General features: G+C 47.4%; 1 long non-coding RNA gene across 1 annotated transcript; it reads left to right on the forward strand.

Moving 5' to 3' along the window:
• Positions 1–11,619: 11,619 nt before the first annotated feature.
• On the forward strand, positions 11,620–100,483 carry LOC142244217 (uncharacterized). The gene is made up of 3 exons (XR_012724470.1): positions 11,620–11,951; positions 99,592–99,680; positions 100,439–100,483. It is a non-coding gene; the product is annotated as an uncharacterized LOC142244217 (long non-coding RNA).
• The last annotated feature ends 43,696 nt before the right edge of the window (positions 100,484–144,179 follow it).

Here is a 144,179-nt window from a genome sequence, read left to right on the forward strand (position 1 = left end):
TGGACAGTGACGGTCTCTGCCATGGCCGCTGTCGCGGGTGACACCAACGCGGGGCGAGAACTACGAGAGAAGTGTCAGCTGGACGTATCCCAATACTCCAAACGGGAGCTGTCCCAGGTGGAAGAGCTACTTCAAGAGCATGAGGCGTCCTTTGCCCGGCATGACACCGACTTTGGGTGCACCACCAGTATCAAACACGAAATCCCCACAGGTGACACTGCTCCTATCCGTGAAAGGTACCGCCAAATACCTCCCCAGCAATACCAAGAAGTGAAAAATCTCCTGAATTCCATGCTACACGCTGGCGTGGTACGAGAAAGCCAGAGCCCCTGGGCTGCACCGGTGGTGTTAGTCAAGAAGAAGGACGGGTCCCTGAGATTCTGTGTGGACTACCGCCGTTTGAATGCTTGCACCATCCGGGACTCATACCCTTTGCCAAGGATCGAAGAATCCCTGACAGCCCTGAAGAAAGCCAAATACTTCTCTTCGTTGGATCTGGCCAGCGGATATTGGCAGGTACCTATGCACAAGAAAGATAGAGAGAAGACTGCTTTCATCCTACCCATGGGCCTGTACGAGTTCGACCGGATGCCCTTTGGTCTGAACAACGCGCCGGGGACTTTCCAGCGGCTGATGGAGCGCTGCTTGGGAGACTTCAACTTCAACTTCACCCTCATCTACCTGGACGACATTGTAGTCTATTCGGCCACATTTGAAGAACATCTGCAGCAGCTGGGCCGTGTGCTCAGTAGGTTGAGAGAACATGGCCTGAAGTTGAAACCCAACAAGTGCCGTCTTCTGCAGCCCGAGATCAATTATCTGGGCCACCGGATCTCAGCCGAAGGTGTCCAGCCGTCTTCAGAGAAGATAGCCGCCGTACGGGATTGGCCACAGCCCACAAACGTCAAGGAGGTCAGGGCTTTCCTGGGGTTGGCCGGCTACTACCGCCGGTTCGTCAAAAACTTCGCCCGGCTTGCTGCACCCTTGCATGACCTGCTTCGAGGGACCACCAACAGCCCCAGAGGATGACCCATCAGCTGGGGACCCAGCCAGGAAGAGTCCTTCCAAGCCCTAAAGGGTGCCTTAACGTCTCCCCCCATCCTGGCATATGCGGACTACAACCTGCCCTTCCAACTACACACCTATGCCAGCCTACAGGGTCTAGGGGCAGTACTTTCACAGGTCCATGAAGGCAAGGAACGGGTCATAGCCTATGCCAGTTGGTCCCTACATGAGGGCGAGAAGAACCCCACCAATTATAGCTCGTTCCGGCTGGAGCTGTTGGCCCTAATGTGGGCTATGGCGGAGAAATTTGCAGGATACCTCACGGGGGCTGAAGTACTAGTTCTGACCGATAACAACCCGTTGGCCCACTTAGAAAATGCGAAGCTCGGAGTCATGGAGCAGCGTTGGATGGCTCGGCTCTCCAAGTTCAATTACAAGATCAAATATAGGGCTGGAGCTGAGAATCAAAATGCGGACAGCCTGTCTAGAGTGTCATACCCCTTACTCAACCGAGACCGGGATGAAGAATTAGAAGGGGACGAGACGCCTGACTTTGCAAAGCTCGCCCAACAGATGATGGATTACCGCCAGTTCGTTGTGGGCGAAGCTGGAACTCCAGTGGGGGTCGCCTTGCCACCCCAGGAGTGGTGCAGGCTCCAGGATCAGAACCCTGAATGGGCTCTACTCAAACAATGGGTGAAGCGACAGCAGAAGCCTCCCGCCGATATACGGGCACGACTGTCTACCGGGACCTTGACCCTGCTCAGTCAGTGGGACCGGCTGATTCTGAGAGAAGGAGTGCTATACCGGAAGGTTCTCTTGTCGCACATGCTGGAGGAATGCACACAAGTTGTGGTGCCTGATCAATTGGCCCGTGAGATGGTGGCCCAAGCCCACAAAAGGAATGGACACTTCGGAATAGACAAGACCTTTCGGTGGATTCAACAGTCCATCTATTGTCCGGGGCTCCGCAAGCTAGTTGAAGACGTCTGCCAGACCTGTCGCACCTGTGAACTACACAAGTCCCCTGAGCAGCGGGCACCTGTCCAGACAATTAAAACATCCAGGCCCCTTGAGCTGTTGATGGTGGACTATCTGCTGATTGGGACGGCGAGCAGTGGCTATCAGTACTGCCTAGTCATGGTGGATCACTTCACAAAATTCGCTGTCGCTGTTTCTACCAAAGACCAGACGGCTGAATCGGCTGCACGGGCCATCTGTCGACAGTTCATCCACATCTATGGGTGTCCGGAGAGGTTGCACTCCGACCAGGGGGCTTGTTTCGAAGGCCGAGTCATCGAAGAGCTGCATCGGATGTATGGGATTCAGAAGTCGAGGACCACTCCTTACCACCCACAAGGGAACGGTGCATGTGAACGCTTCAACCGGACTCTACTCCAGCTGATCCGCACCCTGGCCGATGATAAGAAAGACCAATGGCCCCAATTCCTTCCCGATCTAGTATGGGCCTACAACAACCAGGTCCACTCCGTGACTGGTTACACCCCACACACCCTTCTCTTTGGCCGCCCCAGAAAAGGGGTCCATGACCTGAACCTATTCCGCCCTGGAGATGATGTCTGCCATAACTACCCCTCCTGGTTAAATGTTCACCGACAGAAGATGGAGACTGTACACCGGCTGGTGAGCCAACAAAATCGGGGCCAGATACATGCTGACCCACTCCCCGTGCAAGAGCAACCCTTGAAGTTGGGACAGCTGGTCCTGCTCCGTATCAAGAAGCCACAAGGGAAACTTCGAGCCAAGTGGGAGACTGAAGTCTACCGGGTAATCGAACGCCCCTACCCCAACGGGCATGTATACCGAGTGCAGGGTGAAGACAGTCGCAGCATTCGCACTGTGCACCAAAATATGTTGTGTCCCTGCCGATCCCAGCCTGACTCCCCTACCACAGTACCCGGAGGGGGTGACGCTGCTAACACGACTGACGTCACGGACGTTTCCCAGCGTAGTGATCACGTCGACTCTGAGGCCGGTGACTCACCTACACAACCCAGTTCTTCCCCCGGAGTGCTGACTGAAGTGGGGCGTAAAGACAGGGACGGGGAGGGGAACAACCGACCCTTGAGACGCACTGACCGCACCACTGCTGGGATCCCGCCTGGGCGGTCTTACAGGGACCAGTATGTATGGCCCACTTCTCAACCAACCCCTGTGACATCTGCAGTCATCGCTGCCTGGGAACCGACGGTAGTTGACAGGGACTGCCAACCTTTAAGTGGGGGGGTATGTAATGGGATCAACAATTCAGACTGCATCATTAATGTAGAAATGGATTTGAATATTGCTTCAGCCCTTGCCCACAAGGGGGCAGTGTCAGACTGTGCAATCACAAACACAGAGGTGGGAAATCCCCTTCAGGAGCTTGTGTGTTCTAACCAGGAAGAGAAAGTGCGGGAAAGTTATTCAGCCCCGGAGCTTAGCCAGGAGAGAGCTGCGTGTGGTCTCTCTGAACACAGGGCTCTTTTGCCACCGGATTCGTGGAGGAAATTGAAAAGGAAGGGCACTACCCGTGGGATCTCCTGGTATACAAAGAACTAAACCATATAACGAAAGAAAAAGGGATATACCAATACGGGATCACCACAAGGTTAGGGTACATATGAAGAATTCACTTTATTGTACAAAAAACCACAAGAAGACACATGCCCTCAGCAGAGGTATAGCACACACAGAAGATAATAAAAACACTTAAAAAAGCCTATGGCATATAAAAACCTGTCCCGTTGGGAAACAATGCATACAATATATGTCTAGTATATCAATACAGTTTTAGACAATTTTAGACAATCAGAACAATCTCCCCTCATGCACCATACAGATGTTAGATTACATTGCTGTTTAACTGTCCAGAAGACATAGGTAGGAGGTACTGTGTTAGCACCAAATAAACAGGATTAAGGTCTAAGATCACAGACCATAAATTGGTTGCAAGACTCTATTTGTAAAGGAAAGACATGTAACACAAAGTGGCCAATAGAGTAGTCCTGCACCAAGCCTAACACAATATATATACCCTCAGTCTATACTCACTAACAGCATAATACCAGCAAAATGGAAAAGCACCATGCAGAGTCAGGGTAGCATGAGGAGAGGGTTTCCCACGGGATAACCCCACGCGTATCGCCGCCTCTAAGGGTGGCTTCCTCAGGGGAAGAAAGAAAGCTGTTGAAAGCTTCCGTGTGTGCCTTATATAAAGGGGTTACATTAGGACTCACCAATACCACAGCTGAGAAATTTCGTATGTCTGTGGCATTCTGATGGCGGCCGCCATCTTGATTAGGTCATGTGAGATAAAAAGGTACAGCCCCAAACTCCTACTGAGCATGCATTGATCAAAGAATCAAGCAGCGTTTTAATCAGAGTTTTGTTAGATAGTATTCAGCAGATTTATTGTTGGCATATGCTTACACGGCGCTTAGCAACCCATTCATACTGATTAGTCACTATTTGTATACATAGATAAGCTTGCACAGCGCCGATTATGTTAATCGCACCACATGACATGGGGAGAGGGGCAGCTTTATCTCACACTGCGCACGCGCTAAAAATAGAAGCTCTAGATGCTGTCAGATTACAATTGAGCACAGCGTACACAGCAATAGACACTCCATATACACCACACAAAGATCTATCCAGCAGCAGCGCTCCCCCTCCCCTGGAATATATCCCATATCTTTCATCCTTTATCACAGTGCAAGAGCAAGAGGTCACCACAAACCTCACAGCATATACAGACCCAGACAGGATCTATGCAAGGAGTAGAACAGACAGAGAAGATGTCTGATGGTACAGAGTGTATTAACCCCTTGGGGGATATAAGGCCAAGCTTACAAGAGAAATACATCGCTATAACCCCATATATCCTACAGCAGCTTCTGTGCACAGAGCTCAACACTCGTCTATCGGCTATGTAATCAAAATATTAACCCTTCAAAGGGTACACTCACAAGACCGGGTAGAGCTGTCTAAACACAACCCCACAACTGGGAGTGACACACAAGCCCAGTGGATACATAGATATACATCCCAAAGGTGGAAAGACAGTTTACACAATATTATGCCCTAAAACCTTAGCAAGTCATGGCAAATCAGAATTATATCAGACATACAAGGATAATAGGGCAGACAGTGGGGACCAAGTTACAGCAGTTTCTACACACAGGATGAAGGTCTTTTAGCAGGCATATGGCAGATATAACAAAAATATCGCGGCCAGAGTGTAATCATGAACACGTTTAATCATTTAGACAGGAATAATTGAAGCCTCCCAAAATATGCTATTTTCAGCAAATACCATGCACCAATTGTGTATGAGAATATGCAAATACAATTCCGGCCATAGAACACAGTCCTACGGGGGTGTTATATGATCGCAATGCCTGCATAGATGTATCCCTCAGTTGAATAGGATGAAAGCGGGATCCAATTTGCAGTGGGGACCACACGCAGGACAAAAGACTTTCGTCAGAGGTGCGGTAAGCTGTGCACCACAGTACCCTTACCGCATAACGGGGCAAAAACCAGGAAAAAAAAAAAAAAAAAAAAAATTTGAATTATAATGATTATTATGGCCACGCAAAGTAAATAGTTCCCAGCAAATTCAATACACATATTTTAGACTCAGCTATTAAGTATGAAGTGTCTAGTGTCAAGGCTGTGGACAAGATGCTGTCCACCCAAGGGATACATTTGGGCAAAGCCACAGATCCGCCGAGTAGACTAAAGCCAAGAACACTAGCAGGAGAGAAGAATTAGCTTAAAGGGTTTATGGGTTTTTATATAATAAAACATCAGTCCAGGATTATAGTTGGTATAATTTCCGGCGTTATCATAGTCCTTAGTCTTTACTTCCTCTCTTCATATCTTCATTCTTTCCCCAATATCACACTTAGGCTATGGTCCTCGAGATCACGTAGTAGCGGGGCATGGCACTCCACTGGAGCCAATTGGCAATATGGAGAAGATGCAAAGGCGATCTCATAGATGGAGTCCAGTGTCTTCCTCATTTACCGTTTATGCAACCTTCCTTTCTCATCACTCGCTTGAATATCTCATCCCAGTATGTACACGGAACTAATAAGGAGAAGAAAAGGACAAAATGAGGAGATAACACGATGTTATGGAACCCACACCTTCAAGTAGTATTGTAAAATCCAGTGTACAGCAACTCTTCGTTTAGGCCATGCGGAACTAAACTCTTAAGGGTGTATATCCATCGGGACTCATTCCGTAGGAGTTCTTTAATACAGTTCCCGCCTCTGATGTTCTGTTTCACGGAATCGACAATCAATACTTTGATTGTGTTAAAACGCCCTCCATGATGAGTAAGGAAGTGGGCAGCCACTGAGGTGAGTACCTTACCCTTCTTTAGGTCTGTACTGGCTGTATTAATACTTGAAAAGTGCTGTTGTACTCTCCTTCTTACCTCCTGTGTAGTTTCGCCCACATACAATTTGGGGCAGCTGCAAATGAGGACGTAGACTGCATTCCTGGTCCGGCAGTTGTAATACGCCCCAGAAGTGATTCGTCTAGGAGGAAATGGTAAGGAAATATGGTCATCAGCAACCATGTGAGGACACACCGTGCATGCTCCACAGGGAAATGTTCCTCTCAATTTGACACCAGTACCCAGACTCAACTTCGATCTAAAAAAATGGCTGCTAGAGAGGATACCCCGTAAATTCTGGGCCCTCCTTGCTACAAGTCTGGGTTTTTCACCCAAAAAGGGAATCAGCTTCTTATCGCTCCGCAAGATGTCCCAGTTATTATGGAGCAAACCATAGAGATCCTGCCACTGATTATTAAAGGGTGTGATAATACTCACTGTTGTCTGTTTTTTCCGCATTTTTGGTTGGAGTAAAGTTCGTCGTTCCATGGTCCTGCAGGTTTGTAAAGCTCCGGAGACCACTCTCTTTGGATATCCCCTTTTGCAGAATCTGTTGGTCAGATCAAGGGCATGTGACTCAAAATCGGTGTTATCACTACAGTTCCTTTTCACCCGCATGAATTGTCCCTTAGGGATGCCATTTTTGACATGCATTGGGTGAAAGCTGCTGTAGTGTAGCAAGCTATTAGTCGCCGTGGGCTTGCGAAATAGAGTCGTATGAATGACCCCTTCTACCTTATTGATCTGTAGATCGAGAAACTCAACAGATTCCGAGGAAATGTGGGAGGTCAGTCTAATATTCAGAATATTATCATTCAAGTTGGCAATGAAGGATTTGCATTGGTCCAGGGTTCCCGACCAAAAAAACAAAATGTCGTCAATATATCTGAACCACCGGACCACATTGTTTTTATACTGCTCAAGAGTGTAGACATGTAACTCCTCCCACCACCCTAGAAAGATATTAGCATAGGGTGGTGCGCAACACGCCCCCATAGCGGTCCCGGACGTCTGGCGATAGTAAATTCTATCAAACAGAAAATAGTTCCTATCCAGTACTTGGTGGAGTAGATCCAGGATGAAGGAGTCATGCCTCCTGTTCCCAGTTGTTCTATTGTCCAGGAAAAACGATACTGCCCTTGATCCCAACTCATGATCAATTGAGGTATATAGGGACTCCACATCCAGTGTAACAAGAAGGACCTCAGATGGAACCTCCAATTGCGCCAATTGATCAATCAAGTGGGTAGTATCCCTCACATAAGATAAAGAGGATTGTGCCAGGGGTTGGAGATAGAAATCCAAGTAAATACAAGGTCTCTCAAACAGCCCACCAATCCCCGAAACTATTGGTCTGCCCGGTGGTTCAGGGCGGCCCTTGTGAATTTTGGGCAACATGTAAAATGTTGGTATCACTGGATCATTTGTTGTTAAGAAATTTTTCTCCTTCAAAGTGATAATACCTTGATCGTGTGCTGCAGACAAGAATCTATCCAGATTCTTTTTAAAGATGATCGTTGGGTCTGATGGAAGCGCCACGTAACATTCACTGTTAGATAGCTGTCTCTTTGCCTCTCTGATATACATATCTGTTGGCCACAACACAACATTCCCCCCCTTGTCAGCTTCTTTTATCAAAAATTCTTTGTTATTCTTTAGTCCAGATAGAGTCCTTCTCTCTCCTGTGCTTAGATTATTAGCTTTATTATTGTCTAATTTAAGCTTCTCAATATCTATGCACATTTTGTTGAAAAAAATCCCAACAGCCGGACAGAGACCAAGGGAGGGTGTGGCTTGGGACAGAAGTCGTCCCGTAAAGGGGATCTTCTTACCAGTTTGTCGTTCGTTTTCCTCCAGGAGCTCCAAAAGATCGTTGAATACCTGGCGGTCTTCAGGAGGCAATGTATCGATGAGCTCAGGTCTACTGTAAAGATATTTAAATGTAAGTTGTCGGCAGAAGAGGTAAATGTCCTTGGTTACAGTGAATTTATCCAATCTACTCATGGGTGCAAAAGATAGTCCTCTAGTAAGTAGACTGGTTTCTGCTTCTGATAATTGGTATTTAGAGAGATTCACTATTTGTAGGTTATTCAGATTACCTGTTACCAATTCTGCCTCCGGCTCCTTGTTTGCCTCTGCGGAGGGGATCGCCATGGCTGGATTCTCCTGTTCTTTCTCTTGACGTTTTGGTTTCCGACGGCCCCTCCGGGTACGCTTTCTGGATCGCTTGTGTCCGTCGATAAAAAAGGATCGCTAGAGGAAGGTTCGGAGGCCGCCGGAACACTGTCAGATTGCTGATTCACCCGTCTGCGTCTATTACCTTTATGTGACCACCTATAGGCCCTATTCTCCGCGTAGTCGCTTCTGTCTCGTTGGAACTTGCTTTTTTTGCCCTTGATAATGTCCCTTTCGTAAGTGTCAAGGATATTCCTCAATTTCTCCTGAAATGGGACTACCACTGTTTGTGTGTCTAGCTGTTTTAGTATATGTTCTTTGTTCCTGATCTCCTCTTTTAGCTGGGCAAGCAGGGAGCGGTCATGCTCAATTAACATATCCAATAATATCACTGAGCATGTTTGCAAACCCTGCTCCCATGTAATTCTGAATTGTGCATCAGTCTCCCATGCAGGAAATATTTGCACTCTCAAACCCCTTGGTGTAATCCTAAGTTTCTTATATTCCTCTAGGGTTCTAATATTCCACCACACTTTGGTTACTCTTTTATGCAGGTTAATTAGACTTTGCATAAGCTGTTGATTCTCGTCTTGCGGACTACCTGTGCCGCCTACAGCCCCAGAATTAAAAGGGGCACCAAAAATGTCTGAGGATTGACATGACCAGGCTGCTTCTCTGGCTGCTAGATCCATATGGTTTTTTGTACCACAATGTAAAATCCAATACACCAATCAACACTACCTTAGATTTAGCCGATAACAAAAAGAGGGGTGTGCCTCCTTCCAGAAACGGAGCAATAGATGCACCAGCGCAAGGGTCAGAAATTGAAAAGGAAGGGCACTACCCGTGGGATCTCCTGGTATACAAAGAACTAAACCATATAACGAAAGAAAAAGGGATATACCAATACGGGATCACCACAAGGTTAGGGTACATATGAAGAATTCACTTTATTGTACAAAAAACCACAAGAAGACACATGCCCTCAGCAGAGGTATAGCACACACAGAAGATAATAAAAACACTTAAAAAAGCCTATGGCATATAAAAACCTGTCCCGTTGGGAAACAATGCATACAATATATGTCTAGTATATCAATACAGTTTTAGACAATTTTAGACAATCAGAACAATCTCCCCTCATGCACCATACAGATGTTAGATTACATTGCTGTTTAACTGTCCAGAAGACATAGGTAGGAGGTACTGTGTTAGCACCAAATAAACAGGATTAAGGTCTAAGATCGCAGACCATAAATTGGTTGCAAGACTCTATTTGTAAAGGAAAGACATGTAACACAAAGTGGCCAATAGAGTAGTCCTGCACCAAGCCTAACACAATATATATACCCTCAGTCTATACTCACTAACAGCATAATACCAGCAAAATGGAAAAGCACCATGCAGAGTCAGGGTAGCATGAGGAGAGGGTTTCCCACGGGATAACCCCACGCGTATCGCCGCCTCTAAGGGTGGCTTCCTCAGGGGAAGAAAGAAAGCTGTTGAAAGCTTCCGTGTGTGCCTTATATAAAGGGGTTACATTAGGACTCACCAATACCACAGCTGAGGGTTGTGTTTAGACAGCTCTACCCGGTCTTGTGAGTGTACCCTTTGAAGGGTTAATATTTTGATTACATAGCCGATAGACGAGTGTTGAGCTCTGTGCACAGAAGCTGCTGTAGGATATATGGGGTTATAGCGATGTATTTCTCTTGTAAGCTTGGCCTTATATCCCCCAAGGGGTTAATACACTCTGTACCATCAGACATCTTCTCTGTCTGTTCTACTCCTTGCATAGATCCTGTCTGGGTCTGTATATGCTGTGAGGTTTGTGGTGACCTCTTGCTCTTGCACTGTGATAAAGGATGAAAGATATGGGATATATTCCAGGGGAGGGGGAGCGCTGCTGCTGGATAGATCTTTGTGTGGTGTATATGGAGTGTCTATTGCTGTGTACGCTGTGCTCAATTGTAATCTGACAGCATCTAGAGCTTCTATTTTTAGCGCGTGCGCAGTGTGAGATAAAGCTGCCCCTCTCCCCATGTCATGTGGTGCGATTAACATAATCGGCGCTGTGCAAGCTTATCTATGTATACAAATAGTGACTAATCAGTATGAATGGGTTGCTAAGCGCCGTGTAAGCATATGCCAACAATAAATCTGCTGAATACTATCTAACAAAACTCTGATTAAAACGCTGCTTGATTCTTTGATCAATGCATGCTCAGTAGGAGTTTGGGGCTGTACCTTTTTATCTCACATGACCTAATCAAGATGGCGGCCGCCATCAGAATGCCACAGACATACGAAATTTCTCAGCTGTGGTATTGGTGAGTCCTAATGTAACCCCTTTATATAAGGCACACACGGAAGCTTTCAACAGCTTTCTTTCTTCCCCTGAGGAAGCCACCCTTAGAGGCGGCGATACGCGTGGGGTTATCCCGTGGGAAACCCTCTCCTCATGCTACCCTGACTCTGCATGGTGCTTTTCCATTTTGCTGGTATTATGCTGTTAGTGAGTATAGACTGAGGGTATATATATTGTGTTAGGCTTGGTGCAGGACTACTCTATTGGCCACTTTGTGTTACATGTCTTTCCTTTACAAATAGAGTCTTGCAACCAATTTATGGTCTGTGATCTTAGACCTTAATCCTGTTTATTTGGTGCTAACACAGTACCTCCTACCTATGTCTTCTGGACAGTTAAACAGCAATGTAATCTAACATCTGTATGGTGCATGAGGGGAGATTGTTCTGATTGTCTAAAATTGTCTAAAACTGTATTGATATACTAGACATATATTGTATGCATTGTTTCCCAACGGGACAGGTTTTTATATGCCATAGGCTTTTTTAAGTGTTTTTATTATCTTCTGTGTGTGCTATACCTCTGCTGAGGGCATGTGTCTTCTTGTGGTTTTTTGTACAATAAAGTGAATTCTTCATATGTACCCTAACCTTGTGGTGATCCCGTATTGGTATATCCCTTTTTCTTTCGTTATACGGATTCGTGGAGGAATCACCCTGTGGAAGTGGTTCCTGCCATCCTTGGGCTGCAGGACTTTGTTTTCGCTGAGGATCTACCCGGACTGCAGAGCATCGCGCCCGGAGTGCAAATCCAGGGGCTGTGACAACTTGACTGCAGAGCATCGCACCCTGAGTGCAAGTACAGGGGCCGTGACCTCCCTTCTTCTGCTCGGTGTGCCCCGGGACTAAAAGACTGACTAGAATCCGTTACCAGCGGGAGAAGATCAAAGGAAAAGACCGAGGAGCTGCATCCCTTCAGCGCTGCACCGGGACCCATCATCGTGAGACTCCAGGCCTGCGACGTGGGAGCGGCATCTTCTTCTGGGATAGACTGGTACGTGATTGTAGGGAAAGTTAGGGAAAGTTGCTGCCATTTCTTTGTTGTTTTCTTCCTTTCTTTTTGCTGCGTACCCGGAAGGAGTGTAGATCCGGGGGACTCCACTATACACATGTGCGCAGATAGTTCGGTTGATTGTATTATAAATATGTTTCCTAGTAAAGAAATGTTACTACCGGTAAAATCTGAGTATGGGGATTTTGTTGGAATAGAGCATACACACACACCCGCGGCCCTACCACCGGTCGCTTCACAAGCATTACCATGCCAGCCTCCAATGCCCATCGGCCGCCACGTCATGTCCGGGCAGCGCCGACCATGTCACATGATCAGACCGCCGCCCGCCCATAAACATACAGCAGCCGGAGGGGGCCAGAGGGACCATGGCACGCATGTGTACAAAGCATCTGCACACAGATCATAAAAGGTTAACGGGGAAGCCACAAATCGTCAGTAAATCTAGTCAAAAACACTCGTTTTCAATCAAAGGTGCAAATAAAGGAGGCCATATTGTGATTTAATCTGTTACCTGAACTTAATATATAAAATATCCAGCAATATCAAAAATACCATAATGTAGCACATAACTAGCCTAATCAAGTATAGTATAAGGATCATATAATAATACAATATCGTATCAAATTGCAATAATATACACAATTATATAAATACCATAGTATATCACATTTTTATATTAATCACATATGAATACATAATGAAAAAGAGGCATATAAAAATACAATGTCATATACAAAAAAAATCATCATAGGCTGCAAGCAACTATCATAATTAATGCACAGAACTACATTGATCCATAATAATAAAGTTAACAATACATAAGTATACAATCAATAAATATTGCAACTACATCAATTTCTATATACATTAATATATGATCATATTCAGCATTCAAGGATCATTCAGCTGGAAAAAAGGTCCAGTCTGATCTTCATACAATGCAGACACGGGCCAACATTAATAACAGACGCTGTTCATTACATATTACCACCCTACAAAAAATAAATAAAAATAATTAAAATCAAATATAAAACCCACCAATCGCAGGACAATATAGAAATCCACACCAGAGGTATGGCACAAAACTGATGTTCTCATTGAGACCAGATGGATATAGAGTGGATAACGTCCATATCTATCTGGTCTCAAGTTAGGCAAGACGTTTACTAAGATTCCTACCTCTAATACATGTCTCTAAGTACAATTTTTTTACCTCTAATACCTGTCTCTTCAGTGTCAATGCCCTTAACTCTCAAAAGAGCCCCATCCGCATTGTGAAATTGCAGAAACAATAAAAGACAGAGAGGGCGCTCCTGTGTGAAAACTGATGATAAGAGTAAAACAGTGTGATGGACACACTCACCTGGTACTGTTGTACATCAGGTACAACGCTGGGGAATTAGCCGTAAGGAATTGCAAAGTGCACCGCTTGACATCAACGGGAGAACCGGTCCTTTCAAGCCCACAGGAGTCCTGTCCTAGGTGGCTGCTCACACGATCGACTCGAATATATCCATTATCTCAGGATCGGCTGCAACCTCGCCTCTTTCTAGTACCACTGAGGGCAATTTTTCTGTTTTATTATGAACAGGTACATCAGAGATCCTGGGGTTTGGATTTCTATATTTATTAGAATTTAAGAACACCCTGGTTGTAACCGGTGTATTATCCCTACCCCCATTAGTTGGCTTACTAGTCGTAATTGACCCAGAAGCTCTGGAGGGAGGGGGGGATTACCCCGGGGAAGCCCTGGGGTTCGAGGGTTAGGATAGTTATCCGGGTTAGCCAGATTACGTGAATTAAATGATTGACGAGAATCATTCTGCCTAGCCGCCTTGTATTCTAATATAGATCACCAATTGGGGTTGAAAAGTGTGGAATCTTATTTGACAACGGATGACTCACTCCCAACCCCTCAGAGGGATTTTATTCTACAATCGATTAATTTTATTTTAAATCACAATGTTTTCACTTTTGAGGATAAGGTCTTTCGTCAGCTGAGGGGCTGTGCGATGGGGACGAGATTTGCCCCCAGTTTTGCAAACCTATATATGGGATATTTCGAGTCCCTTCACATCGCACAGTCCCCTTTAGCATTAGAGAATATGATTTTTTACCGGAGGTTCATTGATGACCTGTTCTTCATCTGGTCAGGGTCCGAGGAAAGTGCACTAACCTTCATTAGTTCACTCAATCGGAATGAATGGGGACTAAGCTTCACAGCTACAATATCCCGTGAGTCTATCCAATTTTTAGACCTCAATATTAAATTTAATGAACAGGTAACTATCGAAACGTCCACTTTTTTTTAAAAAAGTTGACGTCAATAGTTATCTGGACTTTTCCAGCAGCCATCTCCCTACATGGATAAGGAATATACCGTATGGGCAGTATTGGCGAATCAGGAAAAATTGCACCAACACCACATCCTTTAGGGCGGAAGCCAAGACACTTCAAAATAGATTCATTAGCAAAGGCTATCCGAAAAAAATACTAACAGATGCTTTTAAAAGAAGCCTGCAATTGGATCAGGATATGTATCTAGATAAAATTGATGGCAAAAAAACTGGTACAGTAGTGGAAGGGATGAAGAACAGCTTTGATAGTTGTTTAGTGACTACGTATAGTGACTCCTATGGGAGGGTGAAAGAACTAGTAGGTAGATACTGGCACATTTTAAAAAGTGATAGAATTCTTTCAGGCATTCTACCTGATAAACCCCAGGTGATCTTCAGGAGGAGTAGGAACCTTAAAAACTTGATAGCTCCCAGTAGAAAAACACAGGCAAACATCCAGACGCCCCTAAATGTATTTGACACCAGGACCCCAATCGGTAATTTCCACTGTGGTCAAACTCGATGTTTATGTTGCAAAACATTGAAACATGGTGCTAAATCCTTTAAATCTAATATAACAGGGGAAGAATTTCTAATAAAACAACATCTCACCTGTACTAGTACATATGTGATCTACCTACTGGAATGCCCCTGCGGCCTACAATATGTAGGCCACACAACACAAATGTTGCATAACAGATTAAATGGCCATAGATACAACATTCGTCATGGTATAATAACCCATAGTCTTTCCAGACATTTTTCATTAGAACATGATAGAGAGAGGGATAATTTTAAAACAGTGATTATTGAGCAGATTAGGACTGATGATACAGCTAGGTACTGGAGGCTGGTGGAACGTGAATCATTTTGGATCTTTAAATTAGCCACCTTGAATCCAGAAGGCCTCAACATCATGACAGAACAGATCAAATAGAGTAGTATGCTCCACCAACATCAATTAACATGATGTAGGCAGAATCCTTTTGATCAATATATAATGTGTGGCACCCCTAGGGGTATTAGCCACAATAAAACCATCATTAGTTGCTCAATACAAGCACTAGAGCAGACACCGCACTACCACCTCTGGCCAGAAGGGGGAGCTCAAGAGACTCCCCTAGAGATATTCTGATCTGAGGTAAAATTGACAGTTTAGTTTTTCAGTTGGAGCCAGGACGCTCAGAGGAGTAGTTACAGAGAAATTGCTCTGAGGTCCTTAGGAGAGACTGACAATTTCCAGGCCCAAGCCATCGGTCTGAGGAAGAGGAGACAGAGAAGAGGAACATTTTAGGAACCGGGTAGCCATTAATCTCTACCCCTGAAAAGGCGCTAATACGGACACCGGATCCGTGGCTGCATTAGTTTCACACAATACAGCAACCAGGAAAAGTGAAGGCGATTCAAGCTTCACCAGGGTCAGACACAGCAACATCCAGAGAGTTCAGCGGTCCTCCCGGAGGGGGTAAGCAGGGGAAAAGGACTCGAGTTGCCTGTTGAATTAGGACCCAGGAGGGACAGTTTGGGCCGGCAGCCAGTTCACAAACAGCAGCAGGGCCACACACAGACAGCGCAAAGAAGGAGGCCAAGGACCTGGCAGGGCAGAGTAACTTAGTCCTCCTTATACAGACTCCGGTGACGGGACTTGTTGTTATGCAGTTTTTTGTTGAAGTAAACCGGTTAAACGTCGCCTGTGCCTCAGTCTCTCATTTGGGCAGTAGCCACCTATCCAGGATTGGGACCATCGAAGCTGAAAAAACCTATTGCTGATCAAGTAAGTGTCTGCGCCCCTAAAGTCTCCTCACAATACCATTATCTATAACCACCATTGACTTTTACCTCACCTGCCTGGGACCCACAGCCCTACCCGGAAAGGGCTTTCCACCTCAGCTGCCCCACATCATCATCCCCGGCCAGCTACTGGCAGCGGTGGCCATAAATAGCCACATTTATTCCGGGTGGCGTCACGAAAAACTCTTATAAACTTTTATTTATCCCCTGTAAATACCCACCATTGCATTGTGCATCGCCTGAGACCACAGCCCGGGTCGAGCCACCCGTGACATCCCCTCAAGAAATAGACCCCCGGTCCGGTGCTGGGTACCCCGGTCTCCAGGGCGACACAAATGTATATCAGGATTATTAGAATATATTTATATTTTACTTTTTTACTATATATTACATATTTATATGGCCTTGTAATATAAAAAAATGTTTTTCCCCTCTTTACATATTATTGGAGTATTTTTTAACAAAATTCTATGGTTCCTTATTTTTGATAGTTATTATTATTTTTTTGATAGATATCTTTACTAAAGGTTTTTCAGAGAATTTTTTAATCCAGCTAACAGGAATAATTTTAATACATTTTTATAATCATTATACAGTCTAAATTTTTTTATAAATATTTTACAAACATTTTACGAGTAAAAGTATATTTAATATACTTGTGTTAATTTTGGTGCTTTTATCCATATTTTTGAACAATTGAGTTTATTTAGTCCTACCGATATTAATTGTCAGTCTATTTTATTATTTTTACCATTAGTAATTACAATTAAATATAAGTTAAAAATAACAATAGATATAAATAATAATATTGGATCCGGAAAGAATAGATTTATTTTTATATATTTTTTTTTAGTTATTTTTTAATTTTAATCTATTCAATTATTGCATTTATCTTGCAAAAAGTGCTACTTATGGTATATTACTAGAATCGATATTTGTCATTTATTTCTTTATGTGTAGAATCTTACTTTATAATTAATACATATTTCATTTAATATTGCTGTTCAATATGAATATATGCAATTGTTTTTTGTCAGCTAAGGCTTCTACACACCCTGTCAATTGATTGATCGTTTTCTAATTATTCATCACATTAAGTGTTAAATTGATTAAGGGGTGTGGGGACCTTTGAACTACATGTATATAAGGCATATCAGTTTGTATGATTATTGCTACCTGAGGAAGGGGGAATATGCATCCCCGAAACGCGTTGTGGCACCATTACCTATATTAAAATCCTTAAAACCATCACTCTATCTTCATCTTTAGCAGCGCAGCCATACCGTGGTTTTTTTTTTTTTTTTTTCTCCTTTTCCCTGAAATTGCAGAAAGTCACGGGGAATGGTCTTCAATGTGCACATGTCCCTCTCATCGGGGGCCGCCATAATGGCCAGGACATGCTCCCTAACCCGAACTTTCAATTGCCAAGTTGTCAATCCTATATATATTTTAGAACACGGGCAGATACCATAATAAATTACAGCTCTAGTGTTACAACTAATAAATTTATTGATCTTAAAGTTCTTTGTCCCACTAGAGTCTGTGAAGAATTGACACGTCTCTATATTCAGGCAGGCAACACATCCCCTGCAAGGGGTACATCTACATTTAACAGTACCAATACTCCTATCCCAAAGAGTCCTCTGTGTATCAACCTCATAATGGCTGTGGACCTGTTCTCACATTCCCTAATAGCTCAGTGTGTAATATTTCCATGTGAAAGGTCACTGATTTGAATCGAGGAGCAGCCATGAAAAAGATTTCCCATGAAAAGAGAAACCGCATCTTTCAGCTTATGGAAGGCCAAAAATATTGCCAAACTGCATCATGTGAGTGCCGTTAGAGTTAGAAGAATGTAATCCATCCATTCAAAAGTCAAGACGGACGTCCAGGCAAAATATTAGAGTCAACAAGTTGACTCATCACAAGGTCTAGCACAGTGTTTCCCAAATGTCAGTCCTCATGGCCCCCAACAAGTCATGTTTTCAGGATTTCCTTACTATTGAATAGGTGATGGAATCATTGTCAAGGCATCACCTGTACAATATTAAGGAAATCCGGAGAAGCCTCAACTTCAAAATCACCATAAGAATTGTTGGCTCAAGTTTGCAAAAAACTACAAAAAGTAGACAACAGAATATTGGAAACAGGTGATTTGTAGCAATGAGGCAAATGTCAATAGACTAGTGTCACAATTAATATGGGGATAGCAGAAAACCGGGGCTCCTAAGGAGACCCTCAGGCTAGGGGCCCCTAGGCTATCCCTATTATCAGGGTTACCCCTAAGGGTGGGGATGCCTGAGTCTCCTTCCTGGCCCTGCTCCTGAGCAGCCCTGATCTGATACACTCTCCCCCTTACCCAAAGGGAACAGGACAGAAGTAAGATTAAACCCAGAAAAATAGACAGACAGGGAAACCAAAACTCTGTTACACAGTGTATTCTCACAAAGGAATAAGACAATAAAAGATAAGGAGGAAAACCAGAACATGGAGAAAGTAACAAGACAACTGGTAAACTCCACAACCACTCCAGGTAAAAAGAAACACTGTCCAGATACCCTGGAACACCAAAACACACAGATCAACACAGTATAACCTATAGCTTGCATGAGTAGAAGATTTGATCCAGCTTAAATATGAGAGGAGCAGATGTGATTGGCTTCCTCCCAACATGTGATCAATGGAGTCTAACAAGTAGGCTAGCAGAGGATAACTCTTGCTAGCCTGACTATGACTACGAGCACACAGCTGGTCGATACCCACATTTGCTTGTGTTGATCAGAGAGACAAGAGAAAACATCAGGTGGAGTGTCAGAATCTACAATTTGAACAGAGCCTGACGGCACTGTGACAGTCAGCAAAGTTCATACAATACTCCATAACTAGGCTCTGATGGTTGCAAATGATTATGGAAGGAACAAGGGAAAAAAGGCTAGCAGATTGAGAAGTTGTAGGAACTGTCAAGTTCAGTGGAGGATATGGTGATGATATGGGATTGTTTCAAAACAAAGGCATTGGATTCTTGACCAGGATTGATGGTGCTCTCAGTGCTGAGCTATATGTGAACATTCAATAAGATGAGCTACTTTGTACACTCAAGTACAATGGGTATGAAAAGAACAACATAGTGTAACAGCAGGCCAGCAATCCGAAGCATATGTCAAGATTGGCAAAGAAATGGTTCAATGACAATTAAGTAGTGGTGCTATATTGGCCTCCACAGTCCCCAGACCTCAACCCAATCGAACACTTGTCGGTAGAGTTGAAGAAGAAACTGTATATATACCCAAGTGAATCGACCAGTGTGCACCAATATTGGGAACATGTAGAAGAGACATGTGGGGTCAGCTTTCAGTCAAGACATACTTGAAATCTGATCGAGATTCAAGATTGTGACCTGCCACCTCTTCAATGTTTCATGGTGCACACCTCTAAGAACCTCGTTATCTCTGTCATAGACTTTTACTAGAACTTTGGCAGTCACTTCTGAATTCCTGCTAGTCAGAAGTTGCATTAACAAGATGGCACCACAGGAACTAAGCAACATAAAGAAAGATGAAGACACTGGAGGATGAGCATAAGACCAGAGGCAGGGGACTTAGATTAAAAGCACCACTTCAGCAAGGAAAGAAAAATCACAAGATTGGTGCTTTAACTGTAACAGTTTACTGTCTCCTTAATATCCAGATATTGATACAGTGTGGGGACTACTGTTGGGGCCATCATACAGTGTGAGGACTACTAGGGGGGGGTGTCATACTGTGTGGGGGAAACTGTCGGGGCTACTGGAGGGGAGCTGTGGGGACATTATTCTCTCTATAGAGAGCTGTTGTCTCATCATACTGTGTATAGGGGTGCCAGAAAAAGGTAATCCAGCAACTCATCCAAAATAGAAAAAAACAAGTATTTATCTCATACTATTGAAAAACCATTGGTTGGTCAGATGTGTAAATATATACAGTGTGTCTTGTGTATAGGAGAGCTGTGGGGACAACATGCTGTATATAGGGAAGTTGTAGAGTGATCATACTGTGAATAAAGGACCCATATAGGTTATAGGGGCATGGTATTGTGACTTCTAAGACTTTCAAGGGGCACATGAGGGTATTATTATTTTATAGGGACAAAATGGAGACACTGTTTTTTATGTTACTTTTTCAGGGCATTATTTTTTTCTAGGGGGCAATTTTGCCATCTAGAGGACAAAAAGGAATATTATACTTTGGAAGGTGCATAGTATTGGGCCTTACTATGTGGGGCACTATGAGGAGTATTGTTTTTGTGCCAAACTGCAGCGTCTCAGTATTGGGGTATCATCATTATGAGTAGTTTATCCAGGTTGAGAACAGATAGAGACAATATTGAACATGAGAAATCACATGGGTTTTTGTTGAAAACTCTGCTGATGAGTCATGGCTGGAAGAATTTGTCATCCAAGGGCTGGTCAACACCTTTTTTGACCACTTCACTACCTGGCTACTTTATTTCCTTTCCGCTGACTTCCCCACTATTGTGTTGCCCAGGGATATGGGGTACTCGGTCCCAGACAGTACTTGTAATATGAGATGTCACTTTGGGTGGCCGTTGCCCGGTTCCATGCCCTGGGCCCCTTTTGTAATGGGAGTATTTACAGGGTAGATAATATTTTTTGTCATGTGACACAGGGTTCAGAGGCGGGCTACTAAAATAATAAATGGAGTGGGTGCATTACAATACACGGAAAGGTTATCAAAATTAGGTCTATTTACTCTAGAAAAGAGAAGACTTAGGGGAGACCTAATAAACATGTACAAATATATCAGAGAGCCATATAGAGATCTCTCCCATGATCTGTTTGTACCAAGGACTATGACAAGAACAAGGGGGCATTCTCTTCGATTGGAGGAAAGAAAATTCCTACATCAGCATAGAAGAGGGTTCTTCACGGTAAGAGTAGTGAGGCTCTGGAACTCTCTTCCTGAGGAAGTGGTGATGGCCAACTCACTGAATGAATTTAAGAGAGGAATGGATGCTTTTCTTGATAGCAAAAGTAGAGAAGGTTATAAATAGCATAATCTTACAGGTAGATAGAAGAGCGACCAAGATTATTAGAGGAATGGGTGGGCTGCAACACCAAGACAGGTTATTAAACTTGGGGGTTATTTAGTTTGGAAAAACAAAGGCTTAGGGGGGATCTAATCACAATGTATAAACATATGAGGGGACAGTACAGAGACCTTTCCAAAGATCTCTTTACACCTAGGCCTGCGACTGGAACACGGGAGCATCCGCTACGTCTTGAGGAAAGAAGGTTTAACCATAATCACAGACGAGGATTTTTTACTGTACGAGCAGTGAGACTATGGAACTCTCTGCCGCATGATGTTGTAATGAGTGATTCACTACTAACATTTAAGCAGAGCCTGGATGCCTTTCTTGAAAAATATAATATTACCAGTTATGTATATTAGATTTTATGACAGGGTGTTGATCCAGGGAACTAGTCTGATTGCCGTATGTGGAGTCAGGAAGGAATTTTTTTCCCCATTGGAGCTTATTTGACACATTGGGTTTTTTTTACCTTCCTCTGGATCAACAGGTTAGGCTACGGGTTGAACTAGATGGACTTAGGCGGGCTTTGCATCCTGCGACATCGGTAACAATGTGTTACCGATGCTGCAGCGATAGTCCCGCCCCCGTCGCACGTGCAATATCTAGTGAAAGCTGCCGTAGCGATTATTATCTTCAGCGTAGCGATTATAAGCTTCACACGCACATACCTGCCGTGCGACGTCCCTCTGGCCGGCGACCCGCCTCCTTCCTAAGGGGGCGGGTCGTGCGGCGTCACAGCGACGTCACACGGCAGGCGGCCAATTGAAGTGGAGGGGTGGAGATGAGCAGGATGTAAACATCCCGCACACCTCCGTCCTTCTCATTGCAGCCGGGAGGCAGGTAAGGTGATGTTCCTCGCTCCTGCGGCTTTACACACAGCGATGTGTGCTGCCGCAGGAGCGAGGAGCAATATCGTACCTGTCACACCATCGGCATTATGGAAATGTCGGAGGCTGCAGCGATGATGCGATGATACAATAACGACGCTTTACACGTTGCGATATCGACTGCGACGCCGGATGTGCGTCACTTTCGATTTGACCCCATCGACATCGCACGTGCAATGTCGCAACATGCAAAGCCGCCCTTAGAGTCTCCCTTCAACCTTAAAAACTATGAAACTATGAGACACCATCTGCGGGTTGCGGTTAAGGATGGAGAACCTCCGCTGCTGAATGTGGGTACTCCCAGGTCTGGTGGTGATTGCAGCAAGGGTGTTAGGCCCTCCACAGGTAGGGCCGTGCCTGGGAGATGTAACAGGGGCAATAACGGAGACCACATCGTGTTATCTTTAACAGTCTCTACTCACTGTGGACCCAGAGGTTGCTGGTTTAGGTCCCTTGGAGGACCAGTGCCAATGTAGTGACCAAGGCTGCTCTGTCCCCGTCACACTCAGTTGATTGGGTCCCCATAGTGTGGAGTGTTTGAGGGCCCCGACTGTCCCTTTTGGGGTACAGTCTCCTTCTCCGTACGGCGAGCAGTGCGAACCCTTTGGGAGGGTAAGTGTCCAAACCCCGATCCTAGTTTACTGCTGCTGCCCCCGAATTATTTGGTTTGGTGAAGTTCGTGAAGGTGTCCTCACTGGGTAGGTATTTATCAAACCGTTTGAAACTGACGCTTGACCTAGGGCTCTGTGCCCCGTGCGTGATCCTGTCCCAGCAGTATCACCGGTACCCGTCCTGGCGACCTCTCTCCCGTGTCCCCGGGTCACCGTTACACAGACCCAGCTCAGGCACGTCCGCACACCTCTTCTGTATGCCACTCTACTCTCGACTCACTATTGACTGACTGCTGACCCAGGGACTCGTTCCCATGGCGACCATCCCCTTACATGGTTAACCCTCTATGCCAGGGGTGGGGAACCTTTTTACTGCCGGGGGGCCATTTGGAAAGTTTTATCAACCTTCGGGGGCCGCACTAAATTATCAATGTGAAAATGACCCGGCTATATTTGGTCAAACAATTAACTCACCCGTACCGTGGTAGCTGCAGCAGCTTCTCTTTGGTGCAGCTGTGATGTTCGGATACTAATCATGTTGCTTCTTACAACTGCTTTTCCAGGTTTGTCTCTGTCTGGAGCGCAGTCAACTCTTTGTAATAATTAGATTGGTAAACCATATACATCACACAACAGACACAGGAACTGCTGTATATAAATCACAGGAGACACACATAACTGGAGGGGCTTGGGGCATATGCATCACATAGGAAACGCTGGGACTGCTGTATATATATCACATAGGTGACGCTGGGACTGCTGTATAAACATGACAGGAAACACTGAGGGCACATACATCACACATGTATATGCTGTCAGCCCCTCCTGTGAGGTATATGCACGCAGCCCCTCCTGTGAGGTATATGCTCCCAGCCCCTCCTGTGAGGTATATGCTCCCAGCCCCTCCTGTGAGGTGTATGCCCCCAGCAAGAGGGGTATCACAAGATTATAATTTTGTTCCTCTCACTGAGAACATTCAATAAGAGGGGCTGGGGCACAGACATCACTGGGACAGGCACAAGCATCACTAGGAGGGACACAGGCATCACTGTGGGGGGAGGGGGGCACATGCATCACCGGGGGAAGGCGCATAGGCATCACTGGGGAAAGAGGCACAGGCATCACCAGGGGAAGAGGCACAGGCATCACCAGGGGAAGAGGCACAGGCATCACCGGGGGAAGGGGCACAGGCATCACCGGGGGAAGGGGCACAGGCATCACCGGGGGAAGGGGCACAGGCATCACCGGGGGAAGGGGCACAGGCATCACCGGGGGAAGAGGCACAGGCATCACCGGGGGAAGAGGCACAGGCATCACCAGGGGAAGAGGCACAGGCATCACCGGGGGAAGGGGCACAGGCATCACCGAGAGGAGACTGGGGGCATGGACAGCACTTGCAGAATACAGACATCAGTAGGGAGCATTGGAGGGAACACAACACTGGGAGTGACACACAGCACTTACAACTGCACACAGTGTTGGAGAGCGGGTGCAGGGAACAGGCATCACTAGGGGGGCACAGGACATCACTGAGAGGAGACTGGGGGCATGGACAGCACTTGTGGAGCACAGTATTGCAGGGAACACAACACTGGGGGTGACACACAGTACTCAGAGCATCATACAGCACTGGAGGAGGCACACAGTGTCGGAGAGCAGGCACACAGCGCTGGAGAGTCAACGCTGGGCACAGGCATCACTAGGTGAGGCACAGGCATCATTAGGAAGGGGGGGCACAGGCATCATCAGGGGTGGCCCAGACAGGACTGGGCAGCCATAGGCATCAGTAGCAGGGCACAGACATCAATGGGGCGCAGAGGACAACACTATGGGGGGGCACAAGCATCACTATGGGGGGGCACAGGCATCACTATGGGAGGGGCACAGGCATAACAGGGGAGTGACTGTGGGGTACGGATTGCAGTTGCAGAGCACAGAAATCACAGCACTCAGAGCTGCACACAGCGCCAGAGAAGGGGAGCAGGGCACATAGCACCAGAGAGCGGGTACACGGTGCCGGAGACCAGGTATACAGCGCCAGAGAGCGGGCGCAGGGCAGACAGCGCCGGAGACTGGGTACACAGTGCCAAACAGCGGGCACAGGGCACACAGCGCCGGAGACCGACTATATAGCAAGGGAAAGCAGGCTGACGTGTACATACCACTGTAAGTAGGAAGTGGTGAAGCGGCTGTGGGCCGGAAGTGCAGAGTGCTAAACCCACCGACAAAGTAAGTCCTGAGCACTCCTGCACTGGCCAGCGAGAGAGCTTAGTGGTACGTGCAAATAGTGTATGTAGGGATTTAAAGGGCCGGCAGCCAGCAAGACTGTGCTGAGAGCTCGAGCACTGTCACTCCCGGGAATCTGCCCGGGGGCCGTATGAAAGGTCAAGGCGGGTCGCATGCGGCCCGCGGGCCGGAGGTTCCCCACCCCTGCTCTATGCCCAGTGTGGAGTGGAGAACTAGGATTTTGGTCGTGTTTTGGTGGTATCGGCACTGGCACCCAATGTCCCAGGGGGTAGGTCCTGCATCCCCACGAGGATGCAGTTCCCTGTAGTGCCCTGAGGGTCTCAGGGGCGCTACATTATCATCATGGGTGACTTCAACATCCCCATTGACACTTCTTATTCAGCTGTATCTGAACACTCGTTTCTTCCTTCAGCGTCGCTCAATGGTCCTCCGTAGCCACCCACAAAGATAGCCACACACTGGACCTTATCTTTACCCTCCTCTGTTCCCTATCTAACCTAACTCACCTCTCCCCCTGTCTGTCCACAATTTACTTACATTCTCTTCTTTCTCCTTTCAAAGTGCACGATGTCCACCCCACAAACTTACAGTCTGCGCTATCCTTCAAGCCACATATCCATGCCCTTTCATCCTGCTGACTATTACTCAAAAATATTTCCTGGTTCCATACATTACTTAACCAAGATTCTGCAAAAACACTAGTGAATGCCCTCATCATCTCTTGCCTCGACTACTGCAACCTCCTGCTCTGTGGCTTCCCTTCTAAAGCCTGCTTTACACCTTTCAATTCTGCATACGATATCATATGCGATGTGACACGCCCCCATCGTATGTGCGACACGTTCAATTTGTTGACCGTGTTGCACAAACGATTAATTGCTGTCACACGTACTTACCCTTCCATACGACCTCGATGTGGGCGGCGAACATCCACTTCCTGGAGTGGGAGGGACATTCGGCGTCACAGCGACGTCACACGGCAGCCGGCCAATAGAAGCGGAGGGGCGGAGATGATAACATCCCGCCCACCTCCTTCCTTCTTGGAGCCGCGGGACGCAGGTAAGATCTGTTCATCGATCCCGGGATGTCATACACTGCGATGTGTGGTACCTCGGGAACATTGAACAACCCGACGTGCAATTTTAAGGAAATGAATGACGTGAATGCGATGAACGGTTTTACGTTCAATTGCAATCGCACGTAGCTGTCACACGCTACAACACTAACGATGCTGGATCTGCGTCACTTACAACGTGACCCCGCCGACACATTGTTAGATTTGTTGTAGCATGTAAAGCCCGCTTAACACTCTTGCACTCCTTAAATCTACCCTAAACTCTGCCACTCGATTAATCCACCTCTTCCCTCTCTATTTCCTGGGCTCTCCAATTTGCCTCAATTGCATACAAGACTTCTACGCAATCTGCATAATCTGGAACTTTCTTCCACAACATATCAGACTCTCACCTACCGTGGAAACCTTCAAAAGGAACCTGAAGTCCTAACTGTTCAGACAAGCCTATAATATGCAAAAACCCTCAGTCCACTCTACCTTTACACAACCAGCTCTACGGTAGAGCTGGTTGTGCAAGGGTATAGCCTCTACCCTTACCTACTGTATCCTTACCCATCTCCTGTAGAATGTGATCCCTCACAGGCAGAGTCCTCTCTCCTCCTGTACCGGTCTGTCTTGTATGGTTAATGATTATTGTACTTGTTTGTATTTTGTACACCACTTTTAACTTGTAAAGCGCCATGGAATAAATGGCGCTATAATAATAATAATAATAATAATAATAATAATAATAATAATAATAACAATAATAGTAATAATGGTTGTCTGGGCCAGATGAAAAAGATGGGAAAAGTCACCGTCCCCATCAGAAAGGATGTTACTTGTAAGTCACTATCTATAACTGTACTGTAATCTCTTATATGTCCTGTAGCACTGGTATCTACCGAGGTATGGTCACCATATAGCAGTAATATCAGTGTTGATTCTTGAATAGAGATTTATATTTATTAACAACGCAGTCATCTGATGAGGTTCCCCATACCCACTTTTAATGTGCACCACTGTAGTTGTCAACATGGTTATCTAATTAAGGGCCCACTCAGAAATTTTGCTCCCCCCACCCAAGCTGAACCACTAGCTACGCCTCTGCAATCTGACATGGATTTCTTTTTAAATAAGAATATATTTAATTATGCATACAGTACGTATTGTCAAATCTTGTGAGCATTCCACTTTAAAGGGAATCTGTCAGTAGAATCAACCCTAAGTCGTTTACATGGGCATGTAGGTCATAGGAATTTGAATAAAACGATACCTTGATTTCTGCAATCTCATGTCTTATTCTAGCGAAATCTATGTTTTTCTCATATGCAAATGAGCTGTTAACATCTATGTGCTGGATATAGATGTCCCTGACAATCTGCCTCCAGAGCTTATTTTTAATGAATTAATCTTACCAGTATGAAACATATAATGACCGACACTTTGCTTTCATTATTACAAACAGCTCTACAGTAAGATTGGCACTAACACAGTACAACAGAATTTAACTTTGTCTCATTACAAACAAATTTTCAGCTGAAATTGTCTTCTCATAGTGCTTCAGCTTCCATCTCACAGGCACCAGTGTGAAGTGTAGTACATCAGAGCGGACAGCACTGTAAGAGTACAGATGCAAATGTGTTTGTAATTTGGAAAAGTTCAATTCTGCTGTACTGTGTTAGTTACAGTATATTGAGGCAGAGCTCTGCAGTAAGATCAGGAGAGACTGTCAGTCATTACATGGTTCACACTGGTATAAGCAAAATGTGGATTTCTATGGACTAAGACATTGGCATGCTGATACCAAGGTATCATTTTATTCAACTTTTGAACCTGCGTGCCCATACAAATTGCTTAGGAGGGTAAATCATAGTGACAGATTTCCTTTAAATACCATGGACAGTGCTTTGTGGCTTGTTGGCACACCTGCTGACATTTCTTCATCCTTTTATCCTTAGCTAAAATATGCCCCTGTATCTACAGCTGATATTTCCCTTGGGCTGTATTCACACGATCGTATGGCATCCGAGGAGAGTACATCGGATGTGATATGCTATTGACCCTCGGCTTCCACTGTGCTGCGAGAGTGAGCCGAGTATCATGCAACTATGATCCGATCCTGTGATCGGATCATTGCTGCGGAGGAGAGGGCGTGAGCTGTGGAGGACAGGGAGGGATTAATCTCCCCATCTCCTCCATTGTCAGCTGATGTGAAAATTGCACTGTACTCAGATGTCATACGAGTGCAATCCGATGTTTCACTAGCACCCGCAGACTTGTATGGGTGCGAGTGACATGTCTCTTGCTGACAATCTCAGCAAGATTTTCTGTCATTGTGCTCATCCGAGTCATACGCTCCTGTGAACGTACCCTTAAACTTTTTATACAATGCAAATTTTTTAAAAGTAAATCTAGCAAACATCAACTGTCACCTATCCAATCAACTTTAAAACTGGATGTTTTTGGTACATTGATTGATTTATCTGTTGTGTGAATGCAAATGAGGACACCACTACAACTATGATTGCTGTCAGGTGCTTCAGATGATTGAACGATCATGCTTTACATAATATTGAAATTGATTTTATTTTAGTATGGTCTGTTGTACACACAAATAAGAAAAACCAAGCATGTAAAGAAATAAACAATACATCTGTAATGCTTGGCGGTTTCAGCTAGTGCTGGTGTGCTGTGTGCAATACCAGCCAACTGCAAGGCTTTTTCTGATGCTGCTCCAGTCATGCATGCACTCACCATATGGTTTTCAAAAGAACATTTAGTTGGGTAAGTTTATGATAAAAGAATAGCAATGATAAAATTTTTCTTTGCTTTTTTTCTCACATCTGGTACTTTGGAATTATGATCAGACTCGTAAAAGTGGATTCATGTGGATTTTACAGTGTTAAATGATTGATAAATATGTACCCATCATTGCTCCTTAAATAGCCTGTTAATACAGGCAGATACTTAACAAAATGCACTGAAAAATCTACAATAGGATCATTTAGTGCTCATAGACTGTCATTGTTCTCCACAATTATGAATATTTTTACATAGAATGATGCAGTGCCAAGAATGTTGTGATCTTTTGGGAAAAGCAAAAGATAATTTTACCTGCTAAATGAATGTTCTCTCACTCATCAGGTGATTGGCAGCTTTAGGCTAACTTCACATGTATGTGTTTCCTGTACAAGTGGCATCTGTTTTTTCACAGATACCGCACGTACGGTACGTACCCATTATAACCCATGGTGATCTTCACATGTCCGTCTTTTCCCACTGACCGTGTTTTCATGGGAATCACATGGAGACATGTCCCTTTTTTCTGGCAGAACGAAAGACAAGAGCCAGTACACATCAATAGATCAGTGAAAACATGTACAGTACTACATACAGATCCCATCCATGTGACATCCATGTGCCATCTGTGTGCTGTAACATGGTGGCCGGTAAGTATCACAGAGGTGGTGTAAATGTGACGCCCTGGCCTATCAAGTCGTCATAGGGTATTGTGCAACCTGCCCTTCTGCACAGTATCCAATCCTCCTTGGTTATGGGTCCTGGTCCTTTGGTGTTGCTAAGAGCTTAAGAGCTAAGAGCCAGTCAAAACCCTAGAAACACTTAACACCATACCCACCAGACACACCATTGGGGGGCCTGAAGGGAATAGGGCCGCCCACTTGGGGGGTTGGTAGGGGAAGGTGAGAAAGTGAAAGGAGAACTGAGAAAGGAGTGGAAGGAATAGGAGGTAGTGTGGTGACTCTCTGAGAGGGAGAGGTCACTGGTGAGGAGCAGGGCTCCTTGAGTACTAGGTGGCAGACGTTGGTCTGGGCCTGGTAGGAGCTGGAAACCCGGTCGCAGGGGATCGTGTCAAGGGGCACAGACTGCTGAGGAGGGCAGCCAGCCTTGAGCCATCTCTGGGCAGGGGTCAGGTTATGACGGGGTACGCGGACCCTAGGCCAGGAAGTAGATTCAAGTGTCCTGGTAATTTACCCGACGGGGGTGAAGCCTTCAAGATTCATCCCTCACCCACTCCAAAAGCGGGGTACTAGCGCACCGATGGGATAGGACTTTCCCTGACACAGTCCACCAAATCCCAAGCGTGAACCCTGAGAGCAAGCTCACTCCGTTAGCCATACGGGTGAGCGGGACCCGAATAGTTCCACACTACAGGGTCCAAACAGTGAACAAGGTGCCACGGACAAGGCCACAGGCTAACAAGCAACACCAAGGGCACGGACCCAAGCGTGCTCCCTCCTGGCTGCAGTGGTGCTCAGAATTCTGGTTTGCAAGCTGTCGGTGTCAGCATTCTTGGACTGAGTGAGTACGCAGAAACCCTTCCTTTTCCCAATGGCACCCCACTCCTGCACTACCAACACCGGGCCCCAGGGAGCAAACCCCCTACCCATGGAGGGGTTAAACACCTTGCTGCCGCACCATCACCACGGGGCTCCCCCTTTCCCCAACAGCAGCGGTGGTATCCCACCTTACCACGCACCATGGGTGGTGTCACAAACTTCTAACTACTCTGTACATACACCCCTTTTCAAACTCGAGCTACCGCGATTCCGGATCTGAGTGGCTCAGCCGCTGGCACGGGGGTGCTACATAAACCTCAATGTCTGTTCGGGAGGCTGCAGAGCCACAAGACTTATTAGATTGATTGCGCTTAGCCTTTTTTTTAAACTGGGTAAAACTTTATTACTTAAAATGAACCTGTCAGGTGCAATTTGCGCCCAGAACCACGAGCAGTTCTGGGTGAATATTGCTAATCTCTGCCTAACGATCCGTGTATACAATAGCATAGATAGAGATCTTTAGAAAAAGTGTTTCTAAAGATCATATATCGTATGCTAACGAGCAAGGGCTGTAGCCCCAAGACCATTGCGTCCCTTGCTAGTCGCCCTCATTAGCATGTTAGTACGCCCCATCAAGCAGCGATGGCGGCCGCTTGATGCTGGATTTATCTATGCTAGTGTGTACAGGGACGGTTAGGCAGGGATTTGCAATATGCACCCAGAACTGCTAGTGGTTCTGGGTGCATATTGCACCTGACAGGTTCCCTTTAAGACTTATTAGGGTGTTCCAGGGACAAGTTTTTCTGCATATGCTTTGAATATAACCAATTGGATAGCAAGGTGGCGGTCAGATAGGAGCGCTAGGAAGCAGGAAGACTAGGTGAGTAGATTTTTAAAAAAGCAAACCTTTTATTTGGAACCCTCTAACGGCCACTTAGTGGCCGTTAGAGGGTTCCAAATAAAAGGTTTGCTTTTTTAAAATCTACTCACCTAGTCCTCCTGCTTCCTAGCGCTCCTATCTGACCGCCACCTTGCTATCCAATTTCACTATCCCTGGGAGGGATCAGCAGCGGGAGCAAGCCCTGGGAGCGAAGGCTTTTCCATTAGACATCAGGACCTACGGTCGCTGGTTTACCGGGATCCCCTGGCTGACACAGGACCTGAGGTGACGCACTTCTGGTCGCGCGATATCACGTGACCTTTCAGGAAGAATCGCTCCACACTGACCCCAGGCTTCGCACAGGATGCCTTCTGCAGCGGTCCCCTCCTGGATCTATCCTCACCTTTTACCTGGGTTGTACAAGGGTGCACAACCCCATCAGGTGAGCAGCCTCTGGGCAACAATTAATCCCCACCGCTTCTATTGGTTATTACACAGCGCATCTCTATTTTCTCTTGTCACATTTAATATAACCAATGGTATACTTAGGAATTTTACTAAAAGATTAACCCACTATGGCTCTATAAAAAGGCTTGTGATAATAAAGCACGTCACACATGTGCACCTTCACTGATAATGAATTTATACCATCAGTTTTGTGTGGTCTGAATTTCTTTGCCGGTGCTAAGTGACCTTCAATTTGACATTACAGTAGACATTCACTGTTAAGAAGAAGGAGATTTCCTGAAACTGTGGAATTTCACCTTAACAGCTGGTGCCGTGACTCAGATCGCTCCAAGAAGGAATGGACACTTAGGGGACTGACACCGGATGTCGCTGTGGTGACTGCAGGCTGACCAACTAGGATCAACTTTAACGGATTATGGTAAGAGTTTTGATTATAATAATTCTCTTATCTGTGTCCTTGGGCGGCCCCCATTAGCCTGTGGTATTCTAGTCAATCTCATGAGTCTATCTCCACAACCGGATTCCCTTCCTCCTGGGCGACTTTAAAGAACCCGAAATGGTTGTAAGTGTCTGTCTACTGAAATTGCTCTCGGAGGATATGTCTAGCTAGTTGTGTTTTCTAACGCTGGATTTTCAGTGTGAATTGTGTAGACCAGGTACGGTTGATTGGTAATAAGTGGCAGACTTAAATGTTATAAGGCCCAGGTAAGGTATATGCCCTTGCTACAACTTTTGGACTAGCCGTCTTCTGAGTAGTGGGAAAAGGCCAATCAAGGTCCTGGTTGGGTGTCCCCCTGAGTGGACACAGGTGTCCCCGAGTGGACACTGTGTTAGGTACTGTCTCAGGAATCACAACCGGTTGGAAAATTCCCCAACAAATCAACGCTTTTAAGTCCATTTTTAAATCTGATGGTGGCTTAACCTCCAGACACATGAAAACTCGGGATTTGGTTACCCACCGAAAAAACAAGAAATGTGAGAAAGTAAAAAAAAAAGAATGAAGAAGTTGATGCTAATTTGCAGTATGTCAGAATGTGGTCGATTACAACATGAACACTAGAATAAGGCATTGAAAGAACACAAGGGAACTTTGGAAGATGAACAAAGGAATGATCCAGCTTCACGTTTCCATAAAAACACAGCTTTAATTTAAGACTTTTTTAAAATACAAAGAATATTTTTCTTGTAATAAAGATAAGCCACAAAGGTATACCATCTCTGAGTCAGGAAAATCCGAAGGTTCTTTAAACCGCACATCAGATACGTTTTGAGCACATGGCTCTTAGACCTTGGTCTCAGAGCCATGTGCTCGAAACGCATCTGACTATGAAGACCCGGACACCCAAGAATATGATTGTCTTGAACTTATGCAATCTGAGTGCTCCCACCTGCCCACAGTTACAGAGACACTATTGCCAGATGCTGATCTGACCTTCCTTACGGGCGGCTCATCTTATGCGGATGAGACAGGACTGTTTCACACAAGTTACTCTGTTGTGGCTCCTCCGGATATCATTATTGTGGAACCATTGCCTCCACACAAGTCAGCACAGGAAGCAGAACTTATGGTTCTCATTAAGACTGCAAAATGGCAGAAGGAAAGACGGGCAATATCTACATGAACTCCAGATACGCGTCTCTGTGGGCACTATGAGGCTACAAAACAGCCAGTGGAGCACTCATAAAGAGCTCTGAAACTGTTGCAGTATTGATCACAGCTCTCAAACTACCAATGGCCGTGGCAGTCATAAAAACTAAAGTACACGGGAAACTAAACTCAGAGGAAGCTGTAGGGAACCAAATAGAAAAATATTTTAGGGGGACTAAGAATACAATATATTTTTCTATGTGCTTTTCTACTGTGAGAATACAATATATATTTTTATATAACTAAGCTTTCTTTTCTATACGAATAAGAAGATAGAGGTTGTAAGCATGTGTACACTGAAGTTTGCCGCTGCTGCATCTGCGCAAGTCCACATTTATGACGGAGTTACGTGACGGAGATTTTGCAAGTTATGGAGTTGGAAAACAGGAGGGGCTGGAGAGGAAGTCCCAAAAATGGACAATCACAGGCTTTCTGAATATACTTTTAATATAACCAATGGTATACTTGGGAATTTTACTAAATAATAACCCACTATGGCTCTATACAAAAGGCTTGTGATAATAAAGCATGTCACGCATGTGCACCTTCACTGAGAAGGAATTTATACCAGGAGTTTTGTGTGGTCTGAATTTCTCTGCCGGCTTTCATTGACCTTCAATTTGAGATTACAGCAGACATTCACTGTTAAGAAGAAAGAGATTTCCCGAAACTGTGGAATCTCTCCTTAACAGCAGCACGCCCTCCAGGACACAAATGCCATCTCCTTAGTGGCTGAGTTTTGCACCCTGAACGTCTTTGGACAAGGAGAACCACTGTGCCTCCATTCTTTTGACTGATCCTTGTTCTCAGGGTCATAAAATAAATCCAGGTCTCATTCATAGTGACCAGTTGATCCAGGAAGTTCTTATCAGCCCGGAAACGCTGACAAATGGACCGGGAAGTTTTTACTCGCATGCTTCACTGATCTGTTGTTAAACATTTGGAGACACAGTTTGCAGATAGCTTCCTCATGTCCAAATGTTCATGGATAATGACACAAACACGTTCACGGGAAATCCCCATGACGTCTGCTATTGCTTTAGATGAAATTTGTCGATTTTACTGTATGAGGTTGTGCACAGCATGGACGATCTCCGGAACAATAACAACCACTCTCGGTCGTCCAGGGCGTTCCTCATCGTTGGTCCTGAAGTGGACTGTTTTAAATTTGGCAGCCCAGTTCTTAGCTGTGGAATATGAAGGGCATTGATCCCCCAATGTTTGCGACATATCACCATGAATATCCTTTGTGGACTTTCCTTGCAGAAACAATTGAAATACTATGTCCCAAGAATGACAAAAGTATATTAGGAGTGATACCTTTATAGGCTAACCAGAAAAATTATATTAGCAAGCTTTCAGAGCACAAAGGCTCCTTCTTTAGGCAATTACAAATGAATTACTGAGACCAAATCACAACATTGAAATGAATGTTACAGCAGAACATGGGAAAGATGATGCCTCCTAAAGATAAGCCAAGAAAATCAAATTAAGTTTTTTCTTAGAAATGCAGATGAGTTGGAAGTGGTCTGTTCAGATCACTTCTGAATTTCTTTTGGTGGAGGTGTGAAGTGTGTCCATGTATTGAATCATAAAACCCTGTATTGCACACTTGCAGAAACAAGAATTTTATCACTCCTCTGCTCTCAGTTGCTGTGAATATTGCATTAGATTCCACCATTTTGTTTTCCCACGTGCGTAGAACACTGTTTCCATAAGCAACAAACACAAAATTTTGAAAACAATATATTTGACACATAAGGCTTTCATGTGATGTAACATTTGTTACTATAGAAACAAAAAAAGATCACAAAGCCAAAGACTTATCAGCAGCCCCTTGTAATATATGCCTGCAAACATTATGGTATTAATAGGGAAAAGAAAATATGTACCCCTGAAAAGGAGTTTTATTTTAGGTTGCAGCAACAGTATAGCTATAGAAGAACTGTAAGGCAATAAACCCTATCTATATGCCTCAAATCCAAAACTATTCTTCCTCCACCAGGTATGTCTACACTGAATGCAGGTAACAGCCATTTTACTAGAGAAAGGATCGTATGTAGCCCTGAAATGCACTTTTGTTTTAGTGGTGCAGCAGTGGTATACAAATACTGCAATAGCATTTAAAAACTGCCTATATGCTTGCTCTAATCTAAGCTCTCCCTCCTAGGCCCTCTTCAAATATTTCTTAAAAAAACGCACATGTAGCATGTTCCGTTTTGACCATTCATGTGGCCATCTATCTGTACGTATGTGTCATCATGTGTCATCTGTGTGCCATCCATGTGTATGTGTCTCTATTACATGTGCCGCCCGTGTGATACATATTGGAAAAAAAAGCACATGACACTGAAATGAATGGTTTTTATGTGTTAAAGATGTGCCAAGTTAGCTAGATAGAAAGACATATAGATAGATAATAGATTTTAAAACTATTAACCAAATTAATAAATAATTTACAGATAAAAAATAACGTGGGGTCCCCCTCATTCTTGATAGCCAGCAAAGGTAAAGCAGACAGCTGCGGGCTGATATTATCAAGATGGGAAGATTTATGGTTATTAGGCTCTTCCCAGTCAAAAAATACCAGCCCACAGCCACAGCAGAAGTGGCGCATCACATTATATGCACCAAATTCTGGTACTTCACCTCAGCTCCTCCCAATTGCCCTGCTGCAGTGGATATCAGGGTAATGGTAGTTGGTGGTGATTTCAGCTGTGTAATGTCAGCTGGCATCAAGCCCTGGGTGTTAGTAATGGAGAGAGGTCCATCAACATCCCCCATTAATAAGCCAGTAATCCAAAAAAAAGACAAACAAATAATAATTTATTTACATAAACACTCTGAAACGTTTTCCCTCTTTTATTAAAAAAAAACCCATGCAGCTTAGATGTAGTCCAGGAAATCTGACAGTAGTCCAGAAAGGGATATCTATAAAAAAACGCAAACATACAACACAGAGAAATAAAGCAAGATACCTACCCATGTTCACCAGTTTATTAATAAAATATATAAATTTCCAACTAATCCAAAGTAGTACAGAGCGAATCCGATGAACAAAGCCTTTGCTTACCGGCATCTCCGGGTCACGCTGTGTTGCATTAGTAATGTTAGTGCTCAGAGGTGCCGAGTGTCATATATAGTACAGAATGACCTGGAGTGACCTAGTGACCCGGGGATTCTGATGAGCAGTGACATCAGTAATGTTACCACTGTTCAGGGTCGCCAAGTTACCAGGTCACAGTATTACTAACAGTAATATAACAGCCATCCCCTGGTGCAGATATGAGCTCTTGCCATCTCTCTGATGTAACTGTTTGTCAAATTGTGGTAAATCAGCTGAAATCGCCATTCTGCGGGCAGAGATTAAAATTAATGTTAAAGTGCCCTAATATTTATTACTATTGTAATTGCTGAGGTGTTCTTTATTCCAGGGTTTATGGCAAAAAAATCCAAAGATAGAAAGGTATACACTGTATACTGTATATACTGCTCAAAAAAATAAAGGTAACACTAAAATACCATTGTGCTGTTTAAGTGTTCCCTTTATTTTTTTGAGAAGTATATATGTAAAAAACAAAAACAAATAGAGCCCACTGTCACTACAAAATAAGTAAAAAGCACTAGGATAAACTACAAAACATTTTTTTTTTCATTAAAAACTTAAAATGTATGGGTTTACCTCATTTATAATGTCCCCAGGCCCAGACTGGCAATCTGCCAAGGAGGGTAAATGCCTTCTGGGCCGGTAGCATTGAATGGCAAAATAGCCACTCCTTTAAAACTCCGGTGTAGAGCCCTGTGCATGCACGCTTGCTCTGATACAAGCCGCCATGACGTGCACGGGGCTTTTTCTGTCTGATGCTGGCCAATGCCAGTGTCAGAATGTCTTTTTGTGGGCATAGTTCGCCCTTTTCTCACCAGTCCTGGGGATACCGCTTCTCTGTATGCCTGATGCCCCACACCCATCGCCTGACGCTGGACCCGCTACAGCTCTCCATCCTTTCCCCATCTCTGATATTTGGGTGAGTTTTAATATGGAAACTTTTTGTTATATACATTGAGCCGCCACAGTGTCACCTATATGTATATAGACTGCTGTATGTACATTATATAGCTGACACTGTGACTGCTGTATGTACATTATATAGATACTACTTCCAGCAGTCGCAGTAATCACCTATGTAATGTACATACAGTAGTCGCAGTATCACTTATATAATGTAGACTGTTCTATGTACATTATATAGGAGACACTGTGACTGTTGTATGTACATTACATAGATGATACTGCCAGCAGTTGCCGTAATCACCTATACAGTAGTCTATATACATTATATAGGCAATACTATGACTGCTGTATGAACGGTAACTAGGTGATATTGCTACTGCTGGCTGTATCACCTATGTAATATATACAGCAGTCACAGTAATAACCTATATAATATACATTCAGCAGCCTATATACATTATATAGGTGATACTTTGACTGCAGTATATACATTATATAGATAATACTGCCAGCAGTCACAGTATTACCATTACAATGTATATAGACTGCTGTATGTACATTATACAGGTGATTACTGTGACTGCTGTGTATACATTACATTGGTGATACAGTATCAGCTACGTAATGTACATACAGAGTATACAGAATTCTAGATACATTACATAGGTGATACTGCAACTGATGTATGTACATTAAATAGGTTATATTGCTACTGCCGGTGCTCTAGGAGTGCCAAACACATATGGAGGAAAGATCTCACACACCAGAGCATTTTATCCATTATAAATTTATGGTAAGAACCTATAACTTTGCCCATTCCCTTCCCAAACAGACCTACTTCACCACTCTAATTTCCTCACTTTCTAACAATCCAAAAAAAGCTCTTTAACACCTTTTGCTCCATCCTCAGTCCCAAAGTGCAGCCCCCTATTACTGACATTTAAGCTGATGTTCTGGCCTCCTATTTCACAGAGAAAATAGAAAATATCCATCAGAATCCACCCTCTTTCTCACCATGGAAATGTGCCGCTCCCATGGAAGCAGCCGAGCTGCTCGGATCCGGGTTCGCTGTGGCTCGAGGGTCTCCGGACCTGGAGGTCGTGCGGCCACTCGAATGAAAGGGTGGCATTTACAGGGGAGTTGATGTATAGTTCGTGATGCCACCCGTGGTGCGCGGTAATTTGGCGAGTACCGCCGTTGCCGTTGGGAGTACCCGGGGTAATGGGTAGGGGAGATGCCCCGGGACTCGGTAAAGGGTGCCGTCGGGTGCAGGGGTCACTCTCGTACTCACTCAGCTCATAAGCAGACACTTACAACCGGGTAAACCAAGTCTCTGGGTACCGCTGCCACTGAGGGGAGCTCGTCCGGGTCCCGTCCCCAATGGTGCTGCCTGGTGATCCGTGACCTGCCTCCTGGCACTTAGTAGGACTTCAACTTGATGGCCCGGTAGCATGGAACTAGCCGGGCCCCGCTCCCTACTTTGGCTAAGTATGGGAGCTTGCTCTCAGGGCTCACGCTTGGGATTTTCTGGACCATTTTGGATTGGAAAGTCCTATCCCCCTTGTTGTGCTAATGCCCCAATTCTGGAGCGGGTGGAAACAGATCATAAAGGCTCCGTTCTCCTCAGATGAGTTGTCGGGTTGCTACTTCCCGACCTAGGGTCCATGTACCCTGTCGTGCCTTTGGTCCCGGACCGGTGATAGTGCTGCTGCCGGCTGTCCTCCTCGACAGGTCCGAACACCTCGCCACAATTCCCTACCACTGGGGGTCCGACTCCTCTATGCCCAGACCAACCTAGACAGTTCCTTCAGGAGTCACCACTCCCGACTTCCTCTGAGCTCCTCACAGCTTGAGGGCTACTTCCCAACTCGCTACTCACAGACTGACTACACTCCTCACCTCCCCTCCCTGCCCCCCCAAGTGGGCAACTCTATTCCACTCAAGCCGTCCACTGGTGTGTCTGGTGGGTGTGGTGCAGGGTGTATCTAGGGTTTGATTTGCTGTTTGAGGCCACACCACTTAGGTAGGGACCCAGAACCAAGAAGGAGGCGGAATACTGCATGGGAGGACAGCTTGTGCAGTACCCTGTGACGACCTGATAATCCAGGGGTGTCACATTCCCCGTTGGTTAAACGTAGCTTGTCCCCGATCTACAGGACATCCAGAGATTTATTTGCATAACTGTAAAAAAAGGGAAACATTTTATTTACTAGATTTTCATCCCACATTAGGGAGGCACATTCCTTAAACGTTAGTAAACAGTTAGAGTTCATCATTTCAACTATGGAACGCTACCGGTTATATTAGTAGCGGAGGCTCAACCTACTCTGTTGCAGCCTCTTCCTGCGACAGTCCAGTCCCAACGTCCCGGATCCCATCAACCCGCCACCCAAACAACCTGACCCGATGAATTCCTATCCGTGGGTCCGTGACCAGGTTAAAGTCCCGGGTGTTGCAAAGACGACTCTGGTAGGCACAGGAGGTGCAACTATGTACAATAACACAAGTCTGTGTTGGCCACAACCAGTCCCGTGGCCATGGTCCATTTTTACTACTAAAATATATATAGATAACCGAAGTCCATGCACCTTGTGCAAACATTATAGCAACTTTTTCTCAATCTGGTAAAATTCTCTGTTGATTAAAGGGAACCTGTCAGCAGAAATTTCGACTTAAACCTAACAGATTCCCCCTCTGCAGCTCCTGGGCTGCATTCTAGCAAGGTCCCTGTTAGTATTGTGGCCCCTTTCTGACCCAAAAAAAGAGTTTATATCGAGGTACCTTTTTGGCTTCTGATTCTCTAAATGTGTCACGGGGGCGGGCTGCCTGATGGCCGTTATTCTGCCCCCTGTTCCTGTATGCCGCCCCCATCGCCGATTTCTATACTTCTGGACGCCGCCCACTGCTCCAGCCATCCCCGCGCATGCCCAGTGCTCATCTCTCGTGGATGAGCACTGTGCCCAGTGTCACCGGTGGTGACGTGCGCGCAGGGTTTAGATTATGGGCGGTGCTGTGATGTTAATTACCAAGCAACCGCCCATAATCGCGGGACCGCGCATTCCCCCTCGGCCTGCTTCTTTCTGCGCAAGCGCGCTGCAGCTGAACTCCTCCTGATCGGTGTAGTCACTGCTCCGCGCTCCTCCCATCTATTTCCTGCCTCAGGGCAAGATGGGAAGGAGGTGACGTGAGTTCAGCTGCAGCGCGCTTGCGCAGAAAGCAGGCCGAGGGGGAATGCGCGGTCCCGCGATTATGGGCGGTTGCTTGGTAATTAACATCACAGCACCGCCCATAATCTAAACCCTGCGCGCACGTCACCACCGGTGACACTGGGCACAGTGCTCATCCACGAGAGATGAGCACTGGGCATGCGCGGGGATGGCTGGAGCAGTGGGCGGCGTCCAGAAGTATAGAAATCGGCGATGGGGGCGGCATACAGGAACAGGGGGCAGAATAACGGCCATCAGGCAGCCCGCCCCCGTGACACATTTAGAGAATCAGAAGCCAAAAAGGTACCTCGATATAAACTCTTTTTTTGGGTCAGAAAGGGGCCACAATACTAACAGGGACCTTGCTAGAATGCAGCCCAGGAGCTGCAGAGGGGGAATCTGTTAGGTTTAAGTCGAAATTTCTGCTGACAGGTTCCCTTTAAAACCCAGTATGATTACTCAGCATTTTCCTTTATAAACATTACTATTTACTATGATACAAGAAAAACAACAAACTATGGAAAACAAAGGAAAACACAGATCCTAAATCTAACTTTTCTAACTTTAACACTAGAACTACCGCATGTTTCATAATACCTATAACTACTATTAGGGGTCATTTTGACCCCCATTCAAAAGTACTGACTCTGGAGTAAAAATAACTTTTTTGTTGCCAACAAATTAAAGAACATTTATTTTAATTTAGTAGGAACAGTGTTAAGATCAAGTACAGCAGTTTAAACGCATTTTCCTTGTACATGGTCATAGCATGCGGTGTCCAACAGTTAACACAAACAGTACTTTCTTCCACTTTCCCAGTGCATTTTCCACAAACTTTTTTGTTACAGCTTGCAGTCTGTTTGTTCCTGATTTTCTTTTTCTGACTCATTTTTCAGATAAATTCTGAAGATATTTCATATACAGGTAAAATATATATCTTTGTACCGTGTTAGCCAGTAGAGATAAAAAATTGTTTAAAAAAACTGAAGTCCTCAGTGGTTGATACCTTTTAATGGCTAACTGAAAAGATGGTAATAATAGCAAGCTTTCCAGACTACTCAGGTCTCTTCATTAGGCATGGTATAACACAAAATCTGAAGAGTCACATATTTATACACAACAGGACATAGAATAGTGCAGTAAAAAAAAACAAAAAACAAAAACAACCAAGTTATATGAAACAGAACTAGCACTATGGCAGGGGGGCAAACTGTTGTGGCCATAAATATTGCTGCAGTTCAGTGTGAAAGTTTTATTGTCCTCTGATTGAGGTCTGGTCCAGGGCTGTGACATGCTCGGATGGTCAGAGGAGCACATCTCTTAACTGATGTAAAAAAATTGTTTAAAAGAACAGAGAGTCCTCAGTGGTTGATACCTTTTAATGGCTAACTGAAAAGATGGTAATAATTGCAAGCTTTCGAGACTACTCAGGTCTCTTCATCAGGCATGGTATAACACAAAATCTGAAGAGTCACGTATTTATACACAACAGGACTTAGAATAGTGCAGTAAAAAAAAGAACAAGTTATATGAAACAGAACTATCTCTATGGCAGGGGGACAAGCTGTTCTAGCCATAAATACTGCTGCAGTTCAGTGTGAAAGTTTTATTGTCCTTTGATAAGGGTCTGGTCCAGGGCTGTGACACGCTCGGATGGTCAGAGGAGCACATCTTTTAACTGATGTAAAAAGACATGAATCCATGAGACACATTCATTCCTGCTCTGAATGTGTCAAAGGTCATCATAAGTTTGTACTCCCATAGTCTCCTGTCTCTCTGGGACTTGAAGTTTCCTTTCAATACCAGCAATTTCATGTCCATGATGCTGTGGTCTGGGTTACAAAAATGTTTGGCCACAGGTAGATCCATCCTTTTTTCTCTAATTGTGTGGCGGTGAGAATTCATCCTTGTCCTGAGCTGTTGTCCTGTCTCCCCTACATACAGACCCCCAGTTGGACATTTGGTACATATAATTAAGTACACCACATTGGTTGTGGTGCAGCTGAACGTACCTGGGATCTTGTAGTCCTGATGTGATCTGGGAATCTTTATCTTGTCCGTTGTCAATATTAATGGACAGGTCTTGCATTTTTTCTGGTTGCAGGGAAATGTTCCTGTTGGTGTTGGAGAGGACAGGGAGCTTCTGACAATGATGCTTCTTAGATTTGGGGGCTGTCTAAAACACAGAAGTGGGGGGTCTGGAAAAATAGATTTTAACCGGGCATCTTTTTGCAGTAATGGTTGTAGTTTCCGTGCAGCTCCTCTAAACACCTCCAGATGTGGATTGTAGGTGACTACAAGAGGGACCCGGTTGTTCTCTTCTTTGGTTTTATAATGTAGAAGATAGTTTCTTGATATTCTGGTGGCTCTTATAATCTGGTTTTCAATTGTTCTTGGGTGGTAGTTCCTGGAAAATACAGGAACTGATGCCAATTCTGTGGTGAAGCTTACAAAATTTATCCTCACCCATAATTACTTTGAATTTGACAATGACATATATCTACAGGAGACTGGGACTGCAATGGGAAGCAAAATGGCACCACAATATGCAAATCTTTTCATGGCCAAGCTTGAGAGTGACTTTTTATCCTCTTGTCCTATCAGGCCTCTGGCCTACTACCGTTACATTGATGATATTTTAATCATCTGGACAGAGTCTGAGGAGCAGCTGAAGACCTTCCATGAACAATTTAATCAGTTTCATCCCACCATCAACCTAACACTCAACTACTCCTGCACGGAAATCAACTTCTTGGACACCATCATTAAACTACGGAACAATGAAATAGAGACATCCCTGTACAAGAAGCCAATTGACCGTCCAACATACCTGAAATGGGACAGTTTTCATCCAAAACACATAAAAAACTCTATTGTATACAGCCAGGCTATCAGGTACAATCGGATATGTTCCAACAGTACAGATAGAGACAATCACCTTGAGGGCCTCAGAAAAACCTTTTTGAATCAAGGCTACCACCCAAGAACAATTGAAAACCAGATTATAAGAGCCACCAGAATATCAAGAAACTATCTTCTACATTATAAAACCAAAGAAGAGAACAACCGGGTCCCTCTTGTAGTCACCTACAATCCACATCTGGAGGTGTTTAGAGGAGCTGCACGGAAACTACAACCATTACTGCAAAAAGATGCCCGGTTAAAATCTATTTTTCCAGACCCCCCACTTCTGTGTTTTAGACAGCCCCCAAATCTAAGAAGCATCATTGTCAGAAGCTCCCTGTCCTCTCCAACACCAACAGGAACATTTCCCTGCAACCAGAAAAAATGCAAGACCTGTCCATTAATATTGACAACGGACAAGATAAAGATTCCCAGATCACATCAGGACTACAAGATCCCAGGTACGTTCAGCTGCACCACAACCAATGTGGTGTACTTAATTATATGTACCAAATGTCCAACTGGGGGTCTGTATGTAGGGGAGACAGGACAACAGCTCAGGACAAGGATGAATTCTCACCGCCACACAATTAGAGAAAAAAGGATGGATCTACCTGTGGCCAAACATTTTTGTAACCCAGACCACAGCATCATGGACATGAAATTGCTGGTATTGAAAGGAAACTTCAAGTCCCAGAGAGACAGGAGACTATGGGAGTACAAACTTATGATGACCTTTGACACATTCAGAGCAGGAATGAATGTGTCTCATGGATTCATGTCTTTTTACATCAGTTAAAAGATGTGCTCCTCTGACCATCCGAGCGTGTCACAGCCCTGGACCAGACCCTTATCAAAGGACAATAAAACTTTCACACTGAACTGCAGCAGTATTTATGGCTAGAACAGCTTGTCCCCCTGCCATAGAGATAGTTCTGTTTCATATAACTTGTTCTTTTTTTTTTTTTTTTTTACTGCACTATTCTAAGTCCTGTTGTGTATAAATACGTGACTCTTCAGATTTTGTGTTATACCATGCCTGATGAAGAGACCTGAGTAGTCTCGAAAGCTTGCAATTATTACCATCTTTTCAGTTAGCCATTAAAAGGTATCAACCACTGAGGACTCTCTGTTCTTTTAAACAATTTTTTTATCTCTACTGGCTAACACGGTACAAAGATATATTTTACTTGTATCAAACTGATGTAAAAAGACATGAATCCATGAGACACATTCATTCCTGCTCTGAATGTGTCAAAGGTCATCATAAGTTTGTACTCCCATAGTCTCCTATCTCTCTGGGACTTGAAATTCCCTTTCCCTTTGAAGATATTTCAAAATTTCATCACTTGTCAGACCCCTCTGCTTACTCATGCTTCAAATATACGTCGTAAAAAGGGACTTGTAAGATCGCAGAAGTAATAAAACGACAATGTACAAACATGCAGAGTTGTAGCTCAGGAAGAGACCTGAGATGTCTCGAAAGCTTGCTTTATAACATCATATTTTATTTTAGTTAGCCATTAAAAGGTATCACAACTACAACATTTTAATTTTGTTTCTCTCACTGAGAGCAATCAATCATTTTTCAACTGGCTAACACGGTACCAAAACCTTTTTCTTGTAGCTTCAACTGTAATGTTTGCTACTGAAGTGCAGACAGAAATCGCTTCGAGACATGGATCAAACATGTTCAGACAAGTTTAGACAAAGCAAAATGCTGAATCATCCCTGATATGCAAAGATACAATTACACTCTACAACTAGGGAGAAGCACTGTGATTTTCTGTACTCTGTAATATTAGATGACTTGTCTACTACTACTTTTATGTATGGGGTCAAATTGACCCCTTCAGTACTTATAGTTATGAGTTGTAAAATCCGGGCCCCTGAAAAAGTTACAATTAATTTTTGTGTCCTAAAATATACACTACCATGAATAAATAAAAGTCACAAAAACTCAGAACTCATTTGTTAAAATTTTAGAAATTATAGGAAAAAGAAATAGCAAAAGGGTCAAAATGACCCCTCCGGTAGTTCTAGTGTTAAATAGCCGGGTCCCGTAGCCAAGCTTCCTTACGGCTACGCACCACAGACGCCGACACAAACTCTTCCGCCATCATGACTTGCTTGATTACATCCAGGGCATACCAGCCCCGCTCTCCACAATGTCGTTTATACGTGACCATATCCTCCGGCTCCAGATTCTACCCGGGTCATTCCATGTCAAGTGGACCAGTTTTAACAATCGTCCCCACTCGACCTTCTCCGATTTTGTTGAAAATTTATAAGGATGTACATGTATGTTTGAAATGAGGTTCTGTACATTTTTAGGGCCAGATCTCAAATACATTGGGCACTGTTGACCTTTCACTGGAGGTTCCACCAAGCCTGCGGCTTCAGCTAAGAGGATTTTGCAAACTTTGGCACATAGCCATTAGAGTTCTATACTGGCTATGATGCTGGAATTTGGCATACTAGCTCAACTTTTGCTGCTAAACACGATAAAATTATTACCGGCTATGAAAAAACAATATTTTGGCCCCAATATTGTGTCAAAGTAGCTTGTAAAATGCCTCGCTTAAAATTTATGCCTAACTTTGCCCATATATAACTCAAGACCAAAAACCAATAGTAACTGGTGCTTTGCCCTGTACACCAAACATCTACATGACTTTGCATTGCTGCAATATCACGGTCAAAGCATATGTATTTGTGGAAATATTCACACCCACATATGATGACAAACTTAAAAAACCCGAATTTTACCTATTTTTAGGTCAAATTTCTCAAAAAGGGTACCCCTAAAATATATTAATTCTGATATCATTAGAAAGAGCACATTCTTCTCTACAAGGATTATTGTTTGTTTTTTTTTGGAGTCTCTAAGTTTAAGAAAAGAAAAATGCCACTGATCAGCTTATTTGTAATGACTAGTGATGAGCGAGTACTAAAAAGCTCGGGTGCTCGAGGTTCGGGCCGAGCATCCCAAGATACTCGTGTACTCGGCCCGAGCACCGAGCCCAATGTTATCCTATGGGAGACCTGAGTATTTTCGTGAAATGACCCCCGGCAGCATGTAGAAACCCTAAAAATGGCACAACAGTCTCAGAAGAGTGCTCAAATGACATGGCAACAGCATGGGGAAGACCCCTTGAAGCGTTTATCACTCAAAAGTCACAGCTGTGAACAATTTTGTCCGCGTTTTACGCCATTTTTACGGACTCACCAGAAAACCTTCAAAAATGACACCAAAATGAATTTTCATGGCGGAAATGTTAAGGGCACATACCCAATAGTGAGATAGAGCTAATGTATGTTACTTTTTGAGATTAATACATGAAAGATTTTACGTAAAACATTGTGTGGCACTCCGATGTCCCTGAGAAGAGACGTACATAAAGGCCTCTGAGTCTAATGTGCCCATTTTGAGGAAGTGAGTCTTTGTAGTATTTTCCTTTGCCAGGGCAGTCCAAAATTGTGAGGTTCACCAATGCCCCTGCATACAGACGTGCATGAGGGCCTGTAAACCTGAAGTGCCCATTGTAAGGAAGTGGGTCTATTGTAGTATAGCACTTTGGCAGGGCAGCCAAAAATTGGGAGGCTCCACGTTGTCCCTGGATAGAGACGTGCATGAGGGCCTGTAAACCTGAAGTGCCTATTGTAAGGAAGTGGGTCTATTGTAGTATAGCCCTTAGGCAGGGCAGCCAAAAATTGGGAGGCTCCACGTTGTCCCTGGATAGAGACGTGCATGATGGCCTGTAAACCTGAAGTGCCCATTGTAAGGAAGTGGGTCTATTGTATAGCCCTTAGGCAGGGCAGCCAAAAATTGGGAGGCTCCACGTTGTCCCTGGATAGAGACGTGCATGATGGCCTGTAAACCTGAAGTGCCCATTGTAAGGAAGTGGGTCTATTGTAGTATAGCCCTTAGGCAGGGCAGCCAAAAATTGGGAGGCTCCACATTGTCCCTGGATAGAGATGTGCATGAGGGCCTGTAAACCTGAAGTGCCCATTGTAAGGAAGTGGGTCTATTGTAGTATAGCCCTTTGGCAGGGCAGCCAAAAATTGGGAGGCTCCACAATGTCCCTGGATAGAGACCTGTTAGGTTCTTAGTGCCTCTGTGCTTGCATTTAAAAACCGCACGTGTGTGCCTGTTGGTGGCAGCTTTCCGCTGCACTTGTGTGCGTTTTGCAAAAACTTGGATATAACGCACAAGTCTGGTGAATACACATCAGCACAGCATTGCAAAATGCGCAAGGGCGTTGTCAACGAACAAGGAAGTGGACGTGATGGTGGTGCAGGCAGAGACCGAGGTCGTGTGCAAGCTCTAATTTCGCCACAACAAAGGGCCACATCTACTCGCTCGCACGTCCTGTCCCAAATTCTTGGGGACCGCAGCAGTACACCGCTCTTGAACCAAGACCAGTGTCAACAGGTTGTTAGTTGGATATCGGATAATGCTTCCAGTCAGATTGGCACCACCACAAACACTCTGTCCTCCACACGGTCAAGTGTCAGTAGCCGTGATACTGCACCGCACATTTCAGAACCTGATCCTCCTTCCTACCACCAGGCCGAGTACACGTCCACGGACATTACTGATCCCACACTTGGACACTCGGAAGAGCTGTTCGTTCACGTTTCCATTCACACATTCTGGCCTCTCGCCAGCTCCTGTTGAAGTGGGCCATGACGAGATTGTATGTACAGATGCCCAAATATTTGAGCAGCCACGTTCTCACGAAGTTGGCAACGTGTCTCAACAAGGGGTGGACGATGATGAGACACAATTGTCAGGAAGTCAGGAGGAGCAGGGTGCGGAAGAGGAAGACGACGTGGTGGATGATCCAGTAACTGACCCAACCTGGCAGGAGGATATGCAGAGCGAGGACAGCAGTGCACAGGGGGGAGGGAGGCGTAGCATCCCAACAGGCAGTAAGAAGCAGGGTGGTGGCCCCAGGCAGACGTCAGGCAACTGTTCCCCGGAACAACACGACACAAGGTGCCTGTACAAATGTTAGGTCTTCCCGAGTCTGGCAGTTTTTTAAGTTGGCTCCAGATGATTCTAAAAAGGCCATTTGCAACACCTGCCGTGCCAGCATCAGCAGGGGTACCAAAACTAGCAGCCTGACCACCACCAGCATGATCAGGCACATGTCAGCCAAGCACCCGACTTTGTGGGATGTACAACAGAGTCGAGGAGCAGTGCTTGCTGATGTCACTGCTACATCTTCGTTTATTGTGCATGCGAGCCAATCCCCTGTCCATGCTGCCCGCGAACAAGCCTCCTCCGGCCCTGCACCTGCAGTTGCCCACGCAGAAATAACACCATCATCAAGCACGTCCTTGTCCCAGCGCAGCGTTCAGTTATCCATTCAGCAAACCTTTGAACGCAGGCGCAAATACACTGCCAACGCCCCACATGCCTCACTTCTAAATGCTAACATTTCGCGACTGCTTGCGCTGGAAATGTTGCCTTTTAGGCTGGTTGAGACAGAAGCATTCCGTGACCTGATGGTGGCAGCTGTCCCACGTTACTCGGTCCCCAGCCGCCACTATTTCTCCCGGTGTGCCGTCCCCGCATTGCATAACCACGTGTCACAAAACATCACACGTGCCCTGAACAACGCTGTTTCAGCCAAAGTCCACCTAACCACAGACACGTGGACAAGTGCATGTGGGCAAGGCCGCTACATCTCGTTGACGTCACACTGGGTTAATATTGTGGAAGCTGGGACCCAGTCTGAGCGAGGGACGGAACACGTCCTTCACACACCAAGTTTTGCAGGCCCTACCTCAGTCAGGGTTTCACCCACACTCTACAGCTCCGGAATGTCATGCTCCTCAGCCTCCTCCTCCTCCTGCACATCCTCATCCACTTTACCCTCCACACCAGTCCCAAGCTGGAAGTGTCGCGGGCGGAGGAGGGGACGCTGCGCTCTCCCACTGCTCGGGTCCGGCTGCCGCTGCTCTACGGCTGCTGCTGCTCGGTGGCTCGAGCGATGGCCGGATCCCGGGGACTCGAGCGGCGCTACTCGCCCGTGAGTGAAAAGGGGTCGTTTGGGTTTTGGGGATATTGTCCGTGACGCCACCCACGGTTGTGGTGATTGTGTGGACACCACCGCTGCTCTGGACGGGGATCCCGGGAGCCTGTGACAGGGAGCAGCTTTGTTGTTATTTCTCCCCTCCGTGGGTAGGGGGGTTGGTTGTCCCGGGGCCCGGTGATGGGGTAGAGATGGATGACAGGCGGGTTGCGGGGCCTGATGAGGTGCAGGGTCGCAGGGGCAGTGCTGTGCCGCACGGCACGGAGGTACTCACTCAGCCCAATGATGATGACACAGTTCACGGTAAAACAAGTGGCTGGATGGACGGGTCCCTCGGACGGCTGCGGTTGTTCCTCCCTGCAGGTTAGTGATGACTGTCTCTCCCTGCACCTAAGTTCAGTGTTGGTAGTGATGGTTTCCCACCGGTAACCCGCTCCCCGACCTGGATATGGGCCGGAGGAGACCCTTTTGCCCACAGGCGCTGGCCCTGGGAGACGGTTGCCCTTGGCGGTGGCGGTGTCTCCCCTTCACGGTTGGACGGTTGCCTTCTATCGGGACTTGGCTGTTTGGAAACCCTGAGGTCCCCTTCACTAACGGATTTGGCAAATTCACGGCGACACCAAGCCTTGCCGGGATCCGAAAGGCCCCTGCCAATGGTGCTGGCTTCTCTTTGTATACCGGTCCGGTACGGCCGGGTCACCACCCGTCCACGGTCCTTACGGCAGACTCCAATCGGCCTCCACTGCAGACGGTCACCACATCCTGCCAACCTTGCTGTCCTGTCCGGGCCACACACCCGGACCAACTTCAGGCTCTTTGCTGCCACTTTTCTCCTCTCTACTACTTTCCTCCTTCCACTTCCTTAGCTTAACTCTCACTGCCTGTGTTTTCCCTCCTCCTTGGTGGGTGGAGACCAACCACCTGGCTCCACCCCCTGGTGTGGACAACAGCCCCTGGGGAAGGCAACAAGGATTTTGTGTTTTGACTATGATATGCCTGCAGGGAGTGTGGGGTGTGTAAGTGTTGTGCTCTGTGGCCCCTGGCTTGTCCAGGGCGACACAGAAGCACTGCAGCACTGCCTTGGCGAAGCGGCAACAGGCTGTGCTGAAGCTAATCTGCATAGGTGACAAACCCCACAATGTAGAAGAGGTGTGGACAGCTCTGAAACAGCAGGCAGATCACTGGCTCACACCTCTGAACCTAAAGCCAGGAAAGGTTGTGTGTGACAATGGCCGGAACCTGGTGGCGGCTTTGAGGCGAGGCCAGCTGACACATGTTCCATGCGTGGCCCATGTGCTCAACCTCGTGGTTCAGCGGTTTCTAAAGTCATACCCAGAGCTGTCTGATCTGCTGGTAAACGTTCGCCGCCTGTCTGCACATTTTCGAAAGTCACCTACTGCTTCAGCCGGCCTTGCCGGCTTTCAGCGCCATTTGCATCTTCCGGCTCACAGACTGGTGTGTGATGTCCCCACGCGTTGGAATTCAACTCTGCACATGTTGGTCAGGATATGTGAGCAGAAGAGGGCAGTTGTTGAGTACCTGCATCACCTAAGCCGTCGGGAAATGGGTCAAACTCCACACATAACACCTGAGGAGTGGAGATGGATGTCCGACCTATGTACCATCCGCCAAAACTTTGAGGACTCCACCAAGATGGTGAGCGGCGATGACGACATTATTAGCGTCACCATACCGCTTCTCTGCCTTCTAAAATGGTCTCTGCTCAAAAAACAACCATGATACATTGCAGGCGGAGCGCGATGAGTTTGAGCAAGAAACAGTAGTGGGTGTGGGTGATAACACACAGCCCAACCTCGTCTCATCACAACGTGCAGTGGAGGACTATGACGAGGAGGAGGATGAAGACATGGAGCAACTCTCTGGCCAAATTGAGGATATGACATGCAGTCATATCCTCGGTTCAGCGTGGCTGGCCAGAGGACAGGGTAGATGATGAGGAGGAGGAGGAGGACAGCATGTTCAGTCATCGTGTTGGTCAAGATACTGAAGTGATGGCTGTTAAGAGTCTGGCACACATGGCTGACTTTATGGTAAGCTGCCTGTCTCGTGACCCTCGTGTTAAGAACATCTTGGCCGACAATCATTACTGGTTGGTAACACTGTTAGACCCACGCTAAAAGGAGAACTTTATGTCTCTTATTCCCGAGGCGGAGAGGTCAGGCAAAATGCAGCAGTTCCAGAAGGCCATAGTCACGGAAGTAGGCAAAGCATTCCCCTCACAAAACGCTAGCGGCATAGGTCAGGAATCAGTGGACAACCAAGGCGTATAGCCGAGAGGGGCACAAGTCCAATCCGCCAGAGGTAGGGGAACAGTCTTTAAGATGTGGGACAGTTTTCTCAGCCCCTCACATACCACAGCCCCTGAGGTGCGGGGTAGTGCCACAAGAAATCCTAAGTTTGCCCAGATGCTCAAGGAGTACCTTGCAGATCAAACAACTGTACTCCGACATTCCTCTGTGCCTTACAATTAATGGGTATCCAAGCTGGACACATGGCATGAATTGGCTCTCTACGCCTTGGAAGTCCTGGCCTGCCCTGCCGCTAGCGTTTTGTCAGAGCGTGTTTTTAGTGCCGCAGGTGGAATCATTACAGATAAACGCACCCGCCTGTCAACTGTAAATGCTGACAGGCTGACTCTGATCAAGATGAACAAGGGTTGAATTGGGCCAGACTTCACCACACCACCAGCAAATGACAGCGGAATTTAAAGTTTGTAACGGGAATTTGCCATGTACCTCCACTCACCCATGGTAACACACTTCTGGACTTTGGCTAATCGCTGGACTGCTCCTCCTTCTCCTCATGCGCCATCATGATGACCGTTACAATAGTTAGGCCGTTGTTTCAGGTATACTCCCAGTGGTAAATTTTTTCGCCCATTCTTTCAGAATGGGCATTACAACGACAGGAGACCCGCTCCTTTGCAATGGGAACAATGTTTTGAGGCCCTCATGCACATCTCTATCCAGGGACAATATGGAGCCTGACGCTGCCACCGACAGGCCCACACGTGCGGTTTTTAAATGCAAGCACGGACGCAATAAGAACCTAACAGGTTTTTAGGAGCGACAATTACTGAGAAGTCTGACACTATCAGCCACTGCTGACTGACGTGTATTATACACTACACTTGTGCGTTATATAATAGTTTGTGAAAAACGCACACAAGTGCACCTGTACGCTGCCACCGACAGGCACACACGTGCGGTTTTTAAATGCAAGCACGGACGCAATAAGAACCTAACAGGTTTTTAGGAGCGACAATTACTGAGAAGTCTGACACTATCTGGACTGTTTTAGACTGTGTACACCAGCCCCAGATATGATGAAGGCTGGTATACGGTCACCACTAGGAATGGCTATATACCCTGCCTGCCTGCCTGCCTGTATACTGCTACAATAGTCCTGACAAGGACTCTTCTGGTCACTAGCCTGTATTCCGACCTGGCTATACCCTGCCTGTATATAGCAACAATAGTCCTGAGAAGGACTCTGCTACTGTACTCCGACCTGGCTATTCCCTGCCTGCCTGTATACAACTTATTGTATGTCCTGAGAAGGACTTCTGGTCACACTGTTTGCAGCCCTGCTCCGGAACTAACTATAAAGGGCCGCAAAGCTTTCCCTGAAGCAGCAACCCTCTCCCTGCACTGACTGTCTGGATGGCTGTGAGCAGAGCACAGCGCGCCCGCCGGTATAAAGGCTCATCCACGCTGTGCGGGCCGGCCAATCACTGCAATTCCACAACTAACAGGGCTGTGGCATTGCAGTGGTCTGCCAGCCAATCCCTGCATGAGGGCTGGCTCTCAAAAGAGCGCCAACATGCAGGGATGAAGACCACGAGTACAGCACGAGTATCGCAAGATTACTCGGTCCCCGCCGAGTAGCCCGAGTACAGTGATACTCGTGCGAGTACCGAGTAGTAACAAGCATACTCGCTCATCACTAGTAATGACATTACCCAAGTCCTTCTCCTGTTCTGTAGTCCCAAGCTTACTTCCATTTAATGTATACGCAGTTATAGGATTACTCCATCCTAGGTGCATTACATTTATCAACATTAATCTCATTTGCCAAGTATCTGGCCATTCTTATCCAGATCTTTTTGTAATATTGTACTATCAAGGTCAGTTTTTAGTATCCTACATAGTTTGGTGTCATCAGCAAAGACTGACACTTTACTATCAATCTCATCCACAAGGTCATTATTAAAGAGATTAAAAAGAATCGGTCCTAGCACAGATCCCTGTGGCACCCCACTGCTGACTATAGCCCATTTAGAGAATGTACCATTTATGACTACTCTTTGTTTCCTATCTTTTAGCCAATTCCTTACCCAGTTGCATATAGTTTCCCATAGTCCTTGCTTCTGGAGCTTTAGTATAAGGCTATTATGTGGTACAGTATCAAATGCCTTTGCAAAGTCCAAATAAATCACATCAGCTGCATTATCAGTATCCAGGTTTGCACTTACCCCCTCATAGAACCCCAACAGATTGGTTAGACACAACTTATCTTTCATGAATTCATGCTGTTTGACAGTTATTATATTATTTTCTGCAATATATTTTTGCATGTCATCCCTTAATATGCCCTCAAAAACTTTGCATACTACTGATGTCAGGCTTACTGGACGGTAGTTGCCTGGATCTACCCTCTTACCTTTCTTAAATATCGGTACCACATCAGCAATCTTCCAATCTTGAGGCACCAACCCTGTTACAAGAGAATCTAAAAAGATGAGATACAGCGGTCTGTCGATTACGGAGCTCAATTCCCTCAATATTCATGGATGAATGCCATCTGGCCCTGGGGATTTGTCAATGTTTAATTTACTCAGACGTAGGCGTACTTCATCTTGTGTTAAATTAATTATATTGGGTGGTGAACTTTGATTTTTCATTTGTTGAATGATCCCTGGTACAGTCAGTTCCTTGGTGAACACAGATGAGAAATGCCTATTTAATATCTCAGTCTTTTGTTTGTCCTCTATAACTAACATGTTATTATATTTTAAGGGGTCAAAACTATTCTTTGTTTTCCTTTTGGAATTAATGTATTTATAAAAGATTATGGGATTTATATTAATATCATTGGCGATTTTTGTTTCAGTAGCTAGTTTTGCTTGTTTGATTTCTTTTTTACATTTCCTATTGATATCTTTATACTTCTGAAATGCTATTTCTGTATTCTCAGCCTTTAAGATTTTAAACGCCCTTTGTTTTTGTTTTATTATACTTTGTACAGTCTTATTTATCCATAGTGGTTTCTTTTTATTCCTGGACATTTTATTACCAGAGGGTATAAGTTTTTTTACAGGACTCTAGTAGTATATCCTTAAACTTACTCCATTTATGTTCAGTATCCCCAGTTATCATGACATTCCCAATCTACACATTTAAGCTATTCCCTTAATTTGTTGAAATCAGCTTTCCTAAAATTCCAGGTTTTAGCATTTCCCCTTTGAAATGTTCTATTGAATATTACGTTGAAGCTTACCATATTATGATCGCTGGTGCCCAAGTGCTCCCGGACCTGTAGATCTGAAATTGTATCTGGTCTATTTGACAGGACCAGATCTAGCAGATTATCTCCCCTTGTCGGTTCATCTACTATCTGAGAGGAGAAATTGTCTTGAATAGTAGATAAGAACTTATGTCCCACTGTATGTCTGGATAGTTGAAATCCCCCATAATAAGAACCCGATTATTAATATTAGCTGCCTTTTCAATTTGTTCCAGCATTTCACTCTCTATTTGTTCAGGTATGTTAGGAGGCTTATAGCAAACTCTAATTAGCATTTTTCCATTATTCCCCTCCCCATGTACATTTACCCATACTGATTCTACATTGTTGCAGTTCCCCCCAATGTCATAATTCAACACAGGTTTTAGGTTAGATTTGATAAATATACACACTCCACCACCTTTTTTGTCTTTCCTGTCCTTCCTAAATGTACTATAACCCTGTATGTTTGTCACCCAGTCATGGCTTTTATCCAGCCAGGTTTCCGTAATGCCCACCACATCATAATCCATGGTTGACATAAGAGTCTCCATTTCATTCATTTTGTTTGCAAGACTTCTTGCATTTGCCAGTAGACATTTAATACTATTAACACCTTTATTACTCCTAGACTCCCTACGTTCCTTGCATGTCCCATCCCCCTACTCCTTCATTGACCCCTACCATCTCACTGTCTCTATGTCCTCTATCTATCCCCTTTTTTGGTCCACTACCCTCCCTCCCCCCAGATCCTAGTTTAAAAGCTCCTCCATCTGTCTGAAAAATGTTCTCCCCCAGCACAGCTGCACCCTCCCCATTGAGGTGCAGCCCGTCCCTACCGTAGAGCCTGTAGCTGACTGAAAAGTCGGCCCAGTTCTCCATGAACCGGAACCCTTCCTTCCTGCACCAATTTCTAAGCCACGTATTTATCTCCCTAAGCTTCCGCTGTTTTTCTAGTGACGCTCGTGGCACCGGTAGTATTTGTGAAAACACCACCTTGGAGGTCCTGGACTTCAGCTTCTCTCCTAGTTCCCTGTAGTCATTTTTAAGGACCTTCCACCTGCCTCTAACTTTGTCATTAGTACCAATGTGCACCATGACCGCTGGGTTTTCCCCAGCCCCACCCAGCAATCTGTCTATCCGATCCGCAATATGCCGAACCCGAGCACCCGGCAGACAACACACTGTTCGGCATTCACGGTCTCGGCGACAGATGACCCTGTCTATCCGCCTAATTATAGAGTCCCCTACCACCAACATCTGTCTGGGCTTTGCAGCACTCCTATTTCCCTCCTTCCTACAGCAGTTGTTTTCCTGGTTGCTAGAAGCAACGTCCTGCTGTAGTGACCCTTGTCCTGGCCCTTCATTTCTAATATCAGCCAAACAGGCATATTTACTAGGTTGTGCCAGGTCAGGACTTAGGCTCCCCGACACTTTTCCCCCTACCTCTTCTTCTAACTGTTAACCAGCTACCTACCTCTGGGTCCTGATCTTCTCCACCTCCACCCTCCTCCATATCACTGGCCCCAGCCAGAGAAAGCTCAGTGAGCTCTAAACTCCTCTCCAGGTTTGCAATGCCCCTGAGTGTTGCAAGCTGCTTATTTAGATCAGTTACCTTGGCTTCCAAATACGCAACATGCTTGCATCGAGTGCAGACATATTCACCCTCGAACAGTTGCTCAAGGCATGCATACATCTGACAAGATACACACCTGGTAGCATTGTCCATGGAGCACCTATTAAATGGGGATAAACAGTAATGTAGAAAAAAAAACAATGGGAAACGTATAAGGATAAATTCAAACTATGTTCTTGTATCAAACTATGAGATTGTGTTAAAACTATGCCACTCTTCAATCGCCTCACTTTACTTCAGCACCTCGCACACACAGCACCTCGCTTGCTCTGGCTGGTTTATATAGTTCTACAAGGACTATCAGAAGCTACTATAAGCTTCTAGAAACAGGTGTGGCTAATACTACTGATTAAATCACTAGACACACTTTTTTTTTTTTTTTTGCTTTTTCACAGTACCACAGACAAACACAGACAAACAATTCCCTAATGAAATTAAACAGTTACAGTTATCACCACTATGAGATTGTGTTAAAACTATGCCACACTTATCTTGAATCGCCTCACTTTAGTTCAGCACATCGCACGCTTTACTTCACGCCCCCTCGGTTTTCGCCCACCACTCACTTCTCTGCTGTGGCCCTCTGGGAATTTCCGGTTCCGGGCTGACTGTCAGGAAGAAGGGCGGGGATTTGCCTTTGCACGCTTTTGGTCGAGAAGACGGCGTTTTGGAGCCAAAAGATGGCGGAAGATGGTGGAAATGGCAGGAAATGGGACTCTTGACTCATGGTTTGGATTTTCAAGGCGCACGTCACCCAGGTAAGTGGGTCCTGCTCATATCCTGTTTGAGACACCAAGTTTTCGAGATATGCCGCCCCCGTGGAAGCAGCTGAGCTGCTCGGATCCGGGTTCGCTGTGACTCGAGGGTCTCTGGACCCGTGGGTCGTGCAGCCACTTGAATGAAAGGGGGGTATTTACAGGGGAGTTGATGTATAGTTTGTGATGGCGCCCGTGGGGCGCAGTAATTTGGAGAGTACTGCCGATGCCGTTGGGAGTACCCGGGGTGATGAAGTGGGGCAGCAAGGTGTTGTAACCCTCCACGGGTAGGGAGGATGCCCCAGGACTCGGTGAGGGGTGCCGTGGGGTGCAGGGGCCACTCTCGTACTCACTCAGTTCATAAGCAGACACTGACAACCGGGTAAACCAAGTCTCTGGGTACCGCTGCCACTGAGGGGAGCTCGTCCGGGTCCTGTCCCCAATGGTGCTGCCTGGTGATCCGTGACCTATCTCCTGGCATTTAGTTTGACCTCAACTTGATGGCCCGGCAGCATGGAACTAGCCGGGCCCCGCTCCCTACTATGGCTAAGTATGGGAGCTTGCTCTCAGGGATCACAATTGTGATTTTCTGAACCGTTTTGGATTGGAAAGTCCTATCCCACTCGTTGCGCTAATTCCCCAATTTTGGAGTGGGTGGAAAGCGGATCGTAAATTGTCAGGTTGCCTGAAGCTACTCCCTGAACCTAGGTTCCACGTACCCCGTCGTGCCTTGGTCCCAGCCCGGTGATGGTGCAAGGCCGCCGGCTGTCCTCCTCGACAGATCGGTGCCCCTTGCCATGATCCCTGCGGCCAGGGGTCCAGCTCCTCTAGGCCCAGACCACCGTCTGCCACCTAGATAGCTGCCTAGGAGCCCTGCTCATGACCTCCTCTCTCTTTCACTTCCAAACTCCAACTCCCTACTCCTGACACTCTTGACCTCCCCTCTCCAACCCCCCAGGTGGGCGACTCTATTCCACTCAAGCCATCCACTGGTGTATTTGGTGGGTGTGGTGCAGAGTGTACCTAGGGTTTTGATTAGCTGATGTAGGCAACACCATATAGTTGGGGACCCATAACCAAGAAGGAGGTGGATATTGCACGGGAGGGCAGATTGTGCAATACCCTGTGACGACTTGATAGTCCATGGGCGTCACACATACATTATAGGATCCAATTTAAATTGCTTGTTCTCACCAACAAAGTCCTTTACAGCATGGAACCTCTACATCTCAACCCTTATCTTTATCACCCTACCAGTTCTCTACAACTCCACAAATGACTTTAGACTAACAACCACAGTATTCCAAACCTCTCACTCCCGGCTTCAAGACTTCTCTAGAGCTGCACCAATCACAGTATCACTTACATAATGTATATACAGCAGTCTATATACAGTGTGGAAAATAAGTATGTGATATACCGACCGCTAATTTTGCAAGTTTTCCCACAGTATTCTTAGTATCCTCTCTAACCATTCATGTGTGCAGATATACTATAATATTATTTATATATATATATATATATATATATATATATACACAGTATATCTGCACACATGAATAGTTGATAGTTGGAGAAGATACTGAGAATTTGAGAATTACACCATGCATACAGGGCAGGAGTAGTGTACACAACATACACAGGTTCACTAATATATATATATATTATTATTATTATAGCGCCATTTATTCCATGGCGCTTTACAAGTGAGAGAGGGTATATGTACAACAATCATTAACAGTACAAGACAGACTGGTATAGGAGGAGAGAGGACCCTGTCCGCGAGGGCTCACAGTCTACAGGGAATGGGTGATGGTACAATAGGTGAGGACAGAGCTGGTTGCACAGTGGTCTACTGGACTGAGGGCTATTGTAGGTTGTAGGCTTGTTGGAAGAGGTGGGTCTTGAGGTTCCTCTTGAAGCTTTCCACGGTAGTGGAGAGTCTGATGTGCTGAGGTAGAGCGTTCCAGAGTATGGGGGATGCACGGGAAAAATCTTGTACGCAATTGTGTGAAGAGGAGATAAGAGAGGAGCAGAGAAGGAGATCTTGTGAGGATCTGAGGTTGCGTGCAGGTAGGTACCGGGAGACTAGGTCACAGATGTAGGGAGGAGACAGGTTGTGCATGGCTTTGTATGTCATGGTTAATGTTTTGAACTGGAGTCGTTGGGCGATGGGAAGCCAGTGAAGGGATTGGCAGAGTGGCGAGGCTGGGGAGTAGCGAGGGGAGAGGTGGATTAAGCGGGCCGCAGAGTTTAGGATAGATTGGAGGGGTGCAAGAGTGTTGGAAGGGAGGCCAGAGAGCAGGAGGTTGCAGTAGTCGAGGTGGGAGATGATGAGGGCATGCACTAATGTTTTTGCTGATTCTTGGTTAAGGAAAGCACGGATCCGGGAGATGTTTTTGAGTTGTAATCGGCATGAGGTGAAGAGGGCTTGGATGTGTGGCTTGAAGGATAGAGTAGAGTCGAGGGTTACTCCAAGGCAATGAGCTTGTGAGACTGGGGAGAGTGAGCAACCATCAAGTTTGATGGAAAGGCTTGTTGGAGGAGATGAGTGAGGAGGAGGAAAGACAATGAACTCTGTTTTGTCCATGTTAAGCTTTAGGAATCGCGCAGAGAAGAAGGATGAAATAGCAGACAGACATTGTGGAATTTTGGTTTGTAGAGAGGTAATGTCAGGTCCAGAGAGGTAGATCTGTGTGTCATCGGCATAGAGATGATACTGGAAGCCGTGGGACTCTATGAGCTGTCCCAGGCCGAAGGTGTAGATGGAGAACAGCAGGGGTCCAAGAACTGAGCCTTGGGGGACACCGACAGATAGGGGGCGAGATGAGGAAGTGCTGTGAGAATGGGAGACGCTGAAAGTTCGGTCGGTTAGGTATGAGGAGATCCAAGATAGGGCCAAGTCTGTGATGCCCAGAGATGAGAGAATCTGTAGTAGGAGGGAATGGTCTACTGTGTCGAAGGCAGAGGACATGTCCAGGAGGAGGAGGATAGAGTAGTGTCGCTTGTCTTTGGCGGTTAGTAGATCATTAGTGACTTTAGTTAGGGCAGTTTCAGTGGAATAATGCGGTCGGAAGCCAGATTGTAGCTGGTCAAAGAGGGAGCAGGAGGAGAGGTGTGAGGACAATTCAAGATGGACATGCTGTTCCAGTAGTTTTGAGGCATAGGGGAGAAGGGATATGGGGCGATAGTTTGACACAGAGGATGGGTCAAGGGAGGGCTTTTTGAGGATGGGTGTAATAGAGGCATGTTTAAAGCATGAAGGGAATACACCAGTTGTTAGTGATAGGTTGAAGAGATGGGTTAAGGCTGGGATGAGGACTGCGGTGATGTTGGGGATGAGGTGCGATGGGAGCGGGTCCAGTGCACAGGTGGTTAGATGTGATCTTGAGAGTAGAGTGGAGATATTGTTTTCTGTCATGGTGGAGAAGCTGGATTTGGAGGAAGAGGGATGAGTAGCTATGATGAGGGGCTGTGGTGATTGTGGGCCAAAGCTTGCTCTGATGTTGTCAATCTTCTGCTTGAAGAAAGAGGCAAAGTCTTCAGCTGAGAGGAGAGGGAGGTGGTGCCGGAGGACGGAGGAGAGAATTGAAAGTGTTGAATAGCTGTTTAGGGTTGTGAGAGAGAGAGAAGATATGAGGGATGAGAAGTAGGTTTGTTTTGCAGCAGTGAGTGTGGACTTGAAAGTGGTGAGGGACTCTTTATATGCAATGAAGTGCTCAGTGGAATGAGACCTTTTCCATCTGCGCTCAGCAATTCTGGAAGCCCGTCTTAGTTCTTTAGTCTGCCTCATGTGTCAGGGTTGCCTGTTGATTGTGCGGGTTTTGGTGTGTGTGAGGGGGGCAGCTGATTCGAGAGCTGCAGAGATTGTAGTGTTGTATAAAGTTGCAGCGGCATCTGCATCATGTAGAAATGTAATGTCTGTGAGGGGGAGAAGGGACTGAGAAAGGGCGTGTAAATCAATGTGTTTGATATTTCTGCAAGGGTGTGGAAGTTTGTGGAGGGGGGGTTGCATACTTGGAGAAGAGAGCGAAGAGAATGTGAGTAGGTTGTGGTCAGACAGGGGGAGAGGTGAGTTAGAGAGGTTAGATAGGGAACAGAGGCGAGTGAAGATGAGGTCCAGCGTGTGGCCATCTTTGTGAGTAGCTGCAGAAGACCATTGGGTGAGGCCGAAGGAGGAAGTGAGTGTTAGAAGTTTGGAGACAGATGAGTGGGAAGTGTCAATGGGGATGTTGAAATCACCCATGATGATGGTGGGGATGTCGGTGGAAAGGAAGTGTAGTAGCCAGGTGATGAAATGGTCAAAAAAGGCAGTGGCTGGCCCTGGAGGGCGGCAAATGACAGCCAGTTGAAGGTTGGAGGGGGCGTAGATGCGTACGGAGTGCACCTCAAAAGAGGGAAGAGTAACAGAGGGTGGTAGTGGAATTGGGGTAAAGGAGCATTGGTCGGACAGGAGGAAACCAACTCCTCCACCATGTTTGTTACTGGGGCGGGGGGTGTGAGACAGTTGGAGACCGCCATAAGAAAGTGCAGCAGGAGAGGCAGTGTCAGAGGGAGTGAGCCAGGTTTCTGTGATGGCGAGGAAGGAGAGTTTATTAGTGATGAAAAGATCATGAATGTAGGATAGTTTGTTGCAGACAGAGCGAGCGTTCCATAGAGCTCCTGTTAGTGGGACTGGGGGAGTGGGGGCTGGGTGAATGGATATGAGGTTTGCGAGGTTGCGGAAATTTGTGTTAGGTTGTTGAAGAGGGTTTGAAGTGACAATAGGGATGTGGTGAGGAGGACCAGGATTTGGAGCAATATCCCCAGCAGTGAGGAGAAGCAATGAGAGTGTTAGTAAGTGGGAGCAGGAGAGGCCATGAGATGGACGTGTGTGTCTGGAGACACTGGGTGAAATGTGGAGGAAAATATCTGAGGGGAAGGTGAGATGGGTGGGGAGGATGGAGGGAGAGATGAATAGTTCTTGACTGGCTTTAGGGATCAGAGGGGGCAGTAAAAAGTGAAGTATTATAGAGGTGAAAGTGAATAGAAACACAAACATTGTTTACAGAGTCTATGTATGCAGTTACCTTCCGGTCACTTCCGGCCCAATTCTGGCCTAATTCAATGCATCATACTTATATGGTGCATACTTGTCATGGTGCAGAAAACGTCTGGTGCAGACTTTTAGTTGCCCCAGTATATACACATACAAGTGCACTCAGCTGTGAAGGGGTGGGGTACGAGAATAACCCCTTGATCACTCAATCAAAAAAAAAACAGATGCAGCTTCACATAGGCAAAATAAACAAAGGTCATAAAAGGAGGGTGCAAAACAGGGGGGTGAGATGCTGGAGGATGTCAGGAAGATATTGAAGCAAAGAAAGAACAGGTCAGATATAGTGCAAAAGTAGAGTGCATGAATTGACATACCAGGTATTAGAACACACAGCAAAGCCAAGGGAAGTGGAGATCAGTTCATGGGAAAGTAGAGTGCATGAATTGACATACCTGTGGGAAGATAGACATGGTGATTAGATGATGGCAGATGATAGATGATGGATTAACAAGTGCATCATAATAATATCTCTGGCCTAATTCAATGCATCATACTTATATGGTGCATACTTGTCATGAAAAAAGAAAAATATGACGACGTGGGCCCCGAGCGTATGGGGAACCATGTGTCAGGTAGCGGGATTGAGGCACACAGGAACACTTTGTCACTTAAACAATCCTGTTGATTTATTCAGATCCTCATAAACCACGCCATATAACGGGCCACAGCCACTCTCCCCACAGGACAACAATGTCTCACTGTCGGTTTCAACCGCTGAGTGTCCATACTTTTCATTCTCTGGTATCAGTCAGTCCACATCCCCTTTTCGCAGGGTTACCTGTCAGTCGCTTTGCAGGTTTCTATGTAGGCTCGACCTCCAGGGAGACTCTCTCACTGGGCTCACTAACCCGGTCCTCGGACCAGCTCCGTTCGACGGCACCTGCTGTCAGGCCAGAGCCCCAGTAGACTGTGCAACTCCCTGGACTCTCACAGCCCTTTGCTGTCTCAGCATGCACATGATCTCCTGACCATGTGCTTTCAGCAAGATCACTCCCATTTACTCACAGCCTGATTAAAATCCATTAGACACACCCATGTATGGGAGGCATGTGGATGGTCAGTCCCGCCCATCACCTCTGACCAGCTCATGAACCCAGCCCTGAATACATACTGCAAGCCCCATGGAACTACAAGTCCCAGAGAAACATTACAGGTTCAGATCGTCTTCGGCACATACCGGCTATTCACAACATTGCCGGTCACTACATCACAATATATATATATATATATATATATATATATTTATATATATATATATATATATATATATATAGTGCACTCCATAGTGATGCTTCACCTGTCCTGAATACCGGGTGTAATTCTCATGATGAGTCAAAAGAGGTATCCAGCATCATCATCCATTAAAAAAAACATGCAGACAAGGGTCACATGTTTCAGACTCATACAGTATGTTCTTATTTATAGCCTGTCTTAAAGGGGTTATCCGGCTTATTTTGCAAATTTTTGTATATTATACTATTGGACTACATTGGGGCAGGTAGGTAGATAGCAACTACGGTACCTACCTGCCCTGCTGTCAGCCCCTCTTTCCCGGCTCAGAGCGGTCATGTGACAGTGTACTGCCCCGCGGGTTCGTCTGCGACCGCCGAGCCGCTTGGATCCGTGCTCGTACTGCGGGTGGTGGCTCGAGCCTCTCACGGACCCGGGGGTCATGTCGCTCTGTAAGGGAGTTGGCGCTACACGCATGGACTTGACGGGGAGTTCCACGGCCGGAGCCGCGGTGGTTTGGTTTGGGATGTAAGTTCGTGACGCCACCCACGGGTTGTGGTGAATAGATGGACACCACCACTGCCGTTAACTTGGCCTCCCGGGGATGGTGCTGTGCAGCTTGGTGTTCAACCCTCCGTGGGTAGGGGAGTGATGGTCCCGGGGGCCCGGAGGAGTGGGTAATGCGTGCTGGACGCTGGTGCGGTGCGGCGCGGCCCGAAGGCACTGGTGTACTCACTCTGACACCATGGAGTCTCTGGTAAACCAAACGGAGTGATGAATGGGGCCCGCAGCCAGCTGCAGTGTCTCCCAGAATAGGTTGGTGGTTTCTGCCTTTCTCCTGCACCTCTGTGTGTAAATGTTTGACTCCTATGCCTAGACACCGGTAGTCCGCTCCCCGACTTGAATATGCCATAGGAGCACGTTTGCCCACAGACGCTGGCCCTTTGGGTCTCTATGCCTTGGCGGTGGCTTTACCCTATATGGTTGGGCTGTTGTCTTCTAACGGGACTTGTGTGGGATAGGTCCTTAAGTCTAGTCCGCAATCAGTTGCTTTGACTCAGCCCTGTCGGTTCGGGGCTTTGTCTGAGTACCCCTCCTGGTGCTCCGGTCTCCAATCGGTTCCCCGTTTCGGTATCGGCGGGCCACCGCCCGACCCCGGTCCCTACGGTTCCACCGACTGTAATCCCAGCTCCTGCAGGTGGCCACCACCGTCTGCCTCCTTGCCAATGATGACTGGGCTCCGACCCAGCCACCGGGCAGTCTCTTGGCAGGCCTGGACACAGGACTGCTCGTGAACTTGACTGCTCTCCACCTCCTCTAGACTACTCTGCACTTGTACTTGACTCTTGTGTGTGTTTTCCCGCCTCCAGGCCTGTGAACTCCTCGATGGGCGGAGCCAACCACCTGGCTCTGCCCCCCTTGTGTGGACATCCAACCTGGAGGGTGGTGACAAAGTTTTTAGTTTGACTGATGTTACCTAATTGGGAGGGGGTGTGGTGTTGTGTGTGTGACTACCTGGGACGACCTGACTAGTCCAGGGCGTCACAACAGCTCCTGCCGGGATTTTGTTACTTCCTGTGATGTCACGACCACATTGTTGAGGGCCATAGAGCAGACTTCATGTTGCCGCCCCCCTGCTGGGCGGGTACAGTGTGTGGAGTCCCCGCCCCCCCTTCCTTGCACCCTCCCACACATTTTCCCTCACCCTGTACTCTCTCTGCAACCTCCCCCGCCAATGCTGTGGGGCCTGTGAGCTGGGGGAGGGTCCTGGCGGCGGCTGCCACGGTTTCACTGGCAGCACGGGGTCCCCCTGCTCAGGATCGCACATCACAGATGCCAATACATTTGGAAGCCCTAATGAGAGGGAGCGCCGCACTGTGTCTCAGCATTGTCCCGCTCTCTGTGTCTGATAGATCAGCACAGCAGTGACGTCACTACTGTGCTGATATGGCCAGAGCAGACAGTGGACGAAAGAGGAGCAGTGGCAAGGACCAAGGGGGGTGAGTATGTATTCCCTACATGTATTCCCTATGGGGGTGGGGGGGTCGGTACAGAGCACCATGTGTGGGGGGGTCGGTACAGAGTGCCATGTGGGGGGGGGGTCTTTACAGAGCACCATGTGGGGAGGGTTGCAGAGAGCTATGTCTGTGGGGCGTTTCAGAGCCCTATGTGTGGGGGCGGTGCAGAGTCCGATGTGTGTGTGGGGTGCAGAACCCGATGTTTGTGTGGGGTGCAGAGCCCAATGTGTGTGTGAGGTGCAGAGCCCAATGTGTGTGTGTGGTGCAGAGCCCGATGTGTGTGGGTGGGGTGTAGAGCCCCATGTGTGGGGGGGGTCGGTACAGAGTGCCAGGTGTGGGGGGTCGGTACAGAGCGCCATGTGTGGGGGGGTCGGTACAGAGCGCCATGTGTGGAGGGTTGCAGAGCCCTATGTGTGTGGGGCGTTTCAGAGCTCTATGTGTGTGTGGGGTGCAGATCCCGATGTGTGCGTGGGGTTCAGAGCCCGATGTGTGTGGGGTGCAGAGCTCGATGTGTGTGTGGGGTGCAGGGCCCGATGTGTGTGGTGCAGAGCCTGATGTGTGTGTGTGGGGTGCACAGACCGATGTGTGTGTGTATGGGGGTGCAGACCCCAATGTGTGTGTGGGGTGCAGAGCCCGATGTGTGGGGGGGTGCAGAGACCAATGGATGTGTGGGGTGCAGAGCTTGATGTGTCTGTGGGGTGCAGAGCCCGATGTGTGGGGGGGTGCAGACCCTGATGTGTGTGTGTGAGGTGCAGAACCCGATGTGTGAGGGGGGTGCAGAGCCCGATGTGTGAGGGGGGTGCAGAGCCCGATGTGTGTGGGGGGTGCAGAGCCTGATGTGTGTGTGGGGGGGTGCAGAGCCCGATGTGTGGGGGGGTGCAGAGCCCGATGTGTGGGGCTGTTATTTTTCAATGCTAGAGTGATAATAGGTCAGTGCTGGGCCGAATACTGACTGCCAATGTGTGTGCACAGGGTAGGAAGAGGGCGGGACTGGACAGTGAGGCCGGGCGGTGCCAGCTCTGACTGAGGTTTGGCATAGGAAGTTATCATGTTTGGTTGAGCTGCATGTAAACAAAGAGCTACAGAGAATAAAGGGATAATTCAAGAGGAACAAAAGTTAGAAAACAAAAAAAAAAATAATGTAGGGGTGTTTTATATGACAATACCGCACAGATTACCGTATTCTTCGGATTATAAGATGCACTTTTCCTCACAAAAATTTGGGAGGAAAATGAGGGGTGCGTCTTAAAATCCGAATGTAGCATACCAGGTGGTGATTGAGGGGAGTCACAGGAGGCAGGGGTTCTGTGCAGGGGCTGTGTGTGGCGGTGGCCAGCGGAGCTGCTGTGTGCGGCAGCCGGCGGAGCTGCTGTGTGCAGTGGCGGCCAGCGGAGCTGATTTGTGCGGCGGCAGCAGGAGCAGATGCTGTGGTCAGCGGCGGCCAGCGGAGCTGCTTTGTAAAGCGGTGGCCAGAGCAGATGCTGTGGTCAGCGGTGGCCAGCGGAGCTGCATGCACAGCGGCGGCAGGAGCAGATGCTGTGGTCAGCGGCGGCTGGCAGGGCTGCCTTTTGAGGCAGCGGCCGGAGAAGATGCTGTGGTCAGCGGTGGCCAGCGGAGCTGCTTGCACAGCGGCGGCAGGAGCAGATGCTGTGGTCAGCGGCGGCTGGCAGGGCTGCTTTTTGAGGCAGCGGCCGGAGAAGATGCTTTGGTCAGCGGCGGCTGGGGGAGCTGCTTTGTGCGGCGGCAGCCAGCGGAGATGCTTTGTGCGGCGGCAGCCGGCGCAGCTGCTGTGATCGGCGGTGGCCGGCAGAGCTACTGTTGTGGGTGGCGGCCGGCGGAGCTGCTGTGGCAGGCGGCCGGCGAAGTACAAGCAATTCTGACAATGTCAGTGGTAAAGACTTCAAATAATGGCGCCCAGAATACGTGCATGCGCAGATGGAGCTCTTGGCTCAAAAGCTCACGTGCACGCCCTGCCTCCAGGCGCCATTAGTTTGAAGCACATCTTCAGAATAACCCTTGCCTCGCCGCCCCCCTCACAGAACAGAGCCAGCAAGGGACAGAGCCTGCAGAAAGCAGAACTAGCATGGGGCAGAGCAGAGCCAGCAAACCCCCGGAAAACATGCAAAATGCCCAGGGGCTGAAGGGGTTAAATGTTATAATAATAATAATAAAAAAAAAGAGTAAATAAAAGCATTGTCCCACTCCGGTGGTGAACCATAGCTTCCAAAATGCCACTGAAGTTGCTGCACATGTTGGGAGTAGAGTTGAGCGCGGTTCGTGGTTCGTGGTTCTCCAGTTCTAGGCTCGAGTGATTTTGGGGCATGTTCTAGATCGAACTAGAACTCGAGCTTTTTGCAAAAGCTCGATAGTTCTAGAAACGTTCGAGAACGGTTCTAGCAGCCAAAAAACAGCTAAATCTTAGCTTGGTTTCTGCTGTAATAGTGTAAGTCACTCTGTGAATCAAACTATTATCACATTTCAGTGTATAGTGTGCGTGAACAGCGCCTTCAGATCACTGCTGTTTCTATAATGGCGATCGCCATTTTTTTTTTTTTTTTTCTTGTCTTCCTTCCCTAAGCGCGCGCGTCTTGTGGGGCTGGCCAGCATGTCAGCCAATCACAGACACACACACACCTAAGTGGACTTTGAGGCAGAGAAGCAACGGCATGTGTGATAGGATGTACATGTCACATGTCCCTGCATTATAAAACCGGACATTTTCCTCCAGGACGCCATTATCTGCCTTCTGCGTCTTTGGTGTCAGACATCACTGTCGCAGTTCCGTCCTTTGTCCTATCGCCGATACAGCTGTATGCGCTGCATACACAGCGTTAGACAGCTTAGGGAGAGCACATTCTAGCAGTCCTTTTAAGGGCTCGTACCGGCAGGGTCAGAGAGCCATAGGTGACAGGTCCTGCAAACAGCAACAGCGTCTGTGTAGCCCAGGTCAGGGATTTCCTCCCTGCATTTCACCATTAGGAGGGAATAGAAAGGCAGGCTTCCATTCCTCTACCCAGAGCACCAAAATCCTGCCACTGTACCCTCTTGTCCTCTGCACACTCCAACTCATTCTAAGTAAGCCATTATACTAGCAAACACTCAGTGTACCTAGTGGCATCCTATCTGTGGCTATTGGACTTTGCTATAGTCCCACTAGTGCAAAGACATTTGCAGAGCACATCTGCCTGCATTGCACACTCCAAGTTTTTTAAACTAAGCAATTTTACTAGCAAACACTCAGTGTACCTAGTGGCATCCTATACGTGGCTATTGGACTTTGCTATAGTCCCACTAGTGCAAAGACATTAGCAGAGCACATCTGCCTGCATTGCACACTCCAAGTTTTTTAAACTCAGCCATTATACTAGCAAACACTCAGTGTACCTAGTGGCATCCTATACGTGGCTATTGGACTTTGCTATAGTCCCACTAGGGCCAAGACATTTGCAGAGCGCATCTGCCTGCGTTGCACACTCCAACAAATTATAACGAAGCCATTATACTAGCAAACACTCAGTGTACCTAGTGGCATCCTATACGTGGCTATTGGACTTTGCTATAGTCCCACTAGTGCCAAGACATTTGCAGCACGTCTGCCTGCGTTGCACACTCCAACGAATTATAACTAAGCCATTATACTAGCACACACTCAGTGTACCTAGTGGCATCCTATACGTGGCTATTGGACTTTGCTATAGTCCCACTAGTGCAAAGACATTAGCAGAGCACATCTGCCTGCATTGCACACTCCAAGTTTTTTAAACTCAGCCATTATACTAGCAAACACACAGTGTACCTAGTGGCATCCTATACGTGGCTATTGGACTTTGCTATAGTCCCACTAGGGCCAAGACATTTGCAGAGCGCATCTGCCTGCGTTGCACACTCCAACAAATTATAACGAAGCCATTATACTAGCAAACACTCAGTGTACCTAGTGGCATCCTATACGTGGCTATTGGACTTTGCTATAGTCCCACTAGTGCCAAGACATTTGCAGAGTGCATCTGCCTGCGTTGCACACTCCAACAAATTATAACGAAGCCATTATACTAGCAAACACTCAGTGTACCTAGTGGCATCCTATACGTGGCTATTGGACTTTGCTATAGTCCCACTAGTGCCAAGACATTTGCAGAGCGCATCTGCCTGCGTTGCACACTCCAACTAATTATAACGAAGCCATTATACTAGCAAACACTCAGTGTACCTAGTGGCATCCTATACGTGGCTATTGGACTTTGCTATAGTCCCACTAGTGCCAAGACATTTGCAGAGCGCATCTGCCTGCGTTGCACACTCCAACAAATTATAACGAAGCCATTATACTAGCAAACACTCAGTGTACCTAGTGGCATCCTATACGTGGCTATTGGACTTTGCTATAGTCCCACTAGTGCCAAGACATTTGCAGAGTGCATCTGCCTGCGTTGCACACTCCAACTCATTATAACTAAGCCATTATACTAGCAAACACTCAGTGTACCTAGTGGCATCCTATACGTGGCTATTGGACTTTGCTATAGTCCCACTAGTGCCAAGACATTTGCAGAGCGCATCTGCCTGCGTTGCACACTCCAACTCATTATAACTAAGCCATTATACTAGCAAACACTCAGTGTACCTAGTGGCATCCTATACGTGGCTATTGGACTTTGCTATAGTCCCACTAGGGCCAAGACATTTGCAGAGCGCATCTGCCTGCGTTGCACACTCCAACTAATTATAACGAAGTCATTATACTAGCAAACACTCAGTGTACCTAGTGGCATCCTATACGTGGCTATTGGACTTTGCTATAGTCCCACTAGTGCCAAGACATTTGCAGAGCGCATCTGCCTGCGTTGCACACTCCAACTAATTATAACGAAGCCATTATACTAGCACACACTCAGTGTACCTAGTGGCATCCTATACGTGGCTATTGGACTTTGCTATAGTCCCACTAGTGCCAAGACATTTGCAGAGCACATCTGCCTGCATTGCACACTCCAAGTTTTTTAAACTCAGCCATTATACTAGCAAACAGTCAGTGTACCTAGTGGCATCCTAAACGTGGCTATTGTACTTTTGTCAATTCACAGTATTGGAACGTTATTTGCAGCACGTCTGCCTGCATTGCACACTCTAACTTTTTTAAACTCAGCCATTATACTAGCAAACAGTCAGTGTACCTAGTGGCATCCTAAACGTGGCTATTGTACTTTTGTCAATTCACAGTATTGGAACGTTATTTGCAGCACGTCTGCCTGCATTGCACACTCTAACTTTTTTAAACTCAGCCATTATACTAGCAAACACTCACTGTACCTAGTGGCATCCTAAACGTGGCTATTGTACGTTTGTCAATTCACAGTATTGGAACGTTATTTGCAGCACGTCTGCCTGCATTGCACACTCTAACTTTTTTAAACTCAGCCATTATACTAGCAAACACTCACTGTACCTAGTTGTATCCTAAACGTGGCTATTGTACTTTTGTCAATTCACAGTATTGGAACGTTATTTGCAGCACGTCTGCCTGCATTGCACACTCTAACTTTTTTAAACTCAGCCATTATACTAGCAAACAGTCAGTGTACCTAGTGGCATCCTAAACGTGGCTATTGTACTTTTGTCAATTCACAGTATTGGAACGTTATTTGCAGCACGTCTGCCTGCATTGCACACTCTAACTTTTTTAAACTCAGCCATTATACTACCAAACAGTCAGTGTACCTAGTGGCATCCTATACGTGGCTATTGGACTTTGCTATAGTCCCACTAGTGCCAAGACATTTGCAGAGCGCATCTGCCTGCGTTGCACACTCCAACTAATTATAACGAAGCCATTATACTAGCAAACACTCACTGTACCTAGTTGTATCCTAAACATGGCTATTGTACTTTTGTCAATTCACAGTATTGGAACGTTATTTGTAGCACGTCTGCCTGCATTGCACACTCTATCTTTTTTAAACTCATCCATTATACTAGCAAACACACAGTGTACCTAGTGGCATCCTATACGTGGCTATTGGACTTTGCTATAGTCCCACTAGTGCCAAGACATTTGCAGAGCGCATCTGCCTGCGTTGCACACTCCAACTAATTATAACGAAGCCATTATACTAGCACACACTCAGTGTACCTAGTGGCATCCTATACGTGGCTATTGGACTTTGCTATAGTCCCACTAGTGCAAAGACATTTGCATAGCACGTCTGCCTGCATTGCACACTACAACTTTTTTAAACTAAGCAATTTTACTAGCAAACACTCACTGTACCTAGTTGTATCCTAAACGTGGCTATTGTACTTTTGTCAATTCACACTACTGCAAATCTATGTGCAGCACCTCTGCATGACAACCTCGTGCTCTGTTTTTAATAAGCTATAATGATAGCACAAAATACTGCCATTTTGTGGCATCATAGAACTGGCTGTTGTATTCCATTAGTGCCCCACTGGTGACAAGCTATTTCTAGCACCTCTACATCACACCCTCATGCACATTTTGCTACGCTAATGTTATAGCAAACTCATGGAATTCATTGCTGCATTTCATAATTCGGAGGGATAGAAAGTCAGGCTTCCTTTAGCTTTTCCTTCTGTTCATAGACAGCATCTCCAAGACAAATTTCCCCTCCACGTCTAAGTGTGGAGAGGCAGCTAGTGCGCATGCGTGTGCCGATGTACCCCAGCTGCAGCATAATTACAGTGTTTCGCCTAGTGAGTATGCTCAGCCTGACTGTGCCATTCCTGACGCTAAGTTTTCATTTCGGGATACAGCGCATGCTCCCACACTAAGTGTGAAAAGCCTCTTTGCACAGGTGCTTGCATTCCGTGCCGGGTCTAAGTCCTGTTTTGGGCATAGACACCATGCTAAAGCTGATAGTCTTTTTTCAGAGATTGTATTTCATGCTACTGAGCATGCTCAGGCACTTCCTGCATCAGAGACTAGGTCCGGTAATGAACTCTTTGGCCCTGGCCCTGATGTGGGGGTCCCATATAGACCACAGGGCATCAGGTGTCCTCCCAAATGGCTTGCAGAGGCCCACACCTATGACTTGTCACCGCATTATTGATGCTCAGACGATGACTGGTGAGGTGTTTGGGTCATGGCAGCCATGAGGTCATCATTGAAGTTGCGTTTCCAAATAGGACGCTAGTTATGCCACTCATGACGTGTCACTCTACTTTTGTCTCCAGGAGGTGCATTGTGGTTCACCCTGGTTTGGGGCGGACCCAGGTTATAAAAGGGGCTGGAGCCAACAAGGAGGTGCGCAGTCTTCTATTATGCTCCGAAAGAGCACACCTCCATGTGTTGAACCCATTGCGGCTTTAGGCCAGAGGTAGGCAGGGATCGGGTGGTGGATGCAGGCCACCACCACAGTTGGTAACGCAGAACGGTTAAGACCAGCTCCTGTCCTAACAGTCCTGCTTGTGCAGCCCAGTGGCATTAACAGGCCTGCTGCTGCTGATGCGCCTGCTGTCCAGGTGTGGCCCCTACGCACACGGTCAGCGTACTCAATGGCCCCTGTGTTGTTAACAGGGAGTTCCTGGGCTGGGTGGGCATGTGGACCCTGTGACGCTAACAGGGCTCACAGTCTCCAGATCCGAATGGCGTCTAACTCGGTTCAGGCTACTATTAGTTTCATAGCCACACAGCTCTGTATCCTCCACCAAACCTTCAAGTTGCCAACCTCTCCTTTTCCAACTGGGAGCACGGTGGACACTGACTGCTGATGGGGATATATACCTTTCTCTTTCTTTTCTTATTAATTTTCGTTATATAGCGGTCACAGATTATATACCACTTTATCCAAATCTGCCAGTCCCAGTGCAACAGATGTTGTTTCTTCAGCAAATGTTACAGTTGCTTAACCACCAAATCCACGGACCAAAACTTTTTTCCCCTTTCCAACACACCTGTTCCCCTTTCCAACAGCATCTGTCCTTTTTCAACTCATTTTGGGATATGACCAAAAGTGCAACTGTGCAGGGACACCGTACTCAACGCCATCTCAGCACAGCAGCCATCCCTCGGTCCCTCCGATGTGGACAAGTAAAAGACCATTTCCTCCTATCCATGACAAAGCGTTGAGATTCACTCTGTGCAGCACTGGTGTTTAGTGGACAAGTAGATCTAAGATTGCGTACCACATTCTGCAGATACTCCTGTATACGTGCGTCTATTTCTATGGCAGGAATTAGTTCGCCAAATTTTGTCTTGTACCGGGGATCTAACAGTGTGGCAACCCAGTATTCAGGATTAGTTCAAATTCATACAATCCGAGGGTCATGTAGGTAGTGCAGCAAGAAGGCGCTCATGTGTCTTGTGCATCCAGGAGGACCAAGTCCTTGGTGTGTTGGTGGCAGAGAGGTGAGAATCGTGCATCCTTCCTCTGCCCTCTACCCACAACCTCGCACAACCGAAATGTGAGCAAGCTCTCACTCATCTGCTGAGTCTTCCATGCCCATCGCCAGTTCGTCCTCCATTTCTTCATGGGCTCCTGCACTTTCATCAACACTTTTTGCTGATACTATGCGCCCTTGTTAATCCCTCTCCCTCACCATGAATGCCGCATAGGTGCCGCTGACCATCTGGACCTCGTAGATCTTGTTATCCCTTCCGCATATGACTCCTCCTGTACTTCCTCCCCTTCCTCTTGTCCCAACACCTGACTCAGAATAATAATTACAGTGTGCTCCATCATGTAGATGACCAGAATTGTCACGCTGAGAATGACATTGCCAGTGCTAAACATCTTCGTCGACATTTCAAAACTGTGTAGCAGGGTGCATAGGTCCTTGATCTGACACCACTCCAGCAGCGTGATCTGCACCACCTCTGGATCAAGTTATCCCAGGCTATATGTCTTACCGTATTTCAGCAGGGCTCTGCGGTGCTGCCACACACGCTGCAACATGTGCAGATTCCAATTCCTGCGTGTCGAAACATCGCATTTACGGCGTTTAACTGCCAGACCCTAAGACTTCCGGAGTGATGAAAGTTGTTGAGCTGCTGTGTGCGCACGATGGAAGTGAGCACATAGCGAGCGTGCCCACTGCACAAGGCCATGTAGGCCGTGATGGTGTTTTAAAAATTGCTGGCGAATTCGGTTCAACACGTGAGCCCTAAAAGGCACGTGTGTCACATTGCCCTGAGGATGGCCCGCAGCCAGGTTTGCATCATTGCCGCACACGGGTGTTAAGTCACCAACGTAGTCCGCTCCGTCAATTTGTACTCCGGTTGCCAGGTGACAACGTGTTCCTTTCATGAATAGTGCTGATGATGTGAGAGTAGTCGATGCCAGCGGCGCAGGTGGACGCAGGTTATGCTCACCCACTGGGCTGCATTACCTTGACAGATGCAGAATCTCTGGCTGAATGTAGCTGGTGGGTATCTCACAGATGAAATACCATCATTCAGCTACAACCAATGGGAAGACACCACACCCTTTTTTATGCCCATCCTGTCTGCAGACCACTGCCAGACATAGCTATGAACCTCTGGTTAATTTTACCCCCAGTTCAGTTTTATGATTTTGTGTGCTTGTTACCTGACTACTTTTCCTGCTTGCTGTTTATGTACCTTGTTGGCCGATACGCATTTCAACTCTGCTTGTTTTCTGATTCTTTCCTGGCCGTCCCATTCTGTTCCTGTTCCTCAATTAATGTTTTGACCCTGCCTGACTACTATTCTCTGTAATAGCGGTGTGACTCACATTTCCCATACATTTCAAAGTAAAGCTTTGACCGCCTGATGGCATTGAGCTCTGCTGCCAGCATAGTAAGGAGGTGTGTGGTAGTCCTTGTGCGCAGTTGCAAGGAAGGGTGGCCTGACCACACAGGGTTTGCGCCAAGGTAGAGGACCCACACGAGGTTGAAGAGGCAGAAGCAGTGTATTAACTTCTACATACAGAACAAGGATTGAAACAACTCGTGGGGACGGCAAGACTTGTACAGCAGACCCTTCTCCATCTCTCACCATAGTTTGCCAGTGCCCAGTCAGTGACATGTAATGACCCTGTCTATGCTTACTGGTCCAAGTATCTGTGTTGAAATGCACCCTGTCGCACACAGATTTTCTCAAGGAAGTGGTGATGTTGTGTGCGACATGCTGGTGTAGCGCGGGCATGCTTTTCTTGGAGAAGCAGTGGTGATTGGGCATGTGGTACTGGGGCACAGCGACAGACGTAAGGTCTGTAAAATCCTGTGTGTCCACTACGCGTAAAGGCAGCATTTCGGTAGCCAACAGCTTACAGAGGGATAGAGTCAACCACTTAGCTTTGTCATGGGTCGCAGTAAGTGGCCTTTTATTTGACCACATCTGAGGGAAAGAGATCTGGCTGCTGTCTGTAGACGGTGTTGAGTAGGGTGTCCCTGGAAAAATGCAGGTTTGTGAGAAAAGTGCAGGCGGAGACATGATGTTGCCTTCATCTTGCCTTCAGATCTGTTCATCTTGTATCACTTTTAAAAAACACATCAAGCAAGGGTTACTCCAAGCGGAGTCTACCTTTTTTCCCAACATTGGGCACACAGACACCCCATCAGTGGCAGCACTTGTGCCCTAGTTGCAAACAGGATGTTTTGATTTGCATCAAGCACATTCCAAATCCACAAGCATTTACTCTCCCCAGGATGACACAGGGGTAGTAAATTCCTTCTGGATCCATGACTTGTTCATTTTGATGAACGTCAGTGTGTCCACATTGTCACTGGACAGACGCGTGCGCTTATCTGTCAGCACACACCCAGCAGCACTGAAGAAGACACGTTCAGAGACAACGCTGGCAGCTGCACACGACAAAATCTCCAAGGCGTAACTGGAGAGCTCTGTCAATTTTTCTAGATTTGAAGCCCAAAAGGAGCAAGGCTCCATTTGCAAAGTCATTGCATCGATGTTCATTTGGAGATACTCCTGTATCATCCTCTCCATCCGTTGACTATGTGTCAGACTTGTTGTCTCTGGTGGCCTTGCAAAGGAGGGTCTAAAAAAATTATGAAAATATTCCATAAAATTGCTGTTACCAGCACCAGATACGGTCCTACTGGTACGGGTAGACTGTTGAAGATGACGATGCCGTCCCATGTTTGTCAAGTTACAACTGGGAGAATCACTCCCTTCACCTGCACGGTTGTTTGGTGTAAAAGCCGAGCTAAGATCGAGTAACAGCTTATGCTGATACTCCAGCATACGTGCGTCCCTTTCTATGGGTGGAATTATGTCACAAAATTTGGACTTGTCCCGGGGATCTAATAGTGTGGCAAGCCAGTAGTCATCATCACTTCTAATTTTGACAATCCGAGGGTCATGTTGGAGGTAGTGCAACAAGAAGGCACTCATGTGTCTTGCGCAGCCATGCGGACCAAGTCCACGCTGTGTTTGTGGCATAGAGGTGCTAACCGTTCTTTCTTCCTCTGACATCTCCCCCCAACCTCTTTCAACTGAATTTTGACCAAGGTCTCCCTCATCCGCTGAGTCTTCCATGTCCATGGACAGTTCGTCCTCCATATCTTCATGTCCTCCTGCACCTTCCTCAACATCTCGCCTGCTACCATGCGCCCTTGTTGATCCCTGTCCCCCATGGTCCCATGCCTGCCGCGTTGGTGATGATGAACGTCTGGACCTTGGTGATGTTGTTGTGTCTTGCGCATATGAATCCTCCTGTAGTTCCTCCCCTTCCTGTTGTCCCACCCCCTGACTCCGAATAGTGTTTAGCGTGTGCTCCAGCATGTAAATGACTGTAATCGTCATGCTGATAATGGCATTGTCAGCGCTAAACATATTCGTCGCCATGTCGAAACTGTGCAGAACGGTGCATAGGTCCTTGATCTGAGATCACTCCATCAGGGTGATCTGCCCCACTTCTGCATCTCGTTGGCCCAGGCTATACATCATGACGTATTGCACCAGGGCTCGCCGGTGCTGCCACAGTCGCTGTAACATGTGGAGAGTTGAATTCCAGCGTGTCGCCACATCGCATTTCAGGCGATGAACCGGCAGGCCGAAAGACTTCTGGAGCGATGCAAGTCGCTCAGCTGCGGCGGTTGAACGGCGGAAGTGAGCACTGCAGACAGTTTACGTGCCCTGGTCAGAAGGCCATCTAGGCCGGGATAGTGTGTTAAAAATTGCTGGACAACAAGGTTCAACACGTGAGCCATACAAGGCACGTGTGTCACCTTGCCCAGGCGTAGGGCCGCACCCAGGTTTGCAGCATTGTCGCACACGGCCTTACCAGGCTGCAGGTTGAGTGGAGACAACCATTTATTAAACTCGGACCGCAGAGCTGACCACAACTCCTCAGCTGTGTGACTCTTATTCCCAAGACATGTCAAGCTAAAGACCGCCTGATGCCGTTGCGCTCTGCTGCCAGCATAGTAATGAGGGGTGCGTGATTCCTTCTGCGCAGTGAGAACGCTGGTGGCCTGACCAGGCAAACTTGGGGCGGAGGTGGAGGACCCAGATGAGGTGGAGGATGCAGAAGCAGTGGCGGAACTTGGACAGACAGAGGATTGACACACAAGTCGTGGGGACGGCAAGACTTGTGCAGCAGACCCTTCACCATCTATCAACATAGTTACCCAGTGCCCAGTCAGCGACATGTAACGTCCCTGTCCATGCTTACTGGTCCAAGTATCGGTGGTGAAATGCACCCGTTCACACACAGAGTTTCTCAAGGAAGCGGTGATGTTGTGTGCGACATGCTGGTGTAGCGCGGGCACACCTTTCTTAGAGAAGTAGTGGCGACTAGGCATCTGGTACTGGGGCACAGCGACAGACATAAGGTCTCTAAAATCCTGTGTGTCCACTAGGCGGAAAGGCAGCATTTCGGTAGCCAACAGCTTACAGAGGGATAGAGTCAACCTCTTAGCTTTGTCATGGGTCGGAGGAAGTGGCCTTTTATTTGACCACATCTGAGGGACAGAGATCTGGCTGCTGTGTGTAGACGGTGTTGAGTAGGGTGTCCCTGGAAAAATGCAGGTTTGTGAGGAAAGTGCAGGCGGAGACATGATGTTGCCTTCATCCAACGTAGGTGCTATCGATGTCTGAGAGAGCTGTACACACTCACTTGTTTCCCCTTCCAAACCAACTGACGACCTACCAAGCAAACTGCCTGTTGCGGTTACAGTGGTGGAAGTTTTGCGTGGAAAAACAGGTGTGACAGCTGTCCCCACAGTCCTAGAAGATGAAGAGCGCGCGGATGCACTGGAAGGGGCGGGCGGTGGATGGTTCGCTCCGCTAGGCCGCATTGCAGCACAGTGAGCTTCCCACCGGGACCTATGATATTTATTCATGTGACGATTCATGGAAGAAGTTGTCAAACTGCTGAGGTTTTGACCTCTACTAAGAGAATCATGACAAATTTTACATATCACATGATTTGGGCGATCTTTTTCTATGTCAAAAAAGGAACAGGCTAGGCAAGGCTTAGAGGCCATGCGACCTGTTGATGCACCCCGAATAATGCTCATAGGCAGAGTGGTGGCTGAGGATGCAGTTGTAGACGTGCTACCAGTGCTCCGACTCTGTCCAGGAAGGCGCAAGGTAATTTCGTCGTCGGTTGCATCCTCCTCCACCGCCTCTGTTGACCTCCTCGAGTGCCTGACTGGAGGTTGACAGTAGGTGGGATCTAGAACTTCATCATCAATTGTTGTGTTTGCACTCCCCTCCCCCTCAGACCGAGCCTCTTCTTGCCCTGACCGAATATTTAAGTTGTCATCCCAATCGGGTATCTGCGTCTCATCTTCATCAGTATGTTCCTCATTGCCTATAACCACAGTTGTTGGAAAGGCAGCATTTTGGTAGCCAACAGTTTGCATTTTATGAAAGTCAACCTCCAAGCCATGTCATGCCCTTCTAAAAGCATGTATAACACAGCGAGGGGACTCCAACCACAGTCTCCCTCGTTTCCACTCACTGGGCCACACACACCCCACTTGACTGGCATCGGTTGAGCTCCCTTTTGAAAAAGAAAAAGATGCTTTGCATGAAGCACTCTCAAAAATACGCGTGCCTTTCCCGTCCCCTGGCTGACCCAGGGGAAGAAAAGTCCTCTGAGAGCCATGACTTGTTCATCTTGGTTCTTTTAGAGACACAGCGAGGGGACTCCAACCACAGTCTCCCTCGTTGCCACTCACTGGGCCACACACACCCCACTTGACTGGCATCGGTTGAGCTCCCTTTTGAAAAAGAAAAAGATGCTTTGCATGAAGCACTCTCAAAAATACGCGTGCCTTTCCCGTCCCCTGGCTGACCCAGGGGAAGAAAAGTCCTCTGAGAGCCATGACTTGTTCATCTTGGTTCTTTTAGAGACACAGCGAGGGGACTCCAACCACAGTCTCCCTCGTTGCCACTCACTGGGCCACACACACCCCACTTGACTGGCATCGGTTGAGCTCCCTTTTGAAAAAGAAAAAGATGCTTTGCATGAAGCACTCTCAAAAATACGCGTGCCTTTCCCGTCCCCTGGCTGACCCAGGGGAAGAAAAGTCCTCTGAGAGCCATGATTTGTTCATTTTGGGTCTTTTAGAAACACAGCGAGGGGACTCTAACCACAGTCTCCTTCGTTGCCACTCACTGGGCCACACACACCCCACTTGACTGGCATCGGTTGAGCTCCCTTTTGAAAAAGAAAAAGATGCTTTGCATAAAGCACTCTCAAAAATACGCGTGCCTTTCCCGTCCCCTGGCTGACCCAGGGGAAGAAAAGTCCTCTGAGAGCCATGACTTGTTCATCTTGGTTCTTTTAGAGACACAGCGAGGGGACTCCAACCACAGTCTCCCTCGTTTCCACTCACTGGGCCACACACACCCCACTTGACTGGCATCGGTTGAGCTCCCTTTTGAAAAAGAAAAAGATGCTTTGCATGAAGCACTCTCAAAAATACGCGTGCCTTTCCCGTCCCCTGGCTGACCCAGGGGAAGAAAAGTCCTCTGAGAGCCATGACTTGTTCATCTTGGTTCTTTTAGAGACACAGCGAGGGGACTCCAACCACAGTCTCCCTGGTTGCCACTCACTGGGCCACACACACCCCACTTGACTGGCATCGGTTGAGCTCCCTTTTGAAAAAGAAAAAGATGCTTTGCATGAAGCACTCTCAAAAATACGCGTGCCTTTCCCATCCCCTGGCTGACCCAGGGGAAGAAAAGTCCTCTGAGAGCCATGATTTGTTCATTTTGGGTCTTTTAGAAACACAGCGAGGGGACTCCAACCACAGTCTCCTTCGTTGCCACTAACTGGGCCACACACACCCCACTTGACTGGCATCGGTTGAGCCCCCTTTTGAAAAAGAAAAAGATGCTTTGCATGAAGCACTCTCAAAAATACGCGTGCCTTTCCCGTCCCCTGGCTGACCCAGGGGAAGAAAAGTCCTCTGAGAGCCATGACTTGTTCATCTTGGTTCTTTTAGAGACACAGCGAGGGGACTCCAACCACAGTCTCCCTCGTTTCCACTCACTGGGCCACACACACCCCACTTGACTGGCATCGGTTGAGCTCCCTTTTGAAAAAGAAAAAGATGCTTTGCATGAAGCACTCTCAAAAATACGCGTGCCTTTCCCGTCCCCTGGCTGACCCAGGGGAAGAAAAGTCCTCTGAGAGCCATGACTTGTTCATCTTGGTTCTTTTAGAGACACAGCGAGGGGACTCCAACCACAGTCTCCCTCGTTGCCACTCACTGGGCCACACACACCCCACTTGACTGGCATCGGTTGAGCTCCCTTTTGAAAAAGAAAAAGATGCTTTGCATGAAGCACTCTCAAAAATACGCGTGCCTTTCCCGTCCCCTGGCTGACCCAGGGGAAGAAAAGTCCTCTGAGAGCCATGACTTGTTCATCTTGGTTCTTTTAGAGACACAGCGAGGGGACTCCAACCACAGTCTCCCTCGTTTCCACTCACTGGGCCACACACACCCCACTTGACTGGCATCGGTTGAGCTCCCTTTTGAAAAAGAAAAAGATGCTTTGCATGAAGCACTCTCAAAAATACGCGTGCCTTTCCCGTCCCCTGGCTGACCCAGGGGAAGAAAAGTCCTCTGAGAGCCATGACTTGTTCATCTTGGTTCTTTTAGAGACACAGCGAGGGGACTCCAACCACAGTCTCCCTCGTTTCCACTCACTGGGCCACACACACCCCACTTGACTGGCATCGGTTGAGCTCCCTTTTGAAAAAGAAAAAGATGCTTTGCATGAAGCACTCTCAAAAATACGCGTGCCTTTCCCGTCCCCTGGCTGACCCAGGGGAAGAAAAGTCCTCTGAGAGCCATGACTTGTTCATCTTGGTTCTTTTAGAGACACAGCGAGGGGACTCCAACCACAGTCTCCCTCGTTTCCACTCACTGGGCCACACACACCCCACTTGACTGGCATCGGTTGAGCTCCCTTTTGAAAAAGAAAAAGATGCTTTGCATGAAGCACTCTCAAAAATACGCGTGCCTTTCCCGTCCCCTGGCTGACCCAGGGGAAGAAAAGTCCTCTGAGAGCCATGACTTGTTCATCTTGGTTCTTTTAGAGACACAGCGAGGGGACTCCAACCACAGTCTCCCTGGTTGCCACTCACTGGGCCACACACACCCCACTTGACTGGCATCGGTTGAGCTCCCTTTTGAAAAAGAAAAAGATGCTTTGCATGAAGCACTCTCAAAAATACGCGTGCCTTTCCCGTCCCCTGGCTGACCCAGGGGAAGAAAAGTCCTCTGAGAGCCATGATTTGTTCATTTTGGGTCTTTTAGAAACACAGCGAGGGGACTCCAACCACAGTCTCCTTCGTTGCCACTAACTGGGCCACACACACCCCACTTGACTGGCATCGGTTGAGCCCCCTTTTGAAAAAGAAAAAGATGCTTTGCATGAAGCACTCTCAAAAATACGCGTGCCTTTCCCGTCCCCTGGCTGACCCAGGGGAAGAAAAGTCCTCTGAGAGCCATGACTTGTTCATCTTGGTTCTTTTAGAGACACAGCGAGGGGACTCCAACCACAGTCTCCCTCGTTTCCACTCACTGGGCCACACACACCCCACTTGACTGGCATCGGTTGAGCTCCCTTTTGAAAAAGAAAAAGATGCTTTGCATGAAGCACTCTCAAAAATACGCGTGCCTTTCCCGTCCCCTGGCTGACCCAGGGGAAGAAAAGTCCTCTGAGAGCCATGACTTGTTCATCTTGGTTCTTTTAGAGACACAGCGAGGGGACTTTAACCACAGTCTCCCTCGTTGCCACTCACTGGGCCACACACACCCCACTTGACTGGCATCGGTTGAGCTCCCTTTTGAAAAAGAAAAAGATGCTTTGCATGAAGCACTCTCAAAAATACGCGTGCCTTTCCCGTCCCCTGGCTGACCCAGGGGAAGAAAAGTCCTCTGAGAGCCATGACTTGTTCATCTTGGTTCTTTTAGAGACACAGCGAGGGGACTCCAACCACAGTCTCCCTCGTTTCCACTCACTGGGCCACACACACCCCACTTGACTGGCATCGGTTGAGCTCCCTTTTGAAAAAGAAAAAGATGCTTTGCATGAAGCACTCTCAAAAAACGCGTGCCTTTCCCGTCCCCTGGCTGACCCAGGGGAAGAAAAGTCCTCTGAGAGCCATGACTTGTTCATCTTGGTTCTTTTAGAGACACAGCGAGGGGACTCCAACCACAGTCTCCCTCGTTTCCACTCACTGGGCCACACACACCCCACTTGACTGGCATCGGTTGAGCTCCCTTTTGAAAAAGAAAAAGATGCTTTGCATGAAGCACTCTCAAAAATACGCGTGCCTTTCCCGTCCCCTGGCTGACCCAGGGGAAGAAAAGTCCTCTGAGAGCCATGACTTGTTCATCTTGGTTCTTTTAGAGACACAGCGAGGGGACTCCAACCACAGTCTCCCTCGTTTCCACTCACTGGGCCACACACACCCCACTTGACTGGCATCGGTTGAGCTCCCTTTTGAAAAAGAAAAAGATGCTTTGCATGAAGCACTCTCAAAAATACGCGTGCCTTTCCCGTCCCCTGGCTGACCCAGGGGAAGAAAAGTCCTCTGAGAGCCATGACTTGTTCATCTTGGTTCTTTTAGAGACACAGCGAGGGGACTCCAACCACAGTCTCCCTGGTTGCCACTCACTGGGCCACACACACCCCACTTGACTGGCATCGGTTGAGCTCCCTTTTGAAAAAGAAAAAGATGCTTTGCATGAAGCACTCTCAAAAATACGCGTGCCTTTCCCGTCCCCTGGCTGACCCAGGGGAAGAAAAGTCCTCTGAGAGCCATGTCCACATTGTCAGTGGACAGACACGTGTGCTTATCTGCCAGCAGACCCACAGCAGCACTGAAGACAGGTTCCGAGAGAACGCTGGCTGCAGGACACGACAAGATCCCCAAGACGTACGTGGCGAGCTCAGGCAATTTATCAAGATTGGAAGCCAAGAATGAGCAGGGCTCAAGTTGCACATTAATGGAATCGATGTTTCCTTGCATATACTCATATATCTGTGTGTCCTCCTCTTTTTCCTTGTCCAGCTCTTTTGTTTTCGCATGAGTATATGTCCTTGTCACTTTCCCATGTGTTGTGAGTTGTTTGTGACCTTTTGGACACCTTTGAGGGTGTTTTCTAGGTGTTTTTCTGTGTTTGTGATTGCCTGCCATTGTTTCCTATGCAGTTCGAGTTCGGTTCGTCGAACGTTCGACGAACCGAACTCGAACGGGAGGTCCGTTCGGCGAACCAACCTCGAGCCGAACCGCGACCGGTTCGCTCATCTCTAGTTGGGAGTTAGGGTAGATGCAGTGCAGTGTGATTTTCTTGTGGAAACACTAGTGTTCTCTGTGGGAGAATGCCGCGTCCGTCAGGATTTTCACTGTGTTCTCCCACCAAGAACGCCAGCGTCTCCGGAAGGATACATTTACATGCTGCGGCTCTGGATACTAGATAAATCACAGGTCTCAAAAACACTCAGACCACAGGCAGTATGCGGCCCCTGGGGCTGCTTCTCCACAGGCACGTAGACCGCTTGACGATTGTCAGCGGCAGACTTGTGCAGCTAAGGTGGGCTTTGCACACTACAACATCGCAGGTGCGATGTTGGTGGGGTCAAATCGAAAGTGACGCACATCCGGCGTCGCAGTCGATATCGTAGTGTGCAAATCCTTTTTGATACAATTAACAAGCGCAAAAGCGTCGTTATCGTATCATCGGTGTAAGGTCCGACATTTCCATAATGCCGGTGCAGCGACAGGTACGATGTAGTTCCTCGTTCCTGCAGCAGCACACATCGATGTGTGTGAAGCCGCAGGAGCGAGGAACATCTCCTACCTGCGTCCCGGCTGCTATGCGGAAGGAAGAAGGTGGGAGGGATGTTTACATCCTGCTCATCTCCGCCCCTCCGCTGCTATTGGCCGCCTGCCGTGTGACGTCGCTGTGACGCAGCACGAACCGCCCCCTTAGGAGGCGGATCGCCGGCCAGAGCGACGTCGCAGGACAGGTGAGTGCATGTGAAGCTGGCGTAGTGATAATGTTTGCTACGCCAGCAATCACAAGATATCGCTGCTGCGACGGGGGCGGGGACTATCGCGCTTGACATCGCAGCATCGGCTTGCGATGTCACAGCGTGAAAAGTACCCCTAAGGCTGCTTTCACACATCAGTTTTTTGCAGTCAGGCACAATCCGGTGTGTGCCTGATGCAACAGATCCAGCGCAAAGTGTATAAAACCGGATGCATCGGATTCGTTAAAAAAATGGATCCGTTGTAGCAGTTTGTACCGAAAATTCAGCTGTGGTCGCGGGTACCCGCAACCAGCTGGAGTCCTCCACCTGACAGCTGTGGCCGCAGGTAACCTGAATGATGTCACCGCTGATCGCGCAGCTCACTTCAGTTACTTAGGCGACTTGCTATCACAGTTGGAGAAGCCAGCTGTGGCTGTGGGTAACCTGAGTGATGTCACGACTCACTTCAGTTGCTCTGTGGAGCTCACTGTGAGCGGCAGTGTTCTACAGCCACTCCTGTCAGCTTCATGTAGCAGAGCTGAAAGTGTCATGGGACCTCGTGTGGATTACGCCGGACATGGAGGGGTGTTTGGTAGGTATATAAAGTGGTGAAAGAGGGTGTTTTTTTGTCTTTTATTCCAAATAAAGGATTTTTCAGTGTTTATGTTGATCTTCTTTAACTTACAGGTTAATCATGGGCGGTGTCTCATAGACGCCTCCCATGATTAACCTAGGACTTGGTGGCAGCTATGGGCTGCCATTAACTCCACCGCACCATGGCAATTTGGGATGAGCCGGGCAGAGTCCAGCCTTGAGCCGTGTGGCTTTACCTTGCTGGTATCAAAATTGGGGGGGACCGCACGCCAATTTTTTAAAATTATTTATGTATTTTACTGCACGATATAGACCCGCCCACCGGTGGCTGTGATTGGTTGCAGTGAGACAGCTTTCACTCAGCGTGCAGCGTGGGGGCATGTCTGACTGCAACCAATCATAGGCACCGGTGGGTGGGGGAAGCAGTGAATACGAGATGGAATAATGAGCGGCCGGCATTTTCAAATCAGGAGAAGCCACTGGAGCTTTGTGACAGCTGTGCAGCGCCACACCAAGGATCGGTGAGTATGAGAGAGGGGGTGAGAGCAGGAGACCGACGAAAGAGAGAGAGAATATTTTATGACCAGAACAGAATTTATAACACTTCTGGGCATGCTCAGTTGTAAAAAACCGCATCCGGATCATGATTATGGCATTTGCCGCATGCCACCTGATCCAGCGCCCATAGATATACATTATGCACCATGCCGCATAGCACCATATCCGGCGCTCTGCGTTTTTTTGCCGCTGCTAAAAAAAGTTGCGTGCTGCGTCCTTTACATCCTCCCCGGCCCAGGAGATGTGGTATGATTGTAGCATCCCTGAAGCCATCAGGGAGCTACAAGGTACTGCATCCCCACCAGGATGCAGGGCCTACCCCCAGGGTACCCAGAAGACCAGTGTCGGTACCAGCAAAACACAAACTAATCCCTGTTTTTCCCCATTCCCAGACACTGGTGCCAGACTAAGGTTCGACCTAGTGGACGGCCACCCAGAGGCGGAGCCTATCCAGTCCACTAGACGATGACCAGGTGGGAGGGGTCAGGCAGTTCGTCAGTGATCGTGAAAGTGAATGGAAGCACTGACAGGAGTGTGACGATGACCTGAGGGCCCAGGCATCTGGTTGCCGGTGGAGCACGGTGAAGTACTCCCGGAATCACGCACCAACAGGGTACAGAATCCTAGGACAGGCAAACGCTCCAGGCAGACCTGATAAAATCTGCACAGTGAAGGACCATCAAGTACCTCGCTGACCGTAAAGTTCAAGACGCAGTAGCAACGGGAGAACGGGGGACAGGAATAGAGACTCCAACCCACAGGGTTCACGCTATCCAGCCATTCCAAGCCACGGGGACCCACCAACCAAAGAAAGGTGCAGGGGAAAGAAGCCACCAGGTCACTAAACAGGCACTGGGTCTAAGGGGACTTGCGGTTAAGACCAGCCAGCCTTGGGTGACCAGTTTACACCTTACCATGAGTAAAGGAACCAGTTACACTACATCCCCTTGTGTGGCCTACCTTCTTTCAACACCTGTCTAAATCACCCATCCTCTGGGGCCTGGCCCTGCTTGCGGAGGGTCTAACATCCAGGCTGCCACTAATACCAGCCCCAGTAGTGGAATCTGGCAGCGGCGGCTCCATCTATATAGCCGCAAACCGCAAGTGGCGTCACGTGTGAACTTTCTTTTATTATCCCCTGTAAATATTCTCCTTGTAAAAAGCACCCAGAGTACGGAACTGGGCAACGGCTACCAAAGTGACATTCCCCAGTTATACACCGCCCGGGACCGAGTACCCCATAACCCTGGGCGACACATGATCAGACTATGTCCCTGTATGGTCAGACACAGCCATTGCACAGTATATACCAGGGACACAAATATAAGATTATCTCAGCACAGGAACATTTTATATAACGTCCAATTGTGGAAATTATTATTATTCCAAGATCTATTGATTAAAATCAACTTTAAAATGAACATTGTTCATGGGAAAACACCTTTACTTATTACTTTGTAAAATAATAATAAAAAGATGTTATCTGGTGTGGTTTTGATGCAATCAGATGTTATATATATGTTATATTTTATTAAATTAACCTGCTCTTTAAAGCGATTACCAAGTACTTGATACTGATGGCCTATCTGTAGGATAGATTATCAATATGTTCAGTGGGCATCAAACTCATTACATCCATGTCCATCAGCTATGTGAAGAGGCTGCAGCACTATATGGACAGCACAGCATCCTCTTCATTATCTACGACAGTGTCCCCCAACTCCAGTTCTCAAGGCCCACCAACAGTGCATGTTTTCAGAATTTCATTTGTATTGCACAGGTGATGATTTCAATACCTGTGCAATACTAAGAAAACCTTGGAAACATGCACTATTGGTGGGCCTTGAGAACTGAAGTTGGGGGACACTGGTCTACAAGACACAGCTCTGTAGGGAAAATAGCGGCTTCACCAGGTCCTGCAACTAAGAGCAATAAATAGGACTGAGCTGTAAGACAGGACACAGCTGTGACTACATGTTATATGGTCGTGTTACAACCTACAAGTGCACAAATATATTACACATTCACCACGCGACAAGTGGGCCTGTGTACCCCAAAATGCCAGGGCTGAATTTTAGTCCCAGTCCGACCCTGACTGAACAGTACCGCTCCTCCTGTCATGTATACTGGGGGTAGCTTTCAGTTTCTGTATTATTCTGTATATATATACTGAACAGTATCACTTCTGTCTGGTATATGTGACGTCCTGGACCCCAGGGGTCACAGGTCACTACACAACATCATACACCCCCTTTCCTGGACAGGTCACACCAGTCAAACATTAAACCCTTGTTGCCACCCTCCAGGGTTGATGTCCACACCAGGTGGGGCGGAGCCAGGCGGTTGACCCGACCCCCCGAGGAGTTCACAGTCTGGAGGCGGGAAAAACACAACAGTGCAGTTCAGTTCAGTGAAGTGGAAGGAAAGGAGTGAAAACTGTTGGTGTCTGGGTCAGTGCCCGGGCACTTCCAGCAAGGTCGGCAGACGGTGGTGGCCGTCTGCAGGAGTTGGCGAAGGTCAGCGGAACCGTAGGCCTGGGGTCGGGTGGTGGCCTGCCAGTACCGAACCGGGGAGCAGATTGGAGCCAAGCACCAGGCAGGGTACTCAGACCCCGACTAGGCTTAAAGCCAACCTTTAGTCAAATTTTATGATTGCGGTCTGGACCTCAGGGGTTCATTCCCACCCAAGTCCCGATTGAAGGCAACAGCCCAACCGTTACAGATAAGTGCCACCGCCAAGGGCCAGAGATCCAAAGGGCCAGTGTCTGCGGGCAAAGGGGCTCCTCCGGCACGTATACGTTGGGGAGCGGACTCCCGGTGCCCAGTCATCGGCGTCAAGACACAAAACACAGGTGCAGGGAGCGACAGCCACCATCAACCCGTCCAGGGAGAACACCGCAGCCGGCTGAGGGCCCCGTCCATCCAGCCGTTTGGTTTACCAGAGACTCTGTCCATCTGTGTCTGAGTGAGTACACCAGTGCCATCCGGCACCACGCTGCGCTGCACCGCAACCCTGCACCCTGCCAAAACCCATTCTACGGGAACCCAACCTCCTACCGGGCCCCGGGACCAACAGCCCCTACCCACGGAGGGGTCATCACCTAGATGCTCCCCGCCATCGCTCCCGGGAACCCCGTCACCAGCAGCGGTGGTGCCCACCGTCACCACAACCCATGGATGGCGTCACGAACACTCTATCCATCCCAAAAATCCAACTCCCCTCCCTTTTCACTTGTGGGCGAGGAGCGCTGCTTGAGCCCCGGGTCCGGCCCGCTCGAGCCACCGAGGAGAAGGTACCGGATCCGAGCGCGATCTCCCCGAGCAGCCCCTGCGACGGGGAAAGCCGGCGCCCGCCCTCGACATATATTGCGTATAATTCTCAGTATCTGTATTATTCTGTATAAATACACTGCACAGTACTGCTTCTCCTGTTCGGCATACTGGGTGTAATTATTAATATATGTATTATTTTGTATATATACATTACACAGTACCACTTCTGTCCCATACACTAGGTGTAAGTCTCAGTACCTGTATTATGCTGTATATATACACTGCACAGTACCGCTCCTCCCATCATGTATACTGGGTGTAATTTTCCGTTTCTGCATTATTCTGTATATATACACTGCACAGTATTATTATTATTGTTTATTATTATAGCACCATTAATTCCATGGCGCTTTACAAGTGAATCACTTCTGTCCTGTATACTGTACGTAATTATTAATATCTGTATTATTTTGTATATATACACTACACAGTATCACTTCTGTCCCATACACTAGGTGTAAAATGGGCTTTACACGCTGTGATCTCGCTAGCAAGATTGCAAGCGATCGTACCCACCCCCGTCGGTTGTGCGTCACGGGCAAATCGCTGCCCGTTGCGCACAACCTCGCTTACCCCCCTCACACGGACTAACCTATCCTGCGACGTCGCTCTGGTCGGCAATCCGCCTCCTTTCTAAGGGGACGGGTCATGCGGCGTCACAGCGATGTCACACGGCAGCTGTCCAATAGAAGCAGAGGGGTGGAGACGAGCGGGACGTAAACATCCCGCCCATCTCCTTCCTGCCGCATTGGCGGTGGAGGCAGGTAAGGAGATGTTCTTTGCTCTTGCGGTGTCACACATAGTGATGTGTGCTGCCGCAGGAACGACGAACAACATCGCTAATTAGAAGAGAACGATTTTTTGTTTTAGGACGACCTCTCCACGGCAAACGATTTTGGCCGCTTTTGCGACCGTTTTAGGTCGCACATAGGTGTCACACGCTGCAATATCGTTAATGACGATATCGTGTATAGCCCGCTTAAGTCTCTGTATTATGCTGTATATATACACTACACAGTACCGCTCCTCCTGTCATGTATACTGGGTGTAATTCTCAGTTTCTGTATTATTCTGTATATATATGTCGTGCCCCGGGGCAGCCGAGCTGCTCGGATCCGAGCGGAGACTGTGGCTCGAGGGGTTCCAGACATGGGGGCACCATCTACCAGTTTTAAATGAAAATAAAAATAAAAATAAAGTCCGACTACGCCACTCGCGGTTTGCAGCCAGGTATAGTAGGGCCGCCGCTGTGGGTTCCCACTGGGGATGAGGGATGGTTTCAGCATAGATGATAGAGCCCTCCATGAGCAGGGCTTTTCCCCAGGGGTAGGTGAAGAGTTAACGTGAAGGTGCAGCGCAATGAAGCAGTCGAGACAGAGAGTGCAGTTTGATTGTCTTTCCTTACAGGATTCACGCCCTGGGGACGTACTGGATCCCTGGTGCGCCCGTGTCCCTAATGGCTGTGCCAGCCAACCTGGTGCCACTCTACTTCCGATGCACTCTGGTGTATGTGGGTCCTCCCGGTCCCCTCTTTGCTGCTGATGCCTCAGACGTTAATGGTGGCAGATGAGTTCTGGAAACCCACCCGCCTGGCAGAGTTAAAAGATGGTTTGAAGTCCTGGTCTGTTCTGGGACCTGCAACCCGTGCGTGCAAAGTACTGTGAGCCCTGGATGTCCAACCCACAGGATCCCTCTGTCCTTGGAGCTTTCTCTCTCGCTCTCCAGCTACTTTTCTCCTCTGAGTGGCTGATCTTTCTACTCAGGTCTTTCTGGATTCTTTAGTATTTTCAATGTGTCTCAAGAGTCTGTGGTCTGTCTTGACACCTTTCTTACTACTCCTCTTCAACCTACTACTTCTCCCTCTAAACTCTGCTCACAACCTTCCTCTTTCACTTCCTTTCTCTGACTGACTAGCCACACTCCCCAGGTCACTTTCTCCTCCCCCAGGTCTGGTCTCTTCCTCCCCAGTTGGCTGCCTGTTATCCAAGTGCCCAGCCCTGTCATCTGTCTAAGTGAGGCTCCCAGCCGGGTACAGCGAGTGTATATGTCCTGGTGGGACAGTGTGTGTGTAGTGACTGGCATAGTCATGTTGGACCTGAGCTGTTACCTTGTTTTTACCTTATTTTTGTGACATCTGGTTACCGCAGGGGCGTCACATATACACTGCACAGTTCCGCTCCTCCTGTCATGTTTACTGGGTGTAATTCTCAGTTTCTGTATTATTCTGTATATATATATACTGCACAGTACCACTTCTCCTTTCCTGTAAACTTAGTGTAGAAAAGTCTGTGAACTCACCACTTAGTATCAGACTATTAGTAATTCCTCTGTTCTTCGTGGATCCCCCTGCTGCTGCAGCCCAGCAGCATTGCAGAAGCAAAAAACATAGAAAGCAAGATAAAGTATCTACTTTATAAAATCCAAAATACTCTTAACGGGAAATCCAGTTAAAACATGCTCACAGGCATGAACATGCTCACCTCCTCCTCTTCCGCGTTTCTGGCGTTCTCATATTGCACTTAGTCATAGAGACTGTCTATCTTACACAGGTATAACTAATGGGGGGTGGATTCTTAGTATTATAATTACACATGGATAGGGTTTGTGTCACGGGCGGAGGAGGGGACGCCGCGCTCTCCCACTGCTGCTCGGGTCCGGCTGCAGCGGCTGCTGCGGCCTGCTGCTGCTCGGTGGCTCGAGCGATGAGCCGGATCCTGGGGACTCTAGCGGCGCTCCTCGCCCGTGATTGAAAGGGGGTTGTTGGGTGTGGGGATGGTTTATTGTCCGTGACGCCACCCACGGTTGTGGTGATTTATTGGCACCACCGCTGCTCTGTATGGGGATCCCGGGAAGAGTGGTATGGAGCAGCCAGTTGTTGTGTTGCCCCTCCGTGGGTAGGGGTTGGTGATCCCGGGTCCCAGTGATGAGATGGGAGATGCAGGGCTTGGTGGGCGCAGGGACGCGGGGGCAGCGCGGTGCCTTGCGGTACTGTGGTACTCACTCAGCCTGAGACGTTGACACAGTTTTTCGGTAAACCACACGGCTGGAAAGACTGTTCCCACGGACGGCTGCACTTGCTCTCCCAGTAGGTAACGGTGATGTCCCTTTGACCTGCACCTAGTGTTTCTGTGTTGGTAATGATGGGTTCCCACCGGTAACCCGCTCCCCGGCTTGGATATGGGCCGGAGGAGCCCTGCTTTGCCCGCAGACGCTGGCCCCGAGGAACTGGTGCCCTGGCGGTGGCGGTGTTCCTCCTTAATGGTTGGAATTTTGCCTTCAGTCGGGACTTGGTTGTTTGGAGACAGACGTCCCCTTCACTGACGGATTTGGCAAATTATGGCGACTCCTAGCCTTGCCGGGGTCCGAGAGGCCCCTGCCCTGGTGCTGACTGTCCTTCGTATACTGCTCCAGACCGCCGGGCCACTACCCGTCCGCGGTCCTTCCAGCAACCTCCGAGCAGTCCCCCTCCAGACAATCACCGCTGTTGCTGACCTTGCTGACACTGTCCTGCACTTAGCCGGACCAACTTCAGGGCTTTCTACGCTCACTTTTACTCTTTTTCTTCTTTGCTCCACTACTACTTCACTTTCACTTAGCTGTTTACTCCTCTCCATCCCTAGATGGACCCCACTCTCGCCCTCAGCTAGAATTCAACTCTCTGGTTCTTCCCGCCTCCAGAGCTGTGAACTCCTCGGTGGGTGGAGCCCACCGCCTGGCCCACCCCCTGGTGTGAACATCAGCCTCTGGAGGAAGGCAACAAGGATTTTAGTAGCTTTGGTGTTCCTAACTGGGATGTAGGGTGTGGTGGTGTGATGACCTGTGACCCCTGGCTTGCCCAGGGCGTCACATTCCCCCTTAGCAAAATGCAGACCGTCCGCGGGCTGCCTGTCCAACACCAGTTTTATTTTCTGTAAATGTATAAAAGTAAACGGTAACATATATATCATAACATCATCCCACAACGGGAGGCACATTTCTTAAACGTTACTAAACGGTTTTACGGGTACGGTTTCCGCTCTCTCCCACCCAAGCAACCTGGCCCTGATGCTGCCCCTAAAACCCAGGCAGCACCCCTTGACCCAAGTCCAGCACCAGTTACCCGAGCGGGATCTGTCCTTCCCCTCCAGAGGGTAGCCACCGGTTCCTGTGGTGGCTGGGCCCCAGCCTGCTCTGCTGAGGGCCCTCCCTCCAACCTGCCTCTCCGGAGGTGGCAACTGCAGAAAACGGTACGGTAAAACAACTCATTTACAAGCCACTTAACGTTTGTGGTTGCCCTGCAAGTTCACGGGCTTGTCCATGGATAGTTCCCATGCTAACTTTTTAAACGGTCCCCACGGGGACAACGGTGCCGGCTCCGGCCAGTTCAATCACTGTTAATCTGGTGAAGTACACGGTAATCAATTTCCATTTTCATCAATTTTCAAAACTTTTTAAACTTTTTCCAAACATTCAACAACACTCTGGTGGTCCCAACGGGGACTGGACAACGGTGCTCCGCTGCCCTACTCCGATTCTTCGGTTGCGGCGGACCCATCCTCTTCCGACATGGGCTCGGTGTCAGGCCCGGAATCACTATCGACGGCCTCTGCACCAGGCGGGTGGCTACCAGCTGCCGTAGCCTCTAGGCTGGCGACTCTCTTGGCCACAGTCACGGAGGGGTGTACGCCCGACGGGCCAGGCACAGTACGGTGCACGGGTAAGGAGGACGGAGGTGGCGTGGGAGCCAGGGGCAGACCGGGTCCCTCAGCCGCAGCGGCCGGTCCCTCAGGGACACAGGGGCGTGGGTCACTCACCAGCTCCTCCATCATGGCCTCCATTCCATATACCCGTGCAACCGCAGCTATATTCTCCACCTCCGCTGTCCACTGCTCCATCAGCCTGCAGATCTGGCTCCGGTAGTGTTGGCAGATCGCTGCCGTTCGGGCCCTCAGCCACGCCGCTGTTCCAGGCACCGGCTCAGTAGCCTCCGCGTAGCTGGGCGGAACAGACATCTCGTTGTAAGGCTCGGCAAATCACGGGGTCCCAGCGTCTTGGCTCATACAGCCGCGCACTACATACTTCCAGCCGCCATCGCGTCCCCCTTAGCTTCTTTCCGGCCCCTCCTCTATTGGGGCCGGGTTTTGGCCTTCGCGCCTCTGCTACTCGAGAAGACGCTCGAGCGGGAACTTTTCGCGCCAAAGATGGCGACTTCTGAAATTTTCCAGCCGGATACCTCCGGCGGTCACAAGGCGCACCTCTACCCAACGGCAGAGCGGTAAGATCCTGTTCGTGACGCCAAGTTGTCGCGGGCGGAGGAGGGGACGCCGCGCTCTCCCACTGCTGCTCGGGTCCGGCTGCCGCGGCTGCTGCGGCCTGCTGCTGCTCGGTGGCTCAAGCGATGAGCCGGATCCCGGGGACTCTAGCGTCGCTCCTCACCTGTGAGTGAAAGGGGGTTGTTGGGTGTGGGGATGGTTTATTGTCCGTGACGCCACCCACGGTTGTGGTGATTTATTGGCACCACCGCTGCTCTGTATGGGGATCCTGGGAAGAGTGGTATGGAGCAGCCAGTTGTTGTGTTGCCCCTCCGTGGGTAGGGGTTGGTGATCCCGGGGCCCAGTGATGAGATGGGAGATGCAGGGCTTGGTGGGCGCAGGGACGCGGGGGCAGCGCGGTGCCTTGCGGCACTGTGGTACTCACTCAGCCTGAGACGTTGACACAGTTTTTCGGTAAACCACACGGCTGGAAAGACGGTTCCCACGGACGGCTGCACTTGCTCTCCCAGTAGGTAACGGTGATGTCCCTTTGACCTGCACCTAGTGTTTCTGTGTTGGTAGCGATGGGTTCCCACCGGTAACCCGCTCCCCGGCTTGGATATGGGCCGGAGGAGCCCTGCTTTGCCTGCAGACGCTGGCCCCGAGGAACTGGTGCCCTGGCGGTGGCGGTGTTCCTCCTTAATGGTTGGACTTTTGCCTTCAGTCGGGACTTGGTTGTTTGGAGACAGATGTCCCCTTCACTGACGGATTTGGCAAATTATGGTGACTCCTAGCCTTGCCGGGGTCCGAGAGGCCCCTGCCCTGGTGCTGACTGTCCTTCGTATATTGCTCCAGACCGCCGGGCCAATACCCGTTCGCGGTCCTTCCAGCAACCTCCGAGCAGTCCCCCTCCAGACAATCACCGCTGTTGCTGACCTTGCTGACACTGTCCTGCACTTAGCCGGACCAACTTCAGGGCTTTCTACGCTCACTTTTACTCCTTTTCTTCTTTGCTCCACTACTACTTCACTTTCACTTAGCTGTTTACTCCTCTCCGTCCCTAGCTGGACCCCACTCTCGCCCTCAGCTAGACTTCAACTCTCTGGTTCTTCCCGCCTCCAGAGCTGTGAACTCCTCGGTGGGCGGAGCCAACCGCCTGGCCCACCCCCTGGTGTGAACATCAGCCCCTGGAGGAAGGCAACAAAGATTTTAGTAGCTTTGGTGTTCCTAACTGGGATGTAGGGTGTGGTGGTGTGATGACCTGTGACCCCTGGCTTGCCCAGGGTGTCACATTTGTATAAGGTGCTAGTCATATAGATTCATGTAGTGCACCATGCCCGCTTACTGCATATTGGTAACATCCATACTATCAGATTCATGTACTATGGAAATGCATCCAAGTACAAACATCCTTTTTCTCTCTACAAAGATTACAAGGCATGACTGCATCCTGGTGGCGGGGTGGCACGGGGCAATTGTAGTCGTGGGTGGGGATGAATCCCGGCTACTGCATAGCCCTGCAATGTAAGTCTGCACCCCGGCCACCTCCACAGTGAAAGGGGACATTATCGGGAACATGTGGTGTCTGGTACTCACTTATGGGCCGGAGGCCTCCGCGCTCTCAATCTTCCAGACCTTTCACTTCCTTATCTTCAGTACACATCACACAGAGTTCAGCGGACACCAGACACTTGTATTCAACTAAAACTTTACTCAATATTTCCATTTCATCATAAATCTTCACAGTATGTGAGGCATAGCATCTTTCAGTAACATTGTTCATGATAAAGTGTACATTCATATTGTTCCTGCTTTACAAATGGACTACTCCTGCTTGTTACCTGAGGACTTCTTGGCACAGGCCCTCTCTCTCTCTTTCTTTGGACTCCTTGTCTCTCCCACCCGACAACTCCTGGTTTCACTTCCCCTGTAGAGAAAGGGGCTTTCAGGTGCTCTCTTAACACCAACCCTGAGCCTTAAGCTGGGTTCATACATAGCGACAGCGACAACGACGTCGCTGTTACATCACCATTTTTCTGTGACGCAACAGCGACCTTGTAAGTCGCTGTTATGATAGCTGCTTAGCTGTCAAACACAGCAGACGCAGCAGCGATCATAACGACACGCGTCGCTGTGGAAGCGATGCTGCGCTTGGTAACTAAGGTAAATATCGGGTAACTAACCAAAGTGCTTCTCTGGTTACCCGATATTTACCTTGGTTACAAGCGCACACCGCTTAGCGCTGGCTCCCTGCACTCATAGCCACAGTACACATCGGGTTAATAAGCAAACCTTTGCTTATTTCCCGATGTGTACTCTGGCGTGCAGGGAGCAGGGAGCCGGCAGCACAGGCAGCGTGAGAGCGGCGGACGCTGTAACTAAAGTAAATATCGGGTAACCAAGGAAAGAGCTTCCCTTGGTTACCCGATGTTTATCTTGGTTACAGCTTACCGCAGGCTGCCAGACGCCGGCTCCCTGCATCCTGCTTACTTCAGTTTGTCGCTCTCTCGCTGTCACACACAGTGATGTGTGCTTCACAGCGGGAGAGCAACGAGCAAAAAATGAAGCAGGACATTCAGCAACGACCGGCGACCTCACAGCAGGGGCCGGGTCGTTGCTGGATATCACACACAATGACAGCAACGGGATGTCGCTGCTACGTCACCGAAAATGGTGACGTAGCAGTGACGTCGTTATCGTTGTCGCTATGTGTGAACCCAGCTTAAGTCTCCATACCTCCAGAAATCTGCACACCCAGGATTTTCTAGGTCCAGCCCGCTGGAAGCAGGCATGCCTGATTCCTGATCCTCTCTTCACTCTGTCCTATCACTCACTAACCTTCTAAGATGGCTGCTACCTGCAGCCTCTGCTCTGTGTCCACCCACATTAACTATTAATAATCTTATCAAATACCTGTAATAGAATAAACCACCAGTAGGTGGTGATATTACCTTATAAAATATCATAGAACCTTCATAACACACTCCCTTAGGGACTCTATCACATTAATATTTACATTCTTTACACATACACATATATAATTCAATCTATGGTGTTTGCTGGAAAGCACTGAGCATAGGTCAACCTTTTACACTGGAAACATGGTGAAATCATGAGATATTAGATGATATTTTAGCGGATAATCTGCACAATTTGCATCAAGTCCTCATTGTCTTGCAAGTTCCTAAACTAAAATGATATATTCCTTATCAGTGTGCATTTATAAGGATAGGACTGCACAGCACCTTTGCCCCCACACTGCTCATGATGCTAAAGGTTGCAATGGATTTTTTGGGACTTACGTCTTGCAGTCGTAGTACCCCAGTGGTCAGAGAATGAGTTTTGGATGTGTCCAGCGTCGGACTCGCTACCGGAGGAATCTCCAGTAATGCCAGGCCTGGATTCAGTTACCTGCATTGCACTCCGGAGCTCTCACCTGAGCTCCTGACTGCAGCCTAGACTGAACCACGAGCGCCGAGTGATTGATTCCCGGGTGATTGCAGTTCAGTTCATGACAGCTGCAGACAGGCCCGGGTGATCTCTGGTGCTCTCACCTGAACTCCGGAGATTAGCCAGGCCTGTCCGCAGCTGTCATGAACTGAACCGCAATCGCCGGGGAATCAATTACTCGGCGCTCGAGGCTCAGTCCTGCAAACTCTGAGATCAGTCCAGGCTGCAGGAGAGAGCTCTGGAGTGCAAAGCAGGTAACTGAATCCAGGCGTGACATTGCAGGAGATTCCTCCGGTAGCCAGTCCGACGCTGGATGTGTCACCTGTGTCATGACCAAAGTCACCATGAAGCCCCAGGCTTATACTAAGAACCCTCCCCACCCACTTCATGGAGGGTGTGTGTGAGTGGTTACTTGTTCCTTAACCAGCTAAATATGTTTTTTTAAAATGGAGGCCTCCTGTGTCCTGCATTTTACTGGTATTGTGACCAGATATTGGTAAATATGTCATTTTTCATGTAAAGTTTTCTATTTTCTCATTAAGTGCATTTCCAGATAATCTACTGTATGTATGCCTTATTCAATATAATTTTTTTTATATTCAAACAATTGCACATACCAGAAAGTAACCACTGTCCTTTCATATATTATGAAAAAAAAAATAGTTGAATAGGAAAGAACTAAAGTCTCAAGTCTCCGCAATTATACATTCTACATAAGTGTTTTCATAGTAAACAAAATTGTTGAACTAGATGTCCTCCCTATTTTTATATTCGCATTATGAACAGCAAAGCACGGTGGAGTCAGATTAATTGAGAGACATGTTTTCTAAATGCCAATAAACTGAGTGGAAATTGTGAGATGTAGATTCATAGAAATCTTACAATATGCAATCGAGTCTGAATAAAAAGCATTTAGAAAAAAAATGACATCTTCCATTATTTCTGTCTAAATTACAAAATTCTTAACGGTATAAGTAGAAAAACCAGGAAAAAGGTCAAGATCAATGAACTCTTATAAAGACTCAAACTTCAAAGGTAATTGACCAACATTGTCTTTCCTAAAACTGTGACATTTCTTCCCACTGATAGAATTGTCTTTTTGCAATAAACAATGTTGTCCAGTTGTTGGACAGTATCTTTTTTCCATTATTATCAATTGGCTCTGAATGTAGTCATTAAAGGTGTTGTCCAAGTTCTGAATAGCACACTACTACTCAGCTATGATGCATGTTCATAGTCAAGCTTCATTTGTTGTTTACTTTTGCAGCACAATGAAGTCACAGCTTCCCACCACAAGACCACATAACAAAGAGCTACCAGAGACATGGGACATGGGCACAGTGGGAATTATTAGAGGTGAGTATAGCCATTTCTGCTTCTTTGTGCTATTAAGAGCCTGCTAATATTTTATTAACCCCTTAACGACCGCGGGCAGTAATATTACGTCCTAACGGTCATAGTGTTACTGCCTGCGGTCTGCCGCCGGCAGCATGCCTCGATCGGCGCACATCTCAGCTTATTTTCACAGCTGAGATGTGTGCCTGCTAGGCACGAGCAGAATCATTATCTGCTCATGCCGTTTATGTGACAGCGCCATTATAACGGCATCAGCGGTAAATATTTACTTACCGGACGATACCGAAAGTCACGTGACATGATCACGTGACTTCCGGTGGTTGTCATGATAGCACAGGGTCATGTGATGGCTCCTGTAGCTCACATGGAATTACTTTCGGTTTCACTCGGCCCAGAGCTGAGGCAGAGAATTAGCATATCTGCTGCCTTCACTAAAGTCTCTAATATTCTACTAACAACAAAATCTAATGGCCATTACTCCCAGCTAATTCTCCTAAATGTCTCTGCTGTATTTGACACTGTGGACCACCACCTTCTCTTCACCATGCTCCACTCTGTCCACCTCAAGGACAAAGTTCTCTCGTCTCCTACTGATCTTATCATTCCTTCACTGTATGTTTTGCCCACTCTTGCTCCTTTTATCTTTCCAAGCACATCTCATAGACCTCATCATGCAGCTTATCAGAGATACTCTATTTAATATAATGATGGCAGGACCATACATGACAAACACATTATACCTATTTTCTCCTCCCTAGTTCCTTATAGAATAAGCCTGCGAACGGGGACTGGTGAGCTGTGTTACTTTTTAATGACTTTATTGTCTTTACATGTCCAGGCTTAAATTAACCTGTCAGCATGTTTTTGCTATGTAATCTGAAAACTGCGTGCTGTAAGGGTTACCACATAGATTTCAGCAGTGCCGTTTTTTACCAGCAATGTTTGTATTAGCTTCAGGATGTTATTATTGCTGGACTAGGCCAGCAAGTATGGCATGCTTCCTGCTGTGATTAGCAATGTGGGTGGGGGCATAGCTCTATGAGCTCTGCTGCATTGTTAAATCTAAAAACTGTGATTATATTAGAACAGCTGCACCCAGTAAAATAAGTAATAATAGCGTTAGATTCAGGGTCTCTTTGCCTGCATCATCCTGCTCTCAGGTGAGATAGCAAACACCTGCTGACAGATTCCCTTTAATCCTAATGTGCTATGGTATATATTGGTGCTATATAAATAAAATTATCATTACATTATTTTTAATATGTATTTCTTTATTTTAGCAGTGTTGTTGGTTTAATTCCTTTTGTCATTTTAAAATAAATGTTATTTTTTTCCATTTGTATGAGTGCTTCTGTGGTTACAACCAATTAATTTTCTTCTTGCTTGTTGCATGTTTTCACTTGGTAATTATTACTGTTTTGTGCTGTCTGGATAAAGATTATTAATTTCGGAAGCCATAATCTTTTCTGCATTTTTGTACACTAAGGATGTGACTTGCTCCTTAATGCAGGCTGCTGTGTTTTCCATTTAAACCATACAGTACAGACCAAAAGTTTGGACACACCTCATTCAAAGAGTTTTCTTTATTTTCATGACTCTAAAAATTGTAGATTCACATTGAAGACATCAAAACTACGAGTTAAAACATGTGGAATGAAATTGTCATGGTTCGCCTCCCTGTCCACATGGCTAGGGGGCGGAGCCTTCTCTCGAGCCTCACTTCCAGACCCTGGGTGCCTTAAAAGCTGGCATTTCCAGTGAACCAGTGCCGGCTATAAGCTTAGCACTGCTTTGCCTGTGATTGCTGGTCCTGTGAGTGATATCCTGATATGTCTGTTCCTGTGCCCTGTGCCCTTGTCTGTGTTCCATCCCCTGGTCGTCCCTCCTGTCCTCTGTCCCCTCTCCTATTTCCCCACTCGGTTGCTTCCTTTGGTACTGACCTTGGCCTGACTTTGACTCTGCTTTTGCTCGTCCCTCTGGTCCTGCTTCTGCCCGTATGGTGTTTGACCCAGCCTGTGTGACTATTCCTTGCATGCTCTGCAGCTCTGCTTCTCAGCTGTGCTTTGAGGTAATGCATGAGAACGCTGTGAATTCACTTCCTGTTTCTCATTGCTCTGTGTAGTGTATTAGGCTACAGAGCTCTGGCTCCCCCTGGTGGCAGCATTACAGAAATACAGTTGTTTCACACTTTTTTATGCCTTATATTCTAGGTTCTTCAAAGTAGCCACCTTTTGCTTTGATTACTGCTTTGCACACTCTTGGCATTCTCTTGATAAGCTTCAAGAAATAGTCACCGGAAATGGTCTTCCGACATCAGTCAATCCCCAACAGTGTCACCAGCAAAGCACAACCACACCATCACACGTCCTCCTCCATGCTTCGCAGTGGGAACCAGGCATGTAGAGTCCATCCAAAAGAGAGAGAAAGACCTTCAAAAACCATGATAATTGCACTAATATCATAATAATTACAGGAGAATTCCAAGTCATGATCATAAGGTGCAAATTTATTCATACATATACAAATTTCATAAAGGGATGTCACATGGGAACACTAAGTGCAGTAGTGCTTGTAAAATCACAGCCAGGGAGGGGTGTCTGAAAAAACAGGTCATAAGACTGAATGGATAAATGTATAAAAGGATGTTCTATTAGAATTACAGGTATCCAGCCTTCTGGATATAGTCTTCTAAATTATGGACCTGACTATTCATATTTTTTTGTTATGTAGAGTCCATCCGTTCACCTTTTCTACAAAGACACAGTGGTTAGATCCAAAGATCTCAAATTTGGACTCATCAAACCAAAGCACATATTTCCACTGGTCTAATGTCCATTCCTTGTGTTCTTTAGCCCAAACAAGTCTCTTCTGCTTGTTGCCTGTCCTTAGCAGTGGTTTCCTAGCAGCTATTTTACCGTGAAGGCCTGCTGCACAAAGTCTCCTCTTAACAGTTGTTCTAGAGATGAGAAGGTGTGTCCAAACTTTTGGTCTGTACTGTATATGCAAATAAAGCCTCTACTGATTAAACCTGTCTACATCAGCTGGAAATAAATGAGAAGGAAAAACAATTCTACCTAGATGATGTAACTAATTGTTTTAAGATTCCTTACTCAAGTATCTTGATATGCAGTTACCAATTTAATAGACAAGGACAACAGCATAACATTTGGTGCGCTAAGGTGGAAAGGTTGTATATCTATTTGGTATATTGAGGAATTTATAGCAGATGTATGAGAAATTCACAAGTCTAGAGAAATTAAGGGAGAGTGCAAAGTATGGCTTACACTGCAGTACATAGTCATTGTGTAATAAGGGAGCGTGTGACCTAAGGATATCAACATCCTTTCTTAAGGTGTACAGAATTAGGCAGCATGTTTTCCTCAAGAAAAATGGGCCAAAAAAGAGAAGCAGAAGTGTTCAGTGGTCAGATACATAGCCAAGGTCGGCGCCTCTCTAGTCGGATTTTAGCCCGGGAGTATGCAAATCGCATATATACGCCCACCTGACCGCTGTACCCCGCTCTGGCAATGGAAAATCCTCACACCGTGCGATGTGAGGATTCATAATGCTGCAGTCACATTGTGGATTCAAACCGGACAACCTCTTTAAGTAAAAAAAATTAAAATTGTCCCCAAAGGAGGAGAACTATATCATTACCACTGCCACTACTGCTTTTGACAAATGTGAGCACTGGAGCCAATCACTGGCTTTACATTATATTATGGCATTTTGCCACTTCACTAGTTTCTAAAAAATAACAACATAGCACCACATTGCAAAAATTATATTTTCATCCAATTTCTTGGTGTCCAATTCTAACTAAAATTAGAAGTCTTGTTGTCGCTCTGCTCCGTATATGGGGTGGGACTACTGATCTCATGTTGATTGACAGCCAGCTTTCCACTGCCTAAGGCCCCTTTCACACGTCAGTGATTCTGGTACGTTTGTGCTTTTTAAACGTACCAGAATCACTGACATACGCAGACCCATTCTAATGAATGGGTCTGCTCACACGTCAGTGATTTTTCACTGCACGTGTCTCCGTGCGGCGTATCCGCGTGTGCGTGTTCCCCGCATGGAGACATGTCCATTTTTTTCTGGCATCACTGATGTCCCACGGACCACGCAGTGGTGTGGTCCGTGAAACACGTGCCAGAAAAAAACGTGCTTTTAAAATAAAAAACATTTTAACTCACCCGGCGTCCAGCGATGTCCTCTGCAGCCCGTTCTTTCTGCTGCTTCTAAGCCGGCTGATTACTGTCGCACATATTCATTATGCGCGACACAGCCGACCCGGAAGCAGCTGCTGCAGGGGTCAGCGCCGGCCGGATGCTGCAGCGGGGGAGGATTCAGCACCATGGAGAGCGGGAGCGGGCGCAGGTGAGTTGATTTCTAAGTGCAATCACGGGCCACGGAGAACGGAGCCCGGATTGCACTTAGACAACCCACGTGTGCCGAGATTCACGGCACACACAGGGACATGTGCGTGTTTTGCACGCCAGTGAAAAACGTCTGTGTTTTTCACTGACGTGTGAAACGGACCTAAGGCTCCCTTCACAAGTCAGTGAAAAACACTGACGTTCTTCACTGACATGTAAAACATGCACATGACCCTCCGTGTTCCGTGATTCACGGCACACGTGGGTTGTCCATGTGCAATCCGTGATCCGTGATTGAAAATGTACATTACTCCACTGCCTTCACTACTGCTGTCCATGGTGCTGATGTTTGGGGCCCCGAGGCTCGGTGTCGGTGCAGCGGCGCATTACCTTCAGGGACTCCACGCGGCTGGATCTTGTCACAGGTAGGGAATCCTCTATTTTGATTGTCGTGACGCCACTCTCAGAATTGCGGTCAGTGGGGACCGCCACTGCAGGTTAGGGGTGCCTGGAGCTGATAGTAGGTGCAGTCAGTTGTAATAGCCTCCTGAGAGTGAGGCATGCCCCAGGGTCCCGTGTAGGTGTGTGGAACTACAAGTCGCAGAATGACTCACACGCACAAGCAGCATGTCTTTCAGGGATTTTACTCACTGATGGTGGCAGGGTGAGTAACCCGGGCGTAGCTGGGATGAACCAGGCTGGAACCAGGTGTCCTTCAGGCTGACTTATGAGGGTGGCTACCAACTCGCCTTCCTTAGCCCGTTGTCTTTTGGGGTAACCCCTGCTTGAAGCCCTGCTGGGGTCGCCCAGGGAAGTTGCTGGTGCCTCTCTCCCCTTCTTTTGGCCCGTTTGCTTGTAGCCTTGACCAGGTCACTCCGGCTGCTTGCCTCCTGTGAGCTATGGGCCCTCACTTTGCTACGTGGCTGCGGACTCTGTGGTGTTGTCTTGGGGGTGTAAAGTGCCCCCTCATGCAGGTTTGGCAAAGGACAGGTGGATCTATCCCTGCCCCGGGACCTGCTACCCGTTTGGGCCTGGTACCTCCCTGACAGTCTCCTTACTTTCCACTCCATTGCTCTCTCTTTAGCTGTGTGTGGATTTCAGGCAGCACTACCAGGTGACCGTTCTCCCCCGTCGGTAGTCACTGCGCGTACGTTGTCAGAATTGTGTAGAGCTACAGGGTCTGCTTCTGCCCTCCCTGAACTTCACCACTCAACACTCAACTGTCTTCGGCTCACTCTTCCCTCCTCTCCTGTTCTTGCCTACGTCACCTAGCAACCAGGCTCTCTACCACACCCCTCGAGTGGAGATGGAGGCTTCGCCCCCTCCTGGGATCCCCAGGGGTCCTCTCAAAGGTAAATGTGTGAGACCTGATCACTATGCGCCTGTGTAGTCACACCTCGGTCAGCCTTCTGGATTACCTGTTTTGTACTGTCCCCAGCATGGGTGCAGTACTCAGTGGTGCCTGACCAGGTCAGGGGCGTCACATTCCCCCTTAGTTATCACCAGCACGTCCTCGGGCTGCAAGACAACATTTTAAAATGCGTAAAACATGGTAAAACGTTTTAAAACCATCAGGTACCATACATCACCACCCTCCACCCACAAGTCCGTTAACCCACCCTAAACCCTCTCAGGCGGCAGGTCACCGGTTTCTTTTGGTAACCAGGTCTGGGCCATCAGCTTCCCCAGACCTTTCTTCCCATCTGCCTCTCCCGTTGGCCGCGCCTTCAGCCACTTCTGGCAGGATGTAGAGGCGGCTTTCGTGGTCTGGTGGTTCCAGGGTATACCTGGCCTGGTGGAGCCGCGCCTTCAGCCACTTCTGGCAGGATGTAGAGGCGGCCTCCACAGTTGGTGCTGACCAGGTACCCTCTTTGTGGTGGAGAGCCAGGCCCCATAAACAGGCGTGCTCCCTGATAGTGGTTGTACCTCTGGGGTAACTATAAACACTGCGAGAGTTTGTGGCTATAGCCAGTTCATAGCCTTAAGGTTCATTTTTCAAAGTGCAAAAAGAGGTTTCTCACATTAGTTCATGTGGGCACATTTCTTGAACATGTAAACGTTGCGAAACTTATCAAAACTTGTAACTGCTGTACTTTACTTTACTTTACATGGACTTTGCTCCTTCTTCCTCCTTACCAGGGCTTGGGCCTGTAGGGCTGCGGCACCTGTTGCTTTCTCCATCTCTGTCATCTGTTTCTTTTTCTGTATCCTCATCTTCTGTTGTTGAGATAGCAGGTTTACTGTAGGGATTTCTGGGGCATGGTGTAACATCTAGTGCGTACCATCCGCGTTCTCCTTGGTGCTTTGTAAATTCTACTGAATCTCCTATCTGTAGGTTTCTTCCTGGATGTCCTCTAGGTAAATGTGCTCTAACATCCCTTCTGTTCACAAAGATGCCTTCTTTTACACCAGGTGCTACTATAAAGCCATATCCAGACCTTAGATTGAAGTCTTCTACAACTCCTCGACAAAGTGGGCCTCTGACCTGCGATTTGGCTCTTCTCAGGGACCGCTTTTCCTCTAAGTCTCTGGCCGTGACCTCGTCCTTCTCCTCGGGAGACTGCTGTGCAGGTGCATCTCTTGTCCTGCTGCGGCGCCGTGTCCTGCGGGCTGGGTCCTGCCTGGCTGCCACCTCACCGCTTGCAGGCTCCCAGGTGAGGTATCTGGACAAATCTTCCTCAGCGGAGGATGTCGGGCCCTCTTCATCCCAGCGGGAGTACGGCAGCATCTCTGGCTCTTGGACTGGTGCTGCATCCACTGCTGATGGCTCTGGGGTCAGCTTCTCAGCTTCCTGGCCTCCCCTCCCCCTTAGTTCTTCTGGGCACTCCTCTTGTGGCAGCGCTAGGGATGGATTTTCATCAGCAGGCCAGGGCGGGGGACCCTTTGGCATGAATGTTGCAGGAATCTTCCTGTGAGTATGCGGAGGGAGCAGATACCGGTCCACCATCTCCTTTGGGAAGTGGGCCTCTAGATCAGCCTTCAGCTTCCAGTATTCGGGGTCCTCCCCCAGCAGGGACTTCCTAGCAGGGACTTCCTTGGGCTGGGGAGCGGTGCCTGCTCTGACCTGGCAGGCCGGGGTAAATAATTGTACAGTCTTGTCTTGGCGGGCCGAGCCTGGCGTGGCAGCGGCCTGGTCTTGGCGGGCCGAGCAGGGCATCGCTGCGGCGGCCTGGATTGGCGTCGCAGCTGCGATGGGATCTGTGCGGGCCGGGCTGGGCGCTTCTGCGGCCTGGATTGGCGTCGCAGCTGCAGCCGGTCCTTGGCGGGCCGCACCTGCGGCGTGGAGGAGGGTCGCGGTGGCAGCCGGATCTTTGCGGGCCGGGTTGGGCATCGTTGCGGCGGCCTAGGCTCGGCGGGCCGCACCTGGCGTGGCTGTGGCCTGATTCAGCGTCGCCGCGCCGGGCATCTCTCCAGGGACCGCGGGCATGGCAGCAGGGGTCGGGGCACTCGCGCTGACAGGGGTAACACAGGACTCACCCATCGGTAACATCATCGGGGTCTGAGTCGTCGCCGCTCGGTCTGGCACTCGTCGTGCGGTTCCCCTCTCATAGGCCTGAACCGCCGCAGCCATCTCCTGCAGCTCCGCACGTCCCTCTCGGATCTGCTGCACGATCCTCGCTTCCAGTCGGTTACTGAACTGGGCAAGCTCCCAGGACCACCAGGCAGCGGAACCCGGCTCCGGGCTCCCATCTTCAGACGCCATCTTCACCACGTCGTCGCCGCTCTGCAGATCTTTTCTCAGCAGCAGACCTCCGACTCTTCCTTGCAGTCTCAGTGCCAGTTCCTTCACTGCCTTGAACTCTTCTCCCAACAGCAGGCTTATCAGTTTCTGCTCTGCCTTTTCCAGCAGCAGGCTTCTGGCTCCCTTTCCTTCCCGACGTCTCTGAACGTCTCCGCTCTCATCACTTGCGAGACCAGGACTCTTCAGGGGATCTCTGGGTAGCCACACCTCTTCGTGGGCGGTAACTTCTCCCAGCGCGGGCTGCTGTTGTTTTTCAGCGCGCTTTTCATGGTGGCAATATGGCGGCGCTTCCAATTTTCCAAGCGGACCGCCCAGGCACATGGTCACCTGTCTGAACAGGTCTAGTCCTTATCCTGTTCGTGACGCCAGATGTGTGGGGCCCCGAGGCTCGGTGTCGGTGCAGCGGCGCATTACCTTCAGGGACTCCACGCGGCTGGATCTTGTCACAGGTAGGGAATCCTCTATTTTGATTGTCGTGACGCCACTCTCAGAATTGCGGTCAGTGGGGACCGCCACTGCAGGTTAGGGGTGCCTGGGGCTGATAGTAGGTGCAGTCAGTTGTAATAGCCTCCTGAGAGTGAGGCATGCCCCAGGGTCCCGTGTAGGTGTGTGGAACTACAAGTCGCAGAATGACTCACACGCACAAGCAGGATGTCTTTCAGGGATTTTACTCACTGATGGTGGCAGGGTGAGTAACCCGGGCGTAGCTGGGATGAACCAGGCTGGAACCAGGTGTCCTTCAGGCTGACTTATGAGGGTGGCTACCAACTCACCTTCCTTAGCCCGTTGTCTTTTGGGGTAACCCCTGCTTGAAGCCCTGCTGGGGTCGCCCAGGGAAGTTGCTGGTGCCTCTCTCCCCTTCTTTTGGCCCGTTTGCTTGTAGCCTGGACCAGGTCACTCCGGCTGCTTGCCTCCTGTGAGCTATGGGCCCTCACTTTGCTACGTGGCTGCGGACTCTGTGGTGTTGTCTTGGGGGTGTAAAGTGCCCCCTCATGCAGGTTTGGCAAAGGACAGGTGGATCTATCCCTGCCCCGGGACCTGCTACCCGTTTGGGCCTGGTACCTCCCTGACAGTCTCCTTACTTTTCACTCCGTTGCTCTCTCTTTAGCTGTGTGTGGATTTCAGGCAGCACTACCAGGTGACCGTTCTCCCCCGTCGGTAGTCACTGCGCGTACGTTGTCAGAATTGTGTAGAGCTACAGGGTCTGCTTCTGCCCTCCCTGAACTTCACCACTCAACACTCAACTGTCTTCGGCTCACTCTTCCCTCCTCTCCTGTTCTTGCCTACGTCACCTAGCAACCAGGCTCTCTACCACACCCCTCGAGTGGAGATGGAGGCTTCGCCCCCTCCTGGGATCCCCAGGGGTCCTCTCAAAGGTAAATGTGTGAGACCTGATCACTATGCGCCTGTGTAGTCACACCTCGGTCAGCCTTCTGGATTACCTGTTTTGTACTGTCCCCAGCATGGGTGCAGTACTCAGTGGTGCCTGACCAGGTCAGGGGCGCCACAGAACTCCTTGGCTCTGCAGCGTCCGCCCACCGCTCTCTGCAGCTACTTCCGGGTCGGCTGTTCCTGCTTTCATGAATATTCATGCGCCGGGCAGGAGCTGCAGAGAGCGGAGGCTGCACAGCGAATCGCTGGAAAGGTCAGTTGAAAATGTTTATTATTTGATATGTCAGTGTTTTTCAGTCAGTAACTGTTGTTTTAGTTGTTTATTTTTTTTCTTGATAAATCAATTGTACAAATGAAAATAAGTAACTTTTGTAATATATCACCATATGCGGCATGGTGTGTGAGGCTTTCCATAGCTCAGTAATCCGGGGTCATCATGGTGACAACCCATGGTTGCCATGGCAGTGATCGGGTCCTTGTGATCATATTACAGGAACCTGATCGCCAGGGAGAAGTGTGGAATCTCTCTCCCTTACCCCTGAATGCTGCGATCGCAATGATCGCAGCATTCAGGTCGGGTTAAACTGCCAGGAGCGGCGCGGGCACCATTCCGAGCAGTGAGAGCCAGGGCCCGGCTGTAACATCAGCTGGAGATCCGGCGGCGATCGCAGGAGTATAACGCAGGAATCACCGCAATTGCTATGACTAATAAAACAAATAGAAAAACGCATGGAAAACTCATGGAAAAAACACGCAAACGCGATAAAAATCAAACTTTACCAATTAATTGAGAGTGAAAAGACAAAAAGAAATGACACCTCACACCTTGTCCACAATAAAGTGAACTGAATTAAACAGCAAGAGAACTTTTAAATAGAATCGGTCAGCAGGTTTTTGCTACCTCATCTGAGAGCAGCATAATGTAGCCAAAGAGATCCTAAATCCAAATATGTACAAGTTAAATTACTGGCTGCAGTTGTTCTGACACAATCAGAATGTTTAGATTTTGCTATCTAGCACGGCGGAGAGGGCTGTCCCGCCAACACCAGGCTCTCAATAGAGATTGTACGTTGACAGCGAGGTGTCAATCAGAGGAGGGGGTGTGCCGAACTGCCATGCGCTTGAAATTATAGTCCGAGCAGTGAAAGTCCTGCTTCTTAAACAAACATAGTAAATAAATAACAGATCAGACCTTGACAAGAGAGGTGGAGCACCCCACAGGGCTGGTTGCTTTCGGACAGCCAGGGGAGCACATCGCTTCTACCTGGTGCCTCTGGTTCTTCCGGTCGTTGCTCGCCATGGCCATTGATCCATCCATGCCACTGTCCCATCTTTTCCTGCTTCCTGGGGATGCAGGGCTCCTTGCTCCATTGGTAAGTGTCATCTCATTTCAGTCATTGTAGGGGGTGGGCATGGCTTTTCGCGCCACACTGCAATCCCACCCACGAAGGGCAGTCACCCCCAGTCTTTGTGGGTACACATGGCACCTATCCTTTTGCAATGGACACCAGTGTACAGTCAGTCCGTTTTGCACACAGTACTCGTGACCACGGGCACCAGATTCCGTTTTCAATAAACATTTTGCACAGTCCTGTAAGGTGCACAGAATCCTGTTCATGATACCAAAAAGGAGCACTCCAGGGGCCCGGGTTTTACTCATCACTGGGCCAGTGATGGAAGGAGTTGGTGGCCCTGCCCGACTTTGTGACCCCGAGGTGTCCACAAAAGGGAGATGAAGAGAAGGAGGATGATGGTGGGGATGTTGGGAGTAGTAGTTGTCTTGTGATGCCACCTGTGGCATGCGGCCAGAAATTAGCCGCCACTGCGGGTGCTGTCCTCTTGAGCGGATGGTGTTGAAGCCTGGATGGTTTGGCTCCCCAAAGGAGGAGCGGGCCCAGGGAGGATAATTGTGGAGGTAGTGGCCTATGGTGCCACGGGGAGCGGAGCGTGGGGCGCCGGTGCCGGCAATAACAGGACAACACAGGGGGCTGCAGTCAAAGTTCTTTTTACTCACAGTACTGTCGTCACCCTTGGAGTGCCAGTTTCCGCCGTGATGGTCCCCAGTCGATCCTGGATGTTTCAGAGGCCACCACCGGTGTTGTGGAGTATGAGACCTTCCTTCCTTGCCATTGTAGTGTGGATCCCCGTGGCGTGAAGCTACTTGGGGACCCATGCATTTGATAATTAAGTTCCTGTCCCGTGCGCAGGCAGTGTGAATCAAAGGTGGGTCCGACCGTGGTCCTGACTCCTGACTCTGTATGCTGCTGTGCCCCGGGATCTTTGGTGACCAGAGGGACGTGAAATCCCCCTGTCCTGCAGATTCTGGTGATGCAACTTGAAGTGTACTCCACCCTAGGGCTCTGCAGCCTGAACTGCGCTGATACTGAGGGAACTATTGAGCTCAACCTCTAAATAACATGTTGCTCCTTTGTCTCACCATCTCCACTGGTCATCTCCAGTTTCTTCCAGTCGGGCAGTTCTAACTGGGAAAGCTCTGATGCACGCTCCCCAGCGACTGTATTCTTCTATGTCCCAGACTATTCTGAGGTAAAAGCTGTGTGTTCTCTAACTTCCTTCATGCTGCCCCCAGCTTCCTGATGAATCACTAGTGCTGGGCAAAACCCGTTGCTATGGTGACCACCTCTAGCCTAATTCCAGTGTTGTGTAACTGCTGACTCACTTCCCGCCTGTGTTGTGTAAATGATTAACACCAGTGGTTAACCTCTTTCTTACCCAGGATTAGTAAACATAAACACCTTAAGTGAGATGCAATATCCTGTGGCGACTGAGCAGTATGTAGCTTACATAGCAAAAACATATTGCTTTTAAGAACTTTAATATCTATACAGCTCTATTTGTAGCTCACGCATCTTGTACATATTTCTGTGTAGCTATGGATATTATGGGGGAACTTTAGTCCTTTAAGGGAACTTCCAGAACCTTCCCTTAACCCTTTTATGATGGTCGTATGGATTAAAATGGCGGCAAGAAAGGGTACTTATTCTGATTCGACATTTTAAAATGGCAATAAAAAAGTAAATAGAGCCCTCCAGCGTTGGAAAATCTCCAGGGTTTCAGCTTCTGGGGGTAGCTGAGACGCTGGAGATCACGATTCAGGCCATTTTTATTTTCCGGTCCATGGTCACGTGATTGCCATTATACACCGTATAATCATGATGACGTTACAGTAAATGGCAGCGCCAGTAAAAAATGATTTATCTCCTTCTTGGCATGATCAAACATGTCAGATGGAAAATGTTACCAAAGTGCCCTACTGGTCCTCCTCCTCTTCCTGATCATCTAAAATGGTGGCCGCACAAGTGGCGCGCACGCTGCATACATCCTTCGCCTCTGATCTCTGTCGCATCTGACATGTCAGATGAGACAGAAAAGGTCTCCCCAGGTCCAGCCAGGTCACCCCCTGTCACACCTTGGCCTCCCGCAGTGCCCGAAATACCTTCTGCAGTGCCGATCCCCCACGATCCCTCCTTCTCCTTCTCAAAAGATGGTGGCTGGATGATAGAGAGCGTCTCAAAGCTGGCTCCCTGCACGCAGTTAGGTTACTGCAGTTCACACTGCCATGGTGTGGACCTGGGGAGTGTGCTTTCGGTATTCTCACGGAGGCCACTGAATGTGCAGTCCTCACATGGAGTGCCTACACATCTAGAAAATGTGGGATTTGTTTGCTGAGCATGCCCCCCATATTCTGGAAGGTCTAGAGTCGTCGTGGGACTTCCAAAATGGATTACGGTGGACCGGAATTTTTTTTCTTTTCAATAAATTGGTGAAAGAGGGAATGTGTTAGTGTTTTTAAAATAATTGTTTGTGTGTTTTATTTTTTTTATTTCTGACAGTTAGTAATCTCAAGTATCTGATAGATGCCGCAACATCACTATCTGCTAGGCCTAATGGCAGCTGACATTACAGCAGGTATCAACCCCATATATTACCCCACTTGCTACCGCACCAGGGCAACTGGATGAGCCAGTCGAAGTGCCAGGATTGGTGCATCTAATGGATGAGCCACTTCTGGAGTGGCTGCGGCCTGCTATTTTTAGGTTGGGAAGGGCCAAATAACCATGGCCCTTCACACCCTAACAATACCAGACCACAGCTGTCCTCTTTACCTTGGCTGGTAAGCTAATTTGGGGGGGCCTCACCTTTTTTAAAAAAATATTTATTTATAAATAATTAAAAAAAACAGCATGGGGTGCCCTTTATTTTGGATTACCAGCCAAGGTGAAAGTCACAAATGCAGTCTGCAGGCTGCAGCTGTCCGCTTTACCCTAGCTAGCTGTCAAAAATGGGGGGGACCCCACATCATTTTTTTTAAACATATATATTTTTTTGGCTAAATACAAGGCTAAACACTCTTTAGTTCCACATGGAAGTCATAAAGGTTGCCAGCTTAGAATATGCAGGGGGTGGGACATTATATATATGTGTTTGACACCTATCTATCTATCCATCCATCCATCTATCCATCCATCCATCCATCCATCCATCCATTCTACCTTTTTAGGCTGTGTGCCAACGATTAGGGTTTGCAGTGTTTTGGACGCAGAGTGTTTTTTCTGCTTCCAAAATGCTGCATTGTGCAGTACAAGCACAGTGGATGGAGTTTTAGAAATCACATGCCCACTCTGCTTCTTTTCTCCGCAGCATAAACTGACCTGCAGTGTGGCTTCCTGAGCCTTAGCATGTCAATTTATGTTGTGGAGATGAGAGTGTTCTTCGCTGTGAGAATGTCACATTTCCACCGGCGTCGACTTCTGCTTCAATCACCAGACACCGCCGTGTCACCACTGTGGGCGGGGGACTGGGGACGAGGGAGTAGTCAGTGACTCTGCTGGGCGCAGGCTCCGCTCATCCATTATGGTGGGTTTCACTAGGACCTGCAGTACCTTTGGTTGACTGTGGTGGTGTGTGCCTTCCGGCTGGAGTAGCTGCCTTTCAGCTGGGGACAATGGGAAGGCACCACACCCCTCTTATGCTTTCTCCCTTCTGCTAGCAGGTGCCAGATGTAGTTCTGTAATTCCCTGCTGAACTCTGGTTCCTTGCTGTTTGTTTGTATTCCCGTGTATTGACCTTAACTTGACTACCTGACCACTCTTCTGCCTGTCGTTCCTGTACTTCACTGCTAGCTTTGGTTTTGACCCTTAGCCTGATTTCTGACCACTCTCCCGCTTGACGATTTTCGTTCCTGTTCTACCTTCTGGATTTGACCCTGCCTGGTTACTGTTCTTCCCAGGACCACAGTCTTCCGTGGGCAGCAATCATCTGGGCCCTGTCGTAATTCCAAATCCCTGTCCCAATGTAATTCCTGCATTGTGGACGGTTGCATTTATTCACCTGTTTCACCAATCCTGAGTCCGTGGCTCCAGGCATGCATCACAGAGAATAGAGCTAATGTCCGTAGCAGTCTCAACCCAGATCATGGGCATGGGCAGCTGTGTTTTCCTGTGGAGAACACTCACATCTCCACAGGATTGCTGACAATTTGTACTAGACGCAGTGTTGCCAGATCGTGGGCACACAGCCTAAAAGTGAAAAATGTGGCACTACAGCTACATTTTTGTGAAGTACCTGTGTATTCAAAATGCTCACTATACCCCTGAGTAAAATTCTTGAGGGGTCTAGTTTACAAAATGGGGTCACTTGTGGTTTTTTTTTGTATAGGTACCCTAGTGGCCCAGCAAATGCGACATGGTGCTCGCAATTTATTTCAACTTTTCCAAAATTCAAATGGTGATCCTACCATTTTGAACCCTCCCATTTATCGAAACAGAGGTTTTTGGCCACATGTGGGTATAAGAAATTGGATTACAATTGTGGTGTCCACTTTTTGGTGTTGCCTCTTGAAACATTGAGAAATTTGGTGCTAAGGCAACATTTTTGTGAAAAATTGAAAATTTTCAATATGATGACCTAAGGTTATCAAATTCTGTGACATACCTGTGGGTTGAAAATGCTCATTATGCCACTTAATAAAATCCTTGAGGGGTCTAGTTTCCAGAATGGGGTCACTTGTGGGGGAGATCCACTTTTTTGGCACCTCAGAAGCTCTCCAAACACGACATAGCGTTTGCTAATGATTTCAGCCAATTTTGCAGTCAAATGGTGCTTTTTCCCTTCTGAGCCCTGCCATGCACCCAGACAGTTGATTTCCACCACATATCAGGTATCGGCGAACTCAAGAGAAATGACACAATACATTTTATGGTGCATTTTTTTCCTGTTACCCTTGCGAAAAAAGCTATCAGGTTGAAGTAACAATTTGGGGTAAAATTTATATTTTTATTTTTTTATTTTTATGGCTCAACATTATAAAATTCTGTGAAGCCCCTGGAGGTTCAAAGTTCTCAAGAAACATCTAGATAAATTCCTTGAGGGGTCTAGTTTCCAAAATGGTGTCACATGTGGAGGATCTCCACTGTTTAGGCATCTCAGGGGCTCTCCAAATGCGACATGTCGGCCGCTAATGATTCCAGCCAATTTTACAGTCAAATAGCTGTCCTTCCCTTTTGAGCATTGCCATGTGCGCAAACAGTTGATTTCCACCACATATGAGGTATCAGCATACTCAGGAGAAATTGCACAATAAATTATATGGTGCATTTTTTCTTGATACTTTTGTGAATAAAAGCTATCTGGTTGAAGTAACAATTTTGTGGTAAAAATATATTTTTTACTTTCATGGCTCAACAATCTAAAATTATGTGAAGCACCTGGGGGTTCAGAGTACTCACCAAACATCTAAATAAATTCCTTGAGGGGTCCAGTTTTCAGAATGGGGTCCTTTGTGGAGGGTTTCTACTATTTACATACCTTGGGAGCCCTACAAATGCAACATGGTACCTGCAATCTTTTTCAGCCAAATTTGCTTTCCAAAATTCAGATATTGCTCCTTCAGATCCCAGCCCTCCCATTTGTACAAACAGAGGGTTATGACTACATGTGGGGTATCACAATGCACATAAGAAAGTGGGTACCAAATCATGGTGTCCCCTCTTGGTGGTTACCTCTTGGAAAAGTGAAAAATTTGGTGCTAAAGCCTCATTTTTGTGAAAAAAAATGAACATTTTTAATAGGACGGCCTAATGTAATTTCAAAATGCTCACTATACCCCTGGATAAAATCCTTGAAGGGTCTAGTTTCCAAAATAGCATCACTCTTTGGAGGTTTATGCTGTTTAGGTACCTAAGGGGCCTGGCAAATGCAACATGGTGCCCACAATCTATTTCAGCCAAATTTGTGTTCCAAAATTCAAATATCGCTGATTCCGTTCCGGGCTCTCCCATTTGTCCAAACAGAAGTTTCTGACCACATGTGGGGTATCAGTGTGCTTAGAAGAAATTGGGTAACAAATGTAAGGGTCCATATTGCTGTGTTATTTCTTTTAAAATTGAATAAATTGGGGCTAGAGCAACATGTTTAGGTAAAATGATAATTTTTGTTTTTTTTTCATTCCACATCGCTTTAGTTTCTGTGAAGCACCTGAAGGGTTAATAAACTTCTTGGATGTGGTTTTGAGTACTTTAAGTGGTGTAATTTTTAGAATGGTGTCATTTTTGGTATTTTCTTTCTCCTATGCCTCTCAAAATCACTTCAGATGTGATGTGGTCCCTAAATAAATGGTTTTGTAAATTTTGTTGAAAAAAATAGGACATTTCTGATGAACTTTGAGCACTTCTAGCTTCCTAACCTCCAAATATTTTGTTTAAAAAATTGGGCTGATGGAAGGCAGACATGTGGGAAATGTAATTTAGTAACTATTTTGTGATATAATTCTCTGGTTTAAGGGCATAGGAATCAAAAGATTGAAAATTGTAAAATTTTCGTCAAATTTCCAATTTTTTCACAAATAAAAGCAAAAAATATTGTCCTAAACTTATAACTATCCTGATCTACAATATGTCATAGAAAAACAGTGTCAGAATCAACGGTATCCGTTGAAGTGTTCTAGAGTTATAACCTGTGAAAGTGACATTGGCCAGAATTGCAAAAAATGGCCTGGTCATTAAGTACAAAACTGGCTTCGTCCTTAACCCCTTCACGACCGGCCGATTTTTCGCTTTCCGTTTTTTTTCGCCATTCTTTTTCTGAGAGACGTAACTTTTTTATTTTTCAGTCAATATGGTCATGTGAGGCTCATTTTTTGCGGAACGAGCTGTACTTTTAAATGAAACCATAAGTTTTACCATATAGTGTACTGGAAAACGGCAAAAAAATTCCAAATGCAGAAAAATTGCAAAAAAAGTGCAATAGCACTATAGTTTTTGAGATATTTTATTCACTGTGTTCACTATATGGTAAAACTGATGTGTGGGTGTGATGCCTCAGGTCAGTGCGAGTTCGTAGACAGCAAACATGTATAGGTTTACTTTTATATAAGGGGTTAAAAAAAAATCGGAAGTTTGACCGAAAAAAGTGGTGCACGTGACCGTTACCCGTAGCATTCTCATTTTTCGGGATCTATGGCTCAGTGACGGCTTATTTTTTGCGTCTCGAGCTGACGTTTTAACGGTACCATTTTTGCGCAGATGCTACGTTTTGATCGCTTCTTTTAGCATTTTGCGCAAAAGTTGTGGCGACAAAAAAATGTCGTTTTGGCGTTTGGAATTTTTTTGCCGCTACGCCGTATAATGATCAGATTAATTGATTTTATATTTTGATAGATCGGGCGTTTTTGAACGCGGCGATACCAAATGTGTGTATATTTTTTAATTTTTTTAACCCTTTAATTTTCAATGGGGCGAATGGGGGGTGATTTGAACTTTTAGGTTTTTTGTTATTTTTTAATTTTTTAAAACTTTTTTTTTTTACTTTTTTTTTTATTTTACTAGTCCCCCTAGGGGGCTATTGCAATCAGCATTCCGATCGCTCTCCACTATCTGCTGATCACAGCTACCTAGCTGTAAACAGCAGATACGCTCACTGTCTTTTTCACTGTGCAGCGGGCACAGCGAAAGTGAAAGCAATTCATGTGTAGTACAGGAGTCATCACATGACCCTGTGCTACCATGACAACTATCGGAAGTCACGTGATCGCGTCACGTGACTTCCGGTATCGGGCGGTAAGTTAAAGTTTACCGCGATCGCGCTTATAATGGCGCTGTCACATATTGACAGCGCCATTTAAGGGGTTAAACGGCACGAGCAGATAACGATTCTGCTCATGCCTAGCAGGCACACATCTCAGCTGTGAAAATCAGCTGAGATGTGCGCCGATCGCAGCATGCTGCCGCCGGCAGACCGCAGGCAGTAACATTATGACCGCTAGGACGTAATTTTACGGCCCGCGGTCGTTAAGGGGTTAAGGCGTTAAAATATGGATGGTTAGAATGTCTACATATTAGCTTGAAAACATTCAGATGCCTATAAAAGGAACTAGATATTATTCTAACCAAATGCATTTTAGAAAAAGTGTAATTGAAGAGAATATTTAAGATAACTGGATATCTATTTTTAAATTAAAGAAAGTTGAGATTTCAACCTATTTTCTTTGGAAAAAATATATTTAATTTAGATGTTTGCTTGTGTTTTTTATAGAATATCCAGACTTTTAATGATTTTTAAATAATCTACTATAAATACATTCACATCAGAGCAAATAAGATTTGTAGGACTGTGCATCAGTGCTTTCGGTGGTAGTCCGTGGCTGCCAGATGATAACTCTTTGAACCCTCTCCTACCTACCAGCATCTTCAGCTTGTCTTATAATTAGTAAGCGCAGCTACACATCATTATTGGGCATGATGTCATGTTGAGCCTACTAATCAGAAGAAGCACCAGTGTTTTTGGCACGTAAGAGCAGTTTCGCAGGGCTCTGGACAAAACTTTTTGCTCAACTCTAGATTACTTTTTGTGAGTACACCTTGGCCATACTTCGTGCGCTGAGAGATACCATCTCTCTATGGAACATGGATCACATCATTCCTGAAACGTTTTGCAATTCACATTCCTCACATTTGAATTCTCTCGCAATAAAGTCAATCCTTTCTTTGCTATATACTATTTTGTCTTAGTAATGTGTTCACTATTATATATTTTTTTAAAACAATTTTTTTTCTTGGCATAAAAATTTGTAGTCTGGCAGGTTTAGAGCAACTTAGCATGTAGTCTGTCCTAGTTTACTTGCAAATAGTCTTGTTTTCCTTTGAGGAACTGTAAATTGTGTTGCTATAGCAACACAGTGCAGCGTAACTCCCACTTGCTAAGTTGTTATAGCAACACAACCATTTTCATTCCGCTCTGTGATTATAAGAGAAAATAAGACTTGAAAGGCCTCTTATAGGGTTCCACTAAGGATTGCATTGAGGCATGTGACTCCTAGAACTGGATACTTGTGCATACCTATAACACATAAATAGGGTTTTTGCTTTTTAGTTTAAAATTGTAACTTTTTTTTATTAAAACCTAAATATTAATGTTACTTTTTCTATATTTGTAAAAACAACTTATATCCTTATTACAAAAAAGTTGCAAGTGGAAAATCAAATACTTCACTTCTATATACTCATAGCTCCCAACCATCCCATATTCAGCAGAATTGTCCCAATTCGAGGGTAGCACAGCTCTACCATTGAGACACTGCCTGTGCTGCCATAGAAGGATTCGGTAATCTTGCCACCCAGAAGCAGACTATATATATATATATATATATATATATATATATATATATTATGGAAGCCTATAGAGAAAAAAAGCACACAGTTCAGCAGGTTTTTTAGAAGCACCGAGGGCAAAGATTTCATGAAATCACATACACTTTGCTTGGACATTTAGGCATTGTTCACGTGTAGCCTAAATGTTTCATTTTTTTTCTGCTGCTTTTTTTACACAGAAATTCTGCTGTTTAAATGTCCAGGCAAAGTAGATGTGATTTCATGAAAAGACGTTGCTGAACTCTGCAAATTTGTAGCTTTATGCAACGCATTTCAAAGTGATATCCCTAATTCTTCATCAGGAAATGCAGCAAATTATCATATCATATTGTATCATATTGCGATGGTAAAACTGACATGGCAATATGATTCCCCTCTTCAGTATGAGTGAGCAAATACCAAACATGTATAGTTGTGGGGTTTTTTTTTATTGAAGTGGTGAAGAAAAATTCAGGAATTTGTATAATTTTTTTTTGCTTTTGTCAGCATCTTCCGAGACCCATAACGTTCTTATTTTTTCGGATATATGGCTGTGTGATGACTTATTTATTGCAACCTGAGCTTACATTGTACTGATACTATTTTGGCACAGATACAATGTTTTGATAGCCTTGTATTACAATGTTGTGATTCTGGAGTTTTGTTTTCTAGTTATGCCATTTACAGATCAGATTTATTTATTTTATATTTTGATCTATCAAACATTTCTGAATGTGGCGATTCCAAATATGTTTATTTTTTATTTTATTTAATTGTTTTATTATTAGTGAGGCACAAGAGGGATAATTTGAACTTTTTAAAATCATTTTTTAATATTTTTTAAACTTTTTTTTACTTTTTACTGTACTTACTTGTTCCCTTGGGGTACTTGAAGCTTCAATCTGCTGATTGTCTGTACTATACAGGCTAGAGCTTCAGCACTGCTCTGTATACTAAAAATCATGATCACCTCTAAACGCCGGACACGGGCCAGAGTTCACAGAAGGATCTTAATGACAGGCACGGGGATCATTAGCTGACGCCTGGCTGTCACAAGAACTCATCGCCTCGTGATCATAGGACTGGTGCACTTCCTGTCTGAATGTGTTAAATTCCACTATCAGTGATTGGCCTACAAAGAGACCTATCTCATTCTTCCAGATAGCCCTACACCTCAGATCAAACAGAAGATTAAATCTTTGACTGACCATTACCTACACTCAGGTGCCATAGACAAAAAAGTCTGTCTCTCTACAGAAAAAGGATATTACTGTCTTTTATGCACTGCGCAAAGTCCATGAGAGACTGGACAAACCAACAGGCAGACTGATAATGACAGGCACTGATTCCATTCTATCCCGAAATTCTCTAGTGTATTCAAATCACATACAAGGACTTCTAATTGTGTCCAGTGGCATACCGCCAATGGCGACAGGCCACAGAACTTGCTATGGGGCCCCAGAGCTGGGAGCCCCGCCAACCTCAGAGCATACTTCAGCTAGATGTGCGTATACAAGCACACATCCAGCTGAAACGCGTTGCAGCACTGAGGCCCATCGGATCCCTGCACTGCAAATGTGCCTGCCGATTAAGCATATGAATATTCATTGCTCCCCATGCTCATAATCCCGCACACCTTTCTGCACAGAAGCCGGTGCTCGGAAGTGGGCAGGATGATCGGCATGGGGAGTAATGAGTACTCATGTTCTTTAATATCAGCACACGTGATCACCCAGCAGCCGGCTTCCTACAACTGGTGGGCGATCATGTATGCTGCTAATAGTAAGAATTAATATTCACTGCTCGTCACACCCATAATCTAAGGCATGGGGAGCAGTGAATATGCCAGCATCAGACGTCAGCGTAAGTGAATGTGCATGGCAGTGACATCATTAGCTGTACAGGTTACACTCTGAAATCAGATGCCAGCATCAGAGGAGGACACCAGGGGAATGGAGGGAAGGTGAGTAGAGCTGTTTATTTTTTATTATGTGCAGTGTGATGGGGATTATATGTACTAGATTGGGGCCAGGAATGTGGACATATACCAGAATGGGGCCATGATGTGAAAATATAGCAGGATGGTGCTATGATGTAGACATATACCAGGATGAAGCCATGATGTGGACATATACCAGGATTGGGACAGATGCCAGGATGGGACCATGATGGGGAAATATACCAGGATATGGGACCATGATGGGGAAATATACCAGGATGATGACATATGTCAGGATAGGGCACTGATGGAGACATATACCAAGATGGGGACATATGTCAAGATGGGGCCATGATGGGTACATATACTAGGATGGGGTATACACCAGTATGGGGCTACGATGTGGACATATATCAGAATGAGGGCATGATGGGAACATATATACCAGCATGGTAACATGAGGTGGACATATAACAGGATGGGGCCATGATGTTTAAATATACCAGGATGGGGCCATGATGGGGACATATACCAGGATGATGCCATGATGGGTACACATACCAGGATGGGAACATGATGTGGACATATACCAGGATGATGCCATGATGGGTACACATACCAGGATGGGAACATGATGTGGACATATACCAGGAGAGGCCCATGATGTGGATATATACCAGGATAAGCTGAGAACAGAAACAAATAGATTGGACTCTAGTTATGCCACTGGGTAACAGGTTGGCTTTAGAAATAAATCTTTGTAATAATAATGGCCAGCCAGCTATCTTTTTTTCTCTGGGGGGCATGACAAGCTGCATCATGTATTATGGCACATAAAGCAATGTTTTATAGCACAATGCTCTATGGCATGCTGTCAGGGCCAGGCGGTCGGGCAGACCCAGGAGGTGGATCCACTGGTCCGAACTCTAAGATGGTGGTAAGGAGTCCGGTAGCTGAAGCACTATGGGCAGCAGAACAGTCCGTGCAAGTGTGTAACGGAGAAGTCCCTGGGACCACGGAGTCACAGATGGTAGTCCGGGTGACGTAGCTCAGGTTCGGAAGCCGAGATGAGGTCAGGCGGGGTCCGGAACCTTTGGAGCGAGATGACGGGTCACCGCAGGGATCCGAGATGGTACGGACTGTCAGATGGCAGACGGACAGCGTGCGGGGTTCGGGATTCAGCAGGACCGGATGCCAAGGCAGGATCAGCTCTAGAAGAGAGATACGTGAGTATGGCAAGGAGACACAAGGAGACCTGACTCCTAGCTTGGAAAACACGAAGATCAGGCCCCGCCCCCTTGGACAATAAACCCTTATATACCCTGTACCTGTTTAGCTTCATTTCCTGTTAATGGACGCTGGCCCTTTAAGAAAGGGTCAGTGACCGCGCGCGCCCTAATGCGCATGCGCGCCGCCCGGGTGCCAGAAGCCAGGGAAGGAAGCTGAGGGGAGGACGCAGGGGAGCCGGCCAGGGCCTGGGAAGCCGTCAGACGCCGGGATCGGAGGCCAGGGAACCTGGGAAGGACGGGCACCAGAGGCTGGGGAGCGGGGAGCGTGGCAGGTGAGTCGGGGAGCGGGGCTGAGGACCCGGGGAGCGGAGCAGAGGACCCGGGGAGGGGAGCCGAGGACCCGGGGAGCGTGACAGTACCCCCCCCCCACGCCCCCCTCCCCGCAACCGGGACATGAAGGCACGGATCAGAGGAGTGCCCACGTTCTCCCTGGGCTCCCAGGACCTATCCTCAGGACCATACCCCTCCCAGTCCACCAGGAAGAACTGTCGGCCTCGAACAGTCTTCATGGCCACAATATCCCTTACCGCATAGATGTCGTCCTCGGCAATAGGAGGAGGAGCCGGACTGGCAGCAGAGGAGAAGGGACCAAGGAAAACCGGCTTGAGCAGAGAGACGTGGAAGGAGTTGGGAATCCGCATCGTGGCCGGAAGCCTCAGTTTGTAGGAGACCTCATTGATCTTGCTGAGGACCTTAAACGGCCCAATGTAGCGAGGACCCAGCTTGTAGGAAGGTATCTTCAATCGGATGTACTGGGAAGCAAGCCAGACCAGGTCACCAGGAGAGAAACACGGAGGGTCCAGGCGCCTCTTGTCGGCGTGTTTCTTCATCCGCTGGGAAGCGCGCCCAAGGGACGCCTTGACAGAGTCCCAAATGGTAGCAAAGTCACGGGCTACAGTATCAGCAGCAGGGACATCCGAAGACGGGGATATAGGCAACGGGACGGCGGGCTGAAGTCCGTAAACGACATGGAAGGGAGACTTGGAGGACGACTCACTGATGTGGTGGTTATGGGAGAATTCAGCCCAAGGCAGAAGCGTGGACCAGTCGTCGTGATGGGCGTTGACATAGTGACGTAAGAAGGAGGTCAAGATCTGATTGACCCTCTCCACTTGGCCATTAGACTGAGGATGGTAAGCAGAAGAAAAGTCCAGAGTCACTCCCAGATGTTTGCAGAGCGCCCTCCAGAAGCGGGAGGTGAACTGAGTTCCCCTGTCGGACACGATGTGGGATGGAAAGCCATGCAAGCGGAAGATGTGTTGTATATAGGCTTCCGCGAGTTCCTGAGCAGAGGGCAGTCCGGCCATAGGGACGAAGTGAGCCATTTTGGAGAACCGATCCACCACGACCCATATGACTGTGTGCCCGGAGGATAATGGCAAGTCCGTAATAAAGTCCATCGCTATGTGTTGCCATGGAACTGAGGGTATAGGCAGAGGCAGAAGACGGCCATATGGCAGGTGCTTGGGCGTCTTGTTCCTGGCACAAGAGGAGCAGGCAGAGACAAAAGCAGCGACGTCCGTGCGAAGGGATGGCCACCAGTAATGGCGTACAATCGCACCCCATGTTCTCTTCTGACCTGCATGACCGGCTGTTTTTGAGGCATGACCCCAGTGTAAGACTTTTTGCCTGTCGGTCTCGGAGACATAGGTCTTCCCGGGCGGTATCTGGGCCAGGGTGACAGGAGCTACCGGAATAATCTTGCTAGGAGAGATGATAGGTTGGGTACTCTCTTCCTCCTGCTCCTTGGGCATGAGAGACCTAGACAGGGCATCAGCGCGTACATTCTTGTCCGTGGGTCGGAAATGGAGCTGGAAATCAAACCTGGCAAAGAATAAGGACCACCTGGCTTGCCGTGGGTTCAGTCGCTGAGCGGACCGCAGGTATTCCAGGTTCTTGTGGTCCGTGTAGATAATCACGGGGTACACTGCTCCTTCCAGGAGGTAGCGCCACTCCTCCAGAGCCAGTTTGACCGCCAATAGTTCTCGGTCACCGATGGTGTAATTACGTTCAGGCGCTGACAAGCTCTTGGAGAAGAAACCGCAAGTCACCATCTTCCCGGAGGAAGACTTCTGCATGAGCACTGCTCCGGCTCCTGAGGAGGAGGCATCCACCTCCAAGGTGAACTGGCGGTTTAACTCCGGTCGGTGGAGTACAGGAGAGGAGGCAAATGCTCGCTTCAGAGAGCAAAACGCGGCGTCGGCCGCAGGTGACCAGTCCTTTGGATTAGCCTCCTTCTTGGTCAAGGCGGAGAGAGGAGCAGTCAGGGCAGAGAAGTGAGGGACAAACTGGCGGTAGTAGTTGGCGAATCCCAGGAACCGTTGGATTGCCTTCAGTCCAGAAGGGGGAGGCCAGTTGAGAATGGAGGAGACCTTCTGTGGATCCATCTGCAGCCCTGTACCCGAGATGATGTATCCCAGGAAAGGGAGAGAAGACTGCTCAAAGACACACTTCTCATATTTGGCGTAGAGACGATTCTCTCTCAGTCTCTGTAGAACCAGCCGTACGTTCTCTCTGTGGGTCTGGAGGTCCGGAGAGAAGACAGGGATGTCATCCAGATAAACTACTACACAGATGTAGAGGAGGTCCCGGAAAATGTCGTTCACCAATTCTTGGAATACGGCAGGAGCGTTACACAGACCGAAGGGCATTACGCAGTATTCATAGTGCCCATCGCGAGTATTAAACGCGGTCTTCCATTCGTCCCCAGAGCGGATACGAACTAGGTTGTAGGCACCCCGAAGATCCAGTTTGGTGAACACACGGGCTCCTCTGAGCCGGTCGAACAATTCGGGGATGAGCGGCAGGGGGTACTTGTTTTTTATGGTGATCTGATTCAAACCCCGGTAGTCAATGCATGGGCGTAGGTCACCCTCTTTCTTCTTAACGAAGAAGAAGCCTGCTCCCGCAGGAGAGGAGGATCTCCGGATGAATCCCTTTGCCAGGCTTTCTGTGATGTAGGTAGACATGGCCCTGGTTTCGGCTGGAGACAACGGATATATCCGTCCTCGAGGTGGTGTTGTTCCTGGGAGCAGGTCGATGGCGCAATCGTAGGGACGGTGAGGCGGAAGTACCTCAGACTCCTTCTTGTCAAAAACGTCTGCGAAGGACCAATAGGCCGAGGGCAGTTCCGGTAGATTCTCTGGAACCGGAGGTCGTCGGATGGGTTGTATAGACTTCAGACACCTCTCATGACAGGCGGAGCCCCATCGGGTGATTTCGCCAGTACCCCAGCTGACTGATGGTTCGTGTGTCCGCAACCAGGGAAGTCCCAGCAGGACTTGGGATCTCCGGCATAACGAGGTGGTGAAGCCAAACGGAGTCGGGAAGCATCCAAAGAGGCTGCCACGGGTGCGGGAGCCGTGGATTGACTAGTGGAGGCCCGGAATGTTGAAGGCGTAACTGCCGCTTGTAACGTGTACAGGCGGGTGTCCACGGAAGTCATAAAGTCCAACATGCGGGTCTGGACTTCACGCTGGCGTTGGAGTTCCTCTTGCAAGGCCGCTAGTGCTGCAGCGGGATCCATGGCCTGATCTTACTGTCAGGGCCAGGCGGTCGGGCAGACCCAGGAGGTGGATCCACTGGTCCGAACTCTAAGATGGTGGTAAGGAGTCCGGTAGCTGAAGCACTATGGGCAGCAGAACAGTCCGTGCAAGTGTGTAACGGAGAAGTCCCTGGGACCACGGAGTCACAGATGGTAGTCCGGGTGACGTAGCTCAGGTTCGGAAGCCGAGATGAGGTCAGGCGGGGTCCGGAACCTTTGGAGCGAGATGACGGGTCACCGCAGGGATCCGAGATGGTACGGACTGTCAGATGGCAGACGGACAGCGTGCGGGGTTCGGGATTCAGCAGGACCGGATGCCGAGGCAGGATCAGCTCTAGAAGAGAGATACGTGAGTATGGCAAGGAGACACAAGGAGACCTGACTCCTAGCTTGGAAAACACGAAGATCAGGCCCCGCCCCCTTGGACAATAAACCCTTATATACCCTGTACCTGTTTAGCTTCATTTCCTGTTAATGGACGCTGGCCCTTTAAGAAAGGGTCAGTGACCGCTGCGCGCGCCCTAATGCGCATGCGCGCCGCCCGGGTGCCAGAAGCCAGGGAAGGAAGCTGAGGGGAGGACGCAGGGGAGCCGGCCAGGGCCTGGGAAGCCGTCAGACGCCGGGATCGGAGGCCAGGGAACCTGGGAAGGACGGGCACCGGAGGCTGGGGAGCGGGGAGCGTGGCAGGTGAGTCGGGGAGCGGGGCTGAGGACCCGGGGAGCGGAGCAGAGGACCCGGGGAGGGGAGCCGAGGACCCGGGGAGCGTGACACATGCTGTATAATTGCACATGATATGATGTATAATGACAGTGTTTTATGGCACTATGTACTCATTGCACCATGTATGTGGCACGATTTATAATGGCATAATGTAACCATGTATTATGGCACTTAGCACAATGATTTATGGCATGATGTATTATGGATTGATGTATAAAGGCTCATGGCACAATTTGTTGTGGCACAATATTTTATGGCATGATGTATTTTGGCAAATGGCACTGTGTATTATGGCACATGGCACGATGTATCATGGCACATGGCACATGGCATCTCTTTTATGGTACATGGCACAATGTATTATTGCTTCATGTCTAAAGGCACAATGTATTATCGATCCTCTATTTCAGCGCAATCTCTATCTTGGACAATGTTTGGCCTCTAATGCATGAATTGCATGCCTAGATTTAAAAATACCTCTAGATTATTTAACTTTTTTTTTCGGGGGGAGGGAGGGCGAATCAGACTTTTGTTATGGGGCTCCATGATTTATATGTGTGCCCCTTATTGTGCAACTTGCTATACATACCTCTGTGTACCAGATTTTTAATCTACCATTTAATGAATTGTGGTGGGGACCCTATCTGAGCACTGGAGGGGTGTTATAATTCTTCCATAACCTAGCTAATTTTGGTCACACAATAGGTGCAGCGGCCAAAGTGGTCATGCAGCCCTAGCCTTAATCCTCTAGAAAAAAACATTTTTGCGTGGACACAGAAACACAACCAATTATAATGAGAAGTTTGAAACCTTATTGCAGTTATTTTTGACAGGTTTTCTTATTGTACTTCAATTAGATTTGTTCCCCTTTGAGGCAAATATCTGGCTAGAAGCATAGACTGTTAATATTCAAAAGGAATCATTGTTCTCATGGTTATGCATTAATATATATTTTTTTAAATATAATTTTATTTTCATTACTGATTAATAATAATAATAATAATAATAATAATTGCTAGCGTCAAACTGATTGCCATTGATGGTATACCAATTTTTGTTTAGAATATTGGGCTTGGTTGTTGCCAGTGCTAGAACAGTTTTTAACTGTAGAAGGCTTTAAAGGGAATCTGGCAGCAGATTTGTGCTACCTCATCTGAGAGCAGCATGATATAGGCAAAGACACTCTGAATCTAACGATGTATCACTAAGATTACTGGCTGCAACCGTTCTGACATAGTTAAAGATATTATTTATGTAGCAGACCTCTGCGAGCTGCCCCCACCCACACCAGACTTTCAGTGTACATGTCCATAGACAGAAGCTGCTAATCACAGAGGGAGAGGAGTTGGATTACAGCTCACCTGTCCCTTAGGGCCCAGTCACACACAACAACTTACCAGCGATCCTGATAGGGATCGCTGGTAAGTCGCTGAGAGGTCGATGGTGAGATGTCACACAGTTAGACCATACCAACGATGCAGGAACGATACAGTTCGTAGTAGCGACCTGTATAACGATCTCAGTAGTCACTGTGACCTTGTCACACAGTGTCAAACACAGCTATATGTCCTGCCCAGCAGGACATCACCTTTGAAGAAAATGGCCTGGACCATTTGGCAACGACTAGCGATCTCACAGCAGGGGCCTGATCGCTGGTAGGTGTCACACATAACGAGATCGCTAACGGGATCGCTACTGCGTAACAGAAACCATTTCTCGTTATGTGTGACGGTACCTTTAGAACCACTATTGATAAAACTAACAGGCTTAAACTAACATTGCAGGTAAACAAAAACACACTTTGAAATAAGAGATGGCTGGCTGTAAACTGCATATTAACTCTTACAGCATGCTGGCTTCAGATTACATAGCAAAAACGTCCTGACAGATTCCCTTTAAAACCTCTAACCTTTCTAATTCCTAGCACTCACTAATATAACATTGTAACACTCTAGTGCTCTATGCTCGATGTCACCTTCAGTAAGTAAACAAGTTGTTATTCTTTGTAAAAGTATTGTTTTAGCTTGCGTTTAAAGTCTGCATGTACCAAAATCAATGCTGTTGACATCTCATTTTCATCAAGGGAAGATAAATGCAAATGGATTCAGGAAAACATGCCAGTGTTTCTTCTATGCAGGAAAAAACACAGGTTTCATTTTGTTAGCCTGCAGGTTTTCACATTCAGAAAAGTTATTTAATAGCAAATATAAATGAAAATGACCTAATCTATTGAAAAGCATTGCTCACTGAAAATGAATATTTGACATAGTTTGATCATTTCTAGGTCATTGGCTATTTAATTTGTTTTCTATATTACATCTTATTTATTTTTTTACATGATATTAAATAGTTGGTAAAAGACAAAAACAAACTACAAAAAAACCTTCTAAATTCTTTTAAGTCTTCAAAAGTTTCAGTTGAACATAAGGGAAAAATTTATAAAAACTGTTGCAAAGTATAATTGGGACAGTTGTCCATAGTAATCAATAAGATTTAAACTTTTGGAGATTTTTTTAGAATATAACCAATGGCCTGTTTAACTGCCGTTCATTCCACTTCCAGTGCCTAAGAGCTATGTTTTTTTTTTAAAAAAATATTAATATTAGATGGGAAAATGCAGAGCAGGATTAATTATGAGGTACCTTCAGGGCAGTACTGGAGCTAAAAAGCAGGGCTGCCATAGACCCCACTAGCTCACATACTATCAGACCCCTCTACCACTCTACTCCATCCATGAAAACACAATGTAAGTTATCACCTATGGATGAGATAAGGATAATTTCACATTCACTGGGGGTCACAATGCTTTGACACCCACCTATGTTAAGAACAGGGACTCTGAAGATCCATGTGTAACTGGAGTGAATGTGCATTTGATCGAACACGGATCCATTTACATGGGCTTTTCAGACATAGCAAATAGTAAACACTAGAGATGAGCGAACCGGTCCCGGTTCGGCTCGAGGTCGGTTCGCCGAACGGAGGTCCCGTTCGAGTTCGGCTCGTCGAACGTTCGACGAACCGAACTCGAACTGCATAGGAAACAATGGCAGGCAATCACAAACACAGAAAAACACCTAGAAAACACCCTCAAAGGTGTCCAAAAGGTGACAAACAACTCACAACACATGGGAAAGTGACAAGGACATATACTCATGTGAAAACAAAAGAGCTGGACAAGGAAAAAGAGGAGGACACACAGATATATGAGTATATGCAAGGAAACATCGATTCCATTATTGTGCAACTTGAGCCCTGTTCATTTTAGGCTTCCAATCTTGATAAATTGCCTGAGCTCGCCACGTACGCCTTGGGGATCTTGTCATGTCCTGCAGCCAGCGTTCTCTCGGAACCTGTCTTCAGTGCTGCTGGGGGTCTGCTGGCAGATAAGCACACATGTCTGTCCACTGACAATGTGGACATGGCTCTCAGAGGACTTTTCTTCCCCTGGGTCAGCCAGGGGACGGGAAAGGCACGCGTATTTTTGAGAGTGCTTCATGCAAAGCATCTTTTTCATTTTGAAAAGGGGCATCAACTGATGTCATTCAAGAGGGGTGTGTGTGGCCCATTTAGTGGAAACGAGGGAGACTGTGGTTGGAGTCCCCTCGCTGTGTCTCTAAAAGAACCAAGATGAACAAGTCATGGCTCTCAGAGGACTTTTCTTCCCCTGGGTCAGCCAGGGGACGGGAAAGGCACGCGTATTTTTGAGAGTGCTTCATGCAAAGCATCTTTTTCTTTTTCAAAAGGGGGCTCAACCGATGCCAGTCAAGTGGGGTGTGTGTGGCCCAGTTAGTGGAAACGAGGGAGACTGTGGTTGGAGTCCCCTCGCTGTGTCTCTAAAAGAACCAAGATAAACAAGTCATGGCTCTCAGAGGACTTTTCTTCCCCTGGGTCAGCCAGGGGACGGGAAAGGCACGCGTATTTTTGAGAGTGCTTCATGCAAAGCATCTTTTTCTTTTTCAAAAGGGGGCTCAACCGATGCCAGTCAAGTGGGGTGTGTGTGGCCCAGTTAGTGGAAACGAGGGAGACTGTGGTTGGAGTCCCCTCGCTGTGTCTCTAAAAGAACCAAGATGAACAAGTCATGGCTCTCAGAGGACTTTTCTTCCCCTGGGTCAGCCAGGGGACGGGAAAGGCACGCGTATTTTTGAGAGTACTTCATGCAAAGCATCTTTTTCATTTTGAAAAGGGGCATCAACTGATGTCAGTCAAGAGGGGTGTGTGTGGCCCATTTAGTGGAAACGAGGGAGACTGTGGTTGGAGTCCCCTCGCTGTGTCTCTAAAAGAACCAAGATGAACAAGTCATGGCTCTCAGAGGACTTTTCTTCCCCTGGGTCAGCCAGGGGACGGGAAAGGCATGCGTATTTTTGAGAGTGCTTCATGCAAAGCATCTTTTTCATTTTGAAAAGGGGCATCAACTGATGTCATTCAAGAGGGGTGTGTGTGGCCCATTTAGTGGAAACGAGGGAGACTGTGGTTGGAGTCCCCTTGCTGTGTCTCTAAAAGAACCAAGATGAACAAGTCATGGCTCTCAGAGGACTTTTCTTCCCCTGGGTCAGCCAGGGGACGGGAAAGGCACGCGTATTTTTGAGAGTGCTTCATGCAAAGCATCTTTTTCTTTTTCAAAAGGGGGCTCAACCGATGCCAGTCAAGAGGGGTGTGTGTGGCCCATTTAGTGGAAACGAGGGAGACTGTGGTTGGAGTCCCCTCGCTGTGTCTCTAAAGAACCAAGATGAACAAGTCATGGCTCTCAGAGGACTTTTCTTCCCCTGGGTCAGCCAGGGGACGGGAAAGGCACGTGTATTTTTGAGAGTGCTTCATGCAAAGCATCTTTTTCTTTTTCAAAAGGGGGCTCAACCGATGCCAGTCAAGTGGGGTGTGTGTGGCCCAGTTAGTGGAAACGAGGGAGACTGTGGTTGGAGTCCCCTCGCTGTGTCTCTAAAAGAACCAAGATGAACAAGTCATGGCTCTCAGAGGACTTTTCTTCCCCTGGGTCAGCCAGGGGACGGGAAAGGCACGCGTATTTTTGAGAGTGCTTCATGCAAAGCATCTTTTTCTTTTTCAAAAGGGGGCTCAACCGATGCCAGTCAAGTGGGGTGTGTGTGGCCCAGTTAGTGGAAACGAGGGAGACTGTGGTTGGAGTCCCCTCGCTGTGTCTCTAAAAGAACCAAGATGAACAAGTCATGGCTCTCAGAGGACTTTTCTTCCCCTGGGTCAGCCAGGGGACGGGAAAGGCACGCGTATTTTTGAGAGTGCTTCATGCAAAGCATCTTTTTCTTTTTCAAAAGGGGGCTCAACCGATGCCAGTCAAGTGGGGTGTGTGTGGCCCAGTTAGTGGAAACGAGGGAGACTGTGGTTGGAGTCCCCTCGCTGTGTCTCTAAAAGAACCAAGATGAACAAGTCATGGCTCTCAGAGGACTTTTCTTCCCCTGGGTCAGCCAGGGGACGGGAAAGGCAAGCGTATTTTTGAGAGTGCTTCATGCAAAGCATCTTTTTTATTTTGAAAAGGGGCATCAACTGATGTCAGTCAAGAGGGGTGTGTGTGGCCCATTTAGTGGAAACGAAGGAGACTGTGGTTGGAGTCCCCTCGCTGTGTCTGTAAAAGAACCAAGATGAACAAGTCATGGCTCTCAGAGGACTTTTCTTCCCCTGGGTCAGCCAGGGGACGGGAAAGGCACGCGTATTTTTGAGAGTGCTTCATGCAAAGCATCTTTTTCTTTTTCAAAAGGGGGCTCAACCGATGCCAGTCAAGTGGGGTGTGTGTGGCCCAGTTAGTGGAAACGAGGGAGACTGTGGTTGGAGTCCCCTCGCTGTGTTTTACATGCTTTTAGAAGGGCATGACATGGCTTGGAGGTTGACTTTCATCATCTGCAAACTGTTGGCTACCAAAATGCTGCCTTTCCAACAACTGTGGTTATAGACAATGAGGAACATACTGATGAAGATGAGACGCAGATACCCGATTGGGATGACAACTTAAATATTCGGTCAGGGCAAGAAGAGGCTCGGTCTGAGGGGGAGGGGAGTGCAAACACAAGAATTGATGATGAAGTTCTAGATCCCACCTACTGTCAACCCACAGTCAGACACTCGAGGAGGTCAACAGAGGCGGTGGAGGAGGATGCAACCGACGTCGAAGTAACCTTGCGCCTTCCTGGACACAGTCGGAGCACTGGTAGCACGTCTACAACTGCATCCTCAGCCACCACTCTGCCTCTGAGCATTATTCGGGGTGGATCAACAGGTCGCATGGCCTCTAAGCCTTGCCTAGCCTGGTCCTTTTTTGACATAAAAAAAGATCGCCCAAATTATGTGATCTGTAACATTTGGCATGGTTATCTTACTAGAGGTCAAAACCTCAGCAGTTTGACAACTTCTTCCATGAATCGTCACATGAATAAATATCATATGGCCTGGTGGGAAGCTCACCGTGCTGCAATGCGGCCTAGCGGAGCCAACCATCCACCGCCTGCCCCTTCCAGTGCATCCGCGCGCTCGTCATCTTCTAGGACTGTGGGGACAGCTGTCACACCTGTTTTTCCACCCACAACTTCCACCACTGTAACCGCAACAGGCAGTTTGCTTGGTAGGTCGTCAGTTGGTTTGGAAGGGGAAACAAGTGATTGTGTACAGCTCTCTCAAACATCGATAGCACCAACGTTGGATGAAGGCAACATCATGTCTCCGCCTGCACTTTCCTCACAAACCTGCATTTTTCAAGGGACACCCTACTCAACACCGTCTACACACAGCAGCCAGATCTCTGTCCCTCAGATGTGGTCAAATAAAAGGCCACTTCCTGCGACCCATGACAAAGCTAAGAGGTTGACTCTATCCCTCTGTAAGCTGTTGGCTACCGAAATGCTGCCTTTCCGCCTAGTGGACACACAGGATTTTAGAGACCTTATGTCTGTCGCTGTGCCCCAGTACCAGATGCCTAGTCGCCACTACTTCTCTAAGAAAGGTGTGCCCGCGCTACACCAGCATGTCACACACAACATCACCGCTTCCTTGAGAAACTCTGTGTGTGAACGGGTGCATTTCACCACAGATACTTGGACCAGTAAGCATGGACAGGGACGTTACATGTCGCTGACTGGCCACTGGGTAACTATGGTGATTGATGGTGAAGGGTCTGCTGCACAAGTCTTGCCGTCCCCACGACTTGTGTGTCAATCCTCTGTCTGTCCAAGTTCCGCCACTGCTTCTGCATCCTCCACCTCATCTGGGTCCTCCACCTCCGCCCCAAGCCTGCCTGGTCAGGCCACCAGCGTTCTCACTGCGCAGAAGGAATCACGCACCCCTCATTACTATGCTGGCAGCAGAGCGCAACGGCATCAGGTGGTCTTTAGCTTGACATGTCTTGGGAATAAGAGTCACACAGCTGAGGAGTTGTGGTCAGCTCTGCGGTCCGAGTTTAATAAATGGTTGTCTCCACTCAACCTGCAGCCTGGTAAGGCCGTGTGCGACAATGCTGCAAACCTGGGTGCGGCCCTTCGCCTGGGCAAGGTGACACACGTACCTTGTATGGCTCACGTGTTGAACCTTGTCGTCCAGCAATTTTTAACACACTATCCCGGCCTAGATGGCCTTCTGAACAGGGCACGAAAACTGTCTGCTCACTTCCGCCGTTCAAGCGCCGCAGCTGAGCGACTTGCATCACTCCAGAAGTCTTTCGGCCTGCCGGTTCATCGCCTGAAATGCGATGTGGCGACACGATGGAATTCAACTCTCCACATGTTACAGCGACTGTGGCAGCACCGCAGAGCCCTGGTGCAATACGTCATGACGTATAGCCTGGGCCAACGAGATGCAGAGGTGGGGCAGATCACCCTGATGGAGTGGTCTCAGATCAAGGACCTAGGCACCCTTCTGCACAGTTTCGACATGGCGACGAATATGTTTAGCGCTGACAATGCCATTATCAGCATGACGATTCCAGTCATTTACATGCTGGAGCACACGCTAAACACTATTCGGAGTCAGGGGGTGGGACAACAGGAAGGGGAGGAACTACAAGAGGATTCATATGCGCAAGACACAACAACATCACCAAGGTCCAGACGTTCATCATCACCAACGCGGCAGGCATGGGACCATGGGGGACAGGGATCAACAAGGGCGCATGGTAGCAGGCGAGATGTTGAGGAAGATGCAGGAGGACATGAAGATATGGAGGATGAACTGTCCATGGACATGGAAGACTCAGCAGATGAGGGGGACCTTGGTCAAATTTCAGTTGAAAGAGGTTGGGGGGAGATGTCAGAGGAAGAAAGAACGGTTAGCACCTCTATGCCACAAACACAGCGTGGACTTGGTCCGCATGGCTGCGCAAGACACATGAGTGCCTTCTTGTTGCACTACCTCCAACATGACCCTCGTATTGTCAAAATTAGAAGTGATGATGACTACTGGCTTGCCACACTATTAGATCCCCGGTACAAGTCCAAATTTTGTGACATAATTCCAGCCATAGAAAGGGACGCACTTATGCAGGAGTATCAGCAGAAGCTGTTACTCGATCTTAGATCCGCTTTTCCACCAAACAACCGTGCAGGTGCAGGGAGGGAATCTCCCAGTTGTAACTTGACAAACATGGGACGGTCTCGTCATCTTCAACAGTCTACACGTACCAGTAGGACCGTATCTGGTGCTGGTAACAGCAATTTAATGGAATCTTTTCATAATTTTTTTAGACCCTCCTTTGCAAGGCCACCAGAGACAACAAGTCTGACACATAGTCAACGGCTGGAGAGGATGATACAGGAGTATCTACAAATGAACATCGATGCCATGACTTTGCAAATAGAGCCTTGCTCATTTTGGGCTTCAAATCTAGAAAAATGGCCAGAGCTATCCAGTTACGCCTTGGAGATTTTGTCGTGTACAGCTGCCAGCGTTGTCTCTGAACGTGTCTTCAGTGCTGCTGGGTGTGTGCTGACAGATAAGCGCACGCGTCTGTCCAGTGACAATGTGGACAGACTGACGTTCATCAAAATTAACAAGTCATGGATCCAGAAGGAATTTACAACCCCTGTGTCATCCTGGGGAGAGTAAATGCTTGTGGATTTGGAATGTGCTTGATGCAAATCTAGCTGTGAAGTGTACAACTATGGCACAACTGCTGCCACTGAATGGGTGGGTGTGTGTGGGGCACAATTTTTGGAAAAAAGGGAGGCTCCGCTTTGAGTAACCCTTGCTTACATTGTTTTTAAAAGGAGCCAAGATGACCAAGTCATGGTTCAGCAAAGACTTTATCTACCTACCCCGGTGTCATGCTGGGGACGGTTAATTATGGCGTATTTTTGAATGTGCTTGATGCAAATCAAAACATCCTGTTTGCAACTAGGGCACAAGTGCTGCCACTGATGGGGTGTCTGTGTGCCCAATTTTTGGAAAAAAGGTAGACTCCGCTTGGAGTAACCCTTGCTTGCTGTGTTTTTTAAAAATGATACAAGATGAACAGATCTGAAGGCAAGATGAAGGCAACATCATGTCTCCGCCTGCACTTTCCTCACAAACCTGCATTTTTCCAGGGACACCCTACTCAACACCGTCTACAGACAGCAGCCAGATCTCTGTCCCTCAGATGTGGTCAAATAAAAGGCCACTTACTGCGACCCATGACAAAGCTAAGTGGTTGACTCTATCCCTCTGTAAGCTGTTGGCTACCAAAATGCTGCCTTTACGCCTAGTGGACACACAGGATTTTACAGACCTTATGTCTGTCGCTGTGCCCCAGTACCAGATGCCCAATCACCACTGCTTCTCCAAGAAAAGCATGCCCGCGCTACACCAGCATGTCGCACACAACATCACCACTTCCTTGAGAAAATCTGTGTGCGACAGGGTGCATTTCAACACAGATACTTGGACCAGTAAGCATAGACAGGGTCATTACATGTCACTGACTGGGCACTGGCAAACTATGGTGAGAGATGGAGAAGGGTCTGCTGTCCAAGTCTTGCCGTCCCCACGAGTTGTTTCAATCCTTCTTCTGTATGTAGAAGTTAATACACTGCTTCTGCCTCTTCAACCTCGTGTGGGTCCTCCACCTTGGCGCAAACCCTGTGTGGTCAGGCCACCCTTCCTTGCAACTGCGCACAAGGACTACCACACACCTCCTTACTATGCTGGCAGCAGAGCTCAATGCCATCAGGCGGTCAAAGTTTTACTTTGAAATGTATGGGAAATGTGAGTCACACCGCTATTCCAGAGAATAGTAGTCAGGCAGGGTCAAAACATTAATTGAGGAACAGGAACACAATGGGACGGCCAGGACTTAATCAGAAAACAAGCAGCGGTGAAATGCGGATCGGCCAACAAGGTACATAAACAGCAAGCAGGAAAAGTAGTCAGGTAACAAGCACACAAAATCATAAAACTGAACTGGGGGTAAAATTAACCAGAGGTTCATAGCTATGTCTGGCAGTGGTCTGCAGACAGGATGGGCATAAAAAAAGGGTGTGGTGTCTTCCCATTGGTTGTAGCTGAATGATGGTATTTCATCTGTGAGATACCCACCAGCTAGATTCAGCCAGAGATTCTGCATCTGTCAAGGTAATGCAGCCCAGTGGGTGAGCATAACCTGCGTCCACCTGCGCCGCTGGCATCGACTACTCTCCCATCATCAGCACTATTCATGAAAGGAACACGTTGTCACCTGGCGACCGGAGTACAAATTGACGGAGCGGACTCCGTTGGTGACTTAACAGCCGTGTGCGGCAATGATGCAAACCTGGCTGCGGGCCATCCTCAGGGCAATGTGACACACGTGCCTTGTATGGCTCACGTGTTGAACCGAATTCTCCAGCAATTTTTAAAACACCATCACGGCCTACATGGCCTTGTGCAGCGGGCACGCTCGCTATGTGCTCACTTCCATCGTGCGCACACAGCAGCTCAACAACTTTCATCACTCCGGAAGTCTTAGGGTCTGGCAGTTAAACGCCGGAAATGCGATGTTCCGACACGCAGGAATTTGAATCTGCACATGTTGCAGCGTGTGTGGCAGCACCGCAGAGCCCTGCTGAAATACGGTATGACATATATCCTGGGATAACTTGATCAAGAGGTGGTGCAGATCACGCTGCTGGAGTGGTGTCAGATCAAGGACCTATGCACCCTGCTACACAGTTCACAAATGTCGACGAAGATGTTTAGCACTGGCAATGTCATTCTCAGCGTGACAATTCTGGTCATCTACATGATGGAGCACACTGTAATTATTATTCGGAGTCAGGTGTTGGGACAAGAGGAAGGGGAGGAAGTACAGGAGGAGTCATATGCGGAAGGGATAACAAGATCTACGAGGTCCAGATGGTCAGCGGCACCTATGCGGCAGTCATGGTGAGGGAGAGGGATTAACAAGGGCGCATAGTATCAGCAAAAAGTGTTGATGAAAGTGCAGGAGCCCATGAAGAAATGGAGGACGAACTGGCGATGGGCATGGAAGACTCAGCAGATGAGTGAGAGCTTGCTCACATTTCGGTTGTGCGAGGTTGTGGGGAGAGGGCAGAGGAAGGAGGCACGATTCTCACCTCTCTGCCACCAACACACCAAGGACTTGGTCCTCCTGGATGCACAAGACACATGAGCGCCTTCTTGCTGCACTACCTACATGACCCTCGGATTGTATGAATTTGAAGTAATCCTGAATACTGGGTTGCCACACTGTTAGATCCCCGGTACAAGACAAAATTTGGCGAACTAATTCCTGCCATAGAAATGGACGCACGTATACAGGAGTATCTGCAGAATGTGGTACGCAATCTTAGATCTACTTTTCCACTAAACACCAGTGCTGCACAGAGTGAATCACAACGCTTTGTCATGGATAGGAGGAAATGGTCTTTTACTTGTCCACATCGGAGGGACCGAGGGATGGCTGCTGTGCTGAGATGGCGTTGAGTACGGTGTCCCTGCACAGTTGCACTTTTGGTCATATCCCAAAATGAGTTGAAAAAGGACAGATGCTGTTGGAAAGGGGAACAGGTGTGTTGGAAAGGGGAAAAAAGTTTTGGTCCGTGGATTTGGTGGTTAAGCAACTGTAACATTTGCTGAAGAAACACCATCTGTTACAGTGGGACTGGCAGATTTGGATAAAGTGGTATATAATCTGTGACCGCTATATAACGAAAATTAATAAGAAAAGAAAGAGAAAGGTATATATCCCCATCAGCAGTCAGTGTCCACCGTGCTCCCAGTTGGAAAAGGAGAGGTTGGCAACTGGAAGGTTTGGTGGAGGATACAGAGCTGTGTGGCTATGAAACTAATAGTAGCCTGAACCGAGTTAGACGCCATTCGGATCTGGAGACTGTGAGCCCTGTTAGCGTCACAGGGTCCACATGCCCACCCAGCCCAGGAACTCACTGTTAACAACACAAGGGCCATTGAGTACGCTGACCGTGTGCGTAGGGTCCACACCTGTGGACAGCAGGCGCATCAGCAGCAGCAGGCCTGTTAATGCCACTGGGCTGCACAAGCAGGACTGGTAGGACAGGAGCTGGTCTTAACCGTTCTGCGTTACCAACTGTGGTGGTGGCCTGCATCCACCACCCTATCCCTGCCTACCTCTGGCCTAAAGCCGCAATGGGTTCAACACATGGAGGTGTGCTCTTTCGGAGCATAATAGAAGACTGCGCACCTCCTTGTTGGCTCCAGCCCCTTTTATAACCTGGGTCCGCCCCAAACCAGGGTGAACCACAATGCACCTCCTGGAGACAAAAGTAGAGTGACACGTCATGAGTGGCATAACTAGCGTCCTATTTGGAAACGCAAGTTCAATGATGACCTCATGGCTGCCATGACCCAAACACCTCACCAGTCATCGTCTGACCATCAATAATGCGGTGACAAGTCATAGGTGTGGGCCTCTGCAAGCCATTTGGGAGGACACCTGATGCCCTGTGGTCTATATGGGACCCCCACATCAGGGCCAGGGCCAAAGAGTTCATTACCGGACCTAGTCTCAGATGCAGGAAGTGCCTGAGCATGCTCAGTAGCATGAAATACAGTCTCTGAAAAAAGACTATCAGCTTTAGCATGGTGTCTAGGCACAAAACAGGACTTAGACCCGGCACGGAATGCAAGCACCTGTGCAAAGAGGCTTTTCACACTTAGTGTGGGAGCATGCGCTGTATCCCGAAAAGAAGACTTAGCGTCAGGAATAACACAGTCAGGCTGAGCATACTCACTACGCAAAACACTGTAATTATGCTGCAGCTGGGGTACATCGGCACACGCATGCGCACTAGCTGCCTCTCCACACTTAGACGTGGAGGGGAAATTGCTCTTGGAGATGCTGTCTATGAACAGAAGGAAAAGCTAAAGGAAGCCTGACTTTCTATCCCTCCGAATTATGAAATGCAGCAATGAATTCCATGAGTTTGCTATAACATTAGCGTAGCAAAATGTGCATGAGGGTGTGATGTAGAGGTGCTAGAAATAGCTTGTCACCAGTGGGGCACTAATGGAATACAACAGCCAGTTCTATGATGCCACTAAATGGCAGTATTTTGTGCTATCATTATAGCTTATTAAAAACAGAGCAGGAGGTTGTCATGCAGAGGTGCTGCACATAGATTTGCAGTAGTGTGAATAGACAAAAGTACAATAGCCACGTTTAGGATGCCACTAGGTACACTGAGTGTTTGCTAGTATAATGGCTTAGTTTAAAAAAGTTTGAGTGTGCAATGCAGGCAGACGTGCTGCAAATATCGTTCCAATAGTGTGAATAGACAAAAGTACAATAGCCACGTTTAGGATGCCACTAGGTACACTGAGTGTTGCTAGTATAATGGCTTAGTTTAAAAAAGTTTGAGTGTGCAATGCAGGCAGACGTGCTGCAAATATCGTTCCAATAGTGTGAATAGACAAAAGTACAATAGCCACGTTTAGGATGCCACTAGGTACACTGAGTGTTTGCTAGTATAATGGCTGAGTTTAAAAAAGTTTGAGTGTGCAATGCAGGCAGACGTGCTGCAAATATGTTTACAATAGTGTGAATAGACAAAAGTACAATAGCCACGTTTAGGATGCCAATAGGTACACTGAGTGTTTGCTAGTATAATGGCTGAGTTTAAAAAAGTTTTGAGTGTGCAATGCAGGCAGACGTGCTGCAAATATCGTTCCATTTGTGTGAATAGACAAAAGTACAATAGCCACGTTTAGGATGCCACTAGGTACACTGAGTGTTTGCTAGTATAATGGCTGAGTTTAAAAAAGTTTGAGTGTGCAATGCAGGCAGACGTGCTGCAAATATGTTTACAATAGTGTGAATAGACAAAAGTACAATAGCCACGTTTAGGATGCCACTAGGCACACTGAGTGTTTGCTAGTATAATGGCTGAGTTTAAAAAAGTTTGAGTGTGCAATGCAGGCAGACGTGCTGCAAATATGTTTACAATAGTGTGAATAGACAAAAGTACAATAGCCACGTTTAGGATGCCACTAGGTACACTGAGTGTTTGCTAGTATAATGGCTGAGTTTAAAAAAGTTTGAGTGTGCAATGCAGGCAGACGTGCTGCAAATATCGTTCCAATAGTGTGAATAGACAAAAGTACAATAGCCACGTTTAGGATGCCACTAGGTACACTGAGTGTTTGCTAGTATAATGGCTTAGTTTAAAAAAGTTTGAGTGTGCAATGCAGGCAGACGTGCTGCAAATATCGTTCCAATAGTGTGAATAGACAAAAGTACAATAGCCACGTTTAGGATGCCACTAGGTACACTGAGTGTTTGCTAGTATAATGGCTGAGTTTAAAAAAGTTTGAGTGTGCAATGCAGGCAGACGTGCTGCAAATATGTTTACAATAGTGTGAATAGACAAAAGTACAATAGCCACGTTTAGGATGCCACTAGGTACACTGAGTGTTTGCTAGTATAATGGCTGAGTTTAAAAAAGTTTGAGTGTGCAATGCAGGCAGACGTGCTGCAAATATGTTTACAATAGTGTGAATAGACAAAAGTACAATAGCCACGTTTAGGATGCCACTAGGTACACTGAGTGTTTGCTAGTATAATGGCTGAGTTTAAAAAAGTTTGAGTGTGCAATGCAGGCAGACGTGCTGCAAATATCGTTCCAATAGTGTGAATAGACAAAAGTACAATAGCCACGTTTAGGATGCCACTAGGTACACTGAGTGTTTGCTAGTATAATGGCTTAGTTTAAAAAAGTTTGAGTGTGCAATGCAGGCAGACGTGCTGCAAATATCGTTCCAATAGTGTGAATAGACAAAAGTACAATAGCCACGTTTAGGATGCCACTAGGTACACTGAGTGTTTGCTAGTATAATGGCTGAGTTTAAAAAAGTTTGAGTGTGCAATGCAGGCAGACGTGCTGCAAATATCGTTCCAATAGTGTGAATAGACAAAAGTACAATAGCCACGTTTAGGATGCCACTAGGTACACTGAGTGTTTGCTAGTATAATGGCTGAGTTTAAAAAAGTTTGAGTGTGCAATGCAGGCAGACGTGCTGCAAATATGTTTACAATAGTGTGAATAGACAAAAGTACAATAGCCACGTTTAGGATGCCACTAGGTACACTGAGTGTTTGCTAGTATAATGGCTGAGTTTAAAAAAGTTTGAGTGTGCAATGCAGGCAGACGTGCTGCAAATATCGTTCCAATAGTGTGAATAGACAAAAGTACAATAGCCACGTTTAGGATGCCAATAGGTACACTGAGTGTTTGCTAGTATAATGGCTGAGTTTAAAAAAGTTTGAGTGTGCAATGCAGGCAGACGTGCTGCAAATATGTTTACAATAGTGTGAATAGACAAAAGTACAATAGCCACGTTTAGGATGCCAATAGGTACACTGAGTGTTTGCTAGTATAATGGCTTAGTTTAAAAAAGTTTGAGTGTGCAATGCAGGCAGACGTGCTGCAAATATGTTTACAATAGTGTGAATAGACAAAAGTACAATAGCCACGTTTAGGATGCCACTAGGTACACTGAGTGTTTGCTAGTATAATGGCTTAGTTTAAAAAAGTTTGAGTGTGCAATGCAGGCAGACGTGCTGCAAATATGTTTACAATAGTGTGAATAGACAAAAGTACAATAGCCACGTTTAGGATGCCACTAGGTACACTGAATGTTTGCTAGTATAATGGCTGAGTTTAAAAAAGTTTGAGTGTGCAATGCAGGCAGACGTGCTGCAAATATCGTTCCAATAGTGTGAATAGACAAAAGTACAATAGCCACGTTTAGGATGCCACTAGGTACACTGAGTGTTTGCTAGTATAATGGCTTAGTTTAAAAAAGTTTGAGTGTGCAATGCAGGCAGACGTGCTGCAAATATGTTTACAATAGTGTGAATAGACAAAAGTACAATAGCCACGTTTAGGATGCCAATAGGTACACTGAGTGTTTGCTAGTATAATGGCTTAGTTTAAAAAAGTTTGAGTGTGCAATGCAGGCAGACGTGCTGCAAATATGTTTACAATAGTGTGAATAGACAAAAGTACAATAGCCACGTTTAGGATGCCAATAGGTACACTGAGTGTTTGCTAGTATAATGGCTGAGTTTAAAAAAGTTTGAGTGTGCAATGCAGGCAGACGTGCTGCAAATATGTTTACAATAGTTTGAATAGACAAAAGTACAATAGCCACGTTTAGGATGCCAATAGGTACACTGAGTGTTTGCTAGTATAATGGCTGAGTTTAAAAAAGTTTGAGTGTGCAATGCAGGCAGACGTGCTGCAAATATCGTTCCAATAGTGTGAATAGACAAAAGTACAATAGCCACGTTTAGGATGCCACTAGGTACACTGAGTGTTTGCTAGTATAATGGCTTAGTTTAAAAAAGTTGGAGTGTGCAATGCAGGCAGACGTGCTCTGCAAATGTCT

The sequence above is a fragment of the Anomaloglossus baeobatrachus genome, chromosome 6, assembly GCF_048569485.1.
Source record: "Anomaloglossus baeobatrachus isolate aAnoBae1 chromosome 6, aAnoBae1.hap1, whole genome shotgun sequence".
Taxonomy (NCBI): domain Eukaryota; kingdom Metazoa; phylum Chordata; class Amphibia; order Anura; family Aromobatidae; genus Anomaloglossus; species Anomaloglossus baeobatrachus.